Genomic DNA, 137,673 nt, shown 5'->3' on the forward strand with positions numbered 1-137,673 from the left:
GCAGATAGGAGTGTTCATCATGGTGGCTTCCATCAAGGAGAAGTGAGGCTGATGGTGAGAGCACTAAGTGCTCTGTGTAGTTGTATTTGAAGGTGACACTCGTCTCCCTTAAGGTAGTTGTTGTAAACCTTATTGTGTACATGCTGTCCCAGAAAAAGTGTTGCTATTTTTGTGTCTGTGCTGAAATAAAGTGATAAAGATGAATGGTGGTTTGTGTTCAATTTAGTGGGGAAAAAAAAAAACTTTTTGAGCAAGATTAAGCTATACCTTTAGTCTGGGGGAGAAGTAAAAGGGGCATCAATGTATACCTAATCATGTGAGGGGGGGTTGCCCCCGTACCATAGCCCGGCCCCCAGTGACGCCGAAAAAAAAATTTTTTCCTCGGGGGTAAAGTCCGACCCCTAAAAATACTTAGGCAAAAATTTGGGGATTTTTTGGGCCTCGCTCGCACTTCGAAAATGCTCAAAATCATTTCATCAAACACCGACCAAAAAAATATTATTTTTGGATAACACCAAGTGTGACTACAAAAAATCTATTCACCACCACACTCTAAATTACTACAAACATTTTCTACAACCTAAGTCTTTCAACAAATACTTTTTTTCCACAAACACCTAACTTTGCTTTTAGTCTAAGTCCCTCACCTATATCCACAATACTAACACATCTTTGACAATCACCACAAACACAGGTAGCATTCACTTCAAACATCTTTATTGAAAAATTCAAACACATAACATCAACATTGCAGCATCTCACATCCTGAAAACAACACAACACAGTTCAACACTCTGCAACGCCGACTGGGCGCGTGCTCCACGCACGCACCGCGACACGTCGGGAAAAACGACAAACACCCACGGGAGGTTCTTCGAAGAGCGGCCGGGAAAAACCCGCCTTGCTGGGAGGTCTCTAGGGGGATAACGAGATCCCCAGCAAGGAAGCGGGCCCCCCGAGGCTACGAGACTTCAAAACTGCTGGGCAACACTGGGCTCAAGAGCGCCCGAGAGCGAGCGGACAACCGGACCTACTAGCCAACCTATCGGCTCTCCGTGCGGTGCTGGGCGGGACGGGGCGGGAGGGACAAAACCCGCTGCGAGTGTTGCTTCCTGGGAGCGGACACCGAGACCACCGCAACACTTCCACCGCTGGGACTTCTTTGGAGAGCAATCGGACAACCGGGACAACGTTGGCTTTGCTCTCTGCGCTCTGTGCGGGAGGGACACGACCCGCGACAGGTGTTGCTTTCTGGGAGCGCACACACCGGGACGACGGCAACACCGTGGAGACGGCAACGCTGAGCCCACTGCCTTGCTTGTCCCCTTCCGGGGCTTCTTCGAAGACCAAACGGACAACCGGACCGACACTGGCTTAGCTCTCTGCTCTCTGCGCTCTGTGCGGGAGGGACACAACCCCCGCGGTAAGTGTTGCATTCTGGGAGCGGACACACCGGGACCACCGCAACACTTGGCTCTAAGCCCACTTGCTCACTTTACGGAGCGTCTTCGAAAAAGCGAGGGGACAAACACCCAGCAGCTGAGGGAGCGGACACCGGGGCTACGAGACAACGGGAGACTTCACCCACTTCGACCAGGGGGAAAACCGTGAAGCTGCCAAGACTCTTGACAGCCACAACCGGTTTTACACCCTCCGACAAACCGAGACTACAGTGGGATCTGTCTCTTTGGGAGGCAGCGGCGGCAGCAGCATCTGAAAACACAAAGTGGAGTTAGTGAATGCTTCATACTCATTTCATGTCAAAAATGACTCAAAAAAATCACTACATAACAAATACTTAACTCATGTCAGTCCTCTCCGGATGACTGTCCCCAAACCTCGGAAGACAAAAACGGAGGACAATGTGGGTCAGTGCGTTGTCACTTTCAGCTACATTAAACTGATACATGGAGTCAAACAGTTCTCAAACCTACCTCGGTCTGCTTGTGCAGCAGCGGTGGCGGCGCCAGCATCTGAAATAAGCATAGAGCTAGTGAGTGCTACTGATTGAATGGAAGCTTTGACTGCAAAAAAAAACCCCACTACTCTCACATAAATACTTACCTCTTGCCTGTGTCTTTTCCCGATGACCGCCAAACCTAGGATCCACAACACAAAGCACAATGTCGGGTTACTGACTGACACATCTAGCCATCATCACTTACTGTATGTCACAACAGCACTCAACCCCACCTCCGTCTGCTTGGGTTGGAGTTCGCTTGAGGACCTGTGAACACAGCGTGTGCTTAGTGGGTTGCTTCACGAACACGCCGCTCCAACTACACCATCCATGACAAACTCCACGTCCAACATGAGCTCAAAACCTGTGAAAGAAACAAGACGAGCGACTTAGAGCAACGTCATTCAGGGCTCATACCCGCACACTCACCTTTCCTCTGGGGATGGACGGCTCCAGCATCAGCTTAGCCTGCGAACACAGCGAAACGTTAGAGGGTGGATCGTCAAATACAAGCGGAAAATGCACAGCGAGGCACAGCACACCTACCTTGAGCGAGTGAGTGAGGACAGCTGGAGCGGATCCGTCACACACCTCGTCCTGCTTGTTGGCTGACCCGCTCCGCTTATATAGCACCAGGTAGCACCGCGTTCACAGCTGAACCGCGTTACCAATCAGCGCGCACACCTGGCGTGGATCAACCTCTGACGTCACCTGACCGCTTCACAGATTTGTTTATTCATCACTCCTATCACTCTGATACGTCAAGTGACTGATCGCTTCTTCACTCTTACTCTTCATTAAACACAACAGACGGGGCCGATCCAATCGCACGCACTTTATTCACAACCACATTCAAACATCATCCAGTCCATCAACCCACTCGCCTACCGGCTTCGCACCGTCTTCTCCGTCCGTAGATCTCACGTTCAACACCTCCACACTCATTCCCCACACAGATGCGTTTCCTCTTCTCCGCTCTGCTGCTCACGATCACGCAAAAATACACTCACTTCTCACTGTTTTCTTCCCCGCTCCTGCTGTCAAAGAAGCTGCTTCCGGGTCTACTGCGTCACTTCCCCCTCTCGCTCTGACGCTGCACCTACTTCCGTTGCCCACTAGATGGTGACACTGCTGCATTTGCCCTTACATATTACAGTTGAGGGTACATTTCACTGTATGTTTGCTCCTTTTCTTAAAACTCTTCACACATTCACTTTCCACTGATGATCACACAACACTCGCCCCACTCACACTTGCACTGCTGTGTGTGTGTGACGAAAGGGCCATCAACTCACTCCATCGCTTTTATTTCAGGGATACAAAGCGCCGTTACACACGGCTACTTACATACAGCAGCTGAGTTACCCTCACTGCCCACGCTCCTCAGTGGACTTAGGAGGACACTTTACAAATCAAAACACTTGCATTCCAAATCAACACTTTTAAACACACAACAAACATCTCACATACATACATTAAAAAAACAGGATGCATAAACTGCTGCTGAGTCCTTTGGATTACGTTATTATCTTGTGCAAACATGTATTTACAACCATAAAGGCAACTTTGGATATACACACACACGGGCCGTCCATCTCTCGCAGAAGGCACTTACAGTTTGAGGACTACGCGGCCGTTTAAAGCAACTTCTCCAAGGCGCGGCTTCACTCAGCCACAGGTACGATACAATACATACGCTGGAGGAAAATAAATACATCTACAACAGTTTTTACAGTAGTGATTTCCACGCTCCCACAATACAGCTTAGTGTGTTTGGCTCTGACAGGTAAGGCCACGCAGCCCCTGACTCTCCTGCGTCCTCTGTGTCCTGCATCTGAGTCTCCTCGTGGACGGCGGGAGGTCGAGGAGCACCATATAGGCCCAGGCACTTGTTTCTTTTTGCAGCAAGTTAGCACCTCACAGCGCCGTCTCGAAGATGACTAAGTTCCCGTCACAGCTGTCCGCTTGCCCGTTTGAAATGACTGGACGGCTTCTGGAGTTGTACGCCTGCACAGAGAGAGGAAACGGTCTCAAAACAAACATCCCGCATGAAGCATACATTCAGCACAAGGTGTCACAAATAATTCAGCTCACCTGTTTAGCTGCCTGCAGTAGAGCCGCTGCCTCCTGCTTGCCGGTCTGCTGCACCATTTTATAAAAGATTCCCTCTGAGTCTTGGAGCAGGGCGTAAGGCTCGTCGTAGGCGTGGATCCTCCCGGCATCTAAAACCTACAGATGCACACATTTTCCTTCAATCTTCATCACCACATACATGTGATCACACAGTCAGAGATGCTGCTGCTGGATTCACTTTCAGGACACACTCACCAGGATCCTGTCGCTGTCTATGATGGTGTTGAGGCGATGAGCGATTGTCAGCACGGTACATTCCCTGAACTTGTCTCGGATTGTTTTCTGGATCAGTTCGTCCGTCCTGTGGAGACACACACACACACACACACACACACACACACATGGGCTCAGACGTTTTCCTCACTTCACCTCTTTCCCCTTCTCCATTCCATTCACACTAATCATTTACCCCGTGCTCCATCACCTGCTTAAGCAATAATGTATGCAGGTCACGTCACAACATATGCATCAACAGGTACACAGGCTCATTTCACAGCCACTTCAAACAAGGAATCACAGAACAGCGCATTTAGGAAAACAAGCTTCAGCATTATCTTTGGGGTTCACATCTTTATCAAATTAACAATTCACCTAGACGGCACGTAAACAAATCTAACTTTTGGCCATTTCCTTGGACAACAAATTGTGCTTCTGAAACATCCAAAATGATCAGTACAAAGTATTTAAACTTAAGTATTACAAACTAGATACAACTGTATATGTTATTAGGTATATATTTATTCCTAGAATTTAAGTATAAACTATTTAAACTAAACCTACATTTCTAAATATACAGCACAGACAGTTTTCCATACCATGTCCATGGCATATACTTATTAGTTTCACAAAGTATTAACTTCAATTAAAACACTTCTTTACAGTGGTTCATTTGGGTGATACTTCCCTTTTATCTAATAAACACAGTGAACAGCTTCCATCATTTATTTACATACAAATGCAAATCATGTATTGGAATTTGTTCTTTCTTTGGTGCTGTCCAACTTAGCTCTTCAAACATTAACACTACAACACGTTTGTGAACACTACTTTCAAAATTATTTTCAGTCATTCAAATATGACAAAGCTTTTTCAAACATTACTTCTACAACTTTTAGGAATAAAGTTAGTACTTTTGTGGATGTGTCACACAAAAAAACCCATCAACCGTGTTACCCATTGAAAAAACCCTATCGATCAGCAATGGTTTGCTCCAAAGTCACATGACTTCAAACTATTTAACTCACATCCCTTTTGGTGGAAACTTTCAACACAGTGTGGCATGTTTCAGCTCCTTCTCATCAATACTTCATTAGAACAATTGTCTGTACATGCTGCTCTTTCATTCATTGTCAAATGTGTTACAGACAATTTCTGCTGTTCTCACCATTTATGTCCCATAAAATCAAAAACCTTTTTCTACGATGTTATTGCAAAGTTCCAATTTCTTCATTTCCAAAATGTCATTCATTGTACACACTGTGTTGCATGCTTCTTCATTTCATGTCAAAAGTACCAGGTTCCTATTCACGGAAAATCAACAAGTACTATGTTTCGGCACCTCAATGCAGGCTTGGAACCATGATTATATATTGAAGAACGAATATGTCAATTTGACATTTTCTGATATTCCACTATGGAACAAATTCATTTCATTTACCACAAATACACCACAACAGTACCACAAATTGACTACCAGTACCAATTGCCAGGTACCAGGCATCAGTACCGCATCATTTCAAATGTGAAAGGTACCCATCCCTATCCAAGTTCATGGGGATCCAAATTAAACAAACACATAACCCTCTTTCTGCCTTTCAAAAGGATGCACACACTTACCTGGGGTCTACATTGGCCGTGGCCTCGTCGATGATGAGGATGCGGTTCTTCCTCAGGATGGCTCGGGCCAGACACACCAGCTGCCTCTGGCCCACGCTGAAGTTGGAGCCTGACTCGGCCAGGACCGTCTCCAGCTTTCCAGGCAGCTCCTCCACCACAGACTTTAGCTGCACCTGCAGGCAGGCAGGTAGCACATGATCAACCTCACTTCTGATGATACACATTCAGATACGCAATGTCCCACCCACCCACCCACCCACCCACCCACCTCTCCCAGAGCGTTCCACAGCTCCTCGTCAGTGTGGTAGTTAAAAGGGTCCAAGTTCTTCCTCATGGAGCCCGTGAACAGCACAGGGTCCTGAAACACAAAGAGCACACCTTTCACCGCTCAGCTTCATGTCAGTGATATAACATTAGCGCTACTTACATCACATTACACAGCTCACATAATCTTCATCTCCACTTCCTAATCCTTTCTCCTCAGCTTCAAAGCCCGTTTCTGTGTCATTTGTGCTACTCAGCGCCCTTTGTCGGCCTCACAAATAAAATAAGCCTCTTACATCATGAGCTCAACAATATTTGGAGGGAGACTTTGGCCTTTGATAGCAGCTTCACAAACATTTCTTCAAGGAGCGGAAACAAAAGCTGCAGCTCTCTCATTTCCCAACACTCTGTAATTCCTTCTTCCTCTCACCTGAGGGATGATGGACATCTTCCGTCGCAGATCGTGGAGCCCGATCTCAGACGTCAGAACGCCGTCGATGTAGATCTTCCCCTGAGGCTCCGCCAGACGAAACAGAGCAGACACCGTGGAGCTTTTCCCTGCACCTGTCCTCCCCACAATCCCCACCTGACCCCCCACAGACACAACAACTGATCAGTTTAACAGTGAACAGCCCATCACGACAGGTGTTTGGAGTCTGTGAGCAAACACCACGCACCTTCTCTTGGGGTCGGAACATGGCTTTCAGGTTCTTCAGCACCAGCGGCCCGTCTGAGCTGTACGAGAAGCTCACGTGGTCAAACGTCACCAGGCCTTTGCTCGGCCACTCAGGGGGAGGGCGTTTCTCTGTCTCCCAGGGTGCTTCGCTCTCCAACTCTGTGTACTCCACCACTCTCTCCACCGACGTCATCTGAGGAAAAACGAGCAGAGGGTCAGTGAGGATGACAGTGAGGACTTTCAGACGGAGCAGGCTGAGCTTTCACACAAGTCTCACCATGTTCTCCACTTCTGCGCTCTGCCTCACGCCCCACTGGAACATCCCCATCAGAGTGACCGAGTACGTCAGAGCCAAACCCACGGAGCCGGCGTCCAGTTCTAACACAAGCAGAAACACAACGATCACATCTACTGCACCAACTCTAAACTGTAACAGGTATGATCTGAGCTTTGCTTCCTCTCTTACGGTGTCTGAGCAGCAGGCAGCCGAATGTGGTGATGGTGACGAAGATGGAGCACATGCCGTCCAGGCGCAGAGCGAACCACCTGGAGGTGGTCAGAAACAGGAACCAGGCCCCTGTGTGAGAGAAACAAACACGTTATCCACCGATCTCAGAGAAGATTCACATTGGAGAAGTGTCAGTCAAACAACGTAAAGGACAACCTGAGTGCAGGTCCTGATGGGCGTCAAACGCTTTCTGGAACCTCTCCTCGGCTCCAAAGGCTCGGATCGTCCACAGACCCTGCAGAGACGACGACAGGTGGGAGAAGACGGGACTCCGAGCTGCAGCAGAAACAAGAAGAAGAATGTTTTCACATCATCCAGCTTCTTTCACGTCCAGCCTGCTGTATGGGACACTTACTAGTGGATTCAAGACGCTTGATGTCTCTGGAGGTCTGCAGGAAGTAGCGGCGCAGGTACAGGAAGAGGCCTAAAAGTGGGACCACGGGGAGGAGGATCCAAGGGATCACTGACACTGACACGGCGATGACCCCGAGAATCTGCAGGAAGACCTGAAAACACACAACACAACCCTCTTTGTTCACAACTGTCAACATTTCTTTTGGCATATGATTACAAACACAACACACACACATCTTTCCTCACCTGAATAAAGTCCACAAAGGTCCACGGCATGTTGGAATCCAGCTGACCAATGTCCTTGGAAAACCTGTTCAGGATTCTCCCTGAGGTCAACAAACACAACACATGACTACAGAGGCATTGACTTCATTAAAAACACCTTCCCTCACACTCTCAACGTCTGCTCACCAATGGGGTTGATGTCAAAGAAGCGTACAGGCGTCCTCAGTATGGCGTCAAACATGCGGTTGTGCAGCGCCTGTGCACACCTCACCAAAACATGGAACAGCACCACGTTCCTGATGAAGCCAAAAACGATGGTGGCGATGGTCAAACCTGCAGGAAAAAAGCAAAACGTACTCCATCAACACCGCAGGAACACACACAGCAGATGACAAATCTGAGCTGCATGTACCTACCTCCATAAATTCCTAGGTAGAAGTCCAAGTCCAGCTGCTGCGTCACGTTCTGTCCTGATTCAGCCACGGTGCCGTTACCGTTTAGCTTCTCCTGCTCGTCCGCCCTGAACACATCGTCACATCAACAAAATCACACAGCTGCAAACAGAAACTGCTTCATACTTTGTCCTGTCTCACTCCTGATGCTCACCAGTAAGCCAGCCACCAGTCCTGCATGATGTACGCCACCTGTTCCACACCACAAAGCAGCCACGTTAGCCAAAAGCTAAAGCTAAACACTGGAGGGTTGTTTCTTGTGTGTCGTCTTCACGCCTACCTGAGCCAGGATGTTCACCACGAACACAAACAGCAGGAACAAGATGCTGGCTCCAGCTCGCAGGTACTTCACGTACAGGCTCACTCCGATGGTACCGTGAGCGCGGCTCTCCTCTGCTACCGTCTGCACCGTCTCCTCCTGTGACCACATCATAGCGTCTTACTCTGTCCACTTGATGGCAGCAGAAACACTCAAAGAGGAAATGAGTGATGAACAAACCGGTAAGTAGTCTCCGTCTTTCACTGAGTGCATGGACGAGGTCTGTGACAGCACTGAGTTCTGGGACAGGGTTCTGCTCCTGATGGGGCCGTCCTGAGCCTGTGGCGGTGCCTGTGGCTGCTGCTGCTGCTGCTCTTCCTCCTCCTCCTTCTTCAGCAGGGAGGTGAAGTCTACGCCGGACTGCTGCAGCTCTGAGTACGTCCCTTTTGCCACCATGTGGCCCTGACACGCAGGAAAACACACATCTCACTTTAACTCACTTTTGTACACTTTTAATCCTTCTCACTGAGTTTTCTCACATACAGGATTCTCCTGAGTTAACTCAAACAATGCCTCCTCTGCTCTCAGGAGCTATTGTCAGGCCTGAGGCAGCTGGAGGAATGCAGCAGCTGCTGGATGGTACACATTCTTTATCTAAACATCCTCCAGGCACAACTCAAGTGCACAATCTTCTAGTCAAGGTCTACACTTAACGCTCCAATCAGCTTAAAGCTAGCCTTTCGTTAGAAAGCTGAAAGACCTTGTGTTTTGCAGGTAAAATGAGGTTTTGAACAAACATCTCAATGTGTCAGCAAACACATGATGCTCTCTGAGGGACTCACCTCCTTCAGGACCAGGATCTGGTCTGCTGCCTTCAGGTACTGCAGCTGGTGAGTCACTAAGATACGAGGCTTGTTCCTCAGCAGGCCGCAGATACATCTGGAACACATGTGCATCGTGGACGTGATTACGTAACATCATTCTTTCACTTTGGGCCACAGGAATTTTTCTGCTTTGGGTTCTGGTGTTGTTGCTGACTGAAACAGGAAGTGTGGGATCTAACACGAGGAGCACCGCACCTCTTCCTGACCCACTGCCTCTAAACGCTTCATCTTCTCCTCTCTCAGAGGACTTTCAACACAAACAATGCTTCTGAGAGATTTAAATAACAGGCTGCTGGTAACAGCGTCCCAACACTTACTGTAAACTCACACATCAAAGCTCTGTGTGCTCTGCTTTGTGCAGCTCAATTAACCACACTGACTTGACAAACCGGATGTTCTGTGTGCTGAGGTGACGTCTGAGAAAGCCTGAACCACTCACTGCTCAAAGAGGTGTCGCCCCACCTCTGCGTCCACAGCGCTCAGAGGATCGTCCAGGAGGTAGATGTCTGCGTCCTGATACACGGCCCTAAAACACACACACATACAGTGTCAGTCCTCTTTAAGGCCTACGTTTCCCACAATGCAGCTTTTCAATTCAGTGTCCTGCAGCCTCATTCACTTCCTTCAAATTCATATTTCTGCTTGGACGACCTCAGCGCACAGATCAGGAAGTGGATAAAGGAGAAAGAAAGAAGTGAAAGAAAATACACAAATTACATCAGCCACACGCAGCTCTGAGAGGAGGAACTGCGTCCAATTCACATGGGAAGCAAATCTGCTCTGAATGACTCCCACCTCGCAAGGTTGACCCGAGCTTTCTGGCCCCCGCTCAGCGTGGCTCCTCTGTCTCCGATCAGCGTCAGGTCTCCTGCTGGGAGCAGCTCCATATCCTGCACAAACAGAGCATGTGGTATATTTAATATCAACCGCAGAACCGCTAATAAAACTGGCACATGTCAGATTAGGTCATATAATTCACCAGGCACCACCCGAGTGGCTGCCTGTTGCAGCAGCTCTCTCTGATGTTGACTCTTTGTCTGAGCCTGTCATTACATTTTATGTCTTCATTAGTTGCACACTGACACCAAACTGCTTGTCTTTGCAGGTGTCTCTTTTTTCCCCCTATGTGTCCAGAAATCTGTTAGCAACCTGTAGCATGTCGATGCTAACCGGTGCTGGGCCTGGTGTTCTCTGTGAGCTGAAGAGAAGGAGGCGAGGACCTGCTATGAACACATGCTATCGACCTGTCGTCATGGGGAACGCAAGATCCATCTCCAATAACGTGGACGAGCTAGCTGTGCTAACCCAGCAACAGAAGGAATAGAAATAGAAAGTACTTTATTTAAAAAGTTCCATAAGAAAATAGATGCTGACAGCTTGTCCATCATTGTCAAGTTAGCTTCTTCAGTAGTCTGTTCAATGTGATCTTGGTGTCCGTGAATAGCATGATGCTACTCTGCCTTCTGGTATTCCCTCTGGTGCTGGGTTAGCATGGCTAGCTCATCCATCTTATTGGAGACAGATCTTACGTTCCCAATAACAGTGGATGAAAGGACAGGTCAATGTCATCACTTCTTGAACCAGCACGCCGTCCTCACCTCCTTCTCCTCACCTTCTGGGGAAACATCAGGCCTTGCACCAATTAGCATTAACATGCTACAGGCAAACACAGGAGCAAAAGTAGTAAAAATATCACTAAAAACAAAACCACTTTGGTGTCTATGACCAAAAAAATTAGCCATACAAAGCATGTAAAGATGACGAAACAATAACAAAACCATTATGAGACACAAGAATGGCTAACACAGCTAACATTTTACATGAACGCCACATTGAAGGGATTACACCTGATGTAAGCAGACAGGATCCAGGAGACAGAGCCTGAGCAGACTGCTGAAGAAGCTCAGTCCTGGACCCTGGGGAGGTGGAGGCTGACTGACCATATTTTCTAATTGACACTTATTGTATTATTGCATTTACAAACTCCATGCTATGAGACTCTGAATTTCCCTTCAAGGATAATACAGTCAACTCTATTGTATTCTATTCTATTGAGTGTGCAGGACTGACAATCAAGGTAGCTCTGCTGCAGCATAAGCACACTTGCTTATCACTGTACCTACAGTCAGGACTGGACATGCCCAGCACAATGCAGGCTTCTCCAATCTCTTTCACTGCAAAGTTCACTTTCAGGTTTCTGCTGTTTCTGACTGTTTTGGATATCTGTGTTTCCTCTGTGAAGCACTTTGATCTGTTTGCATAAAAGGTGATACACAAATAAAGCTGGATTAGCCTGCAGTGGACTCTTGTGACTCTCTTTAAACCGTAGTGGTGGACTCCACTTAAACCCACTTAGCTAAATTAGCTTCTTCCTTTAAATTCAATATTCAGAAGATGCCATGAATGAGTCAGCACATCGTCGCCACCTTTATGTGACTCTGCTCAAGAAGACGCTCTCTGTCCCAGATAAGTCACATATTAAAGGAGGAGAAGAAGAAGAAGAGTGTCCCTGTAATGACTGATGAGAGGTGTCTGTTTATCACAACACCGAAGGAAATAAAAAGACGCAGTCACAGGATCCACATGTAACTCATTTACCAGAGTCAGTCAGTGCGGTTAGAGACGCCAAGAGGAGACTGCACACAAGGGTCAACGACTGGGTGTAAACACCTGTCACCTGCATGAGCAGGTCTCAAGCTTCAGACCCTCACAGACCGCTTCTCAATCTGATGTGTTACATCACAGCCGGGGTGTGTTCGAGATCACTCAGGACGATAAGAAGGAGCACCGAGCAGGAAATCTGATAGGGCTGTTGTACAATGTGTGTGTGTTTGGGTCTCTTGTTGTGTGCTGCTGCCGTCTGGCTCCCAGCGACTGTCGGCCGACGTTATGCAACATCTGACGGGCTGTAATGAAATACTGTCCTGAGCTACGCCAGCAATACATATTTAATCCAGCTAATGAAAATCAGGGACACAGCTGTTACAGTGGTGTGGTTTCTCCATTCACATGTGGGCATCGTCGGAACATTAAAGCAAGGTATACTGTGCTTTTTTTAATCCTTTGGATTCAAGGATTTCTACCACCAGCAGTTTGTGAAAGTGCACAGGAACAAGATGAGAATACAGCGCTGTGAATTTAAATCCATGTGTAAAAGATGTGAAAGCAGAATACCCTCTCTTTAAAAATCCTCTCAGTTAGCTATTACTCGCAAAGCCTTCATTCATCCGGTTCATCCTGTCTGACAAACCATTAAGTCATCTTCTGAACACATAATGACTCTGCAGCACAGTGCATGTGTGTGTTCCTGTGTGTGTGTTTTCTTAAATCAACCCTCTCTCACCCTCTTCAGCGCACACGCTCGGATCACCCGTTCATACTTCTGCTGGTTGAGCTCTTTCCCGAACAGGATGTTGCTGCGGATCGTCCCGGGGAACACCCACGGCTGCTGGGCGGCGTAAGTGATCTGACCTCTGACTTTGAGCACTCCCTTTTCGTCAGGCAGCTCGCCCAGGATGGAGCTCAGCAGGGACGACTGGAAGGAGAGGTTGAGTTAAGAGCACGTACTTACACAAAAACACACCTTACGAAGAAGATCAAACGAGGTTAGGACTCACCTTTCCGGCTCCGACTGGTCCGATGACGGCGACCAGCTGATTGGAGTTCAGAGACAGGGAGATGTTCTGCAGAGACGGAGCATCCAGAGACTGCGGGAGGTAAAAACAATCATGTCAAAATCTGGATGCTGCAACATTGTTGTAAATCTACTCAATTACACTCTACATGACAGACAGCTGTCCTCAGCTGACATCACTGACTGTTCCAGCTGTTTGCTTTGCTTAAGTGCACGCCTCACATCCCAACCCGAGAGACCCGCTTTCTCACCGCAGACTGCGCACATTCCTACACAGCTACAGTGACTCAACATGTCAACCTGCTAAAAGGCGATCAGACCTTGTCCCAGTAGCACGTCAGGTCCTGGATCTCCACCGATGCATCCTTCTTCTCCGCCTGTGGCAGCGCCGCTCGGCCTTTGGTGATCTCCTCCAGCAGGAGGAACTCCTACATGTACAAAAAACAAACACACAGACAAATAAATCACACAATTACTCAACCTGTGTGTCATAAAGCAGCGGACTGTCCTCTGCTATCACCTCCATCAAATTACACAACACACACATGGACTTTATGGAGGTTCCTGAATCAGTCTCGTGCTGCAACAAGCGACACATTGCATAATGTTTCATTGCCTTCATCTGATTTTACAGCACATTTTCTGGCTGCTTAGATCTTTATACTGCACTGCAAACAAAAGGAGGTGTCAGCGTTACAGCCCTGGACCTTTAAGCTGCAGCACTTAAAGAGATTAAACAACTGCCCAAGCTGTGATGTCAGCAAAAAAAAAGAGGATGGAAGCAAACACTTCGGCCTTTCAAGGCGACAAAGCTTTTAAAGAAGCACGTCACCCCTCTTTAAGGATGAAGAAAGATGTCACAATGCCTCTGCAGCACACAGCAGCGAAAACAGTGCACAGGCTTTTCGTAAGCCGTGCATGGGAGCAATTATTCTCAAACAAAACAAGAACCTAGAGCCGGCTTTGAAGCTCTGCCAGGTCCGTCTCAAGTTGTTCTTAGCCCGCTGGCTCCTGCTCTCTCCCTCCTCAGACTCAAAATTAAGCCAAACACCTTTGCGTTCACAGCCGCCCGCTCTTTTAGAACCGGCGTACCTGGATCCTGCGGATGCTGACGCGACACTCGAACAGCTTCTCGATGGCGCTGGGGAAGAACAGCGTGACGGTGAGGCGCACGGCCGTGTACAGCGACACGGTCACGAAGACGCGGCTGGCGGAGATGGTGTTCCCCAGCAGGACGTAGAGGGTGAAGGTGACGAAGACGATGATCTTGCTGGCGCAGAAGAAGGAGGCCATGTTGAGGCCTCGGAGGTAGGAGCTCTTCATGATCTTGGAGATCTCCTTCCTGAGGGAGGAGGACGGAGAACGTTAGCACGATTAACTCAACTTTCTGGGTGTTACATAATATCACAAATAAATCTTTCATCCTCTGCGGGGATCAGGATCAGGGGTTCAAATCCTGAAATCAGAGCAAAGAAAGGGCTCGGGACCTTTGGTAGAAACCATTAGCCGCCTGATTCTCTTTCGAATTTGCTGCTAAATTTGGGGGCTTGATGGCAAACCTGTGATGCTTACTCTCAGGATTACCACTGCCCTATTCCTGCCCTGAAAGCAGATCAGTCGGTGATGATGTCATTTAGAAATCCTGGCACATTCACTTTCTACGTGCTTCATTTGGGCGTCTTACACTTTTGTTAGGAGTTCAAATAAGGTGCAACAGGTATAACTTGTACATGATGACAAAGTCAGCGCCCTCATTGGCTGAATCGTGTCGTGTTTTTTTTTTTTACCTTCTGACCTCAGACACCAGAGCAGAGAAGGGTTTCTCCCAGGCGTACATCTTAATGATCCTAATCCCGGACACCACCTCGTTCATCGTGCGGATTCGGCTGTCTGTCAGCACCGCCGTCTTACTCCTGTGACAAAAAAATAAATACAGACTGAGTTCACTTTCACAGATCTGAGGCTCCCACCTCCCACCGTGGCTCAGGAGCCTTGTGATACCCAAGAGGGCATGGGAACTGGGTCAAACGCTAATCTTGTCTTCTTCTGGCGTCAAAATCCAGCCAGACTCAGAGTTGAAACTCATTCTTCATATTTTTTTTTTACCTTTGCAGGACAATTTGCTAAACAAGATATTTTCCAGTTGATAAGACTTCTGTTTTTTTCTGGTGCAAAGCTTCTCAACTTCTTCTTTGTGGGTTTGCAGACAAATGATGCAGCACTTCACAGATAGAAAATCATGCATTCAAACTTTCCCCTGCAAAAAAAGAGAGCAGGCAGTGTTTTGGAAAGCTCTGCAGCTGTAGCAACAGTAGCTAAGAAGAGAGGGCTGGAGGGCTGGAGGGGTCTCAGCTGGAATACAATCACCAGATTCTTTGTGTGTGTGTGTGTGTGTGAGTGTGTGTTACCTGAATTTAGAAAACAGCCTCCCAAACATGGTCTGCATCGGCATCAGGAACATGAGGACCACCATCCCCGCCAAGCACGACGCGCCGATCTCCAGCCACAGCAGCCCCACGACCACCGCCGCCTGCAGAGGCCCCACCCACAGGAAGTGCAGGAAGATCGTCACCTGTCAGACAAAACAGAGAAGGAGAGTGTGTGTGAGCTGGATCGTGCTGGGCTAAGCTCAGTGCTGGGAAGTTTTTCACAGGAAAGGTGAAGCCCCCCCCCTGCTTTAATCGGCGTAACACCTCACTGCCTGGAAACTGAAATACCCTGAAGGAACGGCGTTTTCACAGCACGCCACCTTTCACACACTGATTAAAACCGGCTGAGTTTGGAGCAACAAAGAGCAGAAATCACACCTGAAGGTTAAGGAGATGTATGATGTAAAAGTGGACGCATCGATGAACCTGAACGCCTTTTTAAGTTAGGTTAAATCCTTCAGATGACATAATCAGACTGAATAATCCAGTTAGCGGAGACGCGCTCATCCTGGTGCAGTTTTTATAACGGCGTCACATGCAACCTACTTCATCAAACTTGTTGACGTCGTTGGAGAGGAGGTTGACGATCTGGCCCGTGGTGGTCTTCCCCATGGCCGAGTTGCTGAGACACAGAGCCTGGAACAAGACCAGAAAGTGAAGCATGAAATGTAAAAAGTCGTCATAATCAGGCACATTTCAGCTCAGACAGAAGAAAAAAAGTCAAACGGAGCCAGAGAGCGTGTTTGTGTTCAGAGGTAATCATTTCATCCTTCTTTTCTGTTCACTCTTTTCAAACAGCTCTTAAAGGATTACTCCGCACAACTTGACAACGCCTGCCAAAGACAAGAATTACCCAATTACTTCCAAACAATCAAGCAGGGATTTTGTTACCCACCTTCTTGTAGATCATGTGACACATGGCCACTCTGATTTTCATGCCCGCTCTCTGGACGTGGTAGAAGTAGAGGTGATGCAGCAGCGCCAGGCCGATGGTGCAGATGGACATGCCGGCGGCGTAGCCGAAAGCGGCGTGCAGCGCTTCGGGTCTGGGGTCGCTGCTTTCGAAGAACTCGATCATCTTCCCTAAGAAGACCGGCTGGATGACTTTGATCACCTCCTGATGTGGACAGAAGCACGGTGTTAGTACAGCAGTGACGTCTCCTCTCTTGATCCGTTTCACACACTTACTTCAATGAGCGTGAAGAAGCCCAGCACTGAATACGGCTTCCAGTAGCACTTGATGATGGCGCTGGACAGACTCGGCTTCCGCAGCTCTTTGCTCGCCTTCTGGACTTCCTGATCCCAGTGTCTGCCGTGCAAAACATAAAGATGCTGTGTTACTGCTTTACACGTTTGAACTTTACATCCAGATGAGTCAGGACTCGTCTGGGAGGTGGGGACCGCGTAATTGCAAAATCAGAGAGTGGCATGCCTCTCGTGATAGGAAGAGCTGCATCAAACAGGCGAGTCCTGACCTGTAGGAGTAATTCTCATATCTAGTGACATCACTCCTGGTTGCTATAGGCAGCAGCTGAGTGAGGAATCACTCCTACAGCCTTAAAATCACCTGTCATCAGTGTGTGTTTTTCGACAGTGTGGAAACACCGTAAGTGATTCATGTCTGTGTGATGTGTGGTTCCCTTCGCAGGACTTTCCAACTTCCCTGTCTGCTGCACCCAGGTGTTGAAATCCATACGTAGCCTGACATTTTTAACACTTTAAGAGTTGTTTTTGCATGAATTGCAAAGAGTTAAAAAAAAATCTTCACACATGATAAACTGTGTGTGTCACTGCGATGCCGCAAACCCTCGATGTACAGATCTTCATCTCAACAACGCCGCCGCCTCCTTCTCCTTCTTTACAATGGCGCAATTCAGCAGCGGTTGCACTTTCAAGCACAAACCAGCAGATAACAACCCCTGACCTACAGAGATGGGACGCTTTAACAGATGCATTTCAGGCTCATTCACCCTGTGATGAATTTGGATTTCACTCTTAATGAAACGTCTCAAATGACAACAAGTGGAGCTGCTGATCTAAAGCTGTGTGACCAATTCAAGAGGTCTGTGGAAAGTGGATTTTTCACCTAGTGAGAAGCTGGAAATCAGATGTTAGACACAGTCAATCTGCTGCAAGCTTTAGGTTTGTATGTGTCTGGATGAGGAGTTCCTGGAATGGGTGTTTATGACACATAAATAAGGCCGTTTCCTGATGCACTTAAACGCAGCGCCATCATTCGTCATCGTTAAAAGATTAACACAAACAGCAGACTTCTGATAATGATGGAAATGTTTGGCGTGAGACTTCCCGCACCCACAGAGCGGCTTCAATCGTTACCATACATTTCAAAGAGGACAGTAAACATTAACAGCGGGACTCTCTGAGATCAGCTGATTATTGACATCACACTAACACATTTTAACCAATGAGGTTAGAGTCATCGTGATAACATCTGTAAGGTCAAGGTATTCTCAGGCGTCTGGAGTTAATAAGGAAGCTATCAACACAAAGTGACGCCAATATTTACTGGGATCATCGGGAAATGATTGTCATGTTTGTATCTCTTAAGGTTAAACATATTTTGGGTTGTATGTTGGTTCATCTAGTGTTTTAACAGCATGTCTCTGTCTGCTGAGGCCTTCTGTTTACATTTTCCTGGTCTGATCTACAGTTTCAGATATCAGATGTGTCCTTTCTGCTGCTGAGACCTTAACGTGCAAATTTGGTGATCAAAGCAAATCCGGTTTCAGTGGCTCTTTAATTGCGAGGATGTGCTGTGAATCCAAACAAGCTGCTCAAGTCATCTCTGGTGACACATCTTTCAAGCACAAACGATCTGTTGGGTCTAACGTACCCTAAAGTGCCCCCCCCTGCTTGTGTGCAGATTTATACCTGTGCAGATCCTGCCCCAGGTTCTGCGACTGGTCCTCCAAGAGCACTTCGTACATGTCATCTTCCTCCAGCCGACGTTTGGAGCCCGTGCTGAATAAAGGGTTGAGCCACCTGAGGGAGGCGTGAGGAGAGGAGTCAGGTAGGGAATTAGTCACATGATCCTGTTGTGTTAAAGCAGAGATGGGAACCAACAACATACAGCCGAAACTTGATAACTCACTTTTCCTCCCTTAACCAATAAAGTGTTAATTTTTTAATACATTTGAAGCTTTTACTACTCTTACAGAATGAGTAATGATGGGCTAATATCAAGTTCAGACTCAATGAATAGGTCTGATGTTCACTTGTGTTAACAGGATGATCAAACTGTATTGATGTATGGCCACTCCAGGCTTCCATACTTCACTAACAGAATCAGAACACAATGGGGATTTGATACACAGATGGCACACGTGTCTAATTTAGCCTTGAGTAACCAAAGCAGATGATTCAACAGGAAACTGTCATTACATAAACACTCTGGGAAGTGTTCCAGTCAGTTTTCTGTCCCTTCCTTTCTTTTTTTCCTTGTTTGCACACTTTAAAACTAGAAATACAACTATTGAGAAGCAGCTGTCAAACCGTGTCCAAACATAGTCACAGATCCATAATAACACTTCAGGCTCCTTTCTGCTTGCTTTCCCCTCACCTGCTCACAGCTCCATGTAACGGTGGAGTCGGGATTGTGAAGGAAAATTGAAACTGTAAACGAACATGCTGTTCACATGTTCAAATCCCCCGCGGACGGATACGAAGGCTTCACTTAACGTGAACTTTTGTCGACTTACCAGAAAAAGATCTTGGACAAAAAGCTCGCCGTCGCTGCCGGGTTGCTCTTGGCAGCCTTACTCACTTCCCCCATGGCAGCCCGCACTCACGCCGCAGTTCTTCTCAACTTCTCCCCCTTCTCGAACCGCTCCTCTGGGCTATCTGGCGTGTCTCCGGGGTTCAAGCATGTTACATGGAGGTCGGGATCCCCTAGGTGTGTTACGTCTTCCGTACAGCGCATGAGCTAGCAGCTCCATAAGACATCAAAGAGAGCACCTCAACGGCCCCGCCTCTGGCGGCTTCTGATTGGCTGAGAACTCTGGTCGTCACGTGTGATTGGTTCTGTAGTGTGCTCTCTGCCCACGTGATTGGCTGAGAATCTGAAAAAGGAGGCAATTTGATGAAGACTGTATAAAGTAATTGTTGTTATAAACACTTTGATTTATTGGAGGAAACAACAGGACTGGGGCTGGATAGACTTAAGAAATGGCGTTTACTCTGGTTGTTACAACTTAAAACGTCCAGTAACCTCTACCTTAATGTTAATTACGATGTTAATAAACATACAATAAATGTTTTAAGTCTACTTTTTTCAAGTAAAAAGACAAAAGAAAAATCCCCAATGAAACGCCCATTTAAAGCAACTGTAAGGAATTTTGGCCCGTTATTAAACCTGGTATATCTTGGTAACCTCCCAAACCCTAGCCGGTCACTGAGGTTCTCTGACCAGGTTCTCCTGGCTGTGTCGTGGACAAGTTTGAAAACCAGAGGTGACCAGGTGGTTCAATATGTGGCTCCAAACCTCTGGAAGTCGCTGCCCTTGGTCTTGCGGACATATTTTGTGGACTTTTTTAAACTTTCAAACTTTTAAACTTAAATTGTGTACATATCTTTATTCTACTCTGTTCAAAGTTGTTTATTTTAATATTGTATTTATTTATTTTTTTTTTCTCTACTACTTAAGTTCTTTTTTTTCTACTTTTTAATATTTGGTGTTTCTCTGTGCTTTTCTATTCACAACAATTGTACCAAGAGAGTGCAGCTTTAACCAAAGTCAAATTCCTTGTATTCTGGAAATACATGGCGAATAAAGCTCATTCTGATTCTGATATGCCTCTGTGCTTTTTGTTTGGATCCTCTATTTATCTAACTATTCTGATTCTCTCTGTGACTTTGAGCTGAGAAAAATGCTATGTAAATAAATACTTACTTAATTACTACATACTAACTTAAAAAAGTTTTGGAGACAAGCAGCAAAACAAATTGAAGAATTGTTTTCAGTGCTGGAAGAGAGCCATCGCAACAGTCTCTTCACATTCTCAGCAGTACATATAAGCCTGTTTGGTTTTTTAAAATATAATCAGTCAGAACAACTTGGAGGTAAAACATTGGAATTTTTCTCAGAGTTCTGCTGTTGACTGACTTTTTCATGCTGTTTTGTTTTTCTTTTTGGACTACAATCACAGGCTAATTTCCAAGAACTTACCCTCTTGGCAGTCAATACCGACGCTGAAAGAAACTTCCCTTTCTGTGAGGTCTGTTGCCTCCATTGAACTGTCAGAGTTACTCAGCACATTTCCATTGACCCCCTTCTGTCCGTCTCCCCCCTCCTTCCCCCTTCAGCATGGCTGCTTTTATCTCATGACGGTAAAATGTGTCACTGTCGATAAAAGGAAGCACGCTGACTGTGTCCCAATATTCCTGAAGTGGCTTAAGCAACTTGGGAAGCAGTTTCCTGACTGTGATTTTTTCCCCTGTGGAGGAAATAACTGCATGTAATTTCCCATCAAACTCCTCTGTATTATTATTTTTTTTATTGCAGCAGCCTTCAGATCTCTAACACAAACAAAGAGAGACACGTGACCTACGCCCAGAGAGGATATCCTATAAATAAAGAGCAGGCTGGAGATAACAGACACCCCCTGACAAACTGCAGGTGTTTCCTCTGCTGAGAAAGTAAAGAGACGTAAAACACCCCTCTCCTCCCTGAACTCCACTCCCATCTTCTGCTAACTTGAAGGAAATGTCATCACGTGTAGCTAAAGTAAACGATTACCCTTACACTGACAGTACGCAGTGATAACAGGACGGAGCGTCCCTGGCCCTGACACCTCACGTTTAATCCTCCTGTTGATGTTTAGCTAGCACGCCGGAGGAGGGAAGCCAGCAGGTGATTATTAAAAGCAGCTGAACTGGGCCCGGTAACATTTATTTGTGTAGAAACAACAACCCGTTCCCATGCTGCCCCGGCTGAGTGATAGGCCTGCTGTCTTCAGGCCTGTGATGAAAACAAAGCGAGGAATCCTCACGTTATCTGACTGTAATTACAGTTTACGACGCCCAAGTTTGCTCCATTGTTTGGGTGAGATTAAGAGAAGTGAGTAGAACCGTAAATTCAATCAGCTTCACTGTGTTTATCATTTCACACATGATAGCTCAGTGAGTCAAAGACGCCGTGGAGGGGTCAGGGCTGATAACGACCTGTTCGCGACTTGTCTCTTTCATTAGCAGGTGTACAGGATTAGGTCAGGTGTCCCGTGAGGCTGCACCTTAGCGGGGGCCTTGGAAACGCAGCATCAAGCTTCTCAGCACCCTCTCGCTGTCATTTACAGATATTTTAACACCTGGGTTAGTTTTTACAAAAGGGGGAGTAAGCTGTTCTTATCTGATTGGCCTAAGGTCAGTGGTGCCATGAGGGGTCAGGAAAAGATCCTTTTTTCTTTATATATCCAAATTCCATCTAAGTCATGTTATCCAATCAGAGAAGGTGAGCCAAAATTGTACCGACAGTTTCTTTTCAGGAAAGGATTAAAGCTTTGATTGATTATTAAAAGTAGGGCCGTGAAAAAGGGGGACCGACAAAGATCCACACCCACCCTGCTCTGACTACACTTCCAAGTTTGCTTTGTCATTTCAAAAAAGCTGCCGTGCTTTCATCATTTTCCCACATGTGGACTTTCCTCCTGACTCATCCTCCGTCCCTCTCTCCCTCTGTAAACACAAAGTTCAACCCCACAACAACACATCTCAAGTCTGCACAGGAAGCGGTGTAAATCTGTTGACCCAGCCAAAGGAGGTTTTACTCCTCCGGCCTCCTTTGCTTTTGTTTCAGTTAATCTCAGTGTTACTGAAAATTACGCTAATACGTGAAATCATGTCGTCCAGTTGCTAGTCAGATTATGTCAGCTTAATCAAGGAAACATGGTGTTATAGCATCAAAAGGATCCAGCACAGAACACAACATGATGATCAAAGTGATTCAAAGACAGCAGCAGCGCACAGAGGGGAGGTGAGCTGGTATGAAAACATGTGATAAGATACCTGGAGATATAAAACATGCTGAAGTGAAAAGAAGGCATGTGAGGCTGCTGACTCATTCACACTTTGTCGCAATAAGTTGTTACAAGACGCTGTGAAACTTCTGACCTATGTCCGCTGTGGTCACGAGGGACGATCGCAGGACATGTTGAGATCATCCAGAACTCCCTGACCCAGCAGCACCTGTCGGTCACTTCCTGTATCTGCCACTGGGTGGCGCCAAAGTGCTGTAATCCCAGCATGGAGTCATGTTAAGCAGTTAAAGCACTAAGGGAATCAAACTTTTGTTTAAGAGATTCTGAAAAGACGTCAATCAAGCAACAACGGCGTCCTCATCTTGTGTTTCGTCCCCGTCAAAGACTTTTCAGATCCTTTCAATTACACACTTCCTCCTCCTGCAGATCTCCTTGCAGACCCCATGCTCTCAGTGAGGAGTGATGACTAGTGTGTGTGTGTGTGCGCAAAACACAACATACAACAACCTATTGTGCGTCAGAGAAAGCTATGCAAGGAAAAAGCATGATGCTTGAGTGAGCAGGCGAAAGGTGCAAGTCTCTGTGACTCACCTGTCCGGGGCCGCCACTCTCTCTGTCGCTCCTGGAGGAAAGAGGCAACAGGAATATGGGGAACATGGCAACAGAGATCGTGGCTTTCATCCTCAGCGTTTCAGGATGGATTCTGGTGTCGTCAACGCTGCCTACGGACTACTGGAAGGTGTCCTCTGTGGACGGGACGGTCATCACCACGGCCACGTTCTGGTCCAATCTGTGGAAAACATGCGTGACTGATTCCACTGGAGTGTCCAACTGCAAAGATTTTCCTTCGATGCTGGCTCTGGACGGTGAGTTCTGAGAAAACCTGGTATTTCACACCATAAAGATAAAAAAAGGACTCTAAGGGTTGTGTTTTCTTATTTGTCTCTGAGGTTTTTGTGTTGCCAGGCATCAGTACAATCAGACATTCTGACCCTGGTGTTAAGCTTTCAGACATTACAAACAAATTACAAGTTAAGAAGTTGGAACTAAGGAAGCCTCAAGGAAATTACATAATCTTAATATTTGGGGTCAAAAATTCAGAATTTGTCGTTTGAAAAACAGATGTGACGACCTGAACAAACCTTTCCTCTCCGTCCTGCAGCTTACATCCAGGTGTGCCGAGGTCTAATGATCGCCTCCGTATGTCTGGGTTTCTTTGGCGCCATCCTCGCCTTGGTGGGGATGAAATGCACCAAAATCGGCGGCTCGGACACCACCAAGGCTCGCCTCACCGTCCTCTCCGGCATCCACTTCATCCTCAGTGGTAACGGCAGAGCAGCCCCTCTTTCTCTGAGTTTCTGGATTTGGTCTCAATCTGAATTAATTGGTGTGAAACTGCGTTATATCTGAAACTGTTATTGGCTGAATGGAATAGGCTCCTCCTTACTACGCTCTGCTTGTGAAAGATGCCTGGTGCTCCCAGCCTAGCACGGCTCCAAATCACTAGCCAGACTCTTCTCCTCTGTTGTTCCCAAATGGTGGAATGAATTACCCAACTCTTCATGATCCACTGAGTCCCTTTCTACTTTAAGAGATGTCTGAAGACTCATCTGTTCAGGGAACACTTCTGTCTAAATTCTTCTTTGGCTGAATGAAACTCTCTCTGCAGGCCTCTGCTGCATGACAGCGTGCTCCATCTACGCACACAGGATCACCACCGACTTCTTCGACCCCCTCTTTGTGGCTCAGAAGTAGGTATTCACTGTAAGAAGACAGATTTCTTTGACTCTGGTTCAAAACTGAAATGCATTCTCACTTTCTGTTTCCCACTTCCAGGTTCGAGCTCGGAGCAGCTCTCTTCATCGGCTGGTCCGGGTCCGTGCTGTGCATCCTGGGTGGATTCGTCTTCTGTCTCTCCCTGTCTGAAGGCTTCAGTATGAGGCAGGTTCCTGCACAAACCTGTCAACAGGAACAAGAGTTTAGGGTTAATCTAACCCAGACAAACATGATCTGAATAATGACTTTAACTGCAGTTAGAGCTGGAAACAGGCACTTATCTCTCTCAACATCTTGTCTCATAATCGCTGAACCTATCAGGGAAATTGTACGATCATTATTTTGATTCAGCATGTGGAGGCTGACGGCTGAATGTTACCTTTGTTACAGTCGAGGGAATGTCACGTTGACTGAGGGAAAGAAGCATTAAAGTTGATTTAAAGGTTTAATTTTCCTCCTCTCTTGTGTTTTCCAGGCCTGAATACTCCTACAGAGGATCTGCACCTTTTGTGACGGCAGGCAGGGCGGCAAACAGCCTCCACAAGGAGCACGGCGAGTCATCCAGGCAGTTTGGAAGAAACGCTTACGTCTAAATTTGTATTTATGTTTTTGTGGTGATTAAAAATCTACTACATAAATTCCTGTTTATTCACATGTGTGTGCTTAAGAAGAACGGAAAAGTGGTCTGCCTGACGGAGCTGTTTCTCTTTCCTTTAAGGCAGGACATTTGATTTGGCACAAGACTCTTGGGTCACCTTCAACAAGCCTTGCTCATTTGGATGTTTTTTCAGAAGTTGTTCCGTCACTTTAAGAGAATACAGCTCACCTGTTCCTGCTCTCAGGTCACAGACCCATCTCCCCCTCGACTGAGGTTACCTCTGAGGGTCACAAGGCCAAATCTGACCCCACATGTGACTCTGCAGAGCAGGAGGCCCGAGCGGAGGCTTCCCCTCCTATCAGCCATCAGTCTCCACCTCTCTATTATTATCAATAGGCACCCCAGGCTATGTTACGCAAAACCTCCTGGCCCAGAGGTCTGATCCTCCAACCAGCTGGCAGAGGTCTGCTGCTGCTGTGTGTGCTTTCTGCATCCGTAAACAAGCGCCTGGTGTTCTGGACTCATCATAATGCCTGTATTGTGCCTTGTTGTGCCATCATTTCAAATTAAAGCTGCAGTTTCTTCTCTATCATTTCCAACCATTTCTTTAATTCAGCCACCAGATGGCAGTGTTCACACGCATTCACCTGTTGATCTATCTAAGCCGCTCTACTAATTAAACCAGGCTCCACCAAAGAAATTAAGGCTGTCCAGCATTTCCAATATCTCCCTCCCTCTGCCAGTAACTGAGTCATAAGCCGAGAGGTCAAATGAGAAACAAAGAGCGGCTCTTACCGCTCCCCCTAGCTCTCATTAGCCCAGATTTACCTCTCATTAGAACAGCGCAGAGATGTTACGCTGTAATTATGAGACCCAAAGTGAGGGCCGTGGAAAATTACTAATAACTGGGAGCTTAAATCTGAGGATGCCGAGGTCATCACCACAGTGTTGTTACGTAGTTCACAGAACATGTAGAGGTCGTTAAAGAGGGAGTTAAATTTCGTTTATAGATTCACACTTTGTTTTTGTCATGAGTGACTTGAAGCTCAATTAAATTCAATCTGTTTAACCTGTTATACAATTTTTCATCACCCCAAAGAAATGAAAACAATCTTGGGTTCCAAAATTCCTAAGACCTAAACTGTTTGAGACTTCAGGAAACACTGATGGATGAAAAGTGGGACATTGTTTAAGATAAATTACAGCGACATTACAACAAAGGATGAAAAGGCAAACAATACTGAGGGTAACTGATGGAACTGATACACTGAAACCGAAAGTTCAACTTCCAACAGTGACTGTGTGATGTGTAAAAATTGTTTTTTTGAAATAACCAATAAAAATTTTAAGTTACAAAAAAAAACCCATCCGAGTATAAAAACGGTTTGACTTTAATGAATGATGTAATGAAACACTTAGAATTAGAAAAAAACAAGTTCACCCTGAGTGGAAAAATTAAAATGTTTCACTCAATATGGCAACCATTTATAGAACATTACAAAAACAACCCCATGAAAAATTAACCAGATTATCCAGATAAAAAAAAAAAAAAAAAAAAAAAAAAAAAGTCCCATCCTCCTTTTTATACTATTAGTATTTAATTTATATTTTTCTCTTATTTTTGTTTTACTTATTTATTTTTTTAATGCATTTTATTCTTATTTATTTATTTATTTATTTATTTAAGAAAATATATATATCTAATTTTAAATTCTGTTTAATTATCATTATTATTATTTTTTTTTTCTCTCTCTCTCTTTTTATCTGAATGTATTTGTGTATATTCAGTTGTGTTGTGTGTGTATTGGTGTATCCATATACATGTATATATATATATGTGCGCAGATTTATGTGTGTATGTAGATGTGCCTATATATCACACCGTGAATGTGTGAGCAGATGCATATATCTATATCTTTTCATTATTTTTGGACTTGTATGTAACAAAGGAAAAACCCCCAATAAAGAGAAGTTTGAGAAAAACAAACAGTTTGACCTGAACTTCCAGAGCCACTTCGATGCTACAAGCTAAGCTAAAACATGATGCTTCCTTGGTAACCAGAGATGAGTGCTGAGGTAAGCAGATTCAGCAGTGGCTCATGGGAACCTCAGTAGCCGTTGACTCCCACCCACATCAAAAACAACAGCACAGCCCGTATGATGCACCTGTGATGCACTCACCTTCTGCTGTCCAGTGAACTCAGATGAAGACTTGACTCTCGTGCTGCAGGAGCTTCCTCAGAGATGAAGATCCGCGTGGTGCAGATTTGGGGTTTCCTCATGACAGTCTTCGGCTGGATCTTCATCGCCTGCACCATGGCCATGGAGGGCTGGAAGATCACCTCCATCGGGGGCATGGGTGGCTCCTCCATCATCAAAGTGGCGTGGTACTGGTCCAGTTTGTGGAGGAGCTGCTTCACGGACTCCACTGCCGTCAGCAACTGCTACGACTTCCCCGTCCTTTGGTCTGTCGAGGGTGAGGAGCATTTTCCACCTTCACGTCTAACTCCACCTCAAAAGTCTGATACTTAAAGTCTTTCTGCTCCACTCCAGGCTCCATCCAGATAGTCCGAGGCCTCCTGATGGGGGGCCTTTCTCTTGGCATGCTGGGATTTGTGCTCAGCCTGTTGGGGATGGAGTGCACCTACATTGGGGGGAAAGATCCGTCAAAGCACAAGAAGATTTTTGCTGGAGGATGGTGCCACATTATCGCTGGTAAGTCTCGTTTTGTTTCATAAAAATCTCTTCATGTAGACGTTTAATGATGTTTGTCATGTCTCAGGGATGCTCGCAACATCCGGGTACGCCGTTTACGCTCAGTATGTCTCAGTGGAGTACTTCAACCCTGAATTTGATGGACTCAAGTGAGTAAGGACGCTAAAATTTGTTCATTTGATTTGTTTCTGGAAACTTAGGAATTAATTTTTCTGTTTTAACACCACCAGGTATGATCTTGGTACCCCGCTCTTCCTCGGTTGGGTGGGCTCGGCGTTCCACAGCGCTGGTGGTTTCTTCTACCTGTGGTCTGTCTGCACGCCGCTCTGTGGAGGGGAAGTCACGTAAGAACAAGGCAACACACTTTCTCAAAGCTACTTCACTAGTCAGCACAATCTCATCATGTGTCTCATCTCCAGAGTCATCGCCATCCCACCGCCACAGCCAGATCCAGAGCAGAACAAGTCCACTACAGCCCTGTCCACAGTCTCCGGGATCACCTCAAAGACCAAGCTGTCCTCCGTCTCAGAGCTTTCATCCCGGTCTGAGCGCTCAGATGTCTCTGACATTTCCTCCAGATCAGGTCGAACGTCCAAATCTGGTCGCACCACAAAAACAGGGCGGTCAACGAAGACCGGAAGAACCACCGCCAAATCTGCAGGGTCAAGGTCAGGGTCAGGGTCAGAGTCAGGCCGCTCTTCCAGATCCAGTGTGTCGACTTTGTCAGGTTCGAGGATGAGTGGGAGCAGCCGGACGGTGTCGTCTTTGTCGGGAAGCTCGAGGAGTGAGTCGACACCGTTCTTAAAGAACTCTTACATCTGAACAAGTCGCTGCGCTGGATTATAAATGTGAAAATTTGTGTTTTATGATGAATATGTTGCACTTTTTGGTTCATGTTTCACTTCAACTCTGATCAAACTGTTTCACTCTGTGTCTTCATGAAACAAATAAACCTCAGCTGGCTGATCCGGTCAGGTTGACAGTAAACAAAGTCTGCTTCTGTTTTTCAAACCCTCACACTCTCACCAGAGCAGCCGTCACAGGACGACAGCTCCACACATGAACCCACTCTTGTGGGGTTTTTATAGCTTCAGAGCAGAGTTAAATACATTTAAACAGCCCTCATTGAGAATTAGCGGTTAGCTGAGGAGGACTCACCAGGCTGAGAGGATGTGGAGGAGACGTGCTCAGATCTTGGGCCTGCTGCTCTGCACTTTGGGCTGGGGCTTGGTGGGCTGCACACTTGGGATGGACCACTGGAGGTGAGTCAGGAAAAATGAAATGAGGAGTGAAGAATGACATTTGATCATGAGGCATCAGTGTAGATTTCAGTCAAAGGAGCTTTACATCACCACTAACCGTTGAAGATAATAAGGAGAAAGAGGGTCTTAACGCTTCATCTTCCTGTGTGAGTCTCACATTGAAACAGTTTATGGTTTACACACGACTCACCTCTCCAAGTTGTTTAAAACCAGCAAACTGTGTGACAGATGCTCCATTTCACCTGCTAATCGTACACACGTTATTTTCCTGTCAGAAACTAAGTTCATTTTGGTTTTCTTTTTACCATATAATGTCAAAAGTTTTTTGTAAGCGAGTACCTCCCAGCCCTTTTATTTCTTTCTTCTACAATAGAAGGATCACAAGCAGCCATCCAAAAATTCTTGGCTAAAAAAAACAAATGTCCTTCTTCCATTTAGTGAATATTAAGTACAGTATTAAAGGTTGTTTGGATAATTTTAAAAAGATTAGGGGTCTCATTATTTCATTTTTAGACTCTATTTCCTCTCTTAAGGACTAATGTAAAATAGGTTGGATTTTATTTGTTGTTTTTTTTTAATTATTATTTTACTTTTTTCTATCATTTTCCTTTTTTTGTCAGATATTTTTCTAATTTATGAGTCCCTCCTGTTTTTTTTTGTTTTAAATCTAAAGTTGACTTGTTTTAAAACATATTGGATTTGACTCTGCCAGAGGTGTCATAACTCTTCACATCCATTACTCAAGTTAGGGTTTAAAAAGACTTTTGTAGAAGTTCAAGTGTGAACTCAAGCTTTTTACTTCAGTAAAAGTGTAAAAGTACTGGTTTCAAAACTACTTAAAGTATAAAAGTAAAAGTAACTCAAAGGTGCCACAGAGGCCTTTAGTTTGTATAGTTCATCCCCTTCCTAAGTCTCTGCTACAGACATCTTCATACGGTGCTACGTACGTCTGTTATGTCCTTTTTTAAGTTTATACATCTCTCCCATCCACAATCAAATTCACTCTTTCCAGATGGTGTAATTTCAGTAATTTTAGGAGAGCTTTTACTTTCTTTGGAGTGTGTCTTTGTGGCAATGACAAGCTGAAGTGAAACAGGAGCAGTGAGGCTACCTTTAAAATGAGCACAGTATAGAGTACAGATATTCGCCTGAAAATGTTTGGAGTAGAAGTAAAAAGTCAGCTAAAAAAAAATCACCCAAGTTAAGTATAGACACCCCAAATTTCTACTTCAGTAAGGTGATGAAGTAGTTTCCCTTTAATACTTGACACCTCTGGACTTTGGTCACGTGTAAAGGTGTGTTCTTGTTTGTTTATAAAAATATCAAACTGGATAAAAGCTCACTTTGATGCATTTCTACACTTTGTCCCTTGAGGGTGGCCCAGCTGGGAGGCCAAGGAGGCTCCTCTGTGGTGGTGACAGCCTGGTTCTGGTCCGACCTATGGAAGGACTGCCATGAGGACTCCACCTCTGTGGTGAACTGCGTGGACTTCGGGGTTCTGTGGACGGTCAAATGTGAGCACAAACATGATCAAACACCAAACTGTGCGATCAAATCCTGAATCTGTGTGTTTCCTCTGCTTCCAGCTCACATCCAGGCCGTCAGGGGGCTCCTCCTCATCGGTCTGTTCCTCGGCATGATGGCGACCGTGCTCACGTTTTTTGGGATGGAGTGCACACGCCTGGGCGGGGATATGAGAAGCAAGGACAGGATGTTGATTACTGCGTCTGCTCTCCATCTGTTTGGCTGTGAGTCTGACTGGAGCGTGTTGTGGATCAGCTGGTTGGAGCATCCTGTGACCGGTTCTTCTTGTTTTCCCTCATCCAGGTGCATCAGACCTGGCTGGTTATTGTTTATACACAAACAGTGTGGTGGACGCTTTTTTACACGCCAAAGCAGATCCGTCAAAACTGAGGTAGCCTGAGATGACCCTCATGAGGAGCCTCAGTTCTCTGAACACACATGAGCAGCTTTTTGTTCTTACCTGTGCAGGTATGAAGTGGGACCGCCCCTTTACCTTGGCATGGCTGCAAGCCTCCTGATTCTACTGGGATGCACGCTTCACTGTGCGACTTCATGCAGAGCTGCCTACCCAGAAAGGTTTGTTGATGATCACTCCAACAACATCTGCAGGGATATTTTTAGCAATCCTCCTGTGATCAGGGATGGGTACCTTTCACATTTGAAAAGATACAGCACCTATGCCTGGTACCTTGCAATACCGGTACTCAATTTTCGGTACTTTTTTGTGTTTCTGTTGTAAAAAACATCTTTTTTTTTTTTTTCCAATTTAGTGTTTTATTTAAGGTACCTAAACGTGGTACCTTTTGATTACCTGTGTGAATTGGTACCTAGCCCTTTTGACAGAATTTGGTTAGTACCTATAAATTCCATCCCCACCTGTGATGATGTTTCTCTGCAGGGAACATCCAGTGAATCCCTTCCTGTGTGTGGAAAGAGATGAGAAACGCTTCTTCAGAGGAAATCAACACATCTACGTTCCACCAAAAGTGTCAGATGGCTTCAGGAACATTGCTTCCTACAAGCTAGCATCTGTAGTGACTGTGTAACACTGAAGACAGATGAATTTAATGTATTTTAAGCCCAAAACATGTCCAAATTGAAAAGAATAAAAGCCTTTTAAAAAGCTCTTAATGGGAAATAAAGAAAACCAAGCTGGATATGTGTTGAATTTTCTTCTTTTTGTGTCTTAGATCTCACAGGTGAGAGTTTTACAAATCCAGGAAAATGAAATGTTGATGTTTTTGTGCTGAAAATGGTGAGAAATGAAGAGAAAATGTTGATTGTGCACTAAGAAGGAGGAGAAAGGCAATCATAGGGGAGAGCTGAAATGATCCAGCAAGACGTAATCCCTAAACACACAGGATGCTTACTGAGCAAAACCATCTCAAAGATAAGATGAGAAAGAACAAGTGACTCATCCAGACTCCTGCTCTGACACCAGCACATCAGCGATGATCAGAGAGAGCGCTCGCAGTTTCCCACAGTGACACGGTGCTCGAGGCCTCACCATGAAGTACAGGACGGTGGTGATGTACATGGAGATCGGCTGCTTTGTGTCGTGTCTCTGCGGGTGGATCCTAGTGTGCTCCACTCTCCCCACAGAGTACTGGACCTTCTCTGAAGTGGGGAGCATCGTGCTGACCACCTCCAACTACTACTCCAACCTGTGGAGGGACTGCATCTCTGACACCACGGGGGTGTCCGACTGCAAGGACTACCCCTCCATGCTGGCGCTGCCGGGTAGGAAACCAAGAGTTGGGACTAAAAATGATAAAGTTTTTTTACTCTGACCTCACTTTACCTTCTGATTCTCAGCGTTCCTACACGCCTGCAGAGCGCTCGCCGTCTGCGCTGTCATCACAGGGTTCTTCGGAGGTGTCCTCACACTTGTAGGGATGAAATGCACTAAAATAGGGGGCTCAGAGGTCGCCAATGCCAGGGTGACCTTCGCTGGTGCTCTAACCTACCTAGTGTCAGGTAAAAGAATACATAAAGATTAGTGTTTAACCTCCTGATCACTGCTCATGCTCATTGATTTCACTCTGTCAGGATTCTGTGGGATGATCACCTACTCCTGGTGGGCCAACAAAGTCATAACAGAGTTCCTGGATCCAACTTTCAGATCACAGAAGTGAGTTTTTCTCTAAATTATAAGTGGATTTATTCATGCTGAATGTCCTCATTTTCATTTTTTGTGTTGTGTGATTTTTCTGCTCAGATTTGAAATTGGAGCTGCAGTTTTTGTCGGCTGGGGAGGCTCCATTCTTCTGCTGTGTGGAGGGGCCGTGCTGAGTTTCTTCTCTGGAAAAGAAGGCCTCCCATTCAGGTACATTCATGTAAAAGTCACTTTATGATTGATAAGAGTTACTTGAGGTGATATTGAAGCTGAAAACAGGAAGAAATGAAGTAAATAACACACACTGTTTCTGCTTGTGTCAGCAATTCTGCAACAGTTCCTCGGAGACCAGGCACGTACGTCACCGCCAGAACCAGACGGACCTATATGCTTCCAGCCGCCTCCTCCAGAGTGACTCTGGGCCCCCCGCTGTTTTATGAAGGCAGGAAGCTGAGCAGAGCAACAGGAGTGACGAGGAAGACTGGTGCCACCTTCAGCAGGGACAGCTTCGTGTGAAAAAGTGACTCGAAAGACTTTAAAGACAGAAATGCAACAGATATTTTCCTCGGATGAAAAGTGTATGTTTCTTTTATTTATTATTATTTTTTTAAGTAATTCCGTATTTTTTATTTTTCATTCCAAAGCTATTGTTTTCTCTTGTATGTAAAGCCCTCTGTTATTGTCAAATTCAAAATCTTTGCACTTGTACTTCTCCCAAATCACCACAAGATGGCATCCAACACACACAAAACTAACTATTTTTCTAGACTTTTAGTACGTTTTCTGTCAGATACCGACCTGATGAAGGCGACACCGCTGGAACCGTTGGTGAATAAAACATGTTGACTCTTTTATTGCTGGTTTAAATATTTTCTATACAGAAACACATCTCATTGAGTCATGGCTTTAAAAAGTTTGATGTACAAAAATTCATAGGAGCTACATACAGTGCTTCTGGAGTGTGAGTTAAAAAACACTGAGGTCTAAGGCAAGCAAAGGATTGGCACAAGGCATCTCTAGCAGATTTCATAAAGAGCTGTTTCCCTTTGTTGAGTATTGCTGTGAGTGTTGAATAAAGTTCATAAAAACCAGGCCGTGTGGTGTCCAGGCTGAGGGTCTGTTGGTGCTTAGCAACATCACCTGATCAGCTGTAGTGTTTACTGTATTTATTGCTAATCTCCTCCGAGTCGCTGATGTCGCTAAGCGAGCACAGGCTGCTCTTCAGGGTGCTTCCTGTCCCCGCTTCAGTCAGACCTGCAGACATGACATCATCATTATCACCGGCTGAGTGAGACGTTAAAACTGAAGCAAAGATCTCACAGAGAGGCTGACCTGATTTGGGCGCCTTCCCCGTCGAGGTCCCCCACACGCTGGTGCTGGAGGAGTCCAGGCTCTTTCTGATTGGTCCAGAGCCCTGAGCTGGTTTGGAGACTTCCAGTCTGTCCTCTAAGGAGGAGACCACCCAATCGCTGCTCTCTTCTAGATCTGTGTACTGTCACCACACACAGAATCAGGTTTAATCATCATGTGACAATCAAACACAGATTTATAAAACACAGCAGGCTCACCGTCAGCTCCTGAACCTCGTCCTTCCTCTCTGGTATGACGCTGACGCCCCCTACTGGTTTCTTCCCCCCTCTGTCTGCAAACTGCTTCTCCATCTTTTTGGCCAGGCTGCTGATTTTGTTTTCTTGAAGAGAAAAAAGTTCACAAATCAGCACAGCAGTTGATTGAAGGTGTAAGGTGGACGTTTGAGAAGAGGGAAACCAACCTTTCCCAAAGACTTTCCTCTCCACGTTCCCGTTCTGGTCTTTGTGACCCCGCGGTGGTCCTTGGTTGATCTCCTGCAGCTCGCTCACGTCAGACCAATCGTCATCTTCATCATCGCTCTCCACCTTTGTGACAGCTGTCTTCGTCACCGCTGACCCCCTGCTCTGCTGGTTGAAGGTGGAGACCGTCTGCCTGGCTGGAGCAGGTTTGCTCGATCTGATTTGGACTGGGTTGGTTTGCCTGGGTTGTGGGAGTTTTTGAGGCTGCTCTGCGATGTCTGAGTCCTCCTCCTCAGATTCTTCATCAGAGCTGAACGGAGGAGTCCTGAGGAAACAGGAGCATATTTAGAAAAAGGTCGCAGTACTCAGAGTGTGGTTCTGTTTGTGCTCTCTTTACTTGGTGAAGCTTCTCGGAGCCAGCTTTGTGTTGGGTGTGGACGTCTGGGGTTGGGCGGTCTTGGTCCTCGGTGCCGGCTGAGGGGTCTTGGGTTGTTTCACTGCTGCCCCACTTTGAACCTTAGTTGCTCTGGAGGGGAGGCTGCTGGATCGAGGGCGGATCTGGACCACTGCAATCACAGATGATGAAGAAAGAGGCTCAGCTTTAACTGGTTAACACAAACTCAACGATGATCTCACAGGGTAAGAAGCTTTGGATGACTCACCCTGAACCGACTGTCTGGATTTAGTTTGTGACTCAGGAGCAGGATCGCTGCCTCTCCTTCCTCCGCCCAGCTTCTCCAAAACAGAGCTTACAATCTCCTCGCGTTGGCGCCAGAAGTCAGGTCTCCCTTTCGCCGCTTCCTCTCGAGATGACTGCACCTTCGCAAGGAGGGAAGTCAGCTCTCTGTGTTTCAACCCGCTCTGATCCTGAGAAGAAGAAGAAACTATGAGAGGGGTTCAAAATGATGAAAGCACAGGACACCTTTAGTGTGTGAACTCACAGGCTTGACTCCTAAACCCTCCAGCCTCCGATTCACCGCCTCCTCCATGTTCGGCCGCATCTCTTTGGTCATGCTGGCGTTCCTCTTCAGGACAGCTGCGGCTCTCTGCTTCTTCTCGGGGACGGGCTCTGGCTTCCTCTCAGCGGGCTTCCTCTCGGATAAACTCGAGTCTGCAAAAGAGGCGGCTCCATCAACACTTGAGAGAGGAATCATGCCTTGATTTGAGAATGATGAGCATGCATTTGCAAATTTTCACATCCAGCTTCATGCAACAGGCTGAGTGGAGCTGATGGATGAGACTGCAGAAGAGGAGGATGTCTGCAGCCTTCATGTTCATGCATGTCATGTACCACCAAAACTACCAGCCAATACAGAGCGATGCAAAGTGTACTGCTCGTAAAAACGCCACATCACTCAGGCTCTAGCTTTATGACGATGACATCATCCTGATTACAAGACTGTCACGTGCATGCAGACGAACGCAGTCGAGCGGCTACCTCTCTCCTCTTCTGACAGCTCCTGAATAGGATCCAGCTTTAGAGCAGTGACTGGCTCCTCTAATTGGACAGCACATTGGGTCAAAGGTCATTAGAGGTCAAGGAGTGGGACTAATGTGATGACTGCGCTGCTTGTTAATAGTTTGTTGTTAAAGATATCAACCTGTCGTGCAGGAAAGCTCATGCTCAGTTTCTCACAGCGCAGGGGAGCTTGCTGCAGACTCACCGAGTACGACTCTCTTTGGTTTGGGCTCTGGAGGTGGGGCGGTGACGAGGACTGCAGAAAAACAAAATGTGGTGAATGCGTTAGGATCGTACACTTGTGTTTGTTTGTTTTTAAAGATGATCGAAGACCCTTACCTGGTACTTCGACTACTTTGGTGGGTGGATTGGAGGAGATGTTCCTGATCTGGAAGGTGGAAAAAACAACATTGTGTTATCCTTCAAGTTAAAAACACAACAATCCACTAACTTCTAGAACTTAATCTCCTTTCTTTCAGCCTCTTCTCCCTTTCTCAGTGTCCGACTTCCAGCCCCGGTCAGATACACTATCATCATGTCACAATACAGCACAATCTCAACCCCGTGCAGCAAATACAGGAAATCCTGAACAAGTCCCAGACCCTCCGCCTCGTTTCCTCTCCCGACACAATCGCACAGGGCGGAGTGTGTGTCAGCGCTAACCTGCTCCCTCTGCGCTCTGATAGTCTGATCCCTCTCCTGCAGCCTCCTGTTCATCTCCTGCTGCAGCCTCCGGGTCTGCTCCTGCTGCTCGGACACGGACGACTGCGTTCGGTTCAGCTCGTTCAGCAGCTGGGAGGAGATTGAGAGAGGATGTGCTGTCAGGGACAAGTGATGTCTTCTAGATTAAACAAATACTGAAACAAAAACTCACCTGATTCTTCTCAGACTCGTGTTCAGCTTTTATCTCCTGCAGCCTTGTTTCCCACTTTTTATCCTAGAGGAAGATGTGCTCGTTAAATCTGCGTCACATATTCAGATCATGTGAACACAGGAGCTAAAACACTGACCTGTTTCTTCAGCTGGTGTTCCAGCTTTTGGATAGCGAGCGCCTGCATCTCTTTGTAGTTGTCCACATCTCTCTCCGGCTGTGAGTGAACAGGGCTTGCTGCCTTTTCCTGCCTGGCTGTGTGGTTCTGATTTGCCTCCTGTGAAAGAAAGTGGACTAAAATAGTAAGAACATGTGTATCAAAGGAAATCAGATGAATGTGAAGATGTTTGCGTACGTTTAGAGCCTGAATGTTGCGGCTGTAGAGGAACTCCATCTCTTTGCGCATGCCGTCCCTGCTGTCTTCAATCTTTCTGTCCATGCGTGCCATCTCCTCAGCCTTGAAGCGGTCCATTTCTCTCTGCAGGTTTGTCTGCAGGGACTGCTGCTCCCTCTCCTGAAAGCACAGTTTGACGAAGGTTTTTCACTGGATAAAATCAAATCAGAAGTAGTGTCAGCTTCAGTTTTCCTACCTGAGCTGCTTTAGTCTGAAGCATCTGCTGCTGCTGCAGAATCTGCTCCTTCAGACCGCTGATCTCCAACTTGAGGCTCTCGATCTGCGACTTCTTCTCACTCTCAGACCTCAGCTCTAAAAAGAGAAGACACAAAATCAAGTTTCACATCTTTTGTACAATCATACTTTATTTGTCAATCCCTCCTCTCACTTCAGCAAACCTTTCTGACTGGCACACTTACGGTTTTCATACTCATCCGGGTGGCGGCGTTGCATGTGATTCTGCAGGAAGGCAGAATTGAGGAAGGATTTATCACACTCTGTACACTGAAAAAACAAAGACATGAAATCAAATCAGATTGGAAGTCAGTGAAGTAACAAAGCTCTATTTTGATTGGATGCATCCTCTGATTTCAGACGAGTGTTTCCAAACAGACAGCTCAGCTGATGCTCTCACACTCCGACAGATGCTGCCTCCGCTCCACACACACACACACATCACACGCGCCATTGAACTCTGCCGCTCACTGTAGCAGCGACTTCATTCATTGTTAAACCTACTGCTACTGATATCATGTCACACCATATGGCGGCAGAGGCAGCGATGACGGTCGTGGTTTCAGCGTTAAAAAAATCAGGAGTAGAATTAAACGAAGCGGTAATCTGGACTTTGGCCAGCAAAGGTCCTCAGAGCAGACAAACACATGCTCCTTCTATCAATTATTGAGCCGCTCCTGTTAGCTGAGCTTGCTGCGCACACCTAGCAACCACATGCTGTCAAGACACATTACAGCTGTTGCCTTGGAAACTGTGAGGCCAGGTCAGCTGCAGCCTTCACACTTGAAAGGCAGAGAGGCGGTTTGCCGTAAATAACCTGAAGCTTTGTGATTTGTGGTTTAAAATAGGAGATCTAAAAGATAAACAGCATCTTAAAGGAAATATTCCTGACAGTAACACTTCACTGGTATGTGTTTTGGAGTGTAGGGGAGGTGGGAGTCATCTCGATCACAGCATTTGTCACCCTTTTGTAATCAGATTACAAAAAAACTAATTGCCGCCAAATGACACCATCTGTTCCCCCGCTCTAAGACCTGCTCCACCACTCAGAAAATAAAGCTCATTACAGCCAAAAATAAGGCAGCTGTAGAGTGCAAAATGTTTCTCATAAAGGTCTGTTTTCCTTTCTCCCGCACAAAAGCTGTGAATGGATTCAGGGAACAATGACGGAGAAAGGGGTCCCAAAGAGGGGGAGGATGGAGCCAGCTAGCTAGAATTTTCAGATGCAAATTTGAACCCCCCAGAGAGCCAGCGTTTAGCATGTCAGCAGTACCTTGTGGCTGCTGATGAGTCTCGGCGCGAGCAGCGACTGCTGCGTGCGGATAACCTTCTTCCTCTGCTTGAGCTCTGCGGTCAGCTCCTTCACCTTCTCCTCCTGCTTCTTCTGCTGAGCCAGCAGCTGCTCTCGCTCACCGCCGGACGCAGATAGCCTCTCCTCCGCAGCGCGCAAGCTGTGGGTGAGAAGCTCCTGGCAGTGCAGAAGCCACTCCACCGTGAGCTGGGCCAGACGCAGGAGCTTGATGAGAGCCGGGTCCACGGGGCTCTGGCAACGCTGGCAGCGCTCGCCATCTAAAGTGCAGAAGGTGACGGTGCCGACGTGATCCTGCAGGGCTTCTATATCCAGCTGGCTCACCACAAGGTCCACGTCTAAGGCGCTGATCCGTCGCCAGTCCACGCTCTCCCTGCGAGGACGGAACTTGAATGGGAGGATGGTGGAGGCTCCGCTGGATGGAGTCATGCCTGGTGCTGGTGCAGGGTGTCCGTTAGTGGAGTGCTGACTGAGCGGGGAATTCAGGAGGGATGGGATCCCTGCGGATGAGTGGGTCCCTTGGCTGTCAGCGGTGTAGGGGTAGTAGACGTTGTTATGGAATGGCTGAAAACAAAACAGACCCTCATTTGAAACACACGCAGCAGCTTAAGCATAAAACAGCTCAATTAGATTAAAAGAAGACTAGCATCTTTAGCATTAGCAGGCAGATTCCACCACTGCAGAGTCTCCATCTACCTATAGCGATGCTGTCCTGACGCAGCCGTGCTCTCCTTACCATCTTCGACCGGTTTTTGCTCTAACAGGAGAGAAAGAAATCGAAGCCCCCCTTGTTCCCTCTCTCCGGTTCCGCCCCCCTCTCAGCGCAGCTCGCCGCGTCAACGCCAGGGGCTTTGCGTCCGCGACGTTACCATAGAGACAGAGACGAAGCTCCCTGGGGAGAGAAGTGTTATCAAAACAGTGCAAATGTTGTCCTACAGTGCCTTCTCTCTCGGGGAAAGAGGGGAAACGCTCACCTGAATCTTTCTTTGGCATGTATTCAGATTGTAAACGTTAATATGTACATTAAAAAAACGTCCCTCACCTGTGAACGCGCACGCGGAGTTTGTGAAACGGTTGCCTTGCTAACTGTAAATACCGCTAATCTCCTGGCGTCACGTTTCCTGTTGCTTGACCTCAACCAAAACACAGCACTCATGTCTGAACCTGTCCTAACATCATGAAAAATGTCTTTCCTGTGACTTAAAGCAAAAACTCAAGTTATCTTTGATGGGTTTTCCTCTTAAAATGAGTGACTATGGCGGCTCATGTATGTCAAACTTCAAGCTAACGGGCACATTTTTTAAGGACCGTTAAAAGCAAAACATAAACAATGTAAAAACAGCATTTAACATCACCGGCAATACAGACAGAGACAGGTTTTGTTTTACGCTGCAAGTACGTATGAAAAAACACTCACCTACAGGTGTTTTGTGTGGTTTTGAAGTGTAAAGAAAACTTTTCTTTCGACGGTACCCCAGGCGATTTGAGGGTGACGTAGTAGCTGGTCTCCACATTCCTTAATCCCTACGAAGGGGGGAGAAAAACTGACATCAAGGTAACGGTAGTTCAACACGGCTCTTCCGGAAAATTCTTTCAAAGTAAAACTTTAAAGAACACAAGGTAGGGCAATGGTTCTAAAACTTTTTTCAGTGATAAGCCCCTGTAAAATGCTTTTTTTTTTTTTTTTTTTTTTTTTTGCTGTACTATTAGTGCTTATTGATAAAAAATATTCAGTTTATGAACTTAAACTCAAATACGATTCAAACATTGATAGAGAAAACGGTGTTCAAGGGATTTTGTATGGTTGATTTTTTTTTGGAGATACATTTCTGAATCTTACATACCCCTGGAGTGCCCTCACACCCACAGGGGCACATGTACCACTGTTTCAGAACCACTGAGATAAAGTATTAAAACATTAGGGTTTTGTTTGTTTTGATTGATTCTGACATCAGCGTCTGGATTTCAACATAAATTCTCAGTGCGAACTAGGACTTCTGACTAAAAAGATTAATACTGTCTTTTTTTTAGTTAAAGAATTCTATGAATAATTTCAGAATTCCATTTTTTATCAGATTGCAAAGTTTTACTTTTTTCCCAACTTTATTTTAAAATTAGTTCCATTTTTTTTCCGAATTATGTTACAAATATATATTCATCACGTTATATATTGCATACATCTATCATTGTGTAATGCCAATAAATCTGTAAACATTATATGATTCTCTGACATTAAACACTGGAATTAACTATTTATGCACCACAATCTATTTCAAATGAAAACAGAACTCCATCTTAAGAGCTGTTCATCCAAACTTTTACTTTAAGAGCAGAGCGCCTTACTTCCGGTTTCATTGTTTGGAATTCAGCAGCTTGCAGAGGGATTTTTGGGGGGAGGGAGAAGCCAGCACACCGCTGAGGTTTTAAGTGAGGAGTCAAAAACACAGTAAAGGAGCGACTCGATGCTAAGTACTATGGAATTAACATGTTGAAAAGTTGAACCGACGAAAAGGGTTGAAAAGCCGGATAAAATATCAAAACGGTTCAAGGGATACAAGCGGAGAATTTGAAAAACTGTGTTAGAGCTCCACCTGGTGGTTGAAATGTTTTATGACTCAGTTGGAAGCACGTCATCCCGCTCCTTTGAAGTATTTTTTAGGCTTTCATTACAATTTACATACATATTGTGTGAAATATTCCAAATTTAAAAAGTTCTGCTCTTTAAAAAAATTTGTAAAGTAGTTAATATATTTAAATTTATAGCATATACTAAAGCAAGGAGCAAAAAGCGAATTGAGCTCATCATAACCTCTTAACCCAGAGTCAGGGATCTTTGTCACTGAACCACTTGGATGGACATGTATGTATATTTTAGGATTTTGAGTTTTTCTGCCCTCCAGTGGACAAAAAGTAGACTGCAACCTTCCTTCCAAAAACCCTGAATGGGAAGCTCATTGGAAAAATGGGTGCAGTATATTTGTTGACCACTGGATGGCAGAAAAACTCAGCATTTCCCCACACTCATCAAAAGTGAATAAGTTATACACATTTTGATTAATCCTTGTCACACGACATATAAACATAGAAGCTCTTTGGCAAAAGTTGAGGGTTCAATCCGTGTTAGTGCTTAAAGTTAAAGTTCAGTGTCTGAGAGGATAACATGAAATATTGAAGAAACAGGTGGAAATTGTTCCATGTGGAATAAGATTACAGAGTGATTCATATTCAGGGGAGTGCAGGAGCCAGCTCTGAATGAAAGTGAAACAAAGTGTAAAAGTGACACGCTGTCAAGAAACAGCCTGTAAAGGTTTATCCCAGCACGCTGAACTCCACGTCAGAGTCCCACTGCAAAGAGGAGGCCGACGCTTTGCCATTTTCCCCGGACAGTCCCCGGACAGCTGCAGTCCAGGTCTGATAAATAGAGATTTTAATTCCTCCAGACAGCCCCTGCGACTGTCAGGATAGCCTGAGGCGGGCAGGAGAGACTCTGTGTGCCCGCGTTAAAGACAGGCAGATCTCACCAGCCGCATCACAATGAGGCGCGGAAGTTCAGCTGTAGGACAAGAAGCTTTTTATCCTGCCTTATTAAAAGTGGACTCACTTTGTCATACAGAGTTTTGTCAGTCAAACACCAGTTTTGTGCAACAGGGCAGGTTAAATAAAGAGCAGGTCAGAGTAGAACCACAGCTTGAAGAGAGCCTTCAGGCCGGAGTTTTCATGTTGGACTGGGAACTAAAAAATCTCAGTTAGATAGGAGTTTACCAGAGCAGGAGAGCGATACACGGGCAGAGAAGTTGCGGCGCTGCATTAGTCACGCAGTAAAAAGGAGCAGGGGTGTGTGGAGGAAGAGGAGCGGACCTCTTGAGATGAGTAAGCGCAGCCCTACACTCAATTTACTGCTTGATTTATGAGTTCATTTCCTGCACCAGGTTCTCAGCGGGGGTTGAGGTGGTATATCTTTCCCACTATAGGTAGCTGTGGCTCCACTTCCCAATCTCCCATGAGACCCACTCTCGCACCACTCCAGGCCTTGGTGGGACTATAAATAATAGGCACGGTAACAAGTACACATTGAACACAGAGACAGGAGAAGGGAGGAGAGGAACACCAAAAACATCTTTATTCATGAAGGAGGGTCTTATCTTCCTCTGCAGAGGACGAGATGGATCCAGACGCTGTGTACAGTCAGATGTACAGAGTCTGGGCCCTCACCCTGAGCACATGGGACGACAAATGAGAAGTCTACCTGCAAGACCAAAACAATCAGAAATGCTGGTAATCAGTGGGCTTTACTCGCCTATTTCTAACAACCACAATCCACATGAAAATACAAGTGTCAGCTCAGCCACTGCCCAACCGACTTACAGCAATCTATCCTACGACTGCCCACCGGTTTTCATCTCAGACACTTTGTTGTCTATTTTCAACGAGGCAGCCGCAGGGGTCACAAGTGGTGAATCAGCCTTGTGGGAAGGAGAGATGAAAGAGCGCTTGCAGTGGGGAGGGGAGAAGGAGAGCAGCATCCCACCGTTTCCTTTCATTGTCCCCTATGAATGTTGCACAGGTCAGAAGAGGTACCGGCGCTAAAGAATTATATATAGCAGACAAATGACGAGGTTGGCTGATTTTTCTCTCCCTCGTCCTCCCACTGAGCGAGGAGGCCTGGACTCTATAGGGCAGATCAGCCGCCACAGCAGGAGCAGCGGTCTTCAAACTCAGTAAAAGATGGGTAGCTGTTAGCCAGGAAGCTAAAGCACCCTTGGTTCCAGTCTTTGTCATCCTATCAGCGTATCCAGCTCGGCACGACGGAGCTGGATACTTATCAAGTAAGCCAACGAGCACAGGATGTTAAACTATTCCTGGAAGTGTGTTTTTGCATTTCATTATGCGTGACAAAATCAAGAGGAGCAGCTCCGCGCTCCGTCTCCCAGCCACTCATTTTAATTGCTGATTTCCGAGGTGCACTTTCCCACCTTGTGTTTCCAATCCTCGTCGTGATAAAAACAGCAACCGACGAGGACGGCTCTATTTTCTGTCTTCCTCAGGCGCAGCTCCAGGCTGCTGAAGTAGCACCTTGTTTTGACTCGAAAGAAGTCATAACTCTCGTCCTTGTTTCTGTCCTGGAGGATCTAATTAGATTATCTCAGCTGGATGAAGCTACAGGACATTGAGCTTATGGTTAAAGAGTTTTGTCCTGTTAGAGTGACTTTAATGCTAATCGTAGCCAGGGTGCGACCGAGCGCTCAAATTTAGTTAGAAGAGGAAGTCTTGGCCGTGGTTAAGGTGGCCCTATTAGAGACTAAATGTGACTCCTGACAGAGACGGAGAGAGGAGATAACTGTCGCTCCCTCTGAGCGGTGGCAGCCTTCCAGTACGGGCCTTCTTTGTATTCAGAGAGCACCTCGTTTTTGTGTCAGCGCGGGACAAGAGAAGCACTTAACGTGACATTTAGAGATGCTCGCAGATTCTCTCTGGAGGCCGGAGGGAGGGAGAAAAGGACCAATGATGTTATCGCAGACATGTGTTTTAAATGCCAGGAGCGGTGCTTTACCACAGAGCTTTGGACACAAAGATAAGAGAATAACCCCGGCCTCTGGTCCTGCACCTCTTGCACCCGTTCAGGGGCTCACGTTAAGCTCCGTCTGAAATGGCTCCATCTCTTTTCTATCTGATGCGATCTTTGGAGGCTTATAGAACAATCTTCTTAGATTGTACATTAGGGCTGCTGTTATCCTTAGAAGAAATCCACACATGCAGGGTGCATTTTAAATAGTCGGCCACAGGATAGGACACTCTGAGCTTCATGTGTGGGCGACACGCGCATTCTGGGATGCTGAATCTTAACCAGATGGCCGTAATACACATCTTAGCTGAGGATCAGAGACGTGTTTAAAGACTCCCCCTGAATAATGTCAAAAATCTCCTTTTCCATTAATACCAGGCTAAATATCTCTTATTGATGTGGGTTTATCCTGAAGGGACCTCCACAACAAGGCAGCATGAATATTTAACAGGTGAAGAAAGGTCAGGCTTCTTGTACGGATGCCAAGATTGAACAGATCAATCATCATTTCTGTGGGAAATGTGCTCCAATTAAAGCCAACCCCACTTTTTTTCCCTTTTCGCATAGATGTGTGAATATTCCCCAGCAAATTAATCCATAATCCTCGAGATGAGCGTCGAAATATTTTGCAATGCAAATGCACGGCGTTCATCCATCTTTTAAATACATCCCGCGCCGTCTATGTAAGCATTTGTGTTTGTGCACAGGGCGCCGTGGCGTTTGATGCAAGGTCTGGCAACCCCTTCCGATAAATCAGGCAAGGGAGTTAGATGAATGGAGATAGAGCTGCATAGTGATGAAGCTGCAGCATGGGAGCGGAGTTTAGGAAACAAGGTGAGCTATTCATCACGGAGAAATCCCCCAGAACTTCCACTGAGTCATTTCTTGGTGTCTGATTCTGCAGGTTTTCAGGCCTCAGACAACGAGAGCATCACGTTCTTCGTATTGTTGCAAGTGACGCGACATACTGGTAAAACCTGCAAACTCTGTTTCATCTCTCCTTCTTTTTGTCATGCAAACTACAGCTCCCTCAGAAAAATTCTCACTCAGTCGTGTGCTTAAATGCAACGTGTGTTTACTCAAGTAGGAATAATCCATTTGTACATTCCTCTCCCTCCCAGAACCCCTTGAATATTTAAGCCTTTGATGTTTGGTCGTCTAATGCAGTTACCTAAGCAGCTTGCCATAACCGGCCTCCCAGAGATCCCCCTTTACACGCTTCTCCCCCTATTTTCTGCAATGTGTGTGGATTGCAAAAATAAAGTATCCTTTTGAAGCCTCTCCTCGCCGCCTCTCGGGAAGGTGTTTTCTGTAGATAATGACTTATTTCAATTCACACCTCACCCAAAGAGTGCTGCAGAAATCTTTTTTTCCCCTCCTTCTGAATCTTACTCGCTGGAGTACCTGCGAATGTTGTGACACGAAATTAATCAGGAGCCTTTTGGTGTAAGCACACGCGGCAGATTTGGCCACACTTTAATTGTTTTGGATCCATGGCTAATACAAGAAAAAGAAACCGCGGCTGCCAGGTAAAGCTGGCGCAGGATGCCGTTTGGAGAACTGGAAGCGTAAACACGGCCGGAGAGGATAGTGGGACAGTTTCCAGTCCTGGGGAACGTGTGCCTGGAATGTTAGATGACCAAATTCATGCGGCGTGCAGGCTTAAGCAACGCTGCTGTAAATTGGCAGTAAAACAGTGAACCGAGGAGTGCCAGAGTTATTGGGCACCAGGCCCAGACAGCCCCTGACTCAGCTCAGAGGCATGGTTAACCTGGCACAGACACACACCAGCTGGATGGACCATTAAATGCCATTATTAGACTGAGTCTCACCACAATGAGCTATCATTACTTACCTGCACGAACAAGCTGCAAACTGGTACCAACCAGGCTATTTCTGACCACCTTCCTGCTGAACGTAGGCTAAAAAAGCAATCAGTGGCTTAAAAAAAGAATTGTCACCTTAATCAGTCATGAGAGTAATTGTTAATCGTAGCCTTGTTCCACATATTGATCTCCCACAGATGCTTTGGGCAATCGATGCCTGGAGCTGGAAACAGAACTCAGCCCTGATCAGGACGGAAAACTTCACACTGAGATTAAACCACAGCCCTGTGCTGTGATGGAGGTTGTTACTGGGTTTCTGTCCAGATTTTTAGGGAAGAAGCTCGGTAAGAGTCTCAAAATACTGCTGAGTAGCAAGACGGGTAACGTAGTCTTCACAGCTTTTGACCTCTTCTTGTTCATACTAAAGGGGAAACATCTGGTTTAAAAATGAAGCTAAAGTGCCAAATGTTGTTGTTTGTCAAAGGTCTGCTTGAGGCTGGCTGCAGAAAGACCAGAAACCACATGCACACCCCGTCAAAAAACAAACTTTTAAAGCTTTAAAAAACAAATTTTCAGCCTGATTCAGAGGACAGCTTGGGTCTGAAACACTCGTTGGTCAATCTGCACACATTGTAAGGCGGAAAGTGGTGTGCACAGGTGTTGGTCACCCCTCGCCATGGCCCAATTGTTAAAAAACATGTGTAAATGTGCCTCTAGGGGAGCCAAAACTTGAGCCGAAGACCACCCTTGGTAGCCCAAACACGTTAAAGGGCCATGTTGGAAGCCAAAACACATGCTTACGTGCCCACTTGGTAGCCAAAACATGCTAAAGTACACTTTTGGAAGCTAAAAAAATGTGCTAAAATTCCTCCTTGGTAGCTTAAACACATTTTCAAGTATTGCCTTGGGATCCAAACATGTGGCAAAGTGCCCCCTTGGAAGCCAAAATGTGCTAAACTACCCTCTTGAGAGCCAAAAATGTGCTAGAATTCCCCCTTGGTAGCTTAAACACATCTTCAAGTGCCCTTTTTGGAGCCCAAACACACTAAAGTGCCTTCTTGTGACCCAAATTGCGCACTCAAGTGCACCCTTGATAGCCAAATATGCTGAAGTACCCTCTTAGATGGAAAAAAACACAACTAAGTACCCCTTTGAATCAAAAATCCATAATCAAGTGCACCATTGGGGCCCAAACATGTGCCAAAGTACCCTCTTGGGCGCCAAAATGAGCACTGAAGTGCTCCCTTGGGAGCCAAAACATGCTAAACTACCATCTTGGGAGCCAAAAAAATGTGCTAGAATTCCCCCTTTGAGGTAAAACACATGTTCAAGTGCCCTCTTTGGAGCCCAAGCACGCTTAAGTGCCTTTCTTGGGACCTAAATTGCGCACTCAAGTGCACCCTTGATAGCCAAATATGCTAAAGTACCCTTTTGGATGCAAAAAAATCCCACACTTAAGTTCCCCTCATGGGATAATCCCATAATGTATGCCAAAGTGCCCCCTTGGTAGCAAAAACCCATGATCAAGTGATCAAGGACCCAAGCATGTGCCAAAGTGCCCTCTTGGGAGCCACAATGAGTGCTCATGTGCCCTCTTTGGTAGCAAAAATGCTCACTGTTTGTGCTTATTTTTCTTTTTTGCCCCTGCCTTTTAAAAAGTCTGTGCACGCCACTTTTAAAAAAAAAAAAACTTAGGTTTTAGAGGATACAAAGATAACAGCAAGGAGGCTCAAAGCCTGCCTCTGGAGTCAACAACTCCAAGCCCATGACAACAACTGGCTTCATGACTCTGTTACCGGTCAGGAACAGACAGGTGACGTCATGGAGACTACATCCTTATGTCATACAGTCTGTGGTTTAAAAGCCATTGTACTTGCATGAGTGAGACCATTAAATTGAGGTGGTTTGTTTCAGAATAAGAAACACTGACCCAAAAATATTCACACAGAGTTTCCAAAGTATGCTGCAATCACAAGATGAGCTGTTAACACCAAAAAGTGTTTTGACAGAAAAAAGTTCAAAGAGGAAGAGTCTTTTCACAGACTCCCTCTGAGCACGTCGACTTAATTAGACATTCTGATCTGTAACCCAGCTGCTTTGTTCCAGACCACTCCAGGATGGGTTACTGTACGTGGAGTAAAATCTCCTGCCGTTGATTTTGGCAGTAAACAGATTCCTCTTCAGGGTTTGGGGAGATGTTTCCAAATATTTGCCGTTAACATCCAGTCAGTTAAATCCCACGCAGTGTTTATTTCATCTCCTCACGTTGAGGCTTCCTAAATTATCCTGTGTAATGTTGATTTAAGAGATGTGAGGAACAAATCTTTCATAAATCTCTCTCATTAACAAAGTACTGCTTCTGATTGGAGGTGAGCTCAGGGATGAAGAAATAAGGGAGCACTGTGAGGAAGCAGCCAGAAGTCAGGAAGATAAGAACACATACATGTTCAGTGTTTGGCAGGGAAATTACACGGCCATGCGGGAATGAATCAGCACAGCCAGAAAGGGGTGACCTTAATTTTGGGGTACATGCTTAGAACGAAGGTTGACGAGGGAAATTACAGTAATTTTCTCCGGCAGGATCAACTTCTGCGAGTAGTGACATGCAAGCCCTTCTCCTAGCGGGCGATAAACATCCATCAGCGCTGATGGCAAAGACAGGAAGGCTGATTAGGCCACGGCAGGACACATCACCATCAACCGCGTCCCCAAAGCTTCAATTACCTGCTGGAAAATGCAGATTGTATCGCAGGCCTCCTCTCCGATGTCCTCACTGGATGGTGGAGCAATCTGGGTTATTCTCTGTCGCGCTGCCAAGGTGCTCAGCGTGGGCCAAAAGCTTCCTTTTCATGCAGGACCAAGTAGGGAGGGTGTCCCTTTTGATTAAGCGTTCTGGATGAGGCTGCGATGGGAAGCTAGGCGCAGGTTGGCGTGGTGCCGTCGCTGCACTGCAGGCCTGCAGGCGTGCTGGGAGATCCCTGTGGTGAACGGTTCACACATCTTCAGTCACTTGCGCCACATGTAGCCGGGGCAAACGGCCAGAGTAGTAAAACAAAAGATGCTCTAATAACAAGTTGTACAATGGAAACGTTCAATTTCTACAAGCAGGGCTGTCCGTCATCAGGGAAAGGGCACTGAACTCAAAAATAGGGGAGACTGGGGCTTGCTGTTACACTTTTGTATAACCTGTCAAATTCAGGATGTTTTATTTATGTTAAAGCTACTGTGAGGAATTTCAAGTTGGTCTGAAAACACACTAAAATACACATTAAAGCTCCAGTCAGGAGTTTTTATATGGTTATGAAACACTCTGAAATTAGCATTAAAGCTCCTGTGATATTTTTTATAACCTGTCAAATTCAGGATGTTATATTTATGTTAAAGCTACTGTGAAGAATTTCAAGTTGTTCGCAAAACACACTAAAATACACATTAAAGCTCCAGTCAGGAGTTTTTATATGGTTATGAAACACTCTGAAATTAGCATTAAAGCTCCTGTGATATTTCAGCTGATCATTAAACACACTTAAATATATATCAGTATCTCTTTGAGACCTTAAAAAGTCAATTAAAAGATCATTTACTAAAGAAAAAAAAATTTTTTGTTTTTATGTTTTTCAAGTCTTAAACCACTGTTAGGGGGTAGGTGTCAGAGCAACTTCTAGTACTGCCTTTCATTCTAATCAGCAAAATTGTCCAACAGGAAATGTCTCAGTGTGTCAAATAATGAGCTAAAAATTCCTTAGCTTTAATTCAAATAAAAGTGTTTTTAATCACCAGCTAAAAAATCATCACAGGAGCTTTAATATCTATAACCTGAAATAACTGATAATTTTTAGAGCAACAATTCACCTCATTTCCTCACTTCTTTATCACTTCCTAAAAACCTTTTGGAAAAATTGGACCCAGCAGCACTGCAACCCCAACAAATGACCACACAAACCATCCCACAAAACCAACATGGCCCCATTATGTGGCATCATTCACCCAGTGTTTCCTCCACCTCTCAGTTAATGAAACAATTGGGGCCAATCAGCGTGACACCAGCTTACAATCAGCAACAGGCTCTGAGACAGGAAGCTCCACGGACACTCGACAAACAACAGCAGCCAACTCTGACCATTACATCCACAGCGGCTAATGAGGTGAGGAGCAGTCGGGTGACGCTCAGGTGACAGCAGCTAGTGGGCAGGTGAGGCATGACACGAGTCTGTGGCGTGACAGGAAGAGACGGAGGAGGCAGGAGAGGACGACAGCTGTCAGTAGGACATCTGCATGCTTGAGGTTACACAGCTTCCTCCTGTACACCTGATGATAACAACAGGAACAGTTTGTATTTGCCACTTTTCTCTCACTTTAAAACATTTTGTGATTTATTCTCAACCTCATATTACATTTTTCCCGGGAGCTGGCAGCAAAAAGCAAATATTTCTTCATGCGATGAACTCTGTTTTGGATAATTTCTCACACATTTCAAAAAAACGAATCTACAGCGGCAGCCGCAATACCCCAGAGTCGTTTTTTCATTTTTTGAAGACTTCCTCCATTTTTCTCGCTCAGACGTTGTAAATTCCATTTGCTCTCCTTAATAGAGTCTCAGGCTGCTCATTTGCTCCAAACTCTCAGAAATCTCTCCTAACCTAAGCCGCATAACAAGAATCCCAAAGTGAACCCTCTCAAAGCCTGGCAACATCCTTAACAGATCAGTAATAATCCAAATAAATGCTCAAATGCATAAATGTATCTGCTGCTGCATTAAAACAAACCTCTCGGAGAATGGAAAAGACATCAACAGATAAACAGAAATCCCAAACCAATGCCATCATAATTTCCAGGAAGCTTCAGTTCCATTATTGCAGCCGGCTGAATCAGCACTTCCCGAGGTTATTTCTCATAAGGCTTGTGTTGTGCGCGTCAGGGACCTCGTAAATATACCAGCTGCACAGCCAGAACAACGCCAGTCTCTCTTTGCCGCACAAAACATTAATGCAGATTCGGTCCCGACAGAGATTGTGCTTGGGTTTTAATCAGTGAGCGTGTTTCCTTCTCTAAATAAGCTCTGTACTACATCTGAGAGAGGCCTCACAGGTAGAGCATGCAGCCACTGGAGGCTATATGTCTGCATGACCTTTACAATTTACCCTCCATTTACTGTTACAACACAAGGACAATGTGCTTAGCAACAACTGCCACCAGGAACACAGCATCACATCTTTATGGAAGGATGCAAGTCAAAGAAACATGGTGGACATGCTGTGGTGTGCACAAGGGGTGGGGAACTGTTGAAAAAAGCTAAAGTGCCTTCTCTGGAACCAAAACAGGCACTAAAGAGCTCTCTAGGGAGGCAAAGGAACATGCTAAAATGCCATCCTGGTAGCCAAAAAATGCCCCAAGTGCCCATTTAGGAGCCACAATGCACATTTAAGTGCCCTCTCTGGAGTCAAGAGGCTTCTTGGGAGCCAAACTATGCTAAAGTAATAGAGACATGCACATTAAAGTGCCCTTGTGTAGGCCAATACACACACTTAAGTGCCCTCTCTGGTGCCAAAACACATGCTAATTTGCTCTCATGTGAGCCAAAACCCGTGCTAAAATGTCCTCTCTGGGGCCAGACACATGCTAAAATGCCCTCTCTGGGGCCAAAACACAGCTAAAGTGTCCTCTCTGGGGCCAAAATACTTGCTAAGATGGCCTCATGTGAGCCAAAACACAGCTAAAGTGCCCTCTCTGGGGCCAAAACACATGCTAAAGTTTCCTTTCTGGGGCCAAAACACAGCTGAAGTTTCCTTTCTGGGGCCAGACACATGCTACATTGCCCACTCTGGGGCCAAAACACATGCTAAAAAGGCCTCATGTGAGCCAAATCTGATGTTAAAATGCCCTCTCTGGGGCCAAAACACATGCTAAAATGGCCACATGTGAGCCAAATCTCATGTTAAATTTTCCTCTCTGGGGCCAAAACACATGCTAAATTTCCCTCATGTGCATGTGAGCCAAAAAAAAAAGCTAAAGTTTCCTCTCTGGGGCCAAAACATAGTTAAAGTGCCCTCTCTGGGGCCAAACACATGCTAAAGTGTCCTCTCTGGGGCCTAGACACATGCTAAATTGCCCTCATGTGAGCCAAAACAAATGCTAAAGTGTCCTCTCTGGGGCCAAAACACATGCTAAAGTGCCCTCTCTGGGGCCAAAATAAATGCTTAATTGCCCTTATATGAGCCAAAACACAAGCTAAAGTTTCCTCTCAGGGGGCCAAAATAAATGCTAAATTGCCCTCATTTGAGCCAAAAACCTTTGAGCCAACTTTGATGCAAAGACGAATGCTAAAGTGCCCTCTCTGGAGCCAAACAGGCACTCAAAACTCTTCTTGGGAGCTAAAACGTGTTAAAAGTTCTTTTTTGGGAGCCAAAATGTGCTCACATATGGGCAAAATGTGCCCTAAAATGCCTTCTTGGGAGCCAAAAAGCACACTTAAGTGTTGTCTTGGGAGTCACAGATGCTTGCTTTGGTGCTCTCCTGTTTGGCCAAACTCACACTAAAGTGCCTTTTAAGGGGGCAAAAGTCACGCTAATCTGCCCTACTGATCAGCAAAATAGCACCGAAGTACCTTCTTGGGAGCCGATACAGATGCTAGAGTGCCCTCCTGATTGGCAAAACACGCTAAACTACCCAAATGAGTGGAAAAAACACACTAATGTGCCTCTATACATGCAACCCAGTGCCGTGGGTACCCTCAAAAAGTTTGTGCGTGCCACTGTCACCATGTGGGTATGACTCCACCCTCCCTCCTTATACCAGATGACCAGTCTCTCAGAGAGGTGAGCCACCACGAACTCCAGTACAGATTAAGTTAACGTCGGAGCAAAGGGGCAAAGTGCACTCAGTGTCCAAAGAGGATTGAATGGAATACAAGTGCATCGTGGTTAAATCCCTTGATGGAGGGCATTTAAGGCAAAATAACAAAAGCTTTTGATCAGCGTGGGCTTAAAGGGAATCCATTACTGTGGGGGAAAACGCCTTTAGTTTGAGCATTATAGAAAATTCAACTGTAGTGTGCATCACGTGTTGGAGAGCAACTATGTAGGATGATGACGATATGGCAGACGCACACAGGCTTATACACACACACACACACACACACACACACACACACACACACACACACACACACACACACACACACACACACACACACACACATACACACATCACCCTCACACACACAGGATGCCAATTATTGACTTGACATGTTGGAATCTGTCCATGGTGCTGAAATTACTCGCCCCGGGATTTAACTCTTTGAAGTGGGCTGCACAGTAACTTAATCACAGATCTGTTTACAGTCATTTCACAGGCTCAGAAACATTAAAACACCAAAACAACACCTGAATATGGACTTTGTTGAGAACAGGTGACCTCTGAATAAAGTAAAACACTTATTTCACCATATCACAATACCAAACAGAAGAAACACCATTAATCTGCTCTATTTCTTTTAACACTGTGTAATAACCCACTCCCACATATTGCCCAAAGGAATTCAAATGCAAAACAAATGATTCCCATTAAATCACTGCTGTAATTTCCGCTTTAAGTTCCTATACATGTTTCCTGTATAATTGGAAACATTGATTTTCCGCTTGTTCTGGGCCACTCAAATTATGTATGTGTGATTAGAGATGAGGTTGCGTCACCAGCTCGGGAGCTGGGACAGATGACTGGAGCAGATGTAGAGTCAAGTCAGGCGGATGAAGACTGGAAATGGAATGAGATTCACTCTTCAGATTAAAAAAAGGAGCGCAAACTGAGGCTTTGAGGCATAAATTATGATCACAAAATATGAATGTGATTGAAAATAGTGTGATAATAATTAACAAGCTTGCTTTTATATTTTACAAGTATGGAGCTAAATAGATTTTCTTGTAAAGTTGGCGTAAAAAAAAGGCTTTCTCTTTCTGTTTCTCATAATTTACGCATTACGCGGCTTTTATTTTGAAAATCCCACGGGAAGCTCTCGCGTTAAGCCGTTGGAGCTTGCAGTGTGCGCGCACGGATCAGATACCCATCAGCAGTTGCTTTGGCAGGACAGCCGAGCCCGAACGCTCCTCACGTGCGGATGTGCCGTCTCGCGCTGACGTCTCCAGAGGTGTAATTACGCACGAGTTTTGTCAGCGCATTTAAGGAAATATGGAGCGTTGTTCTGTTGGGGAATAACTTGATTGTTTACAGCTTTAAGTTTGAGAAGTGGACGTGTTCTCGTCATGTTCCTACCTGCTTGTGAGACTTTTCCTTCCTGACTAACTGGAGCAGCGCGTCCCGTCACCTGAAGTGAAGCTGCAGGATGAGACGAGGGGAGGACTCGGACATCACGTTACCGTTTGTGCCGACGGCGTGATTTACAGTTTTTCACCATGGAGGAGAAGTTCAATAGACTCATCTTCATTCCCATTGCGGCGGTGCTCTTCTTCATGATTGGCTACCAGTATGTGTGCCCGTCCGACAGCAACACCTGCTACTTCAGAAGTGACGAGAAAGGGCTTTTCCAGCGCTATTCATCAGGGTTTGAGTTAGTTTACACAGAGCAGGAGACGGACGAGGACCTTCCCTCCAAGATTACATCCAAATTCAACTTCACGGAGCGAGATCTGGACCGCAACGTGGACTTCAACATCCGAGGAGATGATGTGATGGTGTTCCTCCATATTCAGAAAACGGGAGGGACGACGTTTGGGCGGCACCTGGTGAAGAATATCCAGCTGGAGCAGCCGTGCGACTGCATGCCCGGGCAGAGAAAATGCACCTGTCACCGGCCGGGGAAAGCCGAGTCGTGGCTCTTCTCCAGGTTCTCCACGGGCTGGAGTTGCGGGCTGCACGCGGACTGGACCGAGCTCACGAGCTGTGTGCCCGTGGTGATGAACAAGAGGGACAAGAAGAATGCACAAAAAAGCAAAAGGTGAGGCGTGGGCTGCAGGACAGGTGAGGTGGGCAACACCTCAGAATCTGTGCGCTGATAAAACACGCATCCATCATCCACGAGTTCATCCTCTCATTCACTGGACTACACACCTCCTCCCTCATAGCCCAGTTCCATTTTTTTATTCTTCAGTCTTTTACTTTTCCTACTCACCCATTCACCCCTAAAATCACCCCCTCACTCACTCAGTCTCACCTAAAAACTCACCCTCTCACTTATCCCTTAGTCACCCTTTTACTGACCAATTCATCCTTTCCTTCGCCTACAGATTCACTTATTCACTTGCCTCCTTACCTACTCTACTCTTTACTCACCCCCAACAAATGTATTCACTTATTCACTCATTCAATTACAAAACCATTTCTCCAACCACAAATTATTCATTCAACCACCTATTGACTATTTCACTCACTCATTTGTGCATCATTCAGTTGCCTCCTTACTAACTCATATTTTGACACACACAATCACCGATTCAATCATTCATTCATCTCTACATAAGTTCATCCCTTACTTGTTCACTCACTTGCTCATTCACTCACTCACTTACTTTTTAAATAATTTCCTATCCCTGACTGATTCACTCACTCTATAACTTAGTCACAATCACTCATTCCCTCATTCATTCATTTTTACAACCACTCCCTTTTTTCTCTATCACCCATTCACACAGTCAAAAACTCATCAGAACAAAGTTTGATAAATTCTTAAGACCTCTGTGTTGTTTTACTTTACTCTGTTATTCACTCATTTATCCATTCATTCATTCACACATATTTATTCCCTCACTCATTCTCTCTCATTCACACATTTATTTTTTAAATTTATTTACTTTTTCACTCCTTCAATTATGCATTAATTTCTTCATCCATAACTTATTCATTCATTCATTTACTTTCTTCATTCATGCACCAACCAAACTGTTCACTCTTTTACTCACCTACTTACTAACTCACATTTTGAAGAACACACAAAATTACCTATTCACTCATTCATTTATTTGTCCCTACATTAGCAAACCCCTTTACTTATTCACTCACTCACTCATTCATTCATGCAGCTAAACAATTGTATTTTTTATTCATTAATTATTCACTCATTTTATGACATCATTCTCTGACTTGGTAACACCCTCATTCATTCATTTACACAGTTACACATTTTTTTGTTCACTCATTTTTAACCCTGTTATTTACTCATTCATTTATTCATTCCTACATTAGCTCATCCCTAACTTGTTAATTCATTTACTCATTTACTCACTCACTTACTTTCTTAATCATGCATATAAACAAACATATATTCTCTTTGCTCACTTGTTCACTCACTTTTCTAACTCACCCTTTAACTAAGTCACTCACTCCCTCATTCATTCATTCATTTTCACAGTTATTTCCTTTTTCTCAATCACTCACCCTTTCTTGTCAAAACCACATTTGGTTTAAATTTAACACTTGCTTCACATTTTTTGTTCCTTCTTTTTTTACTGTTATTCACTCATTCATTTATTCATCCCTACATTAGCTAATTTCTAACTTGTTCACTCATTCAGTTTCACTTTCTTTCTCAACGATGCATCTAAACACTCTTTTCTTGTTCCTAATTTGTTCACTCACTTTATGACGTCACACACTCACTCATTCATTTACACAATCATTTCCTTTATTCATCTGTTCATTCACTCATTCACACATTAACCCACTCCAATGCCCAAGTGTTTCATCCCTCTTTCCTGCTGTGCCTCCACCTCAGAAACTCATCCACTCTACCCCTGTAGTCATACATTCACTCGTTCATTTTCACTCATTCATACTCAGAGTTTGGGAAGAGGAAGTGTTTTATCTGTTAAGCCGTCTTTCAGGGTTAAATGTAACTCTTGGTTTGACCCCATGTTCCGTGAGGAAGCGTAAGTTTTGCACATGCTCTGTTGGAGCGTTGATTGATTCAGTGGCGGTAGACGTCGTCATCGTGGTTTTTCGGGCCTGCAGTAGCAGCAGCAGGTGAGCGCAGTTGTTAGCGTTACTTACCTCAAGGCACTAAGTCAAAGGTAAGCGGATTTAAGAACAATGTAGGTTGCGACACCAATTTCTCCCGGCTCTCAATTACCTCGAGGTCTCGTCACGCCAAGCATATGTGGCCTGATTGGCGTGTAATGTCGAGCTGTTAAAGCTGCCGTGTTAACAGCCACACCACATGGCGTGTCGACACCAGCAGCTGTGTCTTCCGGCACATCCAGATCCGACTGCATCCACGTCTGAGGGTCTGTTTCAATTTCCTGTAATTACAGAACAAAGCTTAGGGGAGTAAATCACTTAAGCAGGCCGGGGTCCTCTGAGGTGTGCCGCCTGCGCGTTGGAGCCAATTTACCTCACAATTTGGTTCAGAGTGCAAATCTCCATATGTTACCGAGAGCGTTAAAGGGGGTCGACAAGGACAGGGGAGCACCTCCAAGAATCCTTCCAATCCATTAACCGTCCTCTGTGGCAGCCATCAGACTTAATTTAATGCTTTTAAATAATTTTGACGTGGTGCCTCCGAGCCAGATCAGCACTGTGAGTGAATCAACAACACTCCAGTCAACACTTGTCAGCTCAATATAATAGTCAGTGGAAACTCAGCGCTCATTAACGTTGGCACTTTGCTGCATCCGAGACTGGCTGCAGACATAATTCAGCTTCGTTTTTTTTTTTTTTTTTTTCAAACGCCGGGACCAAATATGTGCTGTGCAGCAATTTTCCCTGCGACTAAGTGTCAATTTTTACTAATTATTTTGACAGGAAAAGCAACGATTTCCACTAAAAGCGCTAATGAGTGGTGAATGAACTCCTGCGGGTGCTGACTTACAGAGAGTTTTATTGCAAACCAGAGAATAGCCGATATAATTTGATACTCCGCTGAGCTATTCTGCAAAGTACTCGCAGTCAATGCGATACTTCATTGATCCCTGCAGGGAAATAATCTCTGAGCCCCCTCCTCAGGGGGTCGAAGGTCACAGAGGATCTTGAGCACGGAGGGTGTAATGTATCTTAAGGAGCCCAGCTTTGAAAAAGATAGATGTGAGATTATTACAGGATTGTTAAGTGAAGTCTGCTCAGGAGCAGGATATTTTTTATGTATTTTTCAGAAGAAGGTATCAGTTTAAGCCAAATGCACCGTGACTCATAACTCATTCTATACCTGTGAATTTCTTGGACAAGCTGTGAGTCACAACTCGCTCAACAGCCACAAATCTGTCACATGAAGTCCTCATTTCCCGGGATAATGTCTGCTTGATTTTCCGTCCACACTCTGCCATGAAAAGCACTCACTTTCCTCCCATCAGCCTGGAAATAGACAAACTATTAAGCGAAGCTGTCGTTTTCGATTAAAAGCGCCGAATCAGAGCGTCGTCTTTGTCGTCGATGTGTTGCCACAAGGTTTTCATGTTGTGGTTTTATCAGATCTGAAAGCCTCTTGTCCTGTCACTTTGGGGGATGTCGCCCCTGTATGATGGGCAGTGACGCACGCGGCGATGGCAGCAGAGGGAGTTGGAGTGAGCTGGTGCATGTGTGGGTCAGCGTGTGCTCGGCTAAGAACAATACTTAACTCCGTCCTGGGAGATTGCTCTGCTTTTGGATTTGTTTGAGTTTCTGCTTTGATCCCTCGGTTTCTCAGAGAAGTTCAGAGAGAATTATTGTTGTTGTCCTAATAGACACATAATCCCCTTTGAGTTCTCCTGCCTCAAGTTTGGACATAATCAGTGCTTATTCTCTAAAAAGGCCGAGCCATTTCATGTGCTTATAAAACACTCTAATATTTATCCCAGGTTGATTGCGAAAGACGAAACAGCGCGTTGATATCGAGCGATGACTCTCGTCTTATACAAGTCCCATATAGCGATGGGAATGCAGACAGTCAGGGATCAAACATCATGGGAATGGATGACGCCCACACCTATCTTCAGGCTACATCCTGCCGGGTGTGATGTAGATGCAGAGTCCGTTCTCAGCCCTCAGACTCTGCTTTTAACTCTTCAGCGTTGGGATGAATGCTTCAGCTTCAGAGAGTTTAGGAAGGACAAATCTACACCTACCTAACCCTACTGCAATGATTCACACCTGTAAGAGTCTCAGCAAACTCCTCCTTCCAGGTTTTACCCTGCTTGTTGCTCCAACTCTCACGTATGATGCTAATTCAACAAATAAGATCATGGTCCACTGATGACGCCACCTATAGGTAAAAAGTGGAAGTTGCCCCAAGCATGCAAAAAAGCTGCCACACATGCACAGACACTTTAAACGTTTATATTTAGCACCATTTTTCATATGTTTTCCTCCTGTTTCTGAATAAAGCAGCATCTGTCTGCTGCACACCTTGAAGGCACCTCCCTCCCACACAATACACAGGTGTAAAAACCCCGATCACACAGATTCCACCACACCTGCAGCCTGTCAGGTGGATACTTATCTTTTTTTTGTTTCTAATAGCTGCAGAATGAAGAAGAAGATCCCAGGTAGCCCAAAGGATTGGAACAGCTAGTTTGGCATCTTTGTGAAATTCACCCAAGTGGGTTAAATTTAGCTCCTGTTCAGAGGACACGCCAGCAGACTGGTGGTCATAATTAAGGAGAGCAGTAATGAGATTTGTAATTCACCTCATGTTGGTTTTTCTCTCCTCTGCTCCTTCCTTTATCCATCCCAACCTGACTTAACACCAGCAGCATATGCTGCACAGGCCCACGCCCCCCTCCCTTGTGTCAGACAACTCCAGTAAATAACTGGCGGAAGGTTAAAGTAGTTTCTGATGGGCGCGCTGCTGGTCAGAGGCTCCTGCAGGCCCTTCGCTGACAGCATGGGGCTGCAGCATTCACATCGCAGCAGGTTGTCAAATTGCTGCGAGGCCGGACGTCAAACCTGCTCGGATTGCAGGGCCGCCCTGTTCGTCCTCGGCAGCCAGCGTCACACTGAGCAGTCAGAGAGTGTAACCTTATTACCGACCTCATTATTTCAGATTAGTGCAGAGAATGCAGTCTGGCTCAAACACAGAGCCGTTTGAGGCTAATTAGCTCAGTTCATTTTGGTCCCGGTTAAGGTATTAATTTGGTGAAAACACCTTAATGTGATGATGATAATGACAACGACACCAGGGGTGTTAAAATATGCAAAAACATGCAGGAAGATGATGAAGTTTTCAAGCTAAACTAGGAGGAAACTATGGCGGCAAATTCCAAACACTCACTTTTGACACATTTAACATGAGGACAAACACTCGGTTACAAGTTTCTGACATTAATCTCCCCCCAGTCACTTTAAATCCTGCGCCAAAGTCAGCGTAGAGATTTCAGAGACGGGTGTACATTGTCGGTTTGAAGCCCGGAGTATTTCTCAGACTGCCCTTTTACTTCCACCGTCGACGCCGCTTTTGACTGCACTGTCACTCTCCGAGCTTGCACGTCAAGTTATTCCAGACTGCTGACAACCACACATTGTTTGTGGGATAAAAAAAATGTGACGAGAACGCAGGTTGTCAAAAAATCTGTGACCTTCAGAGGCAGGAAATCACTCAAAGTGCTCCCTGTGGATCTGTGAAGTCTCAGACTTTTAAGGTAGAAAATAGCACAGTCGACTCTAACTAATGAAGAACTAGATTAATCAAGACTGGGTCTGCCCTTTGTCTGCTTTAACACCCAGCTTTACTCCATTGATCTATAATGAGCAGCAGTAGAAGGAGAAAAGATAGATTCTGTCAGCAAAGGTTGGGTAAACGACTCTTAAAACAAACAGCTGAACCAAAAGTTGGATCCTCTCGCTGCTGATCAGGGGACGAGTTTGAAACCCACTCTGCTTCGTCTGATTCGTCACCTCCTGTGGGTGGAGGACTATACGTACAGTACCTGACACTAGAGTTTTATTTTTGGCGATGGGTGAATGCGCGGCTCCTCTGGGAGAGCCTATGCAGCAGCCTGATGTTGAGATGTAGGCTGATAACGCAGGAAGTGGTTTTTGTCAGCGCTCCTGGCTCGAGGAGTGGAGGGAGGCGGTGACCAGGGGTGTGCACATACTTTTTGAAGGAAAGGGGCTTCACAAGAGAAGGAGGGCACCTTAGCACACATTGTGGCACCTAGAAGGCACTTTAGAGCTTGTTTTGGCTCCCAAGAGGGCGCTGTAGTGTGTTTTGGCCAAAAAAACACACTAAAGGGCAACTTTTGGCTCTCAGGGGGGCACTTTAGCACATGTTCTTGCCTTAAGAGGGCACTTCAGCATATTTTTGCACCAACAAGGTACTTAATAACATGTTTTAGCCCCCAGGAGGACACTGTTGTGTGTGTTTTGCCTCCAAAGAGGGTGCTTTACGGTATGTTTTACTGACCAAGAGGCATTTTAGCGCACGCTTTCATTCCTAAGGAGACAATTTAGGGCATGTTTATGCTCCCAAAAGAACATTTTATATCATGATTTAGCACAAAAAAGGGCATTTTATTGATGTTATTGCTTTAAGACGGCTCTTTAGCGCACATTTTGCTTTAACAGAGCACTGCGCATGTTTTGGCTCCCAGGAGGGCACTGTTGTGTGTGTTTTACGGCCTAAGAGGGGACTGAGGGACATGTTTTTGCCTCCAAAGAGGGCACTTTAGCACATTTTTTAGCAACCAAAAGGCACTTTGGTGCACAGTTTGGCTCCCAAGGGGGCACTTTAGAGCATCTTTTGGCTCTTAACAGGGCACTTAAGTGAATATTTTGGCTCCCAAGGGGGCACTCTAGCCCATGTTCTTGCCTCAGGAGGGCACTTTAGCATTTTGTGGCCCAGTAAGGTACTTAAGCGCATGTTGTGTGTTTTGCCTCCAAAGAGGGCACTTTAGGGCATGTTTTAGTAACCAAGAGGCGCTTAAGCGCACGTTTTGGTTCCTAAGGAGACATTTTGGTGCATGTGTCAGCTTCCAAGGGGCACTTTTGGGCACAATTCGCTCCCAAGAGGGTATGTTAGTGCATGTTCTTGCTTTAGGACGGCTCTTTAGCGCACATTTTTCCTTAAAAGAGCACTCAAGCACATGCTTTGGCCCCAAGTAGGGCACTGTGTTGTGTGTTATGGCCCAAGAGAGGACTAAGGAACATGTGTTTGACTCCAAAGAGGGCACTTTAGCACATTTTTAGTAACCAAAAGGCACTTTAGTGCACAGTTTGGCTTTCAAGGGGGCCCTTGAAGGCATGTTTCTGCTCCAAAGAGGCACCTTTCGGCTCTGAAGTGGGCACTTTTTAACTCTTGAGTGGGCACATTATACTCCAAAGAGTTCACTTTAGGGCATGTTTGCATCACGAGGGCACTAAGTGCACACCTTTTGGCACTTAGGCGCATAGCATGCTAAATTAGCACTTTTTTTTATCAAGTGGGCTACGTACAGTCATAGTTTAAATACTGCCTCCTGGTGTATGCTTGGGGTGTGGGTGTCATAGCGACATATGCTGATCTCAAGCTGGTGACACAACACACCAGAACAGCGTCGCAGATGTCAGGATGAATTTTTAGACGCCATGCTTTGAATGATTCGCCTTATGTTTCTGTGATATGATGATAAATGTGACCCAGATCACCTTGATACTGCAGAATGATGATAAAATTATCAATTACAGTGAACAGAGAGCTAATTGACCTCTACGCTCCCTGCGGAGTGAGGCTAGCAAGAGAAGAATTTGTGGTTAATGAAATATTGATACTGCTGTAAAATCTGCTCGGAGCTGTCGGTTTTATCGATCCTTTAGAATGAGTTTTATCTTCAGGTTTACATCAGAAGTTTTTCTAATGTAAAGATAAAGAGATGAGTTTCTGAAAACATAGACCCCTTCTTCAGCCTCACTTCGCTCTCTGCTAACCTGACATTTCTTGCCTTTGAAAGTGACATCCATTTCCTCATTAACTTTTAACTCCGCACAGAAAAGTGTGAACTGCTTTTAAAAAAAAAAACTCCAGAAAGCAATTAAACACATCCTGCTGCAATAATTTGCATATTGCACTGCGCTTACATACATCTTGGGGTGGCAGCTGAGAGATTATCAGTTAAAATTCAGCGTTTATTAAGGCGCTGGGGGTTTTGTTTGGAGCACAGGGGCTCTGTGAAGTTTATGATAGCCTTATTGAGGATGTGCAACTTAAAACCTCAACCAAAGACGAGATTACAGCACATGAAGAAGCTAGAAGGTAGCAGAAGGAGCCACATGTCGTTTCTGTCGAATCATCCCCCTGAGTGCACGCCCTCCATGACAGTGAGCAGTGTCTTGTATTCTTGTGAGAAATGTGAGATTTTCCGAGGATCTCGGTAATCTCTACACTCCTTAGGGGGATTAGGGGCAGTCGAAGACAGGTTTTATTATACCCTGAAGGAGGAGGGAGGGGGGGATTTAATCCAGAAGTCCGGATTTATTCAGAAACCTGTCGACAGGATTGAAGATTCTTTTGACAAAGCGGTGTTGATTCTGTTAAAAGGGGAAAAACATCACAAGAAGAGCGTTCGCTTTACAAGATAATGCTCTTTAACTGAAATAAACCTTGATATATGTTAGCTTTTGAAAGGAACGCCTTCGATATCTGACGTTCTGTGCCTTAAATTTGAATCCCTTGGTGATTTCAGACAGCTTTCAGAGCAAAGTGCTTCAAGAAAACATCAAAACGCAGACTTGCTATAGCAGCTTTCACAAAGTGTGCTTCCTTTCAGAGCGTCTTGTGTAGTTTCGTGTGGGTAGATGTGACCTTTGCAGAGCACAGTCACCCATTTATCCTTCCCATATCTACATGGACCTAGAAAACGGGCTGACACCTCACAAAGCTGCAAAGATTAAGATGTCAAGCAAAGGTTAAGGCTAAGACGCTAAAGCTACTAAAGCCGCACACGCCAGGTTGGTGTGTGCCGCGGACGGCCTCGACACCGTGCATGCCGTGGGTGTGTTTAAAGACTCAATGAACCCGGAGAGAAGAAATGTAGCCACCTCGAACGCGACCGAAGATGCTTTTCAATTTAAGAGTGAAAACTCCTCTTAATCTGTTTGGTTTGAGGAGACGCGAGCTGCAGTTTCTCACATCGGCTGTCACCTAGTTTTCAGCTACACCACATCTTCACACCCCTCGCCTGCCCGGACAACTCGTCTTTTTCTAGAAGTGTTCTCGGCTCCCTCGTCTCCACTCCAGCATCCCTGGGGCTTTTCCTTTATCGCCTAAAATAGCATCTCATATTCAGCTCCAAGTCTCCTCCCTCAGCTCCTCTCTGAATCCGTACCTCTGTGTGACTTATTGAGCGATGTAAGCGGCCGGTTTTCCCCAACAACTGGGCTGTTTGAGAGGGAGAAGGGGCCCAGCGACTGGTGTGGTGTGGTTCGTATGTGAGCGGTGCTTGTTGGATAGCGATCCTGCCGTGAGCAGATGGGGACGGGGATCATCTTCCCTGTAATTGGCAGACAAAGATTGAATTAGGACGAAGGAGAGAATCAAATGAGTGGAAATGGATCCCGCTTGACCCCGTGGTCTGGATAGTGATGTGATGAGTCTACCCCCTTTTTAAAGAGAGCAGCATGTAGTCAGTGAGAGTCCCTCTTCTTCCTCTTTTATTCCTCTAATTCTGTATTTTTAAAGCTCTCCCCGTCTCTTACGCCTGCGCCTCTGTGGCCGCCCATTCACCCACTGTCAGCCTGGCTAAAGCTGGAAACCGAACCACGCCAGCGTTTTATCTGCTTCGCCAAATGTAGTGTCATCCACAAGATCCTTTTTTTGGGCCTAAAGGCGGTGTGTTCCTCCTGCTGAGGGCTTTTAAAACACTTTTATCTCTGACAACCTGGTGACTGGAGGCGGAGGTTTGGGGGTTATTTGGTGTTAAATCCTGCCTGTTTTTTTTCTTCTCCTTATAAAGAAATTTAATAAACTGATTTACAATAACAATACATATAAAATCATGTGGAAAAAAATCTTCAAAATTAGTATTTTTCAAGAGCTAACGTCCAAAAAAGCATGTGTATTGAAAAAAATATACTAATCGAGCAACAAAATTAAAGCTTCAGTATTTGATACCAAAACTATCTGCTGAAAGATGCTAAAACGATTCATAAAACTGATGACAAACAAAAGCTGTTCTTCTTAAAGGCTGCTTTAAATATGCTTATTCAAATTTTCATCAAGACTAAACTATAATGATTGAAGCACAGCCGAAGCAAAGGCCAAACACTCCAGGAACACCACATAGCCACTGGGCCTTCGCATTCAGATTAAAGCTCCTCTGAGTGGTTTTTGAGCGCTAATGAAAACAGCTAAAATTTAAAGTGATGCCCCTTTATGAAACTACACTTCAAAAAATGATGCCATTACTCCTACTTTGTCCAGAGGGGGCGCCAAAATCAACACTAACAGAAATCTCCTCACAGGAGCTTTAAATACCAGCTCTTTAATAAAACACACAACATCAATATGAACCAGGCTTAAGCCTCATTGCCTCTTGTACATCACCATCATCATAGCATGGCCCACCCACATAGGTGGACCACACGTCCTCTGTTAGCCGGACATGCATTGGGGAATTTTATAAGATTCTCTTTAAATGTCTAGTTTAGCTCAGCCTGTTCTAGAGACCATTAGTATTATCTATAAAGTGCTGCACTGGGCTACTGGTATGATTCAGATGTACCAAGCGGTCAAGATGTTAAGAGTGCACGCTGCATGCGTCATGACTCATCAGACCCCCGACGCTCCTTTTCTCAGATCAAAACAGAAAACGCGCTCTGACCACCCATGCTGCGCTCTCAGATGGAGCTGAAGTGTAAATGCAGTGGTTGATGTGTTTCTTATTTTCATGCGATCCTGTATTTTTTTGACATTTTATTGCTGGTAAATTCTAATTTTATGATCAAGTAACTGGAAGGCCAAACTAGGGACAAGAGTTGGAAATTAGCTTTTATGCTTTTGGGAGGGTTTGTCTATTCATTTGTGAACAACATAACACAAAAAGTAACAAACAGATCTGGATGAAATCTTCAGGAAATGTTCAAAGTTAGATAAGGAAGAAGTGATTACATTTTGGAGGTGATCTGGATCACTTTCTGGATCTAGGACTGTTTTAAAGGATTCTTTATCATTGTGAGTTAGGGCCATTTTCACCATATGTGTATATAACTCCACCATAAATGGTCAGATTGCTTTGCAAAACAATACAAGACAAGGTCACCGTAATTTCTGACAGATGTAAAAGTACGAGATCCTGGAAATATTGTGGATACTAAGATCCAGAATATAAAATATGTCAGGAAAACAAATTATCGTACAAACCTGCAGCTAACACCAAATTGTAGCAGACAGACTGCTGAAAGGGAGTATAACATTAAAGTAAGACTAAAGTGTTGGTGACAATCACGTCTGCTGTGAAAGTCTACACTTCCTCACTGCTTCATATTTTTATTTAGAAGCTGCTGCTTGGTCCTAGACGACAGTTGTGAGTTGTTTTTAAACTTTTTCCTTCTGATATAGATCTTTTTAATTTGGGTTAAGCCTCCACGTTTACACCCAACTCAGCAGTTATTCCACAGAAAGCAGCAAATGCAAAGGTTTTATCAGCAGGCTGTATCACCACTCAGCAAAGACAGCTACTTAATGGTGGATTATTAAATTAAACACCATCAGGGTTATAATTAAGGGATATTTTTACCTTCTTAAGGCGAAACTCTTCCTGTTAAGATATCAGAGTTTGTGTGCGGTACAGGCTGTGAAACCAGTCCCCGCTCAGGGCGTTTAAAAGTGTTTTCCAGGAGATAAAATTAAACCGTTTTAAAGCGAGCATGTGAATAGAGACTGAGACACAAGGGGCAGGAAGTAATCCCCCCTCGGCTGCAGAGGCTGAGGGATCCCTTGCGGGCACAGAAACACCTCTGAAATGGATTTGATTCCTCTGTGCGAGTTATCAACACCCTGACTGCCGTGTGAAATCGATGTGCAGCCTTGTGCTTGTTTTCTGGTGTCACTTCTTCACCCAACTTGGAGGAAAGAAACGGCTTTAAAGCGGGTTTCTTCTTGGGAATAAATGAGACGAAGCAGCTTTTTGTTTCTCCAACATTAGACCAGACTTTGTGTGTGTGAGTTTGTGTGTGTGTGCTTTTTCCACGGCAGCCTAAACAGCTCCCATCAAGGCTTTTATCACGAGATGACGCTGTCCGTGATGGTAGTGAGTGAATTAACAAGGCAGATATTGATCCTGGGCTGTGAGTTTCCTCTGTAGCTTTTTGATGGTGATTTAGAGAGTGCGAGAGACACAGAGAGGCCGGTCGATACCGTTTGCAGGTTTTCCGTGTGGAGAAAGGTGACAGGTAGCCAGGAGGCCATGAGCGAGGCGTGGGATTGATCAGCAGCAGAATGCGAGCAGTTGATTTTGCGGCGGTGTGTGTCTGCCGCGTACGTTCGCTGAAATCTTTTCTCCGGTGCTGATTCGATCAAGGACGAAAAGTGTTCCCGCTTTGTTCTGCTCAGGCCTGATTGACTTGAAAAGCCATTTAGCGCATTAGCAAAGCGCCGAGGCCTCGGAGTGGAGCAACTCAAGGCTGAGCGACACACCGTGTTTCAGGGAGACGGATGGTGGAGGAGTTGTTTTAGTCGTAGCTTGGTTTCTGCATGACGACACCTGACGAGTAATCACTCCTGACCTTCATCGTCCGACCCTGCCTCTGTCCCTGACACGGGTAAGAGGAGCGCTTTGACATTTGCTGCTCTTTGTCAATAGGTCACGATGAAAGCACAGACGTGCTGAAGCCGGGGTAGCATGGACGTTTATTGATCTGGCTGTCTCGCGGTTAGCTGTGCAGATAGATGATAGGCACAGGAGGAGGAAGGAGGCCCAGCTCCTCTACAGGAAGCACAACTGAAGGCCGCTTCGCGAGGCGCTCGCGTGTGTCCATCTGTCTCGTGCCGTCCGGCGTAGATGGCGAGGTAATTCACTTATCCTGCACTGTGAACGGCCATTATCTGTGCCGTCTGCGGGCGTGTGCTGCCATGATATCATCATGACACTCACTTAAGAAGACATCACAGCTGCTTGATATCTGCCGTCTGGCTGTAATGGCTGAATTATGAACCTTTTAAGGCTGTTTTCCTGAGCGATTTATCCTCAGAACACAACTTCTCTCACAATTAATCTGATTTCTCCAGCAGAACTGAAGCGTGTTTGCTCTCCCTGTGAACGCTCAACTTTTGACACAGAGTTGAGGAGGTTTTTTGGAGGATTTTGTCTTTATTTCTAAAAAGCAAATACCAGTCAAGATATGCTAATTCGATCGCACATTCTGAGTGTTAAAAACATACATCGCATCAGCCGTGTTTAAGGTGTGAAGTCAGCTGTGACACATCCAGTTTTTCTCTTTCTAACACTTCTGCACAAAAGGATCCTATTTTGGGAGCTGGTCCAGCTCATCGCTGCGTTCTGGGCCAAACCGGGTCCACTGAGACGTATTCAGGTAACAGGTAGTCAAAGAAGCCCTAGCAACAAGTTATGAGAGTGTTCATGGAGAGGACTAGAGAAGTTTCTACAGCAGCGTCGCAGCACAACGTCCTTGAATGTGCTCCCAGAAGGTAAACGGCAGCCTCGTGGGATGAAGGAAATAAAATGTTCTGCTTTTTTATTCGAGCTTTATATTTTGAATCTCTCCGTGACACCGCGGGTCACGGTGATCTTTGCTGCTCAGGACGAGCGTTTTTCAATTCCCCTTTTATCTCCGTTCTCTTCCTCTTTTGAAAAACTTTTCTGCTGAAATTCTCCCGGCGCTGACTCCTCCAGTCACCTCCCTGTCCTGGCGGTCATCGCTGAGCTCAATAGAAAGCGGTGTTTGTCAGTTGAAAGCTTTTTTTCTTCTCCTCCTCTGCTGCTGGGTTACAGCGATTTTTTTCTACGTGTCGTCGGAGGCCGGTTCAGAAACAGGAAAGGTGATGGAGCTGAGAGAAAAACTCATTATCCGAGGCAGGCAGGGGCAAATTAGTGTGATACAAACAAAAATCATTTCACATCTGTGGGATATTAAACGCTATACATGCTAACTTTGAGCCAGCGTCTCTGTCATTAGTGTCTAACGCCTTCAGACGCACTTGATGATGTTTTTCATTTAAACCCTCATCACACTTCTCTGTGTTCGTCCACCGCTGCACTATTTCTTCCGGCTCATACTTTGGTTTTATCTGCAGCAGGAAATGAGAAATTTACAGTAGCCATTAGTTTCATCCTTCCTCGCGGTGCTGAGAATGTTCCAGTGTTTTTTTTCACCTTTACATTTTCTTAGCTTCGCTCAAACTTGTCGGTGTTGTTGCTGCAGTTGTGTAAAGTCTCCTCCTCTCTGTCCCCGCAGGAACTTCTACTACATCACCATGCTACGCGACCCCGTGTCACGCTACCTCAGCGAGTGGAAGCACGTGCAGCGTGGAGCCACCTGGAAAACCGCTCTCCACATGTGTGACGGCCGCCCGCCCACGCAAGACGAGCTCCCTGCGTGCTACAGCGGCGAAGACTGGACTGGAGTGTCCCTCGCCGACTTCATGAGCTGCCCGTCCAACCTCGCCAACAACCGGCAGGTGCGCATGCTCGCCGACCTGAGCTTGGTGGGCTGCTACAACATGTCCTCTGTGAGCGAGCTGGAGCGAGGCCGCATCCTGCTCGCCAGCGCCAAAGCCAACCTGCGCAACATGGCGTTCTTCGGGCTGACGGAGTTCCAGAGGAAGACGCAGTATCTGTTCGAGCGGACGTTCGGCCTGCACTTCATCCGGGCCTTCACGCAGATTAACAGCACTCGAGCCGCCAGCGTGGGCATCAGCGAGAAGGTGCGGTGGCGCATCGAGGGCCTCAACGCCCTCGACGTGGAGCTGTACGAATACGCCAAGGAGCTCTTCCTGCGGCGCTACCAGTACAACCGTCAGAAGCAGCACCAGGCGGAGCGGCTGAGGAGGTGGCAGGAGCGGCAGGAGAGGCAGCACAGGCAGCGCATGCACAGGACCTATTTGGCGGCGCTGTGGAGACTCGGCGGAGGAGGAGGGGAGGCGGAGGAGGAGGAGGAGGTCAAGGTGCAGGAGGAGATAACCACGACAGAGGACTACAGCAGCCAGGTGGTGCGGTGGTGAGGAGCGCAGGGGGGGACTCAGAAACACTCTCACTGATGGCTGGTTGATTCATCGTGCTTTACTCTCCTCCCTCCGTCTCCTGCTGTCTCTGCTGTGAATCTGCCAAAAAACCTCCTGCCCTCATAGCCTCGTCGCGCTTTGTCGGACTGCCGAACGGTGTCTTAATATTTATGATGGATGTACTTGTCATGGCAACATAAAACATTTTGTATTTGTTTTTTTCTTATCGCTATTTTTGGCACTGCAGTCGTGTATTTATTTACCCATTAGCAAGTGCTTTGAATGTTCTCCGAGCGGTGCAAATGTTTCTTCAACTCCGCTGAAAACTCCTAGAACTGAACGCCAGGATAGTCTATTTTAAAAATGGAGGCCGACTCGAAGGATCCTCTGTGTCCTCTTTGTGATCTAGCGCCGTGTTGATCAGTGAAATCTGTAGTTACTCTGTGGTGTTTGGCTTCATAAGGATATCAAAGCACAAACTTGGCAATAGCGTCTCTACTCTTCTTCTTACGACTGACTCAGCTGCAGCATTCAGAAACAATCAAGGCAGGAAAAATGTGTTCAATAAAAAAAAATCTGCAGTGATGTAAATGTGTCCCTGGTACGCATGTGTACTTGATCTGCCTTGCTCCTTTTTTCCTCACAGCATGTTCTCACCATAAAAGTCTGAAATCTCCAAGCAGTGTGCCAACTTCTTCCATACATCCACGCACGTGCACACACGCTCCCCGGCTGACTGACGCACACGGATGAGAGCTGCAGGCCCTGAAAGACAGCCTGTCAGAGCCGCTCTCGGCGCTCTTACATCACACACACAGAGAGAACATTGGTATTTCCACCATTAGCACATTGATCACAGGCTCTTCACTTCCAAATTGATCATTTAAAGTTCAATTGACCATGACGCTGGCGCTGCAGAAAATAGAAGGAGCTCGTTCTTTCCCCCTCCTCCTCTCCTCTCTATAATCTGACAAACATACAGTCCTCTCCTCCGCTGACGTTCAATTTGCACTCCAGAAAGAAAAACAATCTATTCCAACACCTTTCCTGCAGACAGCAGGCCTTTGAGATGTTAGGCGCAGGAGTGATTGCTTTATATTAATATCCTGTGGCTGTAATAAGCACTTTCCTCACCACTGTGCAGACGTTTTGTTCATGAGGAGGAAAATGAGGATGAGGAGGAGATCAGTCAGGGAGGCAGAGAAGGAAATGGCGATGTCCACGGACCAAAATAGCCTCTCCATCCCCAGCTGCTGTCTCTATTCTACTTGCGCAGCATGTAGCAGAGGAAGATTAGACTTATATAAGCCAGTGATAATGAAACGGTGAACACATGAGCGCAGAGAACCTGACAGCACACCTTAAAACATGACTTTAATTCCGTCTGTTCGACGCGCCTTTGTTTGCACAGATTTCCTCTTTGGTGCATGCTCCCCCTCGAAAGCACTCGTCTCCTCTGTTGACAGCCCTCTCCCGGTGTAGAAAGCAGCATGTAGGCTTTTAAATTGAGGAATGTGCAGCCCGCCTTGTTAGCTCATGGGTGAGGTGAGCGCAGAGAACTCGCTGAGTGCTTGGATACAACCTGAGAGTCTTTCACAGATCAGTAGCTGCAGGAGGTGTTGTTGGGCTGTAAAATCGTTTTATCACACCGGTGGGGAGACGGACGAGGCAACCGGTATGATTGAGGCAGTCTCTTTTTGTCTGGCTTTAAAGGTGTTCATCCGCTTCAAAAGGGCTGGGAGTGAAGTCGGTGAAATACATAGAAACAACATTTATCGCAAAAGACGTGCAAAAACAGCCACAAAATATTAATTCTTGAATCATCATTATGAAAAAAACATTGCGCATTTGTTACGATACTTATGGTAATTTTAATAACAACAAAATGAGACTTTCAGATTGTTGTGGTGAAAAAGATGGATGAATTTCACAGAAGCAAATGGGATTTCTATTGTTGCTCATCTCTTTTGGTCATAAATAAGTTGAACAAAGAAGTTGATGCACAAGGAAAAAAAAAGTGCACCACCTAAAGTGTCCACTTGCACAAGTCAACAATTTGTATTTAGTTCCCATGTTTGAATACTCGGCTAGAACAACAAGTTAAACCTGGTTTAAGAAACAAGTTTGAGTATTATCCAGTTTTATCCCACTAAAAATAGTTTCCACACTTTTTTAATTTTTGATCTTTTTTTTTTTTTATTTATTCTTTTAGAGTGTTTATCTAACTTCAGGTTCCTAATTTTAAATTTAAAAAAGTAAATAATTATGACAATAATAGTAATAATAATAATAATAATAATAATTATTATTATTATTATTATTATTATTACAATAACCATTATGATAGAGATACCTTTAGTCATAATGAATTATAATAAAATAATAAATATACAAATAAAAATAAGGTATAATATTTATTGATCATAATAATCATTATAACTAATCTTCTTCTTAAAACTAATATAACATAATGTAATTATAGATGAAATGCACTTATTTTGTAAGGAAACATTTGGGATTGAACAAACAGGAAGCAGCACTTCTACACCATACAATTCAAGGCATCAACAACAAAATATCAGACTGTGTTTGCACCGAAATAGGTCTCACAAAACCAAAATAAAAGCCTAATATCCATTACTCGTTTTGAGACTTACCTTTAAGTAGACCCAACAACAAAATTACATCTTATGTTTACACTGCAACGACAAAAGACTCAATCTTACAGCAGAGAGCTGAATTCAAGCCGTGTATATTTTGAAGAAATATTTCAGTTTTTTGCAGTAATAGCTACATATCATCACAAATTGTACAAGCAACACGGAGAGGCAGTGACGTCAGCCCCTTTCATGAAAAACAGCTCACACGTGATGCTATTACTGCGTTAATTAACTTGTTTGGTTAAACTCAGAATTAAGCACTCACCCTGGTTTAAATACAAGCTTTACTGAATTATTTATTTAAGCGCTTTACTTTATTGCTATAAATACTGTTAGTTTTTGCTTTATTTTTCAGCCGCAACGCGAACGTGCGCTTTCGACTGGCGCGCGCTGTTTAGTGTAACGGATTTACTAAGTACGTCACTAATGTGTTGTGAATTTGGACATTAGCGTCGTATTTTGAGTCAGCCTCTCCCTTTAAAAAGCTTACACAGCTGAATGTAATACAGTGAACACGAGCCGGTCACTTACAGTAAAGTCCTTCTTCCATTCAGCATCCCTGGTTCCTCCATGTAACTCCAGAATATTGAAGAAAGTCTCTGTCAAACCTCTGCATTCTATGTCTCAGCTGAAGGCGTCGGTTAATTTGGGTCCTAAAAGTCCAAAAGCAATGTTGTTACACACTCCCTCTCGTGCCATTATCTAATTTTACAGTAATAACGTATATTTTACAGACCAGCGCCACAGGTGGTTCGGGGTTTATCCTGCTCTCCACTTCCTTAACACGCTTCTTCGTCTTTTTCCTTCGGTGCTTTGAGTAGCATTTACATCACAAACTTTCCGTTGATAACGCTTTCGCTCCAGAAGGCATGTTTTTAACGCAGTTTGAATTTTAATGCTGTTGTTTTCCTCTATCGGTGACGTCAGTGCGTCGAACGTGATCATTGCGCAGCAGGCGGAAGTGCACGTCAGTGTTGCGTCCGCAAATAGTGCTTAAACGAACGGATTTTTAACAGCTAATTAAATTGTTGAAAACAATTTAAGTTGAGTGTGTACTTACACCGAGATGAGTGCTTGGGTTACACTTTTTCAAAATATGCTAATTATATAAAAACTGATGCTAGCATCTGTTGTTGACAGTAAATATTGAGAGAAATAAAACTCCAATTTAAAGAAAAAAACAAAACAAAACGGAAATATTCTTTGAAACCCAAATGAAGTTGATCAAATGTTTATTGAATATTTTTTTAATGTAGGTTAGAATGTTAGCTAGGCTGCTTTTGCATTTTAGCTCAACATAAAGATGATTCATTGCATTAATGGATTTTAAGCGTTATTCAAACCATGCAGGAAGCTGCCAGGATGCCGTGAAACCTGTCAAAAAATCACCTTTACAAACACAGAAAAATGATTATTCAGCTTTTTCAGATAGTATGAACTATAAACCAGGCTTCTCTTACAGCAGCTACAACAAAGAGCTTTATTATACTGTTGGTAAGTTGAATTATAGACTCCAGCCAGAGGACGATAAGGTGAGCACAAAGGCTCAGCTTAAAAGACACTTAGAGCGTTCACCTCTGGTCATTTATTTACACAGCAGGGGGTGGAATGTGGTTTCAACCTGAGAGAAACCGACACTACCTGTTGTCTCTGGAAGGGTCAGGGCAGAGTCCACAGCTGTCCTGACATACAGTACCAGAAGGGGTTATGATTGCAGTATGTCTACAGTGTGAGTGAGATGAAAGAAAGTCAGGTGGTGGACTCAAGTCAGTCACACAGCAGGAATGTCACCGTCTGGTTTGTTAATGATGGCCAGATGGAGCAGTGACCTCGCCTTGCTCAGCCATCCCTGGTGAAAAGTGCTGAGGAAAGCCTTTCTAAATTTATCACCAGACAGCGTGTACAAAGCCAGGTTGAAAAAAGTGTTGAGTCCAGCTAAAGGTCTGGAGATGATGTATGCAGCATGTACAACTCGCTCCAAAACCTCACACGGTGCATCTGGCTCCCTTCGAGTTTGTATTCGTAACGGTCTCAGGATGTGATACGGCAGGAAACACACCACGAACACCACAAGGATAAGCACGGTGATGCGTCGAGCTCGCATCCGACTTGGACTGCTTGTGTGCGGCCCTTTGGCCAGCTCTTTCACGATACTGACGTAACACATAAAAACCACCACTAGGGGCAGAAGAAACCCAAGTGCAGTGAGCATCCAGCTGTACCAACGGTCGTTGTCGGGGATGGTGCTAGCAAAATCCAAACAGTACGTCTTGTTGCCTCGCTCCTCCAAGGAGATCATCGTCAACATGGGTGTGATTTCAGCGACCGCCACAAACCACACAACAGCGCACGCAATCAACCCGCATAACTTCTCCTGCACCTGCGCCGCCATCAAAGGCTTAGTCACCACCACATATCGGAAAATGGCTAGACACGTCAGGAAAAGGATGCTCCCGTAGAGGTTGAAATGGAACCCAAAGCGCACGAAGCGGCACATGACTTCACCAAGAGTCCAGGATTCGCTCCTGCTGTAGTAGTGGATGAGGAAGGGCATGCTGAGGACGTAGCAGAGGTCGGCCAGCGCCAGGTTGACCATGATGATGCTGCTGCTTTTCCACGGACGCAGCTTGGCCACGTAAATGCTGATGGAGGTGATATTACCCAGTAGACCCACTATGAAGATGATTCCGTAGGCGACAGGGAGGTAGTAGCGTTTCATCAGCTGGTCAATGTCAGTGCAGTTATCTGCTGTTGCCATGGCTGAAGCCTGTCAAGAATATAAACAATCATTCGAGATTAAACAAAAATCAATTTCAGAAAGGTGTGGTGAGGTTTGAATTAGTTTTGTTGACTGCTGCTAGTGGACGCAGGCCCTTAAGGTCTCATCCCTAAACCAGAGCAAAACCCTAATGGGTGCTGAAGCTCCCTGCTGAACTTGGTGGAAAGATAGAAACCAGAGGCGTTTTTCTCAGGGTGCATAACATATAACTAACATCTGTACCATACAAAGTAATTCAAGCATTTTTCAACATGAATGTTATATATTACCAGTGGTGTGCAAAGGGGAGGGGTGAGGGGGGGTTGCCCCCCTTGTGGACCAGTTGTTGAAAAATCCACTAAAAGCCCTCTTTAGGGCTAAGGGCTGAAGTGTCCTCCAAAAAACATTGCACTAAAGTGACTTCTTCAGAACACAAAATATACATGCTAGTGTGCCCTCTTGGGGGCCAAAAAAAAAAAACACTAAAGCCTCTTTGGAGCAAAAACACATTAATTTGAACCTGTGAGTGCCAAAACACATGCTAAAGTGCTCTATTAAGTGCATAAAAACACACTCTAAAGTTCCCCTTTAAGAGATGAAAAACACACTGAAGTGCCCTCTTAGTAGCCAAACATGCTAAAGTGCCCTTATAAGAGCCGAAAAACACACTAAAGTGCCCTTATAAGAGCCGAAGAACATGTTAAAGTGCCCTTTTAAGTGGGAAGAAACACTAAAGTGTCCTCTTAGTTGCTAAAACAAACATAGGTGCTTTCTTTAGAGCTGAAATGCATGCTAAAGTGTCATCTTAGGAAAAAAAACAAACGCTAAAGTGCCCTTATAAGAGCCGAAACTCAAGCTAAAGTTCCTTCATGGGATTTAAAAATATGCTTAATTGTTCTTTTGGCAGACAAAATGAGGTGTCCTTTTGAAGCCTAAACACACTGAAGCTACTTGGTAGCCAAAACATGGAATGAAGTGCCCTCTTGGCTTGTTTAAACACGGTAAGCTACCCTACTTGGAGGCAAAAAGCTTTCTTAAGTGTCACTGTAAACACACAGAACTTAGTCCCCCCCCAGATGCAGGTGCCTTTTTTGTTCTTTTTGCCCCTGTTCTTCAAAAAATCTGTGCACACCTCTGATTATTACAAACCTGTTACATAATCAGTGAAAAACAGTTCATACCTATCGACTCAAGAGAGAACAAATCCAGAAACAAGCAATTCCTCCTTCCCTTCCCCCTCAGCTTTGATATCAATGTCAGTGGCAATTACAGCTCCAGGAAAGATGGAGAGGGCAGTGAAGAAAGAGGTAAGCACACGAGGGAAGAAACAATCAAGGCAGACTCAGAGGGAGAAAAAAGAAGCAAACAAACTCCTCTCTCCTCATCAGCAGTGTACTTTCTGAAGCCTCTCAGGATGTGACAGCGCCCGTGGCACTCTGGCTTGACGGCAGCTTCCTGTAACGCTGTCAGTGCAATCTGCTCTCATTATGGATGTGAGGAGATGTGCGAGTTGTCATTTACACATCGCTTGTACACTCATAAGGCGGGAGCTTGTACTCATTAAACAACTTTTTTTTCTAAACACAAACCATCCAAAATCTGAGAGGCTGAGTCATAAAGGTTTAAGAGTTTCTACTTACTTTTCGCCACAGTGTCCTCATCAGTGCTCTCTCCCTCCACACCTTCAGCGTCTCATCACTCCTCCTACTCTCTCAGTTTCCTTCCCAGTCTTCTCCACCCAGGGGGGAACTCCAGGTTTGTTTTCTCTTCACTTCCTCATGGCATGTTTGAGTGGGAGAGGCTTGAGGGTCCGTGTGTTTACACGGATCGTGTTTCAGCTCATTTGCAGGACTTTCTTATCAAGTGGTTCAGGGTAATAACACGTTAAGCTCTTTGTTATTTCTTCAAACAGACTTGTGATTAGCTCAGAGTGACACAGCTAAATTTGTCACAGAGACAGACTTCAGTTTGTGATTAAAAGGATGAGGAAGTGAAGAGAAATCAGGGAGGTGAGCACAGGTGAACTGTTTAAACACTCTTATTTTCTGACCTTTTTCCCCACAGTTTAAAAAGCAGCATCACTTAACGCAAGATGACATGACAGACTTCAATCTGAGACGGCTGCATCGCCGCCACATGGTGTAAAATCCTCTCTGCTGTGTGACTTTCCTGTTGAAGCAAGTGCAAAAACACCTGTGATGAAGTGTGAAAGTATTCTTCTTGCAGCGAGGGTAAAGTTGGTTCCTCTACCTTCACCTCTTCACCCGTGTTAGATGATTAAAAACCATGTATAAATGTAAAGACGGCACAATCTTGTAACCCTGTTTCACTTCCTTGTTTACCTGCCAGTACAAAGAGGCTGCACAAACATGCTCCCTCGGCTGCCCCTCGAAAGTTCACTTTCTGTGGCGTCGCCGTTCAAAAAAGCGGGTGAAATCAAAGCTGCGAAAAAAAGAAGCAGAAGTTTACGAATGTTTATTTTACAAAAGAAATGCAAGAAACTATGTTAACAGAGCTTCACAGATCAATCTAAATCGTGGCGTCTTTTTCTCAACACTGTGGGGACGGCGCAGTCTTTGAAGAGGCAGCAGAACCGAGTGTTTATAGTGGAGATAAAAATCATCTGAGAGCAGAGAGAAATTAATGTCAAAGATCAACTCCACACACAGAAATCCGAGTGCAGAGGATGAGACGCCTCAGAGGCAGCTCGCCGGGGGAGGAGGAGGGAGTCAGGAGGTCTTCTCGGAAGGGGGGTGAAAAAGAAAGAAAGTCGTTTGTCTACAGTTTGGGCATCCTGGCTGCGTTGAGATGCATGGACACGCAGGAGGAGCCGGCAGCGTAACGCATCTCCCTCAGCATGCCGCTCCACTGCTTCTTGTCGTCCTCGTACCTAACGAGAAGCAAGGAGAAGGTCAGATCCCGGGAACAGACGCAGCGTTAGGAACAAAAACACAGCTAACGTGAGGGGAGACTTACTGCCAGACGTCAGTGACCTCCGTGGGAGCCACTTCTTTGTTCTCCGTCTGAACCATGGCGAAGCCGCCCACAGCGTACAGGGAGCCGCTGCTGCTGAGCAAGTTGACGGAGCTTCTCTCCTGGGGAAACTCTGTGAAGGGCTCCCACCTGAGGAGGGGGACATTAAGAGAAGGTCAGGAGGATGACGTAGACATTTTATCACACCTTTATGCAAAAATCTCAGGTGTGTGCCACTTTGTAACACACACAGAAAAGGAAGCAACAGTTCTTACTTGTTTGTTGCGAAGTCGAAGGCTTCACACACGTTGATGAGACCCTCTTCGTTGACTCCACCAGCCACAATGATCTTGTTGTTGTGGACCACAGCTCCGAACATGGCTCTGGGGGTCTTCATGGCTGCCAGCTCTCTCCACTCTGACTGCTTGTGGTTGTACACAAACATCTTGTTGAGGGCTTTGCTGCAAGAAATCAGTTCCATCATCAGCTTCAGTGAAGTGAATGAAAACCATGGTGTGTGTCACATTCAGGGGCATATTTAGCTGTTTGGGGGACCAGGGCAAACCCAGTCACTGGGGCCCCCCATGTCCTTATAACTCATCCTCCGAGCTAGACTGGCCTTCCCCTGGGTCCATTGTCTCTTTCTGAGAATCAAGGCATGAGACAGTGTTTAACTTGTACATGGTAACATAACACAGCGAAATACATTTCCTCACGTTCTGTGCTTTAGTTCGATTTTGAAAAAAGGTGACGTAATTGAAGCCACTTTTTCCTGCTAGTTACATAACCATGTTTGAGATAAGATATGATGAGATAAGGTATTCTTTTATTGATCCTTCCATGGGGAAATTTACAGAGTAAAGGCCTATTTATGCTCAACGTTACGTACGGATACAAATGGAGATTGAACAGAGTAGTACCACTGGAAACTGTGGGGGCAGTGTTGCTGTTACTGCCTGATACTAAGCTTTTGTGAGACACAAAGAAGAAATAACAACAGCCTCACTAACCACCACCTTCTACAACGCTGCTTTCGTTTTGGGCTTTTATGCAAGTGATACATTATTAATACCACCTCCACAGTCGCCATGTTTGTTTTTGAGTTTGTCACTAACTTTTGACTTTGGGCTGCTCCCCCTGGTGGATATATTGGTTAACTGCAGTGCCAATGCAAAGGACGTATGGAAGTCTGAGAGCAGTGACAGTAACATGAGAAACGGACGGATACAATGAGCCTTAACTGTAGCAACAAGAAAGTATGAAGTGAAAAACATGACAAATTATTAAAGTTTTTAAAGTTCGGATTTTGAATATTAAAGTTTATCATCAACTCAAAAGGTTTGAATTTGAGAAAGTTATCCTATTTCCTGAACTTGATAAAGTCCTTAAACCCCCAAAAGTCTTACATGTTTATCTCAGATCTCAGTGCAACATTGTTTGTATTTGCAGCTTGGTTGGAAATAAGAAAAAAAGTGTTTTATACCCCTTTCTTATTGGATCTATTTTGCATGTTTTGCAACTCGGAACAGCATTTTAGTGTAATTTGAAGTATGTGAAGTAGAAAAAATAAAAGCTTTTAATTGAAGAAAACTTCATAAATCAGTTGTTAAGAGATGTGGGGGCCCCTGGGAATTGCCCATGTTTGCCTAATTGTAGGTACGCCCCTGGTGACACTTTACACTCATTAATCACGACTTCTGTTTCTAAACACTTCAGATAAACATGAAAATAAGCCATCAGATGATCAGCAGCCGGGTTAAACTGATTTCTAAATATGTCGGGCAAAAGGTGTTGTTATTAAACAAAACGCTTTCCACAAATGCCACGCCTCACCATCACTTCCTGCTAATTTTAACTAATGGACTGACAATGAGTTTCAGCATGACGCCCACAGCGGAGCATTAATGAGCTCTATTTTTAAAAGAGCACAACATCCCATTAACAGTCAGCAGGAAAAACAGCCTCACCTGAGAGGTTTACAGCTGTGGATGATACAATAAACACAACTCATTAGCAGACACCTTGAATATTTCTATATGTGATACTTTTATCATCTTTATCTTTTCCCTGTAGGGGTCATGGGTGCTGGAGTCAGTCCCAGCTGTCATGTGCGAGAGGCGGGGTGCACCAGTCCTTCACTGCTGCTTTTCCTTCTCTCATTGTTGAGCTAAAGCTGAGTGCAGGAGAAGCACACCTGTTTCCCTGACAGCTGCGAACACAACCCTGATTGATTAGCCTATTATTAGAACCTGTATTAAAACCTGCAGTTTGAGGATCACTGCGAAAAACCGTTAGGCGCTTTGCTTTCTCAGAGAAAACAACCCGACTCTTAACTCTCCCTGTGAAATGTGGCGGGAGAAGCACAAGAGAAGCATAAATCAGCCTTTTATTGTCAGATATTAGCCCTGAACTGTAGCAGTGTAATTGTTGTGTGTGATGCACAGTGCAGCCCTGCAGACTGACAGAATGATAGACCACGAGCAGCTGCAGCTCACAGCAGAAAGTCTCACACACACACACACACACACACACACACATGAACACTCTCTTTACTCACTTGTCATCTGTTTTTCCTCCGATGCAGTACACCAGTCCTTTGTGGGAGACAACAGCATGGCCGTGGATCTTCAGAGGAAGCTTTTTGGTCTCACTCCACCTCATTTTCCTGAAGAATTATCACCAGAGTATGAGAGATAAAGCAGAAATCACATCAAAAAGATCGTTAATTACATTAACGCAGTGCTTTTCATTTCCTGGGCTCAATTATCGCCTGTGCAGAAAGTGAGAAAAGGGGTGAGAGATCAGGGAAGTTAGAGGGAGGGTGAGGGAAAACATTAAAGCACTAACTCGACATCGTAGCACATGACAGAGTCCAGGGACTCGTTGGTCTGGAGGTCTTTTCCAGCGACGGCGAAGAGGAGGTTGTCGCTTTCGCCGATGTTGAAGAGGCATCGGGGGGAAGGCATGGGTGGTAGAGCGATCCAGTCTGATGAGAGTGGATCCAACTGGAAAATATAGAATAGACAGAAAACTGAAACGCTGATGAGACACTGAACTTCAATTTGTATGATAACCTAATGTTAGCATCTAAAATTAGCAGGAAGTGATCAAACAAAGGAGTCAGAAGATGTTTCCCAGAAGTGTTAAATAAAATTTCAGGTGTTACCAGGTAGACGTAGCACTGCAGCGGCAGCTCTTTGTTCTCCTCGTCCACAAACAGTCCCCCAATAACGAAGAGCTGGTTCCTCTGTGACACCAGGCTCACGTGGTTACGCGGCACTTGTTCCGCCATGGCTGCCAGGAAGCACTCGTTCTCATTGACATCATACGCCACCGCCGCCGTGTCGTTGATCATGAGGATGAAATCCCGTCCATACATGCCGTGTCTGCGGTTGTCATTCAGGAAGCCGGGGAACAAGCTCTCCTCCTCACCTTCCTCCCCCTCCTTCTTCTTTGGAGTCTCCGGAAGCTTCCCCTTGAAGGCATCCCTGATGACCTGGATCGTCTTCTGGAGCTCCGGGTCACCCTTGATGATGTCATCAGTCTCCACTTTCTCTTTGAAGTAGCGCTCCGGCAGCAGGCGGAAGCGGATGCAGTTGAAAGCATCCTTTAGGACCTTGACGCGCTCCTTGTCGTGACGAACCCAGGCCATGACCGACTCGAACACCAGCTCCTCCTTCGCCACATTCAAAGAGTCTCCTCCGATGATGGCGAACAGCTCATGAGCCGCCAGCTTTAAGAACTCCTCGTCTTTGTAGAGGGCTTCGAAGTGGTCTGCGATGTAGTTGCGCCCAGCGATGGCGAGTCTGGGGCAGCTGAGAACCAGCCCCATCCTGAAGATGGCCATGCAGTTGTTGAGCGAGATCTTCTTCTGGAGGTAGTTGACGCAAACGGTGAAGACAGACGGGATCTGGAATCTGTTCGCCACAGCGATGATATCCTGGACGTTGTCATCAGTGAGGTCGATCTCGGCTGAGTAGAGGTACTGGATGATCATATCCAGAACACCCGGGTTGACGTCATCCAGAACCACCTCCTTGGTGTTCTCCACCTCCTTCCCATCCTCTGTGAAGAAGATCTCCCTGAAGTACGGGCTGCAGGCGGCCATGATGAGCCTGTGGCAGGGGAAGCTGCGGTCGCCCACCTTCAGGGTGCAGTCCACAAACTTGTTCTCATTCAGCAGCTCCTTCAGCCCGTCCTGGAGCAGGGTGCTCTGGAAGAGGCGCAGCTCCTCCTTGATGGCGTTGGGATCCATGATTGTCAGGAGGGGGGAAACAAACGGTGGTCTGTGGAGAACGGGAAGGAGTCGGCGACCACGGGTCCTTTTGGCAGTCAGTCCTGGCTGGAAAAGGCAGGGCGAGGAAAGGGTTGCCACTCTGAAGCCCCCCTGCAATGTAATCCCACCCACTCACCCTCTAAATTTAGCTCCCTCTGCCCCCTCCCAGCGCGGTGCAGCGCAGGCCTCGGCTGCAGCAGCTGCTGCCACAGACTGAAAGAAGCAACTGGTTGCTCAGGCTGGGGATGTGCCACCATGATTCAGCTCTGAGGTGTCATGTGGCCGACTCGGAGCGGGGACAATGCTGTCAGAGCCCTCGAATAGATCGCCTAGAGCTGCACCTATGACTGAGAGGATATTCAGGGCGATCGCTCTCACGTTCTGAAACACACTCTGTCAATAACATCTGAGAGCTACACATACACTTACCCTCACACTTTAAAAAGTTTGGTTATCCATCTAATTGTGTTTTAACTCTCTGATTCTCACTCTTTGAGGATATTTAACTTTTAGATCCTTGTTCTTTAAATGGAGCAGAAAGCAGCTGCCTGCACCAACAGGTGAGAGCAGCTCTGTCCATCAATCAGCCTGCTCCTCCTCACTCCCTGTGGGGTTCATTATTGTCCGGCTGCTTTGTTGTGTGTGTGACTGACAGTTTGTCACTCTGCTCAAATCTCAAAAACACACGTCTAACAAGGATACACTCCCTGTTTACTACATCTGCTAAGATAAACACACTCCAACACTCTCAGGCGCAGATTTCATCACGAAACACTGAAACTTTCCCGTTGAAGTGGCTCACTAACGATGTGCTTTCGTCTTATATCTGCAGCCTGGTTAAAGTGTGAGGAGTGTGTAGAGTTAGGTAACGTTTCTCCCGTGGGCAGCACTAAAGATAGATCAGACTACGGCGCTTGTCGAGGAGTGTCTAACGTGTAATTTAAGCAGAAGGGGAGAGGAGATTCTGCTCTGGAAACCTCTGCCACTTCCACAGCGCCTCGGTGGAATAAGGACAAAAAGAGTTTGAAGCGACCGAGTTTGTGGTGTGAAAGTTTTAAAGTTTTAGTTCTGTTTTTATTTCAAATCCATGACATGAAGTGTTAAGCATGTTAAAAACAGCACATAAATTTAAACAATCAGTACAGACGGGTATGAATAGAGGTGACACTCTGCTCTCACAGAATCTCACAGGAATAAGTTACTGCCAGTAGAGGGCAGTGTGTGTATGTATGTGTGTGTGTGTGTGTGTGTGTGTGTGTGTATGTGTGTGTGTGTGTGTGTGTGTGTGTGTGTGTGTGTGTGTGTGTCCATCAGTGCCATGTTGAAAAAGAGGAGACACTTAAACATCACATTTCAGATAAAAACACTCAAAAGCACAAAGTTATGATATTGATTTGATATAAGTGGTGATTGATCTGCTCCTGCAGCGTTCACCCATTGATGGATTCAGTTTGTGAGTTGATGCTCGCTGGTTATGTCGAGGAAACAATCTGAGCAGCGTTCACTGTGACTGAAGGAAAAAGGAGGAGGGGAGGTTAGAGAAGGAGGGATTCCTGTGCTCACAGTAAGAACGCTGATGAGTATTCCTGAGAATAAAGGATGGAGAGTTTCCTGTCAGGGTTAGAACCTGGAAGGATGGAGGTGTGGACTCAAACACAGCTGATTTGGAAGGATAATGTTAGCGTAAGTGCTAGCAAAGGGGGCCAAGTAATAAATGTTAGTGTTTCAGCCTGAGAATGACGCAGACGTTTGACGTAACCCTGTGAAAAATGGCCAGTTAGCTGCCCCTCCTTGAAGTTTCTACAGCAGGTGTGACGCTTCACTCAGCCTCCTGGAAGCAAAGGAGAAAACAGAGTGGGTGTTAGAGCTCATCATCACTTCCCTGCTCTGTGCCTCCTCATCCTGCCTCCTGTGTGTACCTGTGGTGATCACACACGTCCTCTTGCACTCCTCCTCAGTGTCAAAGCGGTTCTTGTTCCCGTTGCAGCCTCCGTACCAGAATTGAGCGCAGGCGTTGGCCTGCTTGTCGTAGTACCAGCGGATGTTGTAGTCCCGACACGTCCCCTGGTCTAGGACCAAGCCGCAGCGAGGATCTAAGGGTACAGTTTCTGCAGGAAAATAAAAAAACATAAGGTCAGATCAGGAATGATTCACCTCCTCTCTGCTTTTGATGACCTAATCCCACCTTAAAGTCGCCTCCTCTGAAGTGACATCTGCTTCCTTCTCCCTGCAGGTTCTATGAAATTGTCCCCACTGCATCAAAAATAATTGGCCTCCCTGCTCTTCACCTGCGTGACCTCATTACAGAGCTTGTCAATCACAAAGCACTTATCATAACCCCGGAGAGAGGCCACCGCTGCTTCACACTCCTCCGCTGTGGCTGCTGCAGAGAAACTGACTGGGTTTTTCTTTTCAAAGGTTACATTCAAGGATAGATGTGGAGCAACTGGAGCTTTGTGAACAATCGCTCCGCAAAAAGGTTAAAGGTTAATTCATCAAACGGAGATACTTTCTTAGGCATGAATACGACAGAATGGGAGTTTGGTGGAACAAATGTTGCGTGGTCAAAAACTCGACTTCAAACAAAAGGGGACTCATACATCAGCCTCTGTGTGGATAAAGTCTTATTTTCAAGGCTGGAAACTTGCTTGACTGGAGGCTTTTGTTTCATTTGTAAAACGAAGCAACACCTGCTGGCCTCTTGTACCAAGCAAGGAAAACAAAAAGAGGACAGATTGGCCCTTAAAGTTGTGAAATGTTAAGAAAAACATGAACGACTGATGAGTGAGCACAAACCCAAAATGTTCCCGATAAGAGGTCAGAGCTCGAGCGCGCACACGCATATTTATAGCTAAGAGAAAACAACGAGATGTGCTCAGGATTCTTTGTGAGATCGCTCTGCACGACCGTGGAGACAGCTGCAGCACAGATGAATCCTGATGTCTAAATTTAGATTATTGATTTTAATTGAATCCACAGTCCGAGGCTTGTTTTGTGAAACAGCTGCAGATTCGCTCATTCCTCACAACACGTCTTAATTGGATCCAGGTTGAGTCGAGCAGCTTAACAGAGGGAGGATGCAGTGATAGTTAGTACCTTTAGGGAGCGCCGGCCTCTGCACGGACACACTGGAGGATGATGAGTTGATGTTTGTGGAGGATGAAGAGGATGAAGAGGATGAGGAGGATGAGGAGCCTCTGGTGCTGGAGGAGTCTTCTCTTGGGGAATCTGGAGTGTATCGGGTAAAAGTGTCGCCACGCTCGGTTCCCCAGGATGTGGTCACACGCACTCCTCCTCCTCCTCTTCCTCCTTCTGCGCCGCTCTGATGGAGACGACACATCAAGTTTATTTATATAGCACATTTTAAAAACAAAGAAGTTTCCAAATCATTTTAATCAGTCAAAAAACTGTTTGTACGTCTTCTTACGCTTGCTGAGAAGGATCCTTTGCTGCCCTGCTGGGCGCTGTCTCCTCGCCCTCCCTGTCCCTGAGTGCTGACTCCAACGTTAACGCCAATCTGTCGCCCGTTTGTCCCTCTCTGCTCAGTCACAGGCCTGTATCCATAGCCACCTACGGCGTAGTTCCCATTGCCGTTGTTGCCGTTGTTACCATTGTACCCGTTGTAGCCGTTAGTTATCCTGTTGTAGATCAGGGCGCCGTTCTCGTCCTCGCAGAATTGGCTCACCAGCTTGGATTCCAGAGCTGAGAGAGGGAACAAAAGGAGGAGATTGATAACAGAGGAGAGATTCTTTTAGCTTAGCGACTGTAGCAGCTCTGGTGACAGAGCCGAGACAAACGGACGTGGATCTAGAGGAAGTTAGCTGTTAGAAAGACATCGCACAGTCTCAGCATGCAGAAAAGGAAAGTGAGTCAGGTCAAAGTCGTTTTCTGTTTTTAAATAATGTCATTTATCCCAAAACACATGTTGCCGACACAAAACAGCTGCTAAACCCTTCTGCTCCCCTCGTCCTCCAAATTACCCCATCTTTCAGAACCGCGTGCTGTGACAAGCGGTGTTTAATGGGCGACTTCACACCTGCTCCGAGCGAGGTGTAAAATGTGAGTTGTGTGTGTTGTGTGTGTGTCTGACCTGGCAGTGTGTTGAAGTCGTCGATGAGGAACATGTGCTCCGTGTCGGGATCTGAAGCGATCAGGTTCAGCTCTCTCATGAACTCCGCCTGCGTTGGATCCGACGTGTTCACGATCCCCAGAGCGAACATCTCGATGTTGGCGGCGTGAGCCTCCCTCACGGCGATATCCAGCTTCACCGGTTCTCGTTTGTCCGTTTGTCCGTCTGTGATCACAATGGCGACTTTGCTGACCCCAGTGCGAGAGCTGTAAAACGCCTCCTGTGTTGCTTTGCGAATCGCCGTGCCTGTGTACGTGCCTTCTCCCATGTACGGGATGTTCCTGATGGCCTGCTTAATGTCCTGCTTGGTGACGTAGCGCGCCAAGTTGAAGACCAGCTTCACTTCCAAGCTGTACAGCACTAACCCGATGCGCGTGGCGTTGCGGCCCACCGTGACCCGATCCACCAGGGCGTTCACAAAGTCTTTGATGATCTCGAAGTTCTCGGGGCCCACGCTCTCCGAGCTGTCGATGACGAACACCAGCTCCATCGGCCTCTCCTTGCACTTGATGCCGCATCCTGTGGAATCACATCACAGCGACACATGAGATCACGGCTGAAATGTCACTTCCTGTGGAACCCGACCTGATGGTCCACAGATAACATCAGAGAGGCGCTCTGATGCAGAAACCAAAGCGTCTCTTGTAACATTTGTGCAGCCTGAGAGGTGAAATAAATACTGCAGGAGATCAAAAGATGCTTTACCGCAGATCTCTTTGATCATCCGGATGATATCCTCCCTCTGCAACACGACACAGACACACAGTGAGATGCACGCCATCAGAGAGAGAAGGGTCGGATCATTTAGTCCAATTAAAGCAACAAACCCTGAGTGAGACTTACAGTGAGGCCTGCTTCACCTTTGACCCCAGGCCGGCCCTGAAACAAGAGCACAAACAACGTGATTCTGGTTTCTGCCACGAGAAAAGGAGAGATGAAACGTTTTCACTCACAGGAAGCCCTGATTGTCCTGGATCTCCCAGCTCTCCTTTCACCCCCTTCGCCCCACGCTCCCCTGCTGAGCCGCGGTCACCCTGTCACACACACGCACACACAGAGCGGTGAAATCTCAGCAGTTCAAACACATTTCACAGAAACTGTGTCTAAACCACTCACTTTAGCTCCAGGAAAGCCTTCTCCTGGGAGACCTCTCGGCCCCGTCACACCCTGAGCTCCCTGCTCGCCCTGAAACACATGTTTTGTTAAAGGTTTGCTCACATTTTTAAAAAACAGAGCTTTCAGTTTCTTTCACAGCTCACCTTTGGTCCTTGGATTCCTTGTCCTTGTGGCCCGGGTGGCCCTTGTGGTCCAGGTCGCCCAGGGTTACCCTGCAGCACAGAGGAGACAGATCTCAGAAAGGAAAGCAGGAAGTGGAATTGTTTTGGCAGTGAGAAAATCAAATTAATTATGCATTTCTGCAAAATTCAGCAAATAAAACTCTAGATTTTAGAACTATGTGATCATTCTTAAGTTTAAAGTCATTCTTTTCTTAGATTTCAGGTCCACCCTAACCCTACCCTAACCCTACCCTAACCCTAACCCTACCCTAACCCTAACCCTACCCTAACCATACCCCTACCCCTACCCTAACCCTAATCCTACCCTAACCCCAACCCTACCCCTAAACCTAGCCTAACCCCAACCCTAACCCTACCCCTAAACTTAGCCTACCCCAAACCCTAACCCTACCCCTAACCCTACCCCTTACCCTACCCCTAACCCAAGCCTCACACGAACCCTAACCCGAACCCCAACCCTACCCCTAACCCTAAGTTTTAAATCATTCTCTTCTTAGATTTCAGGTCAACCCTAACCCTAGCCCTAACATTACCCAAACCTAACCCTAACCCTACCCCTAACCCCAAGCCTACCCCTAACCCTAGCCAAACCCTACCCCCAACCCTACCCCTAACCCTAACCCAAATCTTAACCCTGATTAAGCATTTCTTTCTGATTCAGTGCATAAAACTCTAGATTCTTGAGAGATGTGATCATTCTTAAGTTTTAAATCATTCTTTTTTTTAGATTTAAGGTCCACCCTTCCCCTACCCCTAACCCTACCCTAACCCTACCCCTAAACCTACCCCTAACCCTACCTTAACTCCTACCCCTAACCCTACCTTAACCCTACCCCTACCCCTAACCCTTCAGCACAGAGGAGAAAGTTATCAGAAAAGAAAGCAAGATGTGGAGAGGTTTTGGCAGTACGAAAATCAAACTTATTTAGCATTTCTTCCCAATTCAGCACATAAAACTCTACATTTCTGAAAGATGAGATCACTCGTAAGTTTTAAATCATTCTTTTCTTAGATTTAAGGTTTACCCTAACACTACCCCTAACCCTTCCCCTAACCCTAACCCTAACCCCAACCCTTCCCCTAACCCTGACCCTAACCCTAACCCAGTTAGCAGAAAAGAAAGCAAGATGTCGAGATGTTTTGGTAGTTAGAAAATCAGATAAATTAAGCATTTCTTTCTAATTCAGCACATTAAACTCTAGATATTTGAAAGATGTGATCATTCTTAAGTTTTTTAATCATTCTTATCTTAGTTTTAAGGTCCATCTGTGCTCAAAAAAAAAAGTCTGACCCCTCTCACATCCCACACTCTCCCACCATCTGGCACACGATGCAGTCCCAAAACGCAAAATGAGCAGCTTTGAAAACTCATTCCAAACAAAAACCTTGATTAATAGTCTTCCTCCTGGCTGTGTGATAAAATCCTGGTGATGCTCTCATCTTCCTCCAGCAAACAATAGTTTAAAGGTGAGGATTAGCGATCTTGAGTCGGGCTTTTCTCATGATGGAGTCCTTGTTAGGGGACGTTTGGAGACGCTGCTCTGCACCCAGCAGTGAGTGAGGCTGCTGGGTGCTTCTCATCAGACACATACGTCTGCAGAGATTCACACCACAATGTTTCAGAGAGCCGCAGGGGGAATAATGATGGATACCCTGAACGAGCCACAGGCAGCTTTTCAATATGAGGCTGCTGTGAAGGGAAACTCTGCGACAAAGACGTAATTCTTTCAAGAGAGCATCTGCTCTCGAATGACATCACTTGAAACAGACACCAAAACAGGAAACGGTTTCTATTGTTCTGTTTGTTTGATGTGAAATCTGAAAATGAGTGAAAGCTGTGGAGTACCAGAGATCCTTGAAGGCCTTCACCTGGAGGTCCTGGTAAACCAGGCAACCCTCGGAAACCAACGTCACCCTGCAGAGAGGAAAACATGTATTTAACTTAGATCAGGAGGAAAAGTTTGGAGTTAACTGAAATGAGTCTCACCTTTGGTCCAGGGATGCCCACTCCTTCAACGCCGGGTTCCCCTGGAAGTCCGGGCAAACCAGGAGGACCCTAAATTACACAGAAAGATATTTAAAGATCATTCATGTAGCTTAAAAAGTGACTGTCCCCTGCTCCCTTCAGACTGGTTCAGAGATATAAAAGCTCCAGTTTGTGTAACCTGCGCTCATAAATGTCTGAGTGATGGATAGACGTCTGGAACTGATGTGTAGAATAAGGAGGACAGAGAACATGATGAGGAGATGAAAGCTGAGAAGGAGCAGATTCATGTGCAGACACATGTGTAGGTCAGAGTCTAAATCAGTTCCTCACCGCCGGGCCGGGGTAGCCGTCTCCTTTGGGACCGAATGGACCTGCGGGGCCTGGTTCTCCACGGTCCCCCTACAGCAGAGCGAAACTCAGAGGTCGATAACTCATTCACACAAAGGATACAAAGAGACTTGGAGAGGGGTGATCAAAGAAGAGGAATGTGGATGTAAGAGCACACATGTGCTCTCTGCTCCCTCATGGGCTTCTGTATCGTACGGACGGAGCGATACATCAAAAACAGGAGGAGGCTTCAACACAAAATGTTGGGGTTTTATGAATGGAGACGAGATTACGTGAAGCTTTGTATTCCCCAGCACGTTTCTGACATCTTTCCTGGTCTCAATGAATACTGGGAAATGATGGCTTTGCTAGATCTGCCTCTTGATGACAGCACGCTAACACTCGTTGAATCTGACTTTGAGTTTGAGTCAAAAACTCGATGTAAATGGACAAACTTTACAGGAACTGGGAGAAAGGATGATGGTAAGTCTTACCTTTGGACCAGGAAGTCCGTAGCCAGTCTCCCCGATTGGACCAGGAGGACCACTTGGGCCAAGATCTCCCTAAAAAAATCATGTTAGCATAACTCAGCTGATTATGGTGACATCATAACACAAGATTTACAACAAAGTACAGACAAAAAAAACACATTATTTAACTTAAAGGATCACATTAGGGGTCCTTACCTTGGGCCCAGCCACGAAACGACCTGGTGGACCGGGTAAACCCACTCTGCCTTGTGACCCTGGTTCTCCCTAGTGGAAATTAATTCAAGAAAAGGGGTTAAAATCCTGAATTCTTCCCTTAAAATGTGCAAAATACTTCTAATCATGGCTCCTCACCTTTGGTCCTGAGGGTCCAGCAATCCCAGGAGGACCCGTCAAGCCCCGGATTCCTCTTTGGCCCTGGTCACCCTAAAGATGGGCAAAGTTAAAACCTGATGGACGCTCTTAAAGACTGAACAGAACGAGACATAGGTGTCGTTTCTTTCTACCTTTTCGCCTTGAGTCCCGATTCCAGGAGCCCCCTCCAGCCCTCTGAGACCCACAGCGCCTGGCTCACCCTAAACACACAAACACACATTTGTCTCGTCACTTCCGGCGACTTGAATCACATTCTGCTGCTAGGTTGTAGGTTGAACTACCTTCTGTCCAGGAGCTCCATCTTCACCTGGCAGACCAGGCAACCCAGACAGCCCTGTGGATCCTGGCTCCCCCTGTGGAAACATTTGTTCATCTGTGTCAGTGCGTGGTACCAAATTTAAACACTGTAAGAACAAACACCCTTTGCATCACCTTCTCTCCAGGTTCTCCAGCGCCACGCTCTCCCGGGGCGCCAACCTCGCCTGGCAAACCTTGGTCCCCCTGAGTGAGAAGACAAACGTTGATGAGTGTGAATTCTCCAAATGCAGTCTTACTAAAAATGTTTGTGTGAACGTGTGCACAAACCTTAGGGCCAGGCAAGCCTTCTCCTGGTGGGCCTCGGCCCCCTAGTGGTCCTCTTGGTCCCTCTGTACCCTGCAGTACAGTGCAGTTCAGTGTGAACAGAAGATAGAGCACAAACTTCTGCAAGTTGAAGCTGTGGTAGGTATTCTTTAGGAACTTACCTTCTCGCCCTGTATACCCACTCCTGGGGGGCCGAGGGGCCCTGGAAGACCTGGTGGGCCAAAATCCCCCTACATGCACGGATAAGAATAGAGTTTAATGATGATAATAGGATGTAAATGTTGCTTGTAGTACACCGTGCATTACATGATTTATCGCATATGGAAAGCACCCAAGTGTTGAGGACGCACGCCAACTTTGAATGTTCCTCGCGGCTCAGGGAACGATACGCTCTGTTAGGAAAGTCATGTTGTAAAACAGCTCTCAGGAACATTTTCTGTCAGGTGTGTTCATCTGATGAAAGCAACATTAGCAGTGTTAGCGCATCATGTTAATGCACAGAAAACGCTGCAGGCACGTCGCAATCATGTGTGATTAACTCCACCGCAAAGCCTCAGTAAAACTGTCAGCACATGCTGGTGTAAAAATCTTTATGTTTTAAAGATGTTAACGCTTTTATGTTTTTTATTTGTTCGGCAGGAAACTCCTTCACTCATTCCTGAAGAAGGATGTCATAATCCCCGTGACATAAGACGAGTCATGTGACTTTAAAGCGGGTTTAAAGGGAGCAGCCAGATGGCTGCAACACATCCCGAAAGTTAGAGAGCAGAGATGGCACAGCCAGCGTTCCCACACTCATCAGCCTTTAACTGTGAAGCTGCTCTCCTCCTACACCAGCCAGGCTCCAGCCTTGATTCATCACCTGTGCACTGTGACCTCCTATATAACACCCGGCTGAATGCATTCACCGGTGGCTCTGCCAACTCGTGGCCTTCTTAGCAACAAGGCTTTGTGTCGGCGCTCGCGTGAAGGCATCTCAACCAGGCGTCTTGTTTACTGCCTCTGCTGCTCCGCCGTTACCTTGTCTCCTTTGATTCCAGCGCCCGGCTGTCCTCTTGGCCCTCGCGGCCCGTCCAAACCACGCTCTCCCTGGGAAGATAGATGAAAAAGATTGGCTGAATTTTCACAGGTGATACGAGAAACGAGAACGAGGTAGCAGAAAGATCTGCTTTGTCAGATTTGTTTGGGACAGACGACGAGACTGAAACCCTTTTTATGATGATGTCTGAATTTCCTTGATTTTTACAGACAGGGCGCTCAGACACAGTCTTTTTACTGTCAGACACTTCTAGCACCCACAGTGGATTGTTATGGCAGACTGCTACCACAGAAACCAACACAATGGCCTTCAAAGCTTCAAATCTTGGTTTTAAAAGCTCTGTTGTTTTCCTTGCGTCATTACTCAGTCAAAGCCTAAGAAACAACTTTAACTTTTCACATGTGAAGTAGGAGATTGCTCGTTTGAAGTGGAGTTACACAGAAAGGTGCCGTGACTGCACGTCCGCTTCACAAAGTCATGATTTGTCGTCCCAACTCTATGATCCCTCATTTTGGCACACAAGCCGAGGCGCTAATGATGTGGAAAGCGGGTAATATAGCTCCCGAAGCTGCTGCGAATCCGGAGCATGTCGGGACACGTCATGTGAAGAACGATTCCTTTAGAACGCCATCTGCGAGTCCCCGGCCAATTTGTGCACAGGAGCAACCCCCCGAGGCCGATCTGTAATGTAGGGAGACACACCCCCTCCTGTTTGGAGCGGAGAGTGAAAAAAACATGATTTTCCTCCTGAATCATTGTTATGTACTCCTAATAAAACTCATTTTGTTGGTGTCATAACAGCCAAGTCCTGACTTCTAGCTCAGATCAGAGACTTGATGTGAGGAGCTGTTAGTGCACATATGCTTTTGATGTGGCTCAGGGCGAGATGTTTAAAGAACTCAGAGTTAATTAACTCAATTGTACGATTCAAAGCGCTCTGAAGGAGGTCTAGGATGGTGCCAGAGTAACATACCTGGGGCTGCTGTACAAACAGTGTGAATCTAAAGCAGGTTCAAACCTGGCAAACTATTTTACGCCACAAATGTTATAGAAGAAGTGTCTCTATTGATATATGGACTGATTATCGTGATTATGAGCCTCAGGGGCGACTTTTTCTCGGCCGACCAATCAAATCGTCCCATTACAGCTCTTTTCAAAGCAATCATCATTATACGGAGTTTTGCTGATTAAACGCCGATAAATTTTTAATTTCCCCACCTGTCTTCGCAGTAATGTACAGGAGTGGGCGGAGCCAACAGGTAACTTTATAACAACGTTATGAAATTAACAATGACTCAACATTTACCATGTGTCATGACGAGTGACACGTGCTTTATGTCTATTCCATTTACATCGTGTTGCTAAAGTTGTGCTAACCTAGCTAAAGCTACTTCCTGTCTGTAAAACTGAACACACAGACATGTGCATTGCTTTCTCACAAAACATTTCTATTCAAATCATCTAACATGTTATGCATCTCCTAATGTACCAATAGAAAACCTTATGATAGCTTGATGCTAACGTAGATGGGAAATTGCATTGATATGCTAGCAGTTAGCATACATCGACATAACTTTTTGGTTTTAAACCAGAATTCCAATTTCTATCACAGAAACTTATCACAGTTACTCTTTGTAAACAATACTAAAAACTTTCAATGTCAAAATGCTAACAGGTAAATGTTTTCAAACAGGAAGATGAAAGAAAAGTTACACATTTTCAAACTTAAAAGTTCCTCTCTGTTTAAAAACTAAACAAAAAATAAAGGAAAAAGTGTTGTAGCGGAATAAAATGCTCTCCCTGTAACTCATCTAAAAAAAAGAGTGTTCTATTTATTAAACATCTTTGAAATTAATCAGCTATTTGGATTTTCCTCTGCAAAGTATTGGAATCTACATTGGCCTCAAAACATCCACATCGGTCAGGCCCTTCTTTTAACGGTCCCTCTGGTATCACGTGTGTGCACCTGTGTGTTTCTGTGCGTACACGTGTATCCGTTCGACCTGAGAAGAGACAGACGCTTCCATCCGCTTCATTCTTTCCCCTCTCCATGACTCACTCCCTCTGTCATGTCTCGAAGTGTCCTGGCGTTTATTCCTGTGTTATCTCCGCGTCGTCTCCTGTCTTCGAGCAGCGACCGGCGTCTCACGATGAAGTCATAAAACCCGCCTGCTTCATGTACGTTCACAGAACCCTCTGTGTTGTGTTATCATCTCTCAGAGCCAAACATGCTGTCAATATCCTGTCATTACGCCAGGGGATCTGGAGCCCAGAAGCTGCTCTGAGCAGGTCAGTGGGTGGGGAGGTGAATTAAAGATGAATGCATGAAACGGGGTCACTGGGTTCAAAGCTTTTAACAGGCTGCGGTGCGTTGGCTTCAGAGGAGACACCAACATCGACATAAAAGACGAACTCACCTTTGGTCCAGGCAGGCCTTCTCCTAATGGTCCTCTTTCTCCTTGGACTCCCTGTGGCCCTTGAGGCCCCTAAACAACACACAACAATAGAAATGAGCACAGGTGACACATAAAAGGTAACGACGGGCAGAGGTCTGGTTGTATTTTGATGTGAACATGTGACATTTCAAACCTTTAAAACCAGCATAATGCTCTGCCTCAGATCTGCTTTAGTGCAAACACGGAGCATCAAAAAGCAGAGAGTTGGGTTTTGTTACTAATTAACTGATAACTCTTTAACTGAAGATGTTCTGCTGCTGCTAGCTGCTAAACCTGCCGCATTTCCGCTCAGTAATTGGTGTGCTGCAGCAGAAAGTTTCACAACAGCAGCAAAGGGTCCATTAATGCTCGGCTTGTTACTCACAGGAGGTCCAGACTCGCCAATTCCTGGAGGACCAGGAGGCCCTTGTTGCCCCTGGAAACCGACATCGCCCTGCAGAATGTGGGTGTAAAAAGAGCGCAGTGAAGATGATTGTTCTACTTTCGTGACTTTCCTTAACAATAGGGGGGGCGGGTTTTACCTTGGGTCCCGGAAGGCCGATCCCTGTTTCACCTTGGATTCCAGGTGGCCCAGGAAGTCCCCTTTCGCCCTGTAAAAGAGAAGGGGAGTGATTGGAAACCAGAAGAGGGGGTGAGGATTCCTCTGATATTAGGGGTTCTTCTTCATCTTCTTCTTCTTCAGCCAGGACTTTATTGGTAAAGAATGTAATTATTCCCTCAAAGCTGTAAATCAATGCAGCGCTGTGCAGCAGGAGGGCGCACAAGGGGCGTGAAGAGGGCGTGGAAATGTGAGTAGGTGCATACCGGCACTTTCCCCCCTCGTTCCCCTGCCCTTTCAGACAAGTCAGAACAGCATTTAAAGCCAGACATTAGTCTGCCATTCAGGTGATATAGGATGACAGCCAGACAATCAACATGAACATTCTTCCAAAATAATTAAGGAGGGAGCACTCGGCGAGGAGCGCGGGGGCTCATGGGGGAATTGGCAGCTATAACACGAGAAGGGAAGGAGGCGGTGGGGCTAAAAAGTAGGAACAGACAAATAGTTTGACAAGGTAATAACAGATGAAGGACTTCAGGGGGGGTTTCAGGTGTTCCTCTGCTGATGGATCATAACTCACAAATGAGCCTTCAAAAGCCTGGTCACATGACCGGCGCTATCAGCGTGCAGGCCCGCCTGACATTCAGCGATGTTATTTACACGCAAGGTGAATTGATTCAATCCAAACGTATTTTAAAAACGTCAGCTTCACATCTGCCACTCCACAGGTAACAGCATTATTCATGATGCTCGTTCTGATGAAGCCGCTGACATGGACCCCCCTCCTTCAGAACAAGGCTTAACTCAATCCAGACCAGGAAAGAAATATGCCCCCCAAACCAAAAAACGCTTCAGATATGCATCTGGTTTTGTTGAAAGGGGGAAGGCAGGCTTTAGTTGAGAGAGAAGTCACTCAGGAGAAGATTTACAACTGACTTCTTAATAATTCTGAGTTCAACATCTTCCAGATCTCACAGGTTTAGTTTAAACTTGTCACATGAAAGCATAAAAAACACATCAAAGCTGAGGGGACTTACTTTTTTACCCATGGGACCCTCAGATCCGATATCACCAAGAGGACCAGGTACACCCTGAAATGCAAACAAATTTTAGCGTTTATTGAAATTATCAAGGATCAGACAGAATTCAAACAACACAGCTGACAGTTTGATAACTCCATGACTCAGCAGCTGATGCTAGCTTAGCTTAAACAGTGGTGTGCACAAGAGGGGGGTGTGTGGGGGCCAGTCACCCAAGTGTGGCCAAATTGTTAAAAAACATGCACGAAATGGCTTTTTGGGAGCTATAACAAAGCTAGAGTGCCCTCTTGGGTATAAAAAAAAGACACTTTTGGCTGGTTTAAACATATTTAAGTGCCTTTTGGGGAGATAAAACACCAGAAAAAGTGCCCTCCTGAGTAATAATGTGAGCTAAAGTGCCCCCCCTTGGAGAAAAAACATGCTCAAAAGTGCTCTCTTGAGTAAAAATGTGCACTTCAGTTCTCTCTTGGAGATAAAAGACATGCTAGAGTGCTCTCTTAAGTAAAAATATGTGCTAAAGTGCCCAACCTTGGAGATAAATCAGGCACTAAGGTGCCCTCTTGAATAAAAAAAGTGTGCGTAAGTGCCCCCCTTGGAGATAAAACATGAACTAAGGTGCCCTCTTGTTTTTAACCTTTGATCTTGAGTGCCCTCCTTGGAGATAAATCAGGCACTAAGGTGCCCTCTTGACCAAAACTGGGGGCTAAAGTGCCCCCCTTGGAGATAAAACAGGTGCCAAGGCGCCCTCTTGTGTAAAACGCTGGTCTAAAGTGCCGCCCTTGAAGAAACAACAGGCGCAAAAATGCCCTTTTGAGTAAAAACACAACCCCCTTGGAGATTAAACAGGCACTAAGGTGCCCTTTTGCGTAAACCAGTGGGCTAAAGTGCCCCACTTGGAGATAAATAAATGCCTAAGTGCCCTCTTGAGTAAAAATGTACGCTAAAGAGCCCCCTTTAGAGATAAAGAAGGCGCTATAGTGCCCTCTTGAGTAAAGCTGTGGTCTAAAGTGCCCCCCTTAGAGATAAAGAAGGCGCTATAGTGCCCTCTTGAGTAAAGCTGTGGTCTAAAGTGCCCCCCTTAGAGATAAAGAAGGCGCTATAGTGCCCTCTTGAGTAAAGCTGTGGTCTAAAGTGCCCCCCTTAGAGATAAAGAAGGCGCTATAGTGCCCTCTTGAGTAAAGCTGTGGTCTAAAGTGCCCCCCTTGGAGATAAAGATGTGCTAAGGTGCCCTCTTGCCAGAAAAAGATGGAAAATGATGGCTCAAATGCCGTCAGTAAAAATGCAGGCTATTATACTTTCTGGTTGGCAAACACACTAGGTTCCAAAAAAAACATGTGCTAAAGTGCCCTGGAAAAAATGCTGCATTAAGTGCCCTCTTCAGTGACGAGAACACGCTGTAGGCCCCCTCCTGAAAAAGATTGTGCACGCCACTGGCACAAAGCTTGTTTAGGCTGGTATGTTTTCACCTGAAGTCCACGATTTCCTTTTGGGCCAATTGCACCTTCAGGACCCTGGAAAAGAATATTGAATAAATGAATAAATAATAGAATAAACCACCTAAGCATTGAGAAAACCATAAACATGGTGACTTACTCTGTCTCCTTTGATTCCTGGTGTGCCACACTCTCCTCTCTCTCCCTGTAAGAGAAGACTCAAGTGGTGACACAAGCATAATTAATTCATCCAGGAAAACATGTTTTAATCATTCAGAAAAAAAGGTAAAGAAGCTGCTTCAAAAAGGAAAGTAAGGGCAGGCTGGACATTGAACCCAGACGATGGAAGGAGAAGCACTTTTTCAGGTCTGGAAAGCATAATTCTCAGGTTGCGGTTGCAGCGTGGGAACCTGATACTCAGACAAACCCCATATTGAATCCATACATTACCCTCTCTCCTTTGTATCCTGGTTTTCCCTGCGTGTATAAAAACAGTCTTGTTAGGTCAGAGAGACAGTTTGAATCATCTCCAGCTTGATTTGGAAGATAGTTCTCACCTCGCTGCCGTCTCGACCTGGAAGTCCACTGAGGCCACTTTCACCCTGAGAGGAGCAGAGGTTTAAGCTCAAACTTTCTTAAAGTTGTGTTATATTTGCATTAAATAATAAATAAATGTGTGCTCAACCTTCTGTCCTTTGGCCCCAGGGCTTCCATCTTCTCCAGGACGACCTTTCTTGCCCTAAAGAGGAAGTCATGACAGAAATCAAGAGCAACAAAATGATGTAGTTTAAGAGCTCCCTCATGTTTCACAGACAAATCATTTGAAGTTCCTTTTGGAGAACGGCCAGTGTGTCTGGGAGCAGATGAATCAGAGGGGGCTTCAAGTTGTCTGCATGTGTGTGAGGGAGAGGATGTAGCCAACAACTGTCTGGCTCTTCTCTGTCTTCCTGCGCGCGTGTGTTGTCGACTGCGAGATGTCTTATCTCTCAGAGGCCTCCCTGTTTTCCACTGAAGCTTCCCTTTTTTTGTGATGTGAAACAGCTTTTTGTTAGGGAGGTTTTAAAGGGAGGTAATTACTCTAAAACACATCAAAGTAAAACCTCTGAGTGAGCGGCGGAGAAGTCAAGTGTGTGACATCTTATCGATAAATCCTGCGAGGAAACAATGTGGCAGGGAGCATGACTTCTCTGATTCTTGTTGTAAATATGTGAAGTTGCCTGTTCTCAATAAACAAGAAGAATTTGAGGCATTCGCTTTACTCTCACTGCTGCAGGGAAACAGCATCTCGAAAAACCACACGACAGACCAAAAACCAGCATAAGCCTGTAATTTTGTACCCTGTTAGCATCAAGGGTCTCTTTGTCAGCTGTTGCATCCTCTACAGCACTTCAAAGACGATACTTTGGGAGTAATTGTCTTCCAGAGGCAGCTGCAGAATACATGTGGTTTTCAGAAAGAGAAATTTGATCCTTTGTGTTTTCCAGAGGAGGGCCTAGAGACGTGGGAGCGCTCTGTGTTGTTGTATGAAGGGATATACATCGTGCAGTGTTTGGATGGTACTCACAGCCGGGCCGATTGGTCCTCTTTCGCCTTTATCACACGCACACTTGCTCAGAGCTAGAGGACACTTTGGGAAAGGAAAGGAAAGTCAGACAAGCAGCAAAGAGGTTGTTAAATAAAATAATGTGCAGTTTGGAGACTCACCCCTTCGTCTGCCACTGACGTCTGTGGAAGGAGAAACACAAAGACGTCAGGATGTAGGATTTAAATGCTGTTACATCAAACACACAGTTATCCTCCACAAACCTTCACCTGATCTTCGAGACACACTCAGAGCCAGACATGCACCCCTCAGATGTCTTTTGTCTTCAAAGCTGACCACATTCTATACACAAGGAGGAATGGTCATAATTCCAGCCTGACTAAAACAAACCACATGCTCTGATTAGAAAAATACCGCCGCTAAGCATCTATGAGATGTAGCTGAAGCTAAAGGAGAGGGGTGTTTGAGGACAGAGAAAAGAGGAAATGGACAGAATTCCACTTGAACCAAATCCAGAACATGTGCACTGATCAGCGAAGCAGCGATGTCTTGAAGTAGCGAAGTGTCTGCAGACAGTCTGTCCGCTCTTGGAAGAAGGGGGCCTATGCTGTATAACGCTGTGGACTAAAGATGAAAGACGCTTTCTCAGCTTATGACATACAGATGCTGCCTGTTGGAGAAAATGAGATGAAAGTCTGGTGGTCTCTTGCATGCAAAAGCATGGTGCAGGTTTCTCCTCAGTTTTACCTTATCATATTCAGATTCCTACCACCTGTGTCAGCTTTAAGCAGAGCTGCATACATGATGTAGCGTGCATCGAGGTTCTTGCACCCGATTTTTCCCACAAAGGGGTTTTAATTCAGAGCACATGTCTCAGAAAGCAGCACAGGATGTTGCTGTGCAGCACATGTTGTAATTATCTGAGTGGAAATGTAACGTCAGTTCAGGGAAGTAACACCGATCAGTCAAGCCAGGGTAAACAGTTTGAAATATGCTCCAGTGTCGTCCAACACATGAAAAGGATTCAGAGCGTCACATTTTTCCTTTAAACTGATTTCAGAGAGGATGCTGAGAGCTACAGTGTTGATTAAAGGTGAAGCAGCAGCAGGCTTGTTGCCATGGCAGCAAGGAGCAGGTGTACATCATGACATGTAAGAAGTAAGACTCACAATCTCCTTGATGACTTTGTCAACGATGCCTCGATCCTGCAGGTTGTGAAGGAAGCGTGAAGCCGGAGAGCTCGCGATGAGTCGAAGCTGCGCGACGTTCGCCGGCTCGTTGGCCTCCGGCGTGATCCCGATGGTGAAGAAGCGCACGCCCTGGTTCTTCGCGTCAGCCACAGCTGAGAATATGTCCGGGTTCCTTGGATGGGAGATGCCGTCAAAGAGCAGGACAGCCACCTTGATGCTGCTGGTGGGCGACTCCTCCAGGTAGATGCGGGTGAGGTTGGTGATGGCGTAGGTGGTGTAGGTGCCATGCCCGATGTACACAATAGGGGCGATCCTCGCTTTGAAATCATCAGGGCCTCGCCACTGTTTGAAAGTCTGCTCGATGATGACATGGCTGCTGTACTGGAGGAGGGCGGCGCGGGAGCTGAGGCCTCGGCCGGTCTGCAGGCGGAGGCCCTGAAGCCGGTCCATCACGTCCATGGCGAAGCGCTTCTCCTGGGCGTGGTTGTCCTTGGCGCTCTCTGAGCTGTCGATCAAGAAGGCGAGCTCCAAACCACAGTCTTCATCAACGAGCGCTGAATGGGAAGACAATGAGGCATTAATCTGTGTGCTAACACGTTTCTCCAACTTATCAAGAAGTGAAAGCATCTGAGGAGCTTTAGTTTGATTTATCAGCTGCTCAGACTCAATAGGTTGAAAATAAAAACGTTATTGGTTTATAAACATGACATATAATCTCAAAGAAGACATAAACTACCTCCTCTCACAGCTCTAACCTTCAGCAATGGAAAGAGGTCACAGATCTAATATTTGCCGGAGGATAAATCACATTAATCTTCACAGGAATATGTCACAGAGAGAATGCGCCTGGGGAAACAGGATTCTGAGCGTATAAAACATTTGGGTAACAGAGCACTGAGCGCGCTCTCCCCCTGGAGATGGATGGCTCAGAGAAGGCGCAGAGATATGATCAATCCAAGCCGATTGCATCCTCCAGCGATGTCCTTGTTGAGGATCGTGTTGTGTTTTCTCAGTTTTCCCAAAGTGCCACCTGCTTGATTTCAAACTACACTACAAAGATGCTTACCTTTGCCATTTTTTGGTATGGTGTTGGAGGAAAAGTCTTTGCTCTTCCTTCTAGTCGTCACCAACTCCTCTTCATAGTCTTCATCATAGTCCTGCGCCAGAAGACCTTGAAGCCCCCACAGCAGCAGGAGCCAGTGCAGCGAGGAGACCATGACTTCTCTAAGAAGGAAAGAGAAGATAGATTAAAAAAGAAAAAAAAGAAAAAAAGAAACAAGATGTGATTCAGCTTTTAGTACCTTCCATAAAATCTTGCAGACATTCACAGGACAAGATTTAACAAGCTCAGGCTTCAAACATGCATAACTCACAATGCTGCTGACTTTCTCCAACCCTTAGAAAGCTCCCCTTTAAAAAGTGACGAAACTCAGGTAAAAGTGCAAAAAAAAAAAGAAGAAGAAGAGGAATTCTTCATCCAGATTCAGTTTGGTTCCATGTCCCGAGTGGAGAACCTGCAGGTCAAGAAGTCACCTTGCAGTGACAGCAGCAGCAGCAGCAGTGTGTGTTTCCAAACGTCTGGAGTGAAGACTGGCTCTCATGAGACTCAATTCTGAGCCATTCAACGCTTGGAGTAAATGAAGACAGGTCCAGCCCCTGTTTGGAAATCCCTCACTCCCATTTTGTGGAGGGTGAGGTGTGGGAGGGGTGGCCGGGCAGACGGAGGAATGACTGGCTTTCCCCTTTTTTTTCTGGGTGTCACTTTGACTTTGTTAGCCCCACTGTTTAAAACAAAAACAGAAAAAAAAGCCAATTAGGAACAAAGACATTAAAAATCTGCTTTTGTAGCATCTGTAGTTTTGCTAACTAGCAAACTAGCCAGCTGCTACCTGTGTCTCCTGATTGATGCCAGCTCAAATTTGTTATTTTTAATCCTCTCTATGTCTGTTTTCTTTAATTGTGCTGTCATATGCATCGCCCTGGGAATCATCCAGAGTGCTGGAGAAGTCTGAGTTACACCTGAAGGCAACGCTTTTTGCAGGAGCAGCGTACCGTGGATTACTTGTGAAAACACCTGAAGGAGTCGAGTGTTTTGTTTCTAGTTTGGCACGGTTGACTGTACATGTTGTTGATTTAAAAGTAGTACAACTGCTTTTGTATTCTTTCATTCTATAAAATGAAACTCGCATAGCTCTAATCGTGTTGTAATTCTGGATCAGAGGAGTCTTAACGTCCCATGAGACTGTCTGCAACCATAAAAGCGCCAAGAGGAATCACATAACTCAGCAACAGGGATGACAGCGTGTGTTTTTATTACCCACTGTATTACTGAAAGCTCAGAAAGGTGAGCTGTCACTCAAGAATGCACGCCATGAAAGATGGAGCTCCTCGAAATCTGATTCACCTGGAGAGCTGATTTGGGAAAAGTCAGTTTTACAGGTTTCATTCGTAGATATTTTCCATGAATGGAATGAAAAAACTAGGACGCAGCATCAGCATGGAGTTCCTTTAAAAGGAATCCTAGAGCAGCTTTAAATCTAAATGCTTGTTGTGTTGTGATTTCTCACCCAGCAGGATATCTGTCCTAATGAGCCCACATGTTCACTTTGCAGCATTTTAACCGCACTTAACGCAGACCCCACGGTGTGCCCAAACAAGCCTCCAATAGAGCAACATCTCCTGAAGAGTACGCCAGAATAAATGAATAAAAATCTACAAGGAATAAACAAGGAGCATGACACAGCATTTAAATTTAGGACGAGGTGTGAGGCATGAAGTGAGGATGCATTACAAATAAGAGCCAGTTTCTCTTTTATGACACCGAGGAAGCCACCACTTAGCTCTTTGATATTCACGACCCCTCCAGGTTTCTTTCCTGTGACATTTAAGTTTAACAACTGCCTTTAAAAGTTAATGCCAATCCTAAAACGTGTAGTTACAGCAGGAGAAGGACCAAGCTGACGTCACTGTCTGTTTATTTTCAGTGTAAATCAAACGTGTAATTAAAGGATTGGTGTGTTTTCTTGTTTCTGAAGTCAAATTTATGATTTGAATCTCAGAATTCTAAGAAGAAGTGGAGCACGTCTAGAAGGTCAAAGGTCGCCTCCTGTCAAAGCGTCAGAGACGCATGACTAAAAGGGGAAAGATCTCAAATCTGACAGAGACGCTGCACAGGTCAGGTGTTGCAGGGGTTTGAATAAGGAGTCACAGATTCCACACATCATCCTTGAGTGGGTTTAAACCCTACTAATAACACATGAAGCTGTGTTAAAGCCGTAAACACGTTGGCATCTGCTGCATCTGATCCCGTCGAGGGAACGTGTCTGTTCACGCCGCACACTTTGTGAACTCATTCGGCTTCATCGCTGTAGCTACAGTAACTCCAACACAAGCACATGGAAACTTTTGGAGAATGCCAAGTGCTCTCAGCGTTGCACCTTCAACCATAAGACACTGCAGGAGGATATATAATCCAGATTTGACATTAAGTTACATAAAGAGTGCTGACAATCTGCATCAACTCCTGCATGTGCCTGCAATAATCCGGCAAAAGCCTGGCAACACAAAGTGCTCTAAAGCGTCACTCATCGGGAGTTACTTAAGGGCATGCTGGGGCTGCTTAATGCAAATATGTGATGTGTTTTTACAGACAAATACAGACTGGTTGGGATGCAAATGTGCCCACAGAGGCAGAGGTTCAATCACTTAGAATAACATCAAAGATACCTGGAGATGACTCTAAAAACAAACATCACTTAAAAGAAATACCAAGCATGCTAACGTTAGCAGTTGACAGACTTTGGGGTTAAAACTCCATTAAAAAAAGGATTAAAAGCTGGATCTCATGTCTTGTTATTTCAATGACCTGTAAAATGATCCAAAAGTTGGAAAGCAAAGACACGCTCCACCAGGGGGCGCTTTCATACTCAGTATTAATGTAAATAAAGCAGATGATTCAGTTTGGCCTCAGGGATAGAAATACATACATTGATAAAGTGCTGCACAGGTTTCTTACAGTGTGCTACCACCATCTAGTGGACAAATGGTGGAGTTGCACCAGTGCACCACAGGGCCCACAATGCACATTAGTGTGCATTGTTTAAATCAAGACACCAAAGTTAAGTTGAGACCTGAGTCCTTAGAGTCGTACTACAAGCAAATCAGACCCCCAAACCCTAATCAACCAGACTTTATTTTAAGTCATGGGTTCAAGTACGACTCTGCTTGTGCAGTGACTGAAAGTCCAATCTAGTTGCTATAATGGTTGACTAAGGACCCACTTGACTGATACAGCTAATCTTGTTACCATAGTGAAGAGTTCTTTCTTAAGTTATCCTATAAGAAGACAGAGCAGCTTACAGCTGTTCAAAACTGATTGAGGTGGAATGCTTTCACAACGTTATTATATCCAAACACTGCCACCCACTGGACAGATAGTGTAATGGTACCCAAAGTTTGTCAATTCCAATATGGCCAATAGATGATTGAATATAATTAATTGGAACCAACAGCACTAGCAGTAAGGCTAGGTGGTCACTGTTAAAGTGAACACTTTTATCAATACAAAGGAGTACACTCGCATTTTCTGGTACGTAAATCATTTAGCAAACAGACTGGTGCTATTGCAACCAGCAACTGAGAACAGTTTTAAAAGTTTCCCTCAAAATGAGAGTATTTTAAAGGTCTGAGCAAAATAGGTATTACAAGATTTGGACCCAAAGTTTCAGGGCTGCAATGTAAAACTTAGCCTCCTTCAGCTGGGACATTGTGTACAAATGGGGTAATGTCACAGAAAGGATGTCAGAACCATTTGTTTCCATGTAAGTCTGCAGTAAATTCAAGACTGGTTTCAGTGGTTAAGAACACTTAGTGCTACCTTTTGTCCAGACTGTCATTCAGCTGTTAAATTTGCTTTTATTTAGGCCAGCTCTGGAGGGCAGAATGTCAGCTGGGACTGTTCACATGTACGCATGCTCAGCACTGAGGCTTTCACGTTGCGCGCAGCCGCAGTTCGCCTCCTCGATCATTCATTATAAAGCCGCTGGTTCCTCTGTCTCTTTCCACCTTCAGCCATTTTGACCATGTTAGGAGCTGTGGGACGCTGCTGCACCGGGGCTCTGCAGGCTCTCAAGCCTGGGGTCCAGCCCCTGAAAGCCCTCGTTGGCTCCCCAGCCGTTCTTTCCCGTAAGTCCTGCATGCTTGGTGTGTTTGACAGCGATCGAACGAGAAATTAGGTTTTTACGCGCCTGTCAGAATGGCTAGCTGTTAGCAACATGCTGGCTGCGCTGCTGCCGGTGGCGTAGCAGGCCATGACACGAAAACATCAAATTTTAAACATTTTGCTGCACTTTGGAAATTTCATAACGTCACAGAGGTGTGTTTACGCTGTTACTGACAGGTTTATCAAAGCAGGAAACAGCGGTGCATTGTTTTTCTTGTGCTAGCAGGAATGACCTTTCTAATGACATGAGGTGGCTGCTCGGTTAGCAGTACAAGTTGCATCTAAGCTATGTCCTGCTAGCAGATTAGGAAGGTTAGACACTCCTCTGCAGCTTACATCAACAAACGCACAATCAAAAATAAAGTTGAACTGTTTAAACTCTAAGATAATGACACACTGTAAGCTTGATTGCCGTTGAATGTCCTGCGATTGTCTTTTATGGTAACATTAGCAACATTAGCGGCGTTAGCTCGGAGTACACTCCCCATTCATCTGTCACTCCATGCGAACATTGTAGTAACGCATTTATAGATTGAATGACGCTTTTATGACACACAACTGCGTTCAGTTTCTCATTGAACTTCATTTAAAATCTCTTGTAGTTGAGATTTTGAGTGATCACGTCGTTAGCATGATATCTGACTCCTGACATTGAGACGTAGCGTAAAGGGACGCACAAGACTCCTTAATCCGGTACATCTGTATACCTTGTGGTGTACTTAAAATGTTTGAAAAAGTATCCCTGGGGTATCAAGGTCATGTCTGAAGCGCTTATGTTTGACATTTTGCAGGCAGAGACTATGTCGCACCTGCCGCTGCAGCCGCCACCGCCACTGGACGCATTGTTGCTGTCATCGGTGCCGTCGTCGACGTCCAGTTCGATGAAGGCCTCCCTCCCATCCTCAACGCCCTGGAGGTGGCTGGCCGTGATTCCAGGCTAGTCCTGGAGGTGGCACAGCATCTTGGTAAGCAATTAAAGCTTCATACATAACAACAACAAGCTCTACTTTTAGTGGGGAATCAGCATATAACAAATGTTTTCATGACGTGTTTAGGGGAGAACACAGTGCGTACCATTGCCATGGATGGTACAGAGGGTCTGGTTCGTGGACAGAAGGTTCTGGACACCGGTGCCCCCATCAGAATCCCAGTGGGTCCGGAGACTCTGGGCAGGATTATGAATGTCATTGGTGAGCCCATTGACGAGAGGGGTCCAATCTCCACCAAGCAGTAAGTAAACTTTGAAGATGATCCCTGTGAACAAAATGACAAAGAAGTAGCATCAATTAACAACAATAGCAGACGAGCTTAACAGTTATCCCCCCAATCTTATCAGGACTGCACCCATCCACGCTGAAGCCCCTGAATTCACCGACATGAGTGTGGAGCAGGAGATTCTGGTCACTGGAATCAAGGTGGTGGACCTGCTGGCCCCCTACGCCAAGGGAGGAAAGATCGGTACGTGTTCTAGCATCATTATCTCTTCCAACAGGCTAATTAAATAATTGCGTTTATTTAATCTTTATGTTTGATTTCGCCCACTCAGGTCTGTTCGGTGGTGCTGGTGTGGGCAAGACTGTGTTGATCATGGAGCTGATCAACAACGTGGCTAAGGCCCATGGTGGTTACTCTGTGTTTGCTGGTGTGGGAGAGCGTACCCGTGAGGGAAATGACTTGTACCACGAGATGATTGAGTCTGGTGTCATCAACCTGAAGGACACCACCTCCAAGGTGAAGACGCTTGTTGCACACATGAATAAAAAAACGAAACATCTTCACCCTTTTGGAAGCGCAAACATGAAACTCTAACTTCTCTTCCCTACTAGGTGGCGCTGGTGTACGGACAGATGAACGAGCCCCCAGGTGCCCGTGCCAGAGTGGCTCTGACTGGACTGACTGTGGCTGAGTACTTCCGTGACCAGGAGGGTCAGGATGTGCTGCTCTTCATCGACAACATCTTCCGTTTCACACAGGCTGGCTCTGAGGTCAGTAACGCCCTCTTTTTATTTTTCTAATAGAACAAAAATGTGAATCAGCAAACTTAATGATTCTTCTGTCTTTATGTGGTCTTCAGGTGTCTGCCCTGCTGGGTCGTATCCCCTCTGCTGTGGGTTACCAGCCCACTCTGGCCACTGACATGGGTACCATGCAGGAGAGAATCACCACCACAAAGAAGGGTTCAATCACATCTGTGCAGGTAAAGACAACACCAGGGATTCAAGCTTTTGCTGAAGAGCGATGATCCTGAATTAAATTAATAACCTGGATCATTTCCTCCACTAGGCCATCTACGTGCCCGCTGATGATTTGACTGACCCTGCTCCCGCCACCACCTTCGCTCACTTGGACGCCACCACTGTGTTGTCTCGTGCTATTGCTGAGCTGGGTATCTACCCCGCCGTGGATCCCCTGGATTCCACCTCCCGTATCATGGACCCCAACATTGTCGGAGCAGAGCACTACGATGTCGCCCGTGGTGTGCAGAAAATCCTCCAGGTTTGTAACCTTAATCCGGCTCCACCTTCTACATAGTGAAATAAAAAGTTTAACCTACAACTCCAGTTCCTTTTCCCTTTGTAGGACTACAAATCCCTGCAGGATATCATTGCCATCCTGGGTATGGATGAGTTGTCTGAGGAGGACAAACTGACCGTGGCCCGTGCCCGTAAGATCCAGCGTTTCCTGTCCCAGCCCTTCCAGGTGGCTGAGGTCTTCACAGGCCATTTGGGCAAGCTGGTGCCCCTCAAAGAGACCATCAAGGGCTTCAAGAGCATCCTGGGAGGTAAGTTATCACATCCACTTTTTCCACACTTCTAAAACTCTCATTGTGCTCACTTCACCTCCTTGTATCTGCTCTTTGTAGGCGAGTACGACCCTCTCCCCGAGCAGGCCTTCTACATGGTGGGCCCCATCGAGGAGGTGGTGCAGAAGGCTGAGAAGCTGGCTGAGGAGCACAGCTAAACAATCTAACTGTTGCGGGGAGAAAACAAGAAAAGGAGGGAGTTCTGTGGTTAGGAGCACTTGGTTTGTAAAACATGTCAAAAATTCAAATGTACCTGTCTCGTCATCTGAAAGAAAGTTCTATTTAATGTTTCCAATGGAAGATGGAATAAAACACTGTCTTTACACAAAAACAGCTTGTCAACTGTATATTTCCTTCATAGGCTTTAAATAGATGTAGAGTCTTGTACTTGATGAGGAATTCATGGATGGCTGTCATCCTCTATTCTGACCACAAGATGGCAGTGCTGAGCCGTGTTGAACTTTATAAACTGTGTTGCAGCTTTGTCACATGCTGAAATAAAACAGTGGACAAACAACTGGATGAGTGTTTGTTTCAAATAATTACACAGAGATAGACATTGGTGACCAAAGCAGAGTTGATCTTAAGTTTTAATATTTGTATGAGACATTTTACTTGTTTTTTTTTGGTCATTTGGACAATTCAGGTACACGGGAGGGTATTGCTACAAAAAAGGAGGCAAAGATGAAGCAGTGGTTTTGGAATGGCAACCCAAACAGTAACTAAAATAAGGCCAAACTTTGAGGGGTAATGATCCCTAAATTGTTTGTTTTGATTTTAAATGGGGACAGGACATACGTAGAACTGTTACGTAACTTGAAACAGAAGTCCAGTTCCCTCAAACCACAGAAATCAAAATCCCTGCTCTATATTCTTTCGTAACTAAGTCTGTATTGACTTTATCTCTAACCTTTCACACCTCCTCAAGGACACTTGGAGTCTGTAGATAAGATTACCTGAAAAAGCCAAGGTCTACCTGCTTGTAGGAAAAGAAGTCGATACAGATTGACAAAGTAGTTCTTTGAACATGTTTTTTAATGTTTGTTACAAAAAAGCGCACAAAAGATTTTGGTTGCTGCATGTAGATAGAAAAATACACTTCACACTCTGGGCTTGGCGATAGGTATGGCCTCTTTGCCCATGATGTAGTCGCTAACACAGGATGGCATGTAAGAGAGCGGCAGCCAGAAGAGCTTAGCATCCCAGCCTGGAGAGTAGCGGGTGCGGGGACGGACGGCGGACACGGCATGCTCCATACAGTTCACCACCTTCATCAGGTCTCCGTCGCTGATCTTGGCGACTTTGTCTGAAATTACGGCTAATGCTGCAAGAAAAGAGGGCATGTTAGCGCTCAAATACAGAGAAATCAAATAACTGATGACGACTAAGGCTTACATTTCTGCAGATACTCAGTTCCATAGTCGTCCTTGACCTCCTGGGGCAGTTTCTCCCACAGAGTTTTCACATTGTTGCTCAAGATGCCAACATCTGTCACATTTGTTTTGAAGAATCCCGGCTCAATGCAGAGGACTCTCACGCCAAATGGTTCCATATTTAACCTGAGTAAAAAACATTGTTTTATCTGTGTTTGTGTGCAAAGTGCAGAATCCTTGACACACAAATAATTAATTTCCTGGGTTAATGTTTTACCTGAGACTGTCGTTGAAAGCCTCCACGCCGTACTTAGAGACGGTGTACGGGCCTCCTGTGACGCTGATGCGGCCAAACACGCTGGCTACATTCACCACCCGCCCTCTGGCCTTCTTGATGAGAGGCAGGACGCTCAGGGTCACCGCGATGACCCCGTTTAGGTTCACATCCAGCATGGATTTGTAGTCGTCGATGGTGAGCCAGTCACAAGGGGCGGAGGGGACGGAGACGCCTGCGTTGTTCACCACAGCCCATAAACCTAGAAGGAATCCAGTCAGTGAATTATCTTAATACTCGACTTGCAAGTTCCCAGCACTAAGTATTCAGCACTCACCACGTTCCCCAACTTTGTCCTTGATCATTGCTGCAACTTTAGCAATGCTTTCCTTCGACCGCACATCCAGGTGGGTCGTGATCAGGTTGCTGGAACACGACTTCTTCAGCTCCTCTTCCCCTTTCTCAGTGTAACAAGAGGCAATGACTCTGAACCCCTGCTTGTCCAGATGGCGGGCCAAGAGGTTACCGAAGCCGCTGTCGCAGCCCGTGATGTAAACATACTTGTTGCCCTTGTCCGGGACCCTGGGTAGCTCCTTAACCCAGCGGTACAGGTAGTAGAAGACCAGCAGCCCCAGGAGGTAGAGAAACATGACTGCAGGAACAGAGAGCGTTCGCTCCACTCAGCATGGAGTTTGAGCCGCACTGAACTTGGTGAGCTGGTGTGAGGCAATGAGCTGTTGTGTAAGGGGGAGATAAACTGATTGAGTCATTCCAGACGTTTGGCCTGGCGTACAAACTAGCAGTTTTTCCCCTCTGATGTATGTTCAGAAGGGGAAACAAAGCTCTGCACTGCTTCACATGCACTCCCTCTGCTGGTTTAACTTCTAACTACACAATATGTCTAGCAGCAAATGAAAGGCAACATTTCTAAATGACTTAATAACTAATTTCAAACCTAATTAGTCAGTTTTGATAGCAAAACAAGCTATGTTTAAACTTCAAGCAAACAAATGAAAGAAGCTAGCTATATCAGGAAAACTGCTGTTATCTTGACATAACACATTGATTCCCTTCTTATCTCTTTAAGTTGACATTTAGCTTCAGTCATATACTCTCTGCACTAAAACAATAAATTCTCTTTAAATTTAAATAATCAAAAACTGTTCTGCAACTAAGGAGCATAAAAACTTCAGAAACATCATGAACACAGAGTATGAACTGGATACTTACCCGTCCAGCAGACGGGAGACACTTCCACCCAGCACTGGTCTCTGTGCTGGTCTCTGTTTTCTTCTGTGCCTCACACACTCAAAGATAAACTCAGACCTCCTCTTTCCAGTGAGTGAAAGCAGCTGTGACCTATTTCCGTTCTCTATACCACTTAAACTTGAGGCAGCTGCCGAAAACAATAAAGCATAAGGACTGCTAATAACAGAGTGGAAATGAGCTCCTTCCTTTATCCTCTAGTTATCTAACTAAGAGTGATAATATTTAATCAGAGGAAGGAACACAGTGGTCTTGTTTCACCCTGGGGACTTGAAGTTTCCTGTTTGGTGGAATACTTTTGTTTAATGGGTGTATGCACAATCCCAAATAAACAAATAATCCATGAAGCTCCAGCCCCTCAAAGTAGAAAAACTGGATTTTTATTTACAGTCAACACAACTGATATTGTTAGGGTATGAACCATGGGTCATGTGGCTTTTCCTTCATTTCACCACAAGATGGCAGCAGCGCTCTTTGGAAATAATAATCCCACAGACCACATCCAGACCAGAAAGACTATGCAGAGATGTATATAACTTGAGTGACAAGGAAACACAATTATTTTTCTTTGTTATTTCAAAGTGCTTCCCTCTGTTTTTTTTTTTTTAACTCAATTAAGAAAAGTTATGTATCCCTGAGGGGCAATTGTTACTGCAACCTATTTGTTTTCCTATGTTTTACATTTCTTGTGTTTTCATATAGCTATCCGATTTATCATATAATTTTAACTTTTTGTATTTTTTTCTATTTTGTATTTCTTTACAGTCAACACAACTGATACTGTCAGAGTATGAACCATGGGTCATGTTGCTTTTCCATTATTCAACCACAAGATGGCAGCAGCGCTCTTTGGTAAAAAATAATCCCACAGACCCCATCCCTTCTCTGGAAGACTATTTCCAACAATCTCAGTGTGACAGATAAGCTTAGAGGCCAGTATTGGACGTTTCAGACCAAATCACTTTGTTACAACTGCATATTTCATTCAGTTTGTGAAAGTATGAACAAAACAGAGGTTAAATTTATATCGAAAACTAAATAGAGATGTACAGAATTTGAGTGACAAGCACACAATTATTTTTGATTTTAAAGTGCTTCCCTCTTTTTTTTTTCTCAATTCCATTAAAAACATTATGTATCCCTGAGGGGCAGTTAAAGGCACCTAGCTGTAAACACTGTAAACAAATCTAGACAAAGATGTGAAACAAACAGGCAGTATTGCACATGAAATTTAAATGTAGTCTACTGTTTATGCTACAGGAAAATAAAAAGTAGAAAACAATTTGCTAAGATAATAAAATACTTAAAATGCTGAAATACTTAATATTCAAATGCTAACTAAATACTTGTAAACCTGAGAACTGGAGACCAACATGATGGGTTAGAAAAAGCATGAGGTAAAGTGCAGTAAGAATTAGTTCCTGCAGGTAGCCAGACATTATCCAAAGCTAACAGTTTATCTCCCACCACAGACAGCTCCACAGAGTCCCCCTCCCCTCAGGTGAAGAGTGTGGGTGTCATCCTCGACAGCTCACTTTCTTTTCACTCTCATATCAATAACATAACCAGGTCTGCATATTTCCATCTACGTAAAATCAATCGACTTCGTCCCTCTCTGACTCCTCACTCTGCTGCTATTCTAGTCCACAGCCTCGTCACCTCCTGTATTGACTATTGCAACTCACTACTTTTGGTGTCCCCAATAAATCCAGCCTGGATCATCCCCAGAATCCCCCCTCCATGACTCTAAAATGTATTATTATCATTATTATTACTAGTAGTAGTAGTAGGAGTAACATGTGCAATTGCATTCAGTCATGAGTAAAGAGGTAGTGAAGGGTGCATTATGAATGTTTTCATATTACATCTTTGCTTTAATACAGTGTTTAGTCTGCATACAGTTTATTTTATTTTGCTTAGTTGTTTCTACAGCTTATTTGTTTTCTTTCATTTTCAATTCCAACTCTTTTTCAATATAGCTATCCAATTTTATATATAATTTTAACTTTTCATAGAGATGACTCAGGGAGAAACATATGAAAATTCCAATAAACTGGTTCCTGTGCGAATGAAATTAAACATTAAATCTATTCTATTTCGTAAACACAGCAGAATGTGCAGATGTGTGTGGAAACATTTTCTCTGCTTCCAACTTGAATTTCCTGACTGCATTTGAAAGCAGCAGTCAATGACCTGCTGTTCATGTCCCCCAATGAGTGGTGGGTTGTTGTCACAAATAATGCTTCTGGCCAAATCGGTCATGTAAAGGCAACACAGATTTAAAATTAAATCAACTTAATGACTTGTTCAAACTACAGACACAGTTTGGTATGTGTGCCCATGTCTGGAGGTTCAATTTCCTTTCTACAGTCGATATTTTCTCAAAGGAAGCTGAATGTCTCTCTGGGTTAATTGAGGTCTGCTGAGTTTTTAATTTTTAAAAAAGTATGAAATTAAAAAATAAGTCTTAAAACTGTTTGCTTCAAGGTGAAATAGCAAGGCAGAAGTCTGCACATATTAGACTGACCAGGAAGCTAAAAGAGGGCAACGACCTCTGGGTCACAATAGATGGCAACACTTTATCCACTCCTCCTTTAGTAAGAAGTTAAACTCTACAGCGTTGAAACATTTCGAATGAGGATCACAGAGAAGCTCCTCCTGAAAGACCTGGAGAGGTTACAAAGATTCTTCTGTGTCCTCTGGAATTAGGGAGGCTTTTAAAGCCGGCACAACAAGCTAACACACGTCTCAAACAATAGAACAAAATTTAGTTACATAACTTTGATTTAAAGCCACCACCTGTCAGATTACTACAGTCACGTTCAGCTCCTCAGCAGCAAGAAACACAGCAGGGCCTCCACAGGCCTAATGTTTGCCCGGCGAGGTCACTGGCCTCCCCAGCAGCATAAACCGACAGGACACTTACCCTGAAACAAAACACTCTGACCCCGAGTGCTAACCACGCCAAATTCTGTTCAATAAGAGCACGTGAAGTTCTCCCAAGGTGCACAGTGTGCTCCAACACCTGAGTGACAAGCTGCAGAAACTACCACTACATGTCGAGACACTGGACATGATTACAAGAGAGCTGCTGTTTGATTCAACTTCACTTTTTTTAAACTGCTGATGGTTCATTTTAATCCGAAATAACAAGAAATTTCTCTCTTGAAAAGAAAACAAGCAGGTAAGTGTCATTTTTGGAGCGTGATAGGCTGTCGACGACTGAAACGTGGTAATCAAAAGATTTCTTTCATGTCTCCTCGAACAAAGGTGTCAGCTATAAATAGAAAAGAGAGAAAAGTAATTATTCTGTTTTTGGACTTCTGAACGTGACCCCCTTTTCTTTGCTTTTCTCCCTAGATGAGCCGAAATGCCGAGCGGGTCTGTGAAACTGCAAAGCATTAAGAAGCTGGGGCAGGAAAACCAGAGCTATGAGTTTTCAGATGAAGGTATGCAGAGTTCTCAACTCTAAATTTAGATAATTAACGAATGCTATCAATAAATTAACATTTATATGTGTCGTTCTTGTGTTGCAGAACCAGCAGGCTCCTACATGTGAGTACAGAACAAGCTTTTCATAGGAAATGAATGTTTTTGCTTGTCATTAAACGTGACAGTCGCCCTCTTCACTTGAAATGTAGTAGCTAGAAAGAGATATGTTATCTCCTGAAGGTCAGTGACTGCAGCCTTGGGTGTTTGTGTGTATGCGTGCAGGCTGAAGCACATTGAGTCTATCTAAAGCTCTCTGCTACATCGAGGAACTCACTTTCCTTCGCTAATGCATGACTCGTAATCCTTTAATGCATGAATTAATGATTCACTCTGGTCACCAGAAAGAAACAATTTAGTCCTTTGGAGTTAATGTGACAAGTTAATGCTTCATTACTCAGTGTGGCCCTGAGAGGTCAGCACACTGCGAAATAAAAGAAGAACAATGTTGCGTAGAAATGTCCAGCCTTTTGAAAATGACAGGAGTGATTAATAAAATGTGTCGTGTCTTCACCTTTCCAGGACGGTGACGACGTCCAAAGAGGATGAAAAGTGAGTTGAAAAGCTGTAGATGCTTTGTAATTCACCTCAAAGGAAAACTAACTTGTTGTCTTCCGCAGAGGAAAGGGAAACGCAGAGCAACCAGCGATAAGAGTTGGCTTCTTTCAGCTGGTAAAAAACTTCCCAAGTCACTTTTTCCTCCTTGATTCTCTACGATGTTTCTGACATTTCCGTTCTTCGTCCAGTTCCGCTTCGCCTCATGCAACGAGGTGTTGATGATGGTGACAGGAAGCGTGTGCGCGGTGCTGCACGGCTCGGCCCAGCCTTTGATGCTGCTGGTGTTCGGCCTGCTCACCGACACCTTCATCGAGTACGACATCGAGCTGAACGAGCTGAGCGATGACAGGAAAGAGTGTGTGAACAACACGATCCAGTGGAAGAGGAACTACACCGAGGTGCTGGAACAGAACCAGACGGGCTGGGGCCTCATGAACAATGCAACGTGGGAGATGTTAACGCCACTGAAGAATCGGACTTGCGGGTATGTGGGTCATGAATAAAGGATGAAATGTGCAGTAAGACGTGATTTAAAGGATTAAATAACTGCATCAATGCTTTCTTTCTTTCAGGATTCTCAACATTGAATACGAAATGACCCTGTTTGCCTTCTATTATGTTGGAATCGGAGCAGCTGTGTTCTTGCTGGGATACTTCCAGGTTGGTTTTAAATTTGGTTTTTGTCTCACAAAGCCTTTCATCTAAATTTGGAGCAGTACGTGTCATCCTTGTGATATCAAACCGAGTCAATTAGCATACGACAATCTGATCCTATCAGCTATGAAATACTCCTGCTGCTGCTGTTCCTCCTGAATGAAAAGGCTTTGTTGAAAAATAGAGCTCTGCATTCAATCCTCAGCTCTAGCCATGTTTTACGAAAAGGTCAGGTAATCTTTTTTCCTCCTAGATCTCCCTGTGGGTGACGGCAGCTGCCAGACAGATCCAGCTAATCAGGAAGTTGTACTTCAGTAAAGTCATGAGGATGGAGATCGGCTGGTTCGACTGCACGTCCGTCGGGGAGCTAAACACTCGCATGTCAGAGTGAGTAGACCACTGCCACCTCGTGTTTGTTTTGATGGTGATTCGTCCATTACAGTTAATTTGTCTGTTCTGCAGTGACATCAACAAGATCAACGACGCCATCGCGGACCAAGTCGCCATTTTCCTGCAACGCTTCACCACATTCGTGTGCGGATTCTGTATCGGGTTTGTCAAAGGATGGAAGTTGACGCTTGTTATTGTCGCAGCAAGTCCATTGATCGGTATCGGAGCTGGTCTCATGGCTCTGGTGAGACTTCCTTGGACTTCCTTGATTCCTACCAGTCGGCTTAAAAAGTAACTTGCACCAAGTTACTAGATCGTCTTCATACCATTTGCACTCCTCTGTCCTTTCTATAGTTCGTTGCAAAGCTGACAGGGATGGAGCTGCAGGCGTACGCCAAAGCCGGAGCTGTAGCCGATGAGGTCCTCACCTCCATCAGGACTGTGGCTGCTTTTGGTGGAGAGTTAAAGGAAGTGCAGAGGTAAATCACCAAATGGAAGCTGGTGCCACTTCACCTCGTTTTTTTTTTTTTTTAACATCTTCCCTTCCTCCTCTGCAGGTACGACAGGAACTTGGTCTCGGCGCAGCGCTGGGGCATCAGGAAGGGTCTGATCATGGGATTCTTCACCGGGTACATGTGGCTGATTATCTTCCTGTGCTACGGTCTGGCCTTCTGGTACGGCTCTGGCTTGGTGGTGGACTCTGGGGAGTACACTCCAGGAACTCTCCTGCAGGTATCGCATCTGAAATACACGCTGACGACACTGGATCCTGCGTACGTTTCTGCTGTTGTTTCATTCTCACCTGTTAATATCAGGTCTTCTTTGGAGTCCTGATCGCTGCGATGAATTTAGGCCAAGCCTCCCCGTGTCTGGAGGCGTTCGCCGCCGGCCGAGGAGCCGCCACCATCATATTTGAGACAATTGATAGAGTGAGGATGCTTTGTGTTCTAATCCTTCACCATTTTGATCCTTTTACAAGACGATACATCTTCACAGCCATTACCTCTCATTGACGCGTCTCATTTTTCAAATGTGTCACTATAAGGAGCCGGAGATCGACTGTTTGTCTGACGCCGGATACAAGCTGGACAGGGTCAAAGGAGATATTGAGTTTCACAACGTGACCTTCTTCTACCCCTCCAGACCTGAAGTCAAGGTACACGTGTGCTGATAATTTATCACCAACATGGCTTTGGTTTAATCTGATTTCAGGGAACGGTTGGAGAAGTTTTATTGTCATCTTTGTGTCTCCAGATCCTGGATCAGCTCAGTGTGGCAGTGAAGTCTGGGGAGACTACGGCGTTTGTGGGGCCAAGCGGAGCTGGAAAGAGTACGGCTGTTCAGCTCATTCAACGCTTCTACGACCCCAAAGAAGGAATGGTACGTCTGATTCATCACATGCTCGTTTTTACAACTTCTGATGTGTGCGTTTGGTTTTTTTGGGCTTGTGATTCTCTCCACCAAAGATAAAGGAATAGGGCTCTTGCACTGTTTTGTGCTAATGAGTGATGTTTTGATTCTTTTATCAGGGTCCCCTCTGACATCAAAGAGTCCCTCCAAGGTTCACTGTAGCTGCCACCTTCTTCCTTTTAAGCTTTTTTCAAGCCGTTTCAAAAATAACCCCCCCTGAGGGTTATACAGGCACATGATAATCTTTTTCATTATTCAGGCAATGGGTCCTAACAGCCTCATTTTTCTCCTTTGCTGGAATTACAGCTCTGTGCACACCTTACCCTCTTTTTCCTCTCAGCTTTTACAAAGGGAAATGGTTTCCTAAGGTTGAACAGCCTTAGCATTTGAAAGCAGCATTGTTGCAAAAAGCACATTATCGCAGCGAGGTGCTGTAAAAGCACCATCTATCAATTCAGCTCTCTGTGCAACCCCATCTCAGGTGACCCTGGACGGTCACGACATCAGAGGGCTCAACATCCAATGGCTGCGCACGCTGATCGGCATCGTGGAACAGGAGCCTGTTCTGTTCGCCACAACCATCGCTGAGAACATACGCTACGGGCGTCCAGGTGTCTCCTTAGACGACATCATCGCTGCTGCGAAGGAGGCAAACGCCTACAACTTTATCATGGACCTGCCACAGGTGATGAGATGTGGGAGTTTCAGAAAACACACATTCAGGTCGAACACACATAAAGACTCATCACTCTGTCTGATTTACATCCGACAGAAATTCGACACCCTGGTTGGAGAAGGTGGAGGTCAGATGAGCGGAGGTCAGAAGCAGCGCATTGCCATCGCTCGAGCGCTTGTCAGAAACCCTCGCATCCTGCTGCTGGACATGGCGACCTCTGCCCTCGACAACGAGAGCGAGGCTGTGGTGCAAGAAGCTCTGGATAAAGTGAGTCTGCCTGCTCCGGGGCACTGAATTAGCGTCTCTTTTCATCCCAGCTTTTCAACATTTATGGTTTAATTGTGTAGCCTGGGGGCCAACCAGCGGAAAGGAAAATCCCCTGAAGCTCTCTTTAGCACAAGAAAGAAGCATTTTGCAGTCGTTTCCTCTTTCACCAAGTCGTTGTGGGTTCACTTTCAGATGAAGTTATTTTCAAGTGTACTCAAAGAAAGGATTAAAAGGATTATGCTCTCATTTTTGTAGCTTTTCGTACAAATGTTGTGGGTTTGATTTTATTACAGGTACGCCTGGGTCGCACCACCATCTCTATCGCTCACAGACTGTCCACCATCAAAAACGCTGACGTGATAGTGGGGTTTGAGCACGGCCGAGCTGTGGAGAGAGGCAAACACAACGAGCTCCTGGAGAGGAAGGGGGTCTACTTCACTCTGGTCACCCTGCAGAGCCAAGGGGACAAGGCTCTGAACGAGAAGGCTCGACAAAGTAAGCCTGAAATCTCGGAGAGAGTGTGTTTCTGTGAAGTGAATTCACTGATTTGCTCTTGGATCTCTTCTATCAGTGGCCAACAAGGAAGAAGCGCCGGAGAAGCTGAGTTTATCCAGAGCAGGCAGCTACCGTGCCAGCTTGAGGTACTAAAACAACCTCCATCACCTCGTGCCCTTCATTGCTTACCTGTAAAATATCCATTTGCTTGGTCCTGGCTGTGCATCCAAATCAGATTATTACCGCAGTGAGTTTCTGGCTTTAAGTGAGCGGTGTCACAGCTAAAACTGGGACCTTCATTTACTTAATTACCCTCCCAACATTTGGAGCATTTAGCCGACACTATCATCTAGAACCACTTACAAATAGAGCAACGGCAGAGGAGGCTCGAGGTCCTCTATCAGCACCACAACAAGCACAGAATAATTAGAGCAAGAAGAACACAGTCAGGAAGGAAGCTGCGATTCATTATTGTGCTTGAGGAGATAAAAGAAAAAGCTTTTATTGTTTGCAGAGCTTCAATTCGCCAGCGGTCCCGATCGCAGCTGTCCAACCTGATCCCAGAATCCTCTGTTCCCATCGCTGGAGAGCTGGGCCCCAGAGCCTACTCTGTGTCACAGGCGGATAAATCAAAGGTGTGCATGTGTTCGCGAGTGTTTGCATCCACTCTCATGAGTGGGTGGTTGGAGCAGGTCAACAGTATTTAGTTTTAAACCCACTCGTTTGAAATTCTGTTTGTTTTTCCTCTTTGAGTCTGCACAGGCAATAGCTTATGTGCATTTTTGTTTTTTAAGGACATCCCAGAGGATGAGGAAGAACCCGTGGAGCCCGCTCCAGTTGCAAGGATCCTGAAGTACAACGTACCTGAGTGGCCTTATATGCTCTTTGGATCCTTTGGGGCGGCCATCAACGGGGGAGTCAACCCTGTCTACTCATTGCTCTTCAGTCAAATCTTGGCGGTAATAACAAACACTTTACATAACTCTGTCCTAAAAATATGCTAATTATAACCTACCTATCTGATAATCCAAGTTTTATTTGCACAATAATGCTGCACTGCTTTCTGTTTTTCCATCACGCTCCCACATGTTTCTCTATGTTTTGTGTGTTTCCATAGACGTTCTCAGTCACAGATCCTGTGGCCCAGAGGAAGGAGATTGATAGCATCTGCCTGTTCTTCGTCATGGTCGGCGTGGTCTCTTTCTTCACTCAGATGCTGCAGGTAGGGTATCAGTCTCCTTTAGTAAGACTGATTGCTTTAGTGCTCCTGCCTTCACCCCCTGCTGGTGTTCAAGGTGAGCAGAAAGTCACAGTAAAACGGCCTTTATTTGGAGAATTTTATCCTTCCATCGGATGCCCTGTACCCTGCAGAGCTGATGTAATATAACAGTTCCGCTAGTTTGTACCCCCTGATGGAAAACACAATTTTCTCATATTACCAAACATTTCATTATGTCCAAGAGCAGTGGTGAGCACAGACTTTTTGAAGGGCAGGGTAAAAAGACAAGAAAAGGTACATACAGCACGGCCTAACCACTGAACAGGTTACAAAGTTCTGTTGTTGTCGAGGGCACATCAGCATATGTTTTTGGGATAAAAAATGGCAGTTTAGTGTGTTTTTCCAACTAGGAGGATGCTTAAGCGCACATTTTGGCTCCCGATAGGCACATCAGCACACGTTTTGGCTCCCTAGAGGGCACTTTAGTGTGCAATTTTGGCTCTCAAGAAGGCATTTTGGCACACGTTTGGGCTCCCAATGGGCACCTTGGTGTAGGTTTGGCTCCCAAGAGGAGATTTTAAGTAAGTTTTGGCTCCCGAGAATGGCCCATTTGGCTCCCAATGGGCACCTTGGCACAAAATTTGGCTCCAAAGAGGTCGCTCTAGCACATGTTTTAACTCCAAAGCTGGCACTTAAGGACATTTTTGTGCTTCCAATGTGCATTGTGGCACAGGTTTTGGCTCCCAAGAGGGCACTCAAGTATCCTTTTTTGCGCTAGCCCCCTGACCCCCTCCTGCACACCACCTGTGCACTGTGATGGGAATTTGTGTTTAATAAAAGGAGACTCTTTGTGTTTGTGTCTCCAGGGTTATGCTTTCTCTAAGTCCGGGGAGCTGCTGACTCGAAGGTTGCGACGACTGGGCTTCCACGCCATGCTGGGCCAGGAGATCGGCTGGTTTGATGATCACAGGAACAGCCCCGGGGCTCTGACCACACGTCTGGCTACGGACGCCTCACAAGTTCAAGGAGTGAGTTACAGCTCTCTTTCACATTTAACTCGATATGACGGTTTTCATAATGCATTCATTTCTTCCTACAAGGCAACAGGCTCGCAGATCGGCATGATCGTCAACTCTCTGACCAACATCGGCGTGGCCGTCATCATGTCCTTCTACTTCAGCTGGAAGCTCACGATGCTCATCCTGTGCTTCCTGCCGTTTATCGCTCTGTCGGGCGGCTTCCAGGCGAAGATGCTGACAGGCTTTGCGAAGGAGGACAAGATAGCCATGGAGGCAGCTGGACGGGTCAGAAAATGTTCTCAATACTTTAAGATCAAGACTTAGAAAAGCTCCTACAGCTGTGACTCAGCTGCTCCTACACTTTGGCGGGTTGGGAACGGAGCTAACAAGGTCAGGCTGGATTCTTTCTGAGGCCTCCTGTGCTTTAAAAGCAGCGATGCTACTGAAGCACACAGTGGATAAAAACCTCCAGCCATAGCAGCAAAGTTAAAAATCAAAGAAAAAGTGTTTAAAAGTCGATTTAGTGTGAACTTCCTTTACGCTATCTTAATTATCCTGATGCAGTAAACCCCACCCATCCAAACAGAGTGGATTAGATGAAAGTTTAATGATCCCTATGGGGGGAGTTGGCTCACTGCAGCTGCATAAAACAGGATATAGATAAGAACAGAGCAAGTGCTTTATCTTTATCTCTGTACTTAAGACAAACAGAGGAAGGAGCAGCTCGTGGTGTCCTTTTTTCTAATGGTGGAGTTTGTTTCTGCAGATTTCTGGTGAGGCGTTGAACAACATCCGCACCATCGCTGGGTTGGGGAAAGAGAGGAACTTCGTGGATATGTACGAGGCCCAGCTGGAGGCGCCTTACAAAGCGGCGTTGAAGAAGGCGAATGTTTACGGCGCCTGCTACGGTTTCGCCCAGTGCGTCGTCTTCCTGACCAACTCTGCCTCCTACAGGTTTGGAGGGTACTTGGTGCGACAGGAGGGGCTCCACTTCAGCTTGGTTTTCAGGTTAGAGAGCCTTCACTTGGATTGGACGGGTTGAAAGCTGAGGCTGTAGAGGTGGGTTAGCTCTTTTGTTTTCTCTTCCAGGGTGATCTCAGCCATCGTCACCAGTGGCACAGCTCTCGGCAGAGCCTCCTCGTACACACCCGATTACGCCAAGGCTAAAATCTCAGCCGCTCGCTTCTTCCAGCTGCTGGACCGTGTGCCTCAGATCAGCGTCTACAGCGATAAAGGAGATAAATGGGTACGAGAGCGTATGTTCAGGGTTATGTGTGGCGTGTTCAGCAGCCTGAGTATAACAAACGAGCTCTGCCTGCGTGCTTCATTCAGAGGGAATCAAGAAGAAGAGTTTGATTCTGTATTCCTTTATTGGTTTGCTCATTAAATTTGGATCAGTAGTGACAGAAGTGTGAAGACTGTCGCTCCTTTAATCACAAAAACGCAGATGCTAACCTTTCTTCTTTTCCTCCTTCTGCTGTGTTTTCAGACAAACTTCCAGGGGAACATCGACTTCATCGACTGTAACTTCACCTACCCCACCAGGCCAGACATCCAGGTCCTGAATGGGCTCACCGTGTCAGTGAAGCCTGGGCAGACGCTGGCCTTCGTGGGCAGCAGCGGCTGCGGAAAGAGCACCAGCGTGCAGCTGCTGGAGAGGTTTTACGATCCCGACCAAGGCAAAGTGGTGAGGAAGATGTAGATTACACTTATGGATGTATGTGACAACTTCTTTCTGCACGCTTCAGCGAATATACCTGCAAACGAGGCACCTGTCTGTACAAACAGCGAGCATTACACCGTAACTGCAGACGCTGACCTTTATCCAAATGTCAGATATCTCATTCTCTGCTTTGTACCTACACTCTTAAAGCCAGGCTCTCCTCAGAGTGTCACTGTGCAGAGTAAAATCTGTAATTCGTCAAAGTCACTGAATAATTGCTGGGACACTCTGTGCACTCGGTGATTGAAGTATTTCTGACTCTTACATCACGTTGCTTCATTTATCAATCAGACATTTATGCTGACTTTGTGCTTTATCTTAAAGACAGGCCACTCTGTCCAGGATGGACTTTGTCTTTGTGCCAAAAAAGGAGCTCTGCCAACTTTCAAACGGCCTAATTGAGTTGGAAGTGGTTTGGAAGCGCGTGGTCCTGATTCCCTGTCTGAGATTTAAAAAGGACAGAATCACCTCTGCGTAGTCGGGGGGGGATATTACAGCAGTGATGGCGCTATGATAGCTCGTTAAGTGGATTGTGTTTCAAGCCTTTTGATTGTGACGTCCGACTGTTTCCTGCAGATGATCGACGGCCATGACACCACGCGCGTCAACGTGCCCTTCCTGCGCTCCAAGATCGGCATCGTGTCCCAGGAGCCTATCTTGTTCGACTGCAGCATCGCTGAGAACATCAAGTATGGCGACAACATGCGGGAAATCAGTATGAATGAGGTCATCGCTGCCGCCAAGAAAGCCCAGCTCCACAGCTTTGTGATGTCACTACCTGAGGTACAGTGGGGTGCTGTGCGTGGAGAGGAGGTTTAGAAAAGCATGTATGAAGGCAAGCTGGTGACACACACTCACACACCGATTTGATGAAGGACAGGTGGGCGGTTGTGTGTGAATGACAAAAAGCAGAGTGGAGCTTCTCATGTGTGTGTTTTTCTCCACTAGGTGTCCTCAGTGAGTCAACTATGATCAGGTAGAGGACAGGTCTGTTTCAGGCTTTGTTCAGAGACATTTATCAATAACACAGGCAGCTTCAAATGATTCTGACCAGACAAAAAACAGCTCGTTAAATTAACTCTTAGCTGATTTATGTCATAAGAAGGCATCAAAAACACTTCCTGTCAGCTTCAAATGCACTGGTTGAGCTATGTTCCTGCTTGATTTTCATTGCATTCAGCAATGTGCAGTTTTTATGCAGATGTGTAGCTCTTTCAAGCATCACTTCTACCCCACCCTGTCAGCTACTCTTATAATAAATTAGCCAATATAGGTAATGATAGTCATAGTGTGCAGATGAATGCGCTAACCCAGGGGTGGGGAAACGTTTTGATTCGAGGGCCACAATATTGAGTATTAACATTTGACAAAGGGGCCAGACCAGGAGCAGATGGATGGAGTGCTTTGGTAGCTATCAGGGTATCATTTGTTTATATCCATTTTAGAATCCAAAATCGGAAAACGGACAACGACTTGTTATTCAATTTTTGTTTTCAAATCAAAAATCAGAAAACGTAACGTAACGGTCTATTTTTCGCTGTTTTGATTTTGTTTTGAGATTAAAATTAGAATATGAGAGAATGGAATTACAATGAGATTTTTAATCTGTGTATGGTTCATTCTTTCGTTGTTCTGTTTCAAAACAAAATCTAAAAACCGAGAAAACTGACTTGTTTTTTTGTTTTTCTGTTTTAAAACCAAAACGGAATTACAGAAAAACACGTTTTTTTCTGTCCTGGTTTTAAAAATGAAAAAACAAAAAATAATAAAAGATTGTGTCAAAATTGTTTGTGATATTTTGATATTACATGTGAACTCTCTATATAGAAAACATCAGAATTGCAGGGAAAATAAAAAATTAAAAAGATTTATTCATTTAATTTTTTTAAGTTCGGCGGCCGGATTAAAACGTTTAACGGGCCACATGTGGCCCCCGGGCCGTAGTTTGCCCATGCCTGGGCTAACAAAACCGTTTGAGACTGGGTGACCTTTTCTTTTCCTCCTCTCCGACAAAAACTGGAGCATTCCAAAGTTTTAAAGCTGTTTTGAACTTTCTTTGACCACAGGATGTGTCTAAAGGGATAAAGAAAGGTGAAAAGTCCAGTGACGAGTGATGAAAGCTTACATTAATAAAGAGGAAGAGTCTCAGGGAGACAGAGATGAATGTGTCCTCTTGACATTTTGCTTCTGTTGCTTATTGTTTTCATAAAGGACACTTCCCAAAAAGAACTAGACGTGAAATGAGTGGAGTTCTCACCTGCTTTCTTTCCTCTGCCTCAGAAATACGACACTAATGTAGGCGCCCAGGGCTCTCAGCTGTCTCGTGGTCAGAAGCAGCGCATCGCCATCGCCCGCGCCATCATTCGTGACCCCAAGATCCTCCTCCTGGATGAAGCCACCTCAGCTCTGGACACAGAAAGCGAGAAGGTACGCCTCATTAAAATCTGATCAGCATCTTCATCAACAGCTACACCCTAACCATCATCATCATCACCATCATCATCAGCAACACAGCTGGTTGATATTCTGCAGGCACAGGGAGTGAGCGGAGCAGGCAGTTAATTATTATTATCATTAACATCATTATCATTCATCATGTCTATTATTATCAGCAGAGCTCACAGTTCAGAGCGGTGCTCCAGTCGAGCCCCTTTACGCTGAATCGGGTGTGTACGCTCAGATGTGTGAGCCACGCTGAGGAGCGGAGAGGCCTCCGCCGCGCTCATCCACTGGAGCGTTCTAATGATAGTAATCAACCCGTGATTGTCAAATTGCTATAATTGTGCGGCTCGTGTGGGAGAGCTGATGAAGCCTCCCGCCTGTGTGTGTTTGTGAGAGTGTGTGTGGCTTACAGCGCCACTTTATGTGTGTTTGTGTTTACAGACGGTGCAAGAAGCCTTGGATAAAGCCAGAGAAGGCCGGACCTGCATCGTCATCGCCCACCGCCTCTCCACCATCCAGAACTCTGACATCATCGCTGTGATGTCGCGAGGATACCTGATGGAGAAGGGGACGCACGACCAGCTGATGGCGCTGAAGGGGGCGTACTACAAGCTGGTTACAACGGGAGCACCAATCAGCTAACTGCTTCAGAAGTTAGCGCAGTATTTATTTTTGTGTTGTCGTCCTGTCACAATGAAGGATGTTTATGAATCAGGTCAACTTGTTAATCAGATGTATCCTCGATCCTGACTGCTGATTTTGTATGGATGTTTTTTTTATCTGTCTGAAATTTTAATAACACTTTCAAACTGTCTTCTTCCTTTTTTTGATGTTTTCATTTATGAAAAGTCTTTTCTTTCCCAGTCATCCATATCCCTCCCTCCCTTCTGGCTGTTCAGGGTCTCCATAGATACACAGCTAAATGAGAGAAAATAGCTCCTGCTTTCAAGAGAATTACCACGTAATAAGAAAATAACTTAATGGAAAACAAGGGCACAGAAAATGGTCACTGTGATGGATTACATATGTCAGGATCGGCAGCGAGTGCAAATGAAAACAAATCATATCGCTCCTGCTTGAAACTACAGGTAAAAATGAGCTTAGGGAGGATAAATAGGCTGAAATATGCAAATTCACAGGTATATAAGTGTAAATGTGGGATTTATTTTTCAAGCTGTCAGTCAGCTTTTTGAATGCAGAGATGCTAAGCTTGTAATAACACTGAAATGTGCTGTCAGTCATGCTCAGTACAAGCACAGTAAAGCACAACAGCGTTAGGACCTGCTGCTCTGGCTCAGGCACATGTTGGGATAATGCACACAGAGCTGGCTGCTGTGTGAAGATAATGCTGGATGGCAGCATTTCAGGGCTAAGCTGTTTATAGCGCTGAGCTCCTATAGGCCTCTTTCTTTTCACTGTTTTCACACACACATACACACACGCTAAAGCGAGGAGCAGCTTGATAGCATAACACGGCTACTTAGATACTCTGTGATTGAATTCCAAACAGCAGCAGCTACCTGATTCTTCTTCTCTGGACGTCAGATGTCAGAGACACTCAATCACTTTGTGCTAATATGTGATCACACCACGCTGACCTCTGGGAAATTGAGTCTTTAATCACGACATCTCCACGCTCACGCTCCCGGTGTACGAATTAGCATTCGTCAGATGCGATCTCATCTTGGCGGCGGGCTCTCCTGCCAATTCGTTCTGTGAAGAGGACACTGTTTGACATTGTGCCACGTGATGTCAACGCAGTTGTGATTGATGGGGAGAGGCGCCGGAGGCTGACTGATGCGTCCCTGCTGGGTGTGAGAGTGATAAGATCGTGTGTGATCACAGTACGTTGAGAGCATCTATCAAAAATGTAGCTGTGTGATAACTGTAAATAAGACGTTCCTCTTAGCTCGACTCAAAAATGTTATCACAAAAATGTCTTTAAACTTATCTGATGCTGGGTTAAAGTTTGGGGACGTTAGCTCCAAAATTAATCAAAGAGTTCGGCATTTCACGACTAAAAAACAAAGATATTTGGCTAATTATTGCTAACGGCTAAAATACACAAGACGAGACTCCAGTCCGTCTCCAATCTGGAACCAGATCAGAGAGGTTTTGATTGAAGTAAATGTGTCAACTTAAACTGGATCTGTTCCGCAGTAAATCTCAGGTTGCATGGCTAGTCCGGCAGGTTGCAGCTGCATCCCTGATACGGCAGGTTGCAGCAGATACACAACTATTCTATTTTTGCCAGATGCTGAAACTTTGGCATGTCACAGTGTCAACTTACACTGGATCTGTTCCGTGGTATATCTCCGGTTCGGTGGCTAGTCCGGCTGGTTGCAGCTGCGTCCCTGCTCCGGCAGGTTGCAGCAGATACGCAGCTATTCTATTTTTGCCAGATGCTAAAACTTTGACATGTCACGGTGTCAACTTGCACTGGATCTGTTCCGTGGTAAATCTCCGGTTTGGTGGCTAGTCCGGCTGGTTGCAGCTGCATCCCTGCTCCGGCAGGTTGCAGCAGATAAGCAGCTATTCTATTTTTGCTAGATGCTAAAACTTTGACATGTCAAGGTGGCTTTTAAAACAAAACAAATCGTGTCAAAACCAGATCGTATTTAGCTTGACGGACATAATGAGCAGAGCCAGACCAGGAGTCAACAGGTTTGAGTTTTTACAGCAGTTTTTACACAAACAAAGCAGAACTGCTGGTGTATTTGAGTCTATTTACACTCAAATAAGCATCTAGTTGTAGAAAATTTCTTGACTCCAAAATATTATCAGAAAAGTGTTTCTAAACCTTTCTGGTGAAGCTAGCTTTGAAAACAGTCAACAAGTTTCAGGTTAAATGACAGAAAAAGGAATCTAATCGGCTATTGATTCGAACACAGATAGGTTGGTGCCATAAAGAAGCTACGCCCACACTGTACCAAAACAGCAAAATCTGTATAAACTGAAAAAAACATACTTAGATGCTTCCTGACGCTCTAACCCACAAGATATACTCTGTAAATTCATGTTAGCATATTTAGCATCCACATGTACACCCCTCATAATTACATCTACCCTTAATTTCCCACAAGGATCATTTGTTTTGCAGCCTCTTCTGTTCTTCACTCAACAACTGCACTCAGGACAGCGCGTCTCTGAAGGATTTAAAGCGCTGACAGTCAAGAAGCCATTACAGCTCACTGAGGGGACGGTCGGCAAATTGGTTGGCTCGCAGGAGCTGTAAATAAGATGGAGGAGACTCTTGTTTTTCGCCTTGTCAATAGCTGGCCTCGGGGCGGTGTTGTCTTGAGTCAGAATTATAAAGCAGTAGAGACTCTGGAGAAGGAGGAAGATGAAATTGAAATGAGTCTTGGCTTCAGGTCAGAGGGGGGAGAATAAAGAGGAAGTTCCACGTTTGATGTACGGTAGAAGCTTGGGGTTGTGTTCCAGCTTTGAGTGACTTCAAGTTTGTGTTCCTTCTGAAGCTCAGTCGCACTTAACGGGTTTATTCAGGAAGGTTCTTGGAGTAAAATATGAGGGCTTGACTCTAAAAATACATATAATATGAGTATGATACAAAGAAACTGCTGAGGTCTTTGCTTCTGTCAGACTCAAACACAGGACTCTCCCATCAAAGTGAAATTACAGCAGTCATTGTAAAATAAATCCAGACTTGAAGATGTATCATTAACCCAGAGGGAAGAGGGAAAAGAGCCATGCTACAACACGAGGCTAATTTCATCCTTACTGATGATGGTCATTACCGTTAAGGCTTTACATTATCATAATCATTATTACAGCGCCAATAACACTGAAAAACTGTGACCACAGGGGCAGCACGGGGCGCAGAGAGGAGGGGTATAATTATTCTCAATCAGTGATTTTCAACAGGATGATAGTAAAAACTAGAGTGGGGGGTGTTGATTGCTGATTCCTAACACTAACAGGCCCAGGCCTATTTAAAACCCCTCATGACATCATAATCTGTGTAGTTTCCATGGTGACAGGTGAGGTGCTAAACTCAAATGATGTACATCAGTCCTATTAACAACCTCTATTTAGAACCCTAACCCCTTATGACATCATCATATGTGTAGTTTCCATGGAGAGGGATCATCTCCATTCATTCTAATGGGCCAAAAAATGTTGTAAAATGCTGAAAATCTTTAAAAGTAAAAGAGTTAGAAATGTGAAAAGTGCACATACACTTCTCCTGAGCATGCTCAACATTTTAAAACCGTAACAGTGAAAGTCTGAGATAATTTGTTGGAGGAGCGAGCCAAAAAATGCAAGGAAGAACAAGAAGTTTACAGGATTCTCTAAAGTCTGCTCTTTTCTAGGAGGAAAGAGCAGACTTGAGAGAATCTAAGCACCTCTTTACCAAAGATGAACACATGAGTCCTTTCATTTGTACTCTAATTCAAAGATGAGATCTTGAATCCACTCTGCTGCGCCAAGGTTACCTCTCAGATGTTCCGCATTGTGAGGGAAGGAGACCATCGAGTATTCAGCACGTGGCACGAAACATTGCCTCTGAATGACATTACGCCTCTATTAAACACAGAACTCAATTTCCTCTTTATCTCGCCTGTTACGTTTTCCCGAAACGGTGAATCCGCCTGATAAAAATCACAATTATAAAAAGCAGGACATAAATTATAAATCATAACTCGGGAGTATTGTTACGTTCAGAGCGCGGGGGCTGGCCTCGGGTAAGCCTATCTATTACTGAGGCATTCAAGTGGTAATTAGAGTTTCTGCAGGCAAGTTGTGGAGGCTTTTTAGGAGGCAGTGTAAGCAGCTCTGCTTTCAGTAAACTAAGACCTTCATTACCCAGAATTCAGAGTTTTTAAATTGCAGGATTGTGTGATTCTTTAAATCTATGTTATTGCTTCACATAATGGGTTTTCTGGTGCTTTTTTTCCTTTCTAGGGCAAAGAAGTGAACCGTGCTGATACGCCGTGCTGCATTTATGAATAAATCTGCTCCACCGGCGTGAATCACTCGCAGTTGTTTGTGTAAATCATCCGAACATCAAACCCTGCATGAGAGACGTGAAGTCTGTAAACATGCAGGCCAATCTGGGTCCACATCACATCTGATACACATCTCTCTGACCTTGGTAATTCATTAAAAAAAAGCAGCAGCCTGAGTCAAAGGGATGCTCCAAAGAGCTGGGTTACGAGCTCTTCGGAGCCCTGCTCTGCTGACCCCAGCCGTAAGAAGACGTCCCCACAGGGGAGAATAAAACAGTATGCTTTGTTGATGCAGCTGCTGCAACCAGGGAACCAACCTCACGTGGTTTGCTCCTCCTCCTGAGAAACCTCCCCCTGAAACAACCAAACGACATCAACAAGCAGCTGTATGAGCAGCACCACTCTGAGCGAGGATCCTCCATCAGATACAGTCTCTGAACAGAGCCATTAGCAGGATTAGCAAACGGCTTTTTCCGGTAAACGAGGCGATGATTGACCTTGCCGTGATACTCTGCTGAACAACCTGCGAGCTCGGCTGCTGCTCAACCAGCTCGCTGAGTTTTTTGGCGTGCGACGAGGCTTTGAAATCCAGCTAAGTGAGCTGTGAAAAAAACACAAGTGACTTAACGGTGTGACAAAACACAGACATCAGGCTGCTACCCGGCCTTTGATAATGAAACGTGCAATTTGTAGAAATACCAGCTCTTTGCAGGAGCGGGAGAGATTTCCTGCAGAGTAACAGCTGCTGTTTACCACCTGTGATCATGAATTCCTCTTCTGCACAATACTCTCATTGTTAGAATATAACAAAAGATCACGATGGGACTAATCTCTGCACAGCAATGAGGGCATGAGGAGAAAATCATGCATACTAAAATCAAATATGGGAGCCTGATGCTGCCAGTATGTGCCTTTTTACACTCTGTAACGTCTGCACATCACCAGACCTCCTTCCTTAGTCGATTGATCATCTTCATTCATAACTGGACAACATTTGCCAAGGGGAAAAAATAAATTACAGTAAAATAAGAGGAAGAAATCAGGCACATCTCAGGTGAAGGTAAGTATGAGATCACCTCTCCAGCTGCACCACTCTCCTCTGACAATCAGCCATCCCACGGGGAGGAATCCATCACGGCACAGGCAGAGACTCCAATTTCTCATCTGACAGTCGTCTCAGAGGAGCAGAATGCACCACAGAGCCACAAAACATATTTTGACTAATGGTTGATTCGATAGCAACAGTTCACTTTCCCCTCCTGAGCCGCATGGTTTTACCAAAAGGTCATGAAGAGGTGGACAGAGTGGAAAAACCAAGGGTGAGAGAAATAAAATAGATCCACATGAGGATCTGGATTGTTTGTGTTACGGATTTCAAATCACATTTTGTTGTTCAACAGTCTATTTTTTTTTTTCAAATTCTAAATCATTCATTTCAGTTTTTGTTTAAACACTGGGTAAGAAAAAGTTACTGCTTTTCTCCAGCAGAGGGCGAAGTGTTTTTCTTTGACTTACTATCAGATATTTTATTAAACTCTACTTTTGTTTTTGCCTTTGGCCCATGTTTGAACATTAGGCACATATTTTAGCCTTTGACCCTAATTTTAGCCCTAAGCTCTTGTTCAAGCCTTCGGACTGTGTTAAAGCCTTAAGCTCATGTGTTAGCATTTAGCCCATATTTTTGTTTCAAGTTCTTTTTTACTCTTAATCCTGTTTTTGCCTAACTAGTGGTTAAGCCTTTACCTTGTGTTTTTATCTTTAGCTTGTGTTTTAAACTTTAGCTCATGTTTTTATCTTTAGCCTGTGTTTTAGCATTACAAACGTGTTTTAGCCTTCAGCTAATGTTTAAGGATTTCTCACAGGTTTTAGCCTTCAGCTTGTATTTAAGCCTTTAGCCCATGTTTTGTCCCTCAGTTCATGTTTTAGCCTTTAGCTTGTGTTTTAGCTATTTGCTTGTGTTTCAATGTAAAGTTACCGTTTTAGCCGTCAGCTTGTGTTTTAGTTTTTAGCTTGTGTTTTAATCTTAAGCAACCATTGTTGCCTTTTAGCTTGTAACTTAGCCTTTAGCTTGTGTTTTAGCTTTATCTCATGTTTTAGCCTTCAGCCTGTGTTTTAGCTGTGAGCTTTTGTTTTAATGTTAAGTTACTGTTTTAGCCTTAAGCTTATCTTTTAGCTTTAGCTCATGTTTTAGCCTTCAGCATGTGTTTTAGCCATTTCTTGTGTTTTAATGTTAAGTTACCATTTTAGCCTTCAGCTTGTGTTTTCGTTTTTAGCTTGTGTTTTAATCTTGAGCAACCATTGTTGCCTTTAGCCTGTATCTTAGCTTTTATCTCATGTTTTAGCCTTAAGCTTGTGTTTTAGCTTTAGCTCATGTTTTAGCCTTCAGCCTGTGTTTTAGCTGTGAGCTTGTGTTTTAATGTTAAGTTACCGTTTTAGCCTTAAGCTTGTCTTTTAGCTTTAGCTCATGTTTTAGCCTTCAGCCTGTGTTTTAGCCTTTAGCTTGTGTTTTAATGTTAAGTTACTGTTTTAGCCTTAAGCTTGTGTTCTAGCTTTAGCTTGTGTTTTAGCATTTATTATGGGTTCAGTCTTTAGCTCATGCTTTAGCCTTTAGCTTGTGTTTAGCCTTCAGCTCATGCTCTATCGCTCTCCTGTTTATCTTTCTCCTGTTCTTCTATTTTTTTCTGTCCGACAGTTGGACTCCAGTGTCTACCATCACTACAAAATTAGTCACAGAAATCGTTTTCAGCAGAGAACACAGATCTCACTACTGAACTCCATCAGCCACCATGGTGTTGTCATAGAGACTTTGACATGCTGTCAATCAATAGCCTTTATTGGTGCTGATAATCTTGTTTTAAAGTATGGATTATGATCAGGCAGATATTCAGAAAGAGAATTTTCAAGATCACTTTCAAACTCCTCACAGGGACTTTAAAACAGATCGGCACCCCATAAGAAACATAAAAATCATAAAAGACTGAATCTAGAGAAAAGCCTACCTTCCCAGCCCTTGGAAAATTGATGAATTCTTCACGTGATTTTGATTTTTGAGACAAGAAAACTCTTGTGCTGTAGATGATTGTTGTTGACACTTCTTGTTCCACTTTCTTTTTAATTTAATGCTTTTTATCAATCAAAATAACAAATTTAAGGAGGTGGAAACGCTCTCCCTCTCTGTGAGTAACATCTCATAATTGAATATGTAATTGTGGGTGAGGACTGGTGCAAAACTGAGCGACAATTACCTCCTTTCCCTTCCTGGCTGAACACTGTCATTATGTGAAAAGCAGAGCTGTGGTGTTAATGTTGACCTTCTTACTCTGCATAACAATCATAATTTCAAAAACAAAATGATGCTATTTTACCCTGCGCGGGTGGACTGCAGCATGTGTGTGTGTGTGCATGTGTGTGTTTATACTGTCAGCAGGCGGTAATTACAGAGCCGGGCCTATTTGCATGAGTAATTAACGCTGATAGACAGTCAGGCAGCTGAATGCTGACAAGAGAGGCTGAAATTTCAGAATTGAGTGTTTGCTGTTACGACGATGCATGTGAGAGGAGAGAAAACGGCGCGGGAAAAACACTGATGTCATGCAAATTGTAAGCTGAAACTGCGTCAAATTGCTAGCTCTCTAGCAGCTGCTTCACCTTAAAGTGACACCGAAAGAGACGATGAAAACAAGCAGGATTAAAGGACGTCGCTGGATTACACGTCTAAGACAAATCCTGATGAAATAAAGCCGCTCGCTGACATGAAAGTGAGAGTAAAGGTTTCGAGTGAGCCGCCTCCTTCCTCATCTGATGTGACACTGTTGCTACAACCCCCTCAGGTAGGACAGCCAGTGGAGAAGGTGATTTGTCATGATTGGATGTGTGTGTGTGTGTGTGTGAGTGTGTGTTGGGGTTGGTATAGCCCCAGGGTGGTGAGGTTTCGAGGTGAGGGTGACATGATTCAGAGCTAGCTAGCTATGGTCGCTAAAGTTTGCACCCTGGAAATAAAACATCCACTCCCCTTACAGTTCCAGACAAGCCCGGCTCTCTTGAGGATACTGACTGTGTCCTGCAATTATCTCCCATCAGCCCCTGAGCTGTCACACCCCCCCTCCCCTACCGACAGGAGCCCGCTGCCACTTAATTTCATTGTCGATTATCTTCCGGAGCGCAGGAGGGGAGAGGCTCTCTTGTGTTAAGCAAATTGGAAGTGATAGGAGCAGGAGAGGCGCCTCTGATGTAATGTAACAGGCGACCTTGTGTGCGCACGTTTAGACCTGACCTTGGCCTCATGGGTAATGAAGTTTCCTCAAACTTTTCCAGGTGGGAATATAATGTCTGATCAAAATTTCTGCGCTGTTATCTTCAAAAACACCTCTTCGTCTCCTCTTATCCGCACAAACACATTCATACCCTCCGATAAACAACGCGCACAGAGCACCTTGAGTCAAGTATGAGTAATGGCGGTTCTTAATCTTCAGGACACTCCAGGTTCGATTGAATTTTACGTTAAGCTAGCCTTGACACCGTGCAAGATTTCTCATCTTGCGCTGTCACTCATTTCTGGAGAGGAGTGCAAACATGGATTATGGAAGGAAGAGAGACAGGAGGTCAGGCGGGCAGAGACGACAGGAAGACATGCACAGGAAGAGAATCAGATGGATGATTATGAAGCGTTGCATTGTACTTTTATACACTCAGACTCTCATTAAAGAAATTACCTGAGAGCGTGAGGTGCAGTGGCGTTTGTGGGGTCAGGCAGGGCGAGAATGATTCAATACGAGTCTCAGATATTTAATTCAATTAGAATCAAAGAGTGTTATTACAGTTCAGGACTTCATTAGGGGGAAAGCATCAGCAGAGGAAGCATAAAATAACGGAGAGTAAGTTTATTTTCAACATATTCTCAGATTTTGTTACGTTGTCAAAGCTAACGAGGGGGATATCTATGGAAAGAGTGATTTTTTATATCGTAAACACATAAATCTGCTGTTGCTTGAACTATATTTGTTTGTCCCTTCTCGCCCATACTGCTACATTAAACTGCTGCTCACAGATGCATTGAGCCACATCCAATTAGCAAATGTAAAAGCACATGCAGAGGAACATACAGTATCCGTATGTACTCCCTGAGGATCAAAAAGCCTTTGCTGCGACAAGCACAAAATGTTCGCATTTTATTCTCATGCTGCTGCTCTCACAAAGCCTTCCTTGTTGACAAGTTCGGAGAAAAATGTCAAACAAGTCAAACAAGAGAGCGTCTGTGAGGTTTTGTTCCCCCCGCCCCTCCCGTCTCCTCCTCTCCCCCCTGCAGTCGGTGCGTCTATAAATTCATGCTTTCCATCCCGGCACAGTCTGCCTGAAATAGCCTTGTTTTCACATTTAAAGCTGTGTTGTCTGTCAACAGAATGGAAGCCGCCAAACGGAGTCTGAGGCATCTGCTGAGGATTTCTCGGCCCCGCTGTAAGATCAGAAGGGGGGAAACCAGGAGACGTGGAAAGAGGCAGATAAAGTAGATTGGAGCTTAAGCCCGGCTTAGATTATCTGAGATGAAAAGAGAATGAGAAGACAGTCAGAGGAGAGTGAAAGGCAAATAACGAATGAAGAAAAAGACAAAAAAGCAGACAGGTGTGCTATAAAAGGGAAAACTCAGCCCTCCATTATTCTTTCCAATCACCTTTACGTGCAGGATAATACGTCTTCTTCCTGTCTTGAAACTCCTCCATCTACCATTCCTCGAGGGCAGCCTTTCTCTTCTTCTTCTTCTCCATCTCTTCAGGGATGTTCCAGGTGGTTTGTGCTTCCAGTGCGCAGAACTGCAAGTTAAATGTGGGTAAGGTAAGGAGTGAGATGGATGAGGTTTTAATAAAGATTAATTACATCCCAAATGAGCCAATGAACTCCCGGAGGGGCCTCGCCACAGAGGCTTGGACCATGGTTAATGATGGGAAGAGTCCACCGGCTACAAAGATTCTCAGACACACTTGTGGAAAAGGGAAGAATAAGGTTTTAATTCCGTGCACTTTATCATTGCAGCCGAGCAGTTTTCTAACTTTCGCTTCATATTTTACAGACATGGATGAAGGCTATCATTCTTCTCTCGGGATAAAAATAACAGCATTTTCTATAAATGTTCACCACATCAAAACTTTTAAAGAAAGAATTCAAAATTAGGGTTAGAAAGCCTTTTGTTAGTCTGGGAATAGAGCTCTGTGAATGTTTTTTGTGATCAAAGTAAAACATCAATGTGCT

At 45.3% G+C, this 137,673-nt stretch overlaps 11 protein-coding genes and 1 long non-coding RNA gene across 21 annotated transcripts; 6 read left to right on the plus strand and 6 right to left on the minus strand.

The window, feature by feature from the left end:
- Positions 1-760: 760 nt before the first annotated feature.
- Positions 761-3,043, minus strand: LOC141785804 (uncharacterized). Of its 6 annotated transcripts, XR_012597581.1 has the most exons (6): positions 2,507-3,042; positions 2,194-2,428; positions 2,065-2,099; positions 1,935-1,973; positions 1,804-1,838; positions 761-1,713 (listed from the first exon to the last, which is right to left on the minus strand). It is a non-coding gene; the product is annotated as an uncharacterized LOC141785804 (long non-coding RNA). The 6 variants fall into 6 exon arrangements; XR_012597580.1 differs by having other exon boundaries at positions 1,804-1,973; positions 2,507-3,043; XR_012597582.1 differs by having other exon boundaries at positions 761-1,973; positions 2,507-2,644; positions 2,849-3,042.
- Positions 3,044-3,233: 190 nt separating this feature from the next.
- Positions 3,234-23,338, minus strand: abcc4 (ATP binding cassette subfamily C member 4 (PEL blood group)). The gene is made up of 32 exons (XM_074664323.1): positions 23,198-23,338; positions 19,334-19,693; positions 18,507-18,617; positions 16,803-16,923; positions 16,510-16,731; positions 16,161-16,250; positions 15,594-15,757; positions 14,973-15,098; positions 14,278-14,527; positions 13,506-13,613; positions 13,169-13,258; positions 12,895-13,086; positions 10,347-10,441; positions 9,991-10,077; positions 9,510-9,606; positions 8,908-9,129; positions 8,689-8,826; positions 8,563-8,600; positions 8,373-8,476; positions 8,143-8,289; positions 7,978-8,057; positions 7,733-7,883; positions 7,534-7,653; positions 7,336-7,446; positions 7,147-7,247; positions 6,871-7,062; positions 6,624-6,779; positions 6,198-6,287; positions 5,930-6,102; positions 4,289-4,394; positions 4,055-4,189; positions 3,234-3,967 (listed from the first exon to the last, which is right to left on the minus strand). Exons 2-32 carry the CDS (start codon positions 19,405-19,407, stop codon positions 3,878-3,880), a joined length of 3,981 nt encoding a protein of 1,326 aa, XP_074520424.1. The 5' UTR covers positions 19,408-19,693; positions 23,198-23,338; the 3' UTR covers positions 3,234-3,877.
- LOC141785802 (claudin-10-like) lies at positions 23,221-24,975 on the plus strand. The gene is made up of 5 exons (XM_074664325.1): positions 23,221-23,472; positions 23,769-23,930; positions 24,276-24,357; positions 24,443-24,547; positions 24,858-24,975. Exons 1-5 carry the CDS (start codon positions 23,253-23,255, stop codon positions 24,973-24,975), a joined length of 687 nt encoding a protein of 228 aa, XP_074520426.1. The 5' UTR covers positions 23,221-23,252.
- A 2,249-nt stretch (positions 24,976-27,224) lies between these two features.
- cldn10e (claudin 10e) lies at positions 27,225-28,517 on the plus strand. The gene is made up of 5 exons (XM_074664324.1): positions 27,225-27,456; positions 27,534-27,695; positions 27,763-27,844; positions 27,926-28,039; positions 28,115-28,517. The coding sequence occupies exons 1-5, from the start codon at positions 27,225-27,227 to the stop codon at positions 28,515-28,517; spliced, it is 993 nt and encodes a 330-aa protein (XP_074520425.1).
- Positions 28,518-31,989: 3,472 nt separating this feature from the next.
- cldn10d (claudin 10d) lies at positions 31,990-33,113 on the plus strand. Its single transcript, XM_074664757.1, has 5 exons — positions 31,990-32,221; positions 32,297-32,458; positions 32,531-32,612; positions 32,700-32,807; positions 32,921-33,113. The coding sequence occupies exons 1-5, from the start codon at positions 31,990-31,992 to the stop codon at positions 33,111-33,113; spliced, it is 777 nt and encodes a 258-aa protein (XP_074520858.1).
- Positions 33,114-33,230: 117 nt separating this feature from the next.
- Positions 33,231-40,172, minus strand: dzip1 (DAZ interacting zinc finger protein 1). 5 transcript variants are annotated; one of them, XM_074664867.1, is made up of 19 exons: positions 40,051-40,172; positions 39,370-39,525; positions 38,598-39,197; positions 37,510-37,594; positions 37,287-37,402; positions 37,052-37,210; positions 36,836-36,973; positions 36,700-36,762; positions 36,489-36,617; positions 36,165-36,213; positions 36,031-36,081; positions 35,805-35,864; positions 35,308-35,477; positions 35,029-35,233; positions 34,764-34,932; positions 34,369-34,691; positions 34,166-34,287; positions 33,930-34,089; positions 33,231-33,851 (listed from the first exon to the last, which is right to left on the minus strand). In XM_074664867.1, the coding sequence occupies exons 2-19, from the start codon at positions 39,370-39,372 to the stop codon at positions 33,742-33,744; spliced, it is 2,712 nt and encodes a 903-aa protein (XP_074520968.1). In that variant the 5' UTR covers positions 39,373-39,525; positions 40,051-40,172; the 3' UTR covers positions 33,231-33,741. The 5 variants fall into 5 exon arrangements, with proteins under 5 accessions (XP_074520968.1, XP_074520973.1, XP_074520970.1 ...); XM_074664872.1 differs by having other exon boundaries at positions 39,330-39,525; XM_074664869.1 differs by having other exon boundaries at positions 40,055-40,164.
- A 13,918-nt stretch (positions 40,173-54,090) lies between these two features.
- LOC141786005 (heparan-sulfate 6-O-sulfotransferase 3-B-like) lies at positions 54,091-70,760 on the plus strand. Its single transcript, XM_074664696.1, has 2 exons — positions 54,091-54,972; positions 69,324-70,760. Exons 1-2 carry the CDS (start codon positions 54,431-54,433, stop codon positions 70,087-70,089), a joined length of 1,308 nt encoding a protein of 435 aa, XP_074520797.1. The 5' UTR covers positions 54,091-54,430; the 3' UTR covers positions 70,090-70,760.
- A 3,760-nt stretch (positions 70,761-74,520) lies between these two features.
- Positions 74,521-102,401, minus strand: LOC141786227 (uncharacterized). Its single transcript, XM_074664978.1, has 36 exons — positions 102,251-102,401; positions 101,164-101,738; positions 100,156-100,176; positions 100,016-100,078; positions 99,137-99,190; positions 99,009-99,053; positions 98,902-98,928; positions 98,612-98,656; positions 98,485-98,529; positions 97,016-97,069; positions 95,959-96,027; positions 95,802-95,870; positions 95,399-95,467; positions 92,963-93,031; positions 92,104-92,172; positions 91,946-92,014; positions 91,793-91,861; positions 91,642-91,713; positions 91,492-91,560; positions 91,340-91,411; positions 91,184-91,252; positions 90,992-91,060; positions 90,501-90,569; positions 90,171-90,239; positions 90,030-90,098; positions 88,145-88,213; positions 88,002-88,070; positions 87,839-87,919; positions 87,729-87,764; positions 87,591-87,627; positions 86,847-87,404; positions 86,184-86,458; positions 85,853-86,078; positions 84,561-84,864; positions 83,849-83,925; positions 74,521-75,497 (listed from the first exon to the last, which is right to left on the minus strand). Exons 1-36 carry the CDS (start codon positions 102,399-102,401, stop codon positions 74,521-74,523), a joined length of 4,830 nt encoding a protein of 1,609 aa, XP_074521079.1.
- Positions 78,053-82,842, minus strand: LOC141786077 (kelch-like protein 41b). Its single transcript, XM_074664792.1, has 6 exons — positions 81,647-82,842; positions 81,328-81,485; positions 81,038-81,145; positions 78,756-78,941; positions 78,484-78,630; positions 78,053-78,397 (listed from the first exon to the last, which is right to left on the minus strand). Exons 1-6 carry the CDS (start codon positions 82,733-82,735, stop codon positions 78,286-78,288), a joined length of 1,800 nt encoding a protein of 599 aa, XP_074520893.1. The 5' UTR covers positions 82,736-82,842; the 3' UTR covers positions 78,053-78,285.
- Positions 102,402-106,209: 3,808 nt separating the features above from the next.
- On the plus strand, positions 106,210-109,730 carry atp5f1b (ATP synthase F1 subunit beta). The gene is made up of 10 exons (XM_074664951.1): positions 106,210-106,368; positions 107,197-107,370; positions 107,461-107,635; positions 107,742-107,863; positions 107,952-108,136; positions 108,232-108,390; positions 108,480-108,602; positions 108,689-108,901; positions 108,986-109,187; positions 109,269-109,730. The coding sequence occupies exons 1-10, from the start codon at positions 106,266-106,268 to the stop codon at positions 109,364-109,366; spliced, it is 1,554 nt and encodes a 517-aa protein (XP_074521052.1). The 5' UTR covers positions 106,210-106,265; the 3' UTR covers positions 109,367-109,730.
- A 468-nt stretch (positions 109,731-110,198) lies between these two features.
- Positions 110,199-112,177, minus strand: LOC141786054 (retinol dehydrogenase 7-like). Its single transcript, XM_074664755.1, has 5 exons — positions 112,086-112,177; positions 111,193-111,589; positions 110,859-111,117; positions 110,604-110,767; positions 110,199-110,532 (listed from the first exon to the last, which is right to left on the minus strand). Exons 2-5 carry the CDS (start codon positions 111,503-111,505, stop codon positions 110,309-110,311), a joined length of 960 nt encoding a protein of 319 aa, XP_074520856.1. The 5' UTR covers positions 111,506-111,589; positions 112,086-112,177; the 3' UTR covers positions 110,199-110,308.
- Positions 112,178-115,491: 3,314 nt separating this feature from the next.
- abcb11b (ATP-binding cassette, sub-family B (MDR/TAP), member 11b) lies at positions 115,492-127,105 on the plus strand. The gene is made up of 28 exons (XM_074664530.1): positions 115,492-115,570; positions 115,658-115,676; positions 116,133-116,162; positions 116,231-116,282; positions 116,357-116,652; positions 116,741-116,828; positions 117,076-117,209; positions 117,285-117,456; positions 117,567-117,691; positions 117,770-117,944; positions 118,028-118,141; positions 118,258-118,368; positions 118,467-118,592; positions 119,104-119,307; positions 119,395-119,565; positions 119,859-120,060; positions 120,137-120,206; positions 120,575-120,695; positions 120,855-121,019; positions 121,178-121,282; positions 122,146-122,307; positions 122,380-122,583; positions 123,065-123,306; positions 123,388-123,544; positions 123,788-123,985; positions 124,598-124,804; positions 126,302-126,448; positions 126,905-127,105. Exons 1-28 carry the CDS (start codon positions 115,492-115,494, stop codon positions 127,103-127,105), a joined length of 4,077 nt encoding a protein of 1,358 aa, XP_074520631.1.
- The last annotated feature ends 10,568 nt before the right edge of the window (positions 127,106-137,673 follow it).

Source organism: Halichoeres trimaculatus, unplaced genomic scaffold, assembly GCF_033239565.1.
Source record: "Halichoeres trimaculatus isolate MK-OKI-2021-1 unplaced genomic scaffold, fHalTri1.1 fHalTri1_scaffold_24, whole genome shotgun sequence".
Classification (NCBI taxonomy): Eukaryota; Metazoa; Chordata; class Actinopteri; order Labriformes; family Labridae; genus Halichoeres; species Halichoeres trimaculatus.

Coding starts and splice junctions, on each gene's coding strand:
- LOC141786227 (XM_074664978.1), bottom strand. CDS start 102,401: ATGGTCTCCTCGCTGCACTGGCTCCTGCTGCTGTGGGGGCTTCAAGGT. Junction 98,530..98,611: donor CAGGAATCAAAGGAGACAGA/GTAAGTCACCAT, acceptor ATTCTTTTCCAG/GGTCCTGAAGGTGCAATTGG. Junction 93,032..95,398: donor AAGGCCTGCCTGGACCAAAG/GTGAGTTCGTCT, acceptor CTATCTTCCCAG/GGAGAGCGTGGTTTGGACGG.
- LOC141786077 (XM_074664792.1), bottom strand. CDS start 82,735: ATGGATCCCAACGCCATCAAGGAGGAGCTGCGCCTCTTCCAGAGCACC. Junction 78,942..81,037: donor GGAGGAAAAACAGATGACAA/GTGAGTAAAGAG, acceptor GATTTCTTGCAG/CAAAGCCCTCAACAAGATGT. Junction 78,398..78,483: donor GAGGTCACTGACGTCTGGCA/GTAAGTCTCCCC, acceptor GCTTCTCGTTAG/GTACGAGGACGACAAGAAGC.
- cldn10e (XM_074664324.1), top strand. CDS start 27,225: ATGAAGATCCGCGTGGTGCAGATTTGGGGTTTCCTCATGACAGTCTTC. Junction 27,845..27,925: donor CCTGAATTTGATGGACTCAA/GTGAGTAAGGAC, acceptor TAACACCACCAG/GTATGATCTTGGTACCCCGC. Junction 28,040..28,114: donor CTCTGTGGAGGGGAAGTCAC/GTAAGAACAAGG, acceptor TCTCATCTCCAG/AGTCATCGCCATCCCACCGC.
- cldn10d (XM_074664757.1), top strand. CDS start 31,990: ATGAAGTACAGGACGGTGGTGATGTACATGGAGATCGGCTGCTTTGTG. Junction 32,222..32,296: donor CTCCATGCTGGCGCTGCCGG/GTAGGAAACCAA, acceptor TCTGATTCTCAG/CGTTCCTACACGCCTGCAGA. Junction 32,613..32,699: donor CCAACTTTCAGATCACAGAA/GTGAGTTTTTCT, acceptor TTTTCTGCTCAG/ATTTGAAATTGGAGCTGCAG.
- atp5f1b (XM_074664951.1), top strand. CDS start 106,266: ATGTTAGGAGCTGTGGGACGCTGCTGCACCGGGGCTCTGCAGGCTCTC. Junction 106,369..107,196: donor CTCCCCAGCCGTTCTTTCCC/GTAAGTCCTGCA, acceptor GACATTTTGCAG/GCAGAGACTATGTCGCACCT. Junction 108,391..108,479: donor TCACACAGGCTGGCTCTGAG/GTCAGTAACGCC, acceptor TGTGGTCTTCAG/GTGTCTGCCCTGCTGGGTCG.
- abcc4 (XM_074664323.1), bottom strand. CDS start 19,407: ATGGGGGAAGTGAGTAAGGCTGCCAAGAGCAACCCGGCAGCGACGGCG. Junction 15,099..15,593: donor AGGCTGTTTTCTAAATTCAG/GTAACACACACT, acceptor TTTTTGTCACAG/GAGTAAGACGGCGGTGCTGA. Junction 7,248..7,335: donor CTGCCTGCTGCTCAGACACC/GTAAGAGAGGAA, acceptor TGCTTGTGTTAG/AACTGGACGCCGGCTCCGTG.
- LOC141786005 (XM_074664696.1), top strand. CDS start 54,431: ATGGAGGAGAAGTTCAATAGACTCATCTTCATTCCCATTGCGGCGGTG. Junction 54,973..69,323: donor AATGCACAAAAAAGCAAAAG/GTGAGGCGTGGG, acceptor CTGTCCCCGCAG/GAACTTCTACTACATCACCA.
- LOC141785802 (XM_074664325.1), top strand. CDS start 23,253: ATGGGGAACATGGCAACAGAGATCGTGGCTTTCATCCTCAGCGTTTCA. Junction 24,358..24,442: donor CCCCTCTTTGTGGCTCAGAA/GTAGGTATTCAC, acceptor TCCCACTTCCAG/GTTCGAGCTCGGAGCAGCTC. Junction 24,548..24,857: donor TCTGAAGGCTTCAGTATGAG/GCAGGTTCCTGC, acceptor TGTGTTTTCCAG/GCCTGAATACTCCTACAGAG.
- abcb11b (XM_074664530.1), top strand. CDS start 115,492: ATGCCGAGCGGGTCTGTGAAACTGCAAAGCATTAAGAAGCTGGGGCAG. Junction 118,593..119,103: donor ACGACCCCAAAGAAGGAATG/GTACGTCTGATT, acceptor ACCCCATCTCAG/GTGACCCTGGACGGTCACGA. Junction 121,020..121,177: donor TCTTCAGTCAAATCTTGGCG/GTAATAACAAAC, acceptor GTGTTTCCATAG/ACGTTCTCAGTCACAGATCC.
- dzip1 (XM_074664867.1), bottom strand. Junction 35,865..36,030: donor ACCAAAGAGAGTCGTACTCG/GTGAGTCTGCAG, acceptor CTGTCCAATTAG/AGGAGCCAGTCACTGCTCTA. Junction 34,288..34,368: donor GAGGAAAGTCTTTGGGAAAG/GTTGGTTTCCCT, acceptor TTTCTCTTCAAG/AAAACAAAATCAGCAGCCTG.
- LOC141786054 (XM_074664755.1), bottom strand. CDS start 111,505: ATGTTTCTCTACCTCCTGGGGCTGCTGGTCTTCTACTACCTGTACCGC. Junction 110,768..110,858: donor GCTTTCAACGACAGTCTCAG/GTAAAACATTAA, acceptor TTTTTTACTCAG/GTTAAATATGGAACCATTTG. Junction 110,533..110,603: donor AACTGAGTATCTGCAGAAAT/GTAAGCCTTAGT, acceptor CTTTTCTTGCAG/CATTAGCCGTAATTTCAGAC.